Below are 144,179 nucleotides of genomic sequence, written 5' to 3' on the forward strand. Positions count from 1 at the left end.
AGACTGCCATCCGTGCGGTACCGGATGTAAACACTGTCTTCATTGTTGAGGTCTTTCATGGCTTGTTTCAGCATCATGCTGAAGAAGATTGAAAAGAGGGTTGGTGCGAGAACGCAGCCTTGCTTCACGCCATTGTTAATGGAGAAGGGTTCATAGAGCTCATTGCTGTATCTGACCCGACCTTGTTGGTTTTCATGCAGTTGGATAACTATGTTGAGGATTAATACATAGTGTCGCCGAAAATGTTCTCCCAGAATCACAGTGCGGCTTTCGTGCAAACTGAGGAACTACTGAAATGGTGTTTGCCCTCAGACAGTTCCAAGAAAAGGGCAGAGAAGAAAACAAAGGACTCTACATCACCTTTGTTGACCTCACCAAAGCCTTCGACAACGTGAGTAGGAAAGGGCTTTGGCAAATACTAGAGCGCCTCGGATGCCCCCCAAAGTTCCTCAACATGGTTATCCACATTAACCATATAACATATAACCATATAACAATTACAGTACGGAAACAGGCCACCGGCCCTTCTAATCCGCACCGATTTAAGTGAACTCCACTAGTCCCACCTACCTGCTCCCTGCCCATAACCCTCCCGTCATCCAATTTCCTCTTAAATTGCAGGCAAAAATCCTCCCCACCATTAAGAACATCTACAGGGAACCCTGCCATTGGAGAGCAGCAGCAATCGAGGATCCTCACCACCCAGCACATGCTCCGTTCCCCCTGCTACCATCAGGAAAGAGGTATCGGTGCACAACACTTGCACCAGGAACAGCTGCTACCCCTTCATCATCAGACTCAAGGACAAACTCATTTTAAGGTCACATATATTTTATTGATTTTGTTTACTCTCTGAATTGAAGTCTGTTTACGTGTGTACTTTGATTACCGTTTATTTTTCGCATTGCCAACAAGTGGTAATTCGAGGAAAAGGATCTCAGGGTTATATGTGATGTCAGGTAACTACTCTGACAATAAATCTGAAATCTAAGTCTTGTTTACCTTCCAAAATTAAAAGCAGTAAGGACCGCTGTCTGACAATGATCCATTGTGCACAAAGAGAGGAAGGATGCAAATAAAAAAAATTTATGGTTGCAGTGAAAATTTTGCTGATTTTGTTGGGAGAGATGAGCTGCACCAAATGTGACTTGTAGGGCACTCCCTGTCTGACGTCATTGGGAGACCAGGGAGCATCCCAACTAGTAGATCATTTCAAAACACAGCAACGGGGGGGGGGGGGGGCGGGGTTGCTGAAGTCGAACCGCCAAACCGAAGAAGCGACCAGACTAAAACTAGTTTGCATCAAGGACAACATCGTAATACGTTTTCTTTAATTATACCCAAGATTGCAACACCTGGCGCATTCTGAGACGAGTTACCACGGTTAACCATTTAAGAGACCCCTCCACGCCCCATCATGGTCGCTCCCGTCCCAGTCCCATTCATCTTTTTTCTGTGGGTGAATCCATTTCATGAGGAGGGGGGGAATGAACAAGAACTGTTGTGTTAAAATTCTCGTGAACTTTTCCCCGAGTTTTTCCTTGTTATCACTTCTATAAAATAACCCAGAATACGTCCTATGAAATAATAAACAAATGTAAAAACATGCTCAACTATTCAAACCCTCTTCCCCACCCCCCCGTTATCAATATGGATGAGTAATTGGTCGGGATGGAATAAATCGGGAAACTGGGGGGGGGGGGGGAAGCAAAGAGATGATTTATAAACAATCGCATTTTTTCCACATAAAGAGAAGAAAATCCATTACGTCCCTGTAGAAACATTAATAAAGCAAAGTGATGAGGATAAGGGCCGTTCTTGCAGACGCCGAGCGGGGTCGTGGATGGTGATTGGATCCGCACTCCCCTCCTTGCCGCTGCCGAGTTCCCGCGGCCGCGCCGCGCGCCAAACGCCCCCCTCGCCCGCGAGCTCGCGCCAAGCCGCCCGTTAGTTCCGGCGGCGTCTCTCTGTCCTCCGGACGCTCGCCTCCGGTCCCTTCCGCCCTCCTCCTCGCCAAAAACATGCCCGGCAGGACCCGCCATTCCGCTTGTCGCGCCCTGCCCGACGACGTGAAGAAGCGGTGAGTGGGGAGCCGGCGAGGCCCTGTCCTAAGGCCTCCCGCTGGCCCGGGGATTTGGGGGGGGGGGCGGGGGGAGAGTGAGGAGGAGGAGGAGGAGGGTGGATTTTAAACCGTCAGCCGGTGGGGCCGAGATGAGCGAGATTAATAGTAAACGTGTTTTACTTTGGATCCCACCAACTCTGAAGCATTTTTTGGCGCCAAATGGTTATAGGGGCAGGATGGATAGAGAAGGAGGGACCGAGTTGCATTGCCGTGGCGCCTGCCCCGCCCCGCCGCCGCACAAGTCTCTGGAAGGCGCCCAGGGTCCTTGCTCTGTGGTACAGGACGAGAGCCCAGAGAGAGGATCTCCTGCCTTAACCACCACCCCCACACCCCCCCAAACAATGATGTTGAGTTGCTCCTTATTTCCCCCCCCCATGCTGTTGTTATTCCCTATTCTACCCCCCTACCCAGTGGTTTTATTCCTTATTTTCCCCCCCCATGGTGTTGAGTTACTCCCTATTCTACCCCCTACCCAATGATGTTGAGTTACTCCTTCTCCACCCCCCCAATGTTGAGTTACTCCTTATTCCCCCCCCCATGGTGTTGAGTCACTCCCTATTTTACCCCCCTACCCAATGGTGTGGAGGTACTCCTTATTCCACCTCCCCCCACCCAATGCTGTTGAGTTATTCCTTTGTTTCGTCCAAAAGAGCTCCCATGAAGTTTTATTTTTCACCATAACCTTTATCAAATTCCTGCTAGAAGTCTTAAGAATCAGAATTTGTTGACAGGAACACATCACCAATCTGGTTGTTTTGCACCATCATCACATTTCTGTAAATCACCTTGCTAAGTAAATAAAAAGAGTGCAAGAAAAAGACAAAGTAAGGCATGAAAGGGAGAGGGGGTATGCAGGATGTCACTGGCACTAACCCAATAATTAACCACCAATCTACCGGTTAACGTGCCGGTGTGGATGCTCGCGAACTAGCATGCAGGTGTCAGACTGCCCAGGGGATGAACCGGGTGTACTGGTTTGCCCGGCGTGGAAGGGACAGGGGGTATGCAGGATGTCACCACTGGAGGATGGACGCCCCTTTGTTCTGGGGTGTCAGGTGGTGAGTGTGAAAGGGCATGGAGAACCAGTCCAATGTGAACGGCAAGAACGCTATTTTGAACTGGTTCGTTGAACCACCAATTTACTGGTTACCTGATGTGAAAAAGGGCTTATGATTCATTGTGAAAACACAATTCTGGCAAAGCTCAGCAGGTCATAAAGTGTACTTTATAGAGTAAAGGTAAAGATACATAAGCAACGTTTTGGGCTTGCCCTTCATCAAGGTATGAACCAAATTGTCCTTTCGACATCCTCAACCAGTACTCAGTTCAGTATAGTCTAAATACCTCAGTGCAGCACTGAGTGAGTGCCACATTGCTGGATGTGTCATCTCTCAGGAGTTAAACTGAGGGCAGATTTTCTACAGAACATCCAAAAACCGTCAAGGATGGACTCTCCAAAGGCCAACAGCCACACTAAGTAAAAACAATGTTGGAGAAACTGCACGCCAAGATAAAGATATATACAGTGTACCAACGTATTGGCTAGCAAGAAACTTTGGTTATGTATCTTTATCTTTGGTTTTGCTCTCGGTGAGTACAAGATTGTTGTTACACCACTCAATGAGCTGATCTCTCTTCCTCCTGTACACTTATTGCCGTCTGAGATTCTGCCAAAAACTGGTGTCCTTGGCAAATTTGCAGATAGCATTTGAATTTTGCATAGCCACACAGTCATGGGTGGAGAGTGAGGTGAGCTTTGTCTAAGCACACATCCTTGAGGTGTGCCTGTGTTAATTATCAGTGAGGATGGGATATTATTTCCAATTTGTACTGACTGATCTTCCGATGAGGAAGTCAAGGATTGAATTGCAGAGGGGGGTGCGGAGTCCCAGAGTTTGCTGCTTGTTGACCAGCACTGAGGGAATAAAGGCAGAGCTGCAGTTGATGAAGAACAACCGTATATATGAGTTGTTGTCTAGATTATCCAGGGCTGAGTGGATAGTTGTGGTTTAATGTGAAAGACTGTCCCTCTATTGAGGGCAAACTGGACTTCATGTTTTAAGTCTTTGATGTGGATACCTTTTAAATCAAAAGTGAGAGAATACAGCCACCCAGCCATGGGTGACAATTATTAATTATTGGTATTGCAGCACAGTGAATATTTAACAAAATGAGGGGTGAAACACTAAGTTCTGCAGATGCTGTGATTGTAATAAAAATGCTGGAGGAACTCAACAGGTCTTGCAGCATCCACATAAGGCAAAGATATTTAACCAACATTTCTGGCCTGAGCCCTTTGAGATAGGAGCAAAAAGCAGGCAGGTTTCTGAATGAACGTGAAAAAAAAAACACTACTGAAGCCTCGGTAGGTCTTGAAGAATCGCAGGTGATGCAAAAAAATTAGTAGGTTCAAAACCCACTACAAATACTAATCAAAAAGTCCAGGGTGTCACTCCAATGCAATATTGAGTCAATGCAGTAACAATGAGTTCTTTTAGATGTGACGTCAAGGTGATACTTCATTTGCTCTCTAAAGAGTTAGAGTCATGTCTGACGTCCATGCTAACCAAGTTGGTATTCTGGGCTACCCCGATTTGTGTGCATTTGGTCCATGGTCTTCTAATCCCTTTTTTTTAATCCATCTCTATCGGACCACCTTTTAAATGTCAGAGTTGTGCCCACTTCTGCAGTTTCCTCTGGAAACTCATTTCAGAGATAGGCCACCATCAGAGTGAAAATGTTATCCTCTGGGTCCCTCTTTAATCTCCCCCCTCCCACAGAGCTAAATCCTCATATTCCAGATTTATTTGCCCTGAGGAAGAAGATTTTATTTATGCCTCTTGTGATTTTATAAACCTCTATAAGAGCAACTTGTCCATGAACTACTCTTTGCAGATGATGCCGCTTTAGTTGCCCATTCAGAGCCAGCTCTCCAGTGCATGACGTCCTGTTTTGCGGAAACTGCCAAAATGTTTGGCCTGGAAGTCAGCCTGAAGAAAACTGAGGTCCTCCATCAGCCAGCTCCCCACCATGACCACCAGCCCCCCCAAATCTCCATCGGGCACACTGAACTCAAAATGGTCAACCAGTTTACCTACCTCGGCTGCACCATTTCATCTGATGGAAAGATCGACAAAGAAATAGGCAACAGACTCGCCAAGGCAAATAGTGCCTTTGGAAGACTACACAAAAGAGTCTGGAAAAACAACCACCTGAAGAAACACACAAAGATCAGTGTGTACAGAGCCGTTGTCATACCCACGCTCCTGTTCGGCCCCAAATCATGGGTCCTCTACCGGCATCACCTACGGCTCCTAGAACGCTTCCATCAGCGCTGTCTCCGCTCCATCCTCAACATTCATTGGAATGACTTCATCACCAACATCGAAGTACTCGAGCTGGCAGAGTCCGCAAGCATCGAATCCATGCTGCTGAAGACCCAGCTGCGCTGGGTGGGTCACATCTCCAGAATGGAGGACCATCGCCTTCCCAAGATCGTATTCTATGGCAAGCTCTCCACTGGCCACCGAGACAGAGGTGCACCAAAGAAGAGGTACAAGGACTGCCTAAAGAAATCTCTTGGTGCCTGCCACATTGACCACCGCCAGTGGGCTGATATCGCCTCCAACCGTGCATCTTAGCGCCTCACAGTTCGGCGGGCAGCAACCTCCTTTGAAGAAGACCGCAGAGCCCACCTCACTGAGAAAAGATAAAGGAGGAAAACCCAACACCCAACCCCAACCAACCAATTTTCCCTTGCAACCGTGCCTGCCTGTCCCGCTTCGGACTTGTCAGTCACCAACGAGCCTGCAGCAGACGTGGACATACCCCTCCATAAATCTTCATCCGCAAAGCCAAGCCAAAGGATAAGATCACCCCACAGCCTCCCATGCTGTAGGGAATAAAGACATTTCTCCATTTTACTCAATCCCTCTTTCTCTTGGGTATATGCAAAATATGCCATTGTTTTATGGTGAAGTAAAGTGAGGTTCTGGAGTCCTAGGCCAATAGTTGAAGTTCGTAGTTCAAACTTATTGTCCGAGTATATACATCACATACAACTCTAGGATTCTTTTTCTGCAAGCCAGGCAGAATTTCTACTAATCGATAGTGTAAACTGTACAAGAAAAAGATGCATATACAAAAAGGAGAAATGTAAACACTGCAAATACAGAAACAATAAACGTTCAATAATAAATAATGTGCAAAGTTAAGAGTCCTTGAATGAGTCTGATTGAGTTTGTGGTTGCGGAGTTTGATGGTGGAGGGGGAGCAGCTGTTCCTGAACCTGATGGTGCGAGGCTTGTGGCACCTAGACCTCTTTCCTGATGGCAGCAGGGAGAACAGAGTGTGTCCTGGGTGGTGTGGATCCTTGATGATCGCAGCTGCTCTCCGACAGCAGCGTTCCACATAGATTATAATATTCCATGCTCTGTGCCGAATAGTTACATCTCAATTACGTTGGATGGAAATAAATAGATTATCATCAGTTTGGTGTTGACTCCTTTTGATTGTCTTTACCTCCAAGACTGCATGACCATACTTTAAAAGTAAACTTACCAGATGTGAAGAATTTTTGGGATGAAAGGCACAGTTAGAAGTGTGGTGTACAAATGCTTTTCTTGCATAGAAAAGCTAGAGACAGGTAAATGGGATTATTGTAGATGGAATCCAAATAAATCTGCCTTTCAACCTCTTGTAAAACAACTTTTTTGTGGATAAAAAAAAAAGTTACCTTAAATTTTCTTTGAAATTTCGCACTACAATTTCTTCTTTGATTTTATGCTTTGGTGCAGTATGTTTATACTGTTTGCATTTTTAATGACGGTTCACTAGAAAGCTCTTGCACAGTTCCATGCAATAAGGGATTGCAATTTAACCTTGCCTTTGTACCTTAAGTTGTGCTAAACATTGCATACGCAATAGGCCTTGATGCCAATTAGTGCTAATCCCATTTTCCTGCATTTGGCCCATATCTCATTAAACCTTTCCTAAACATGTTCTTAACTAAATGTTTTTTTTTACAAAAGCTTTAGTTGTGTTTTCCTTACTACCTCCTGGCAGCTTATTCCATATACCCACTACCCTCAATGTATATCAACAAAAGCCCCTCTGATCCCTTTTCACTCTTACTCATCTCACCTTGAACTTATTCTCTCTAGTTTTAGACTCACCTATCCTGGGAATAACCATGTGACCATTCACCTTGTTCATGCCCTTCGTGGTTTTATAAACCTGCATAGTACCCTTCAGTTTTATTTACTCCAGAGAAAACAGTCCCAGCATTTCTAATCTCTCCTTATAATTCAAGACCTCCAGTCCATGTAATATTTCTGAATCTTTTCTGTACTCCATTTTATGTATATTTATCATTTGTACAGAACTGGATGTAAGCTTCTGTGCACCAGTGTTTGTAAATGTCAACATCAGGCAATGTTACTGACAATTGAAAAATGGCCTCTAATTTTAAATAAAATATTTAAAAAAAAAAGAAAAATGGCCTCTGAGCAAGTTGAGTTCAGTATACAGTAAAAGTCCAAAAATCTGGATGCCAGAAACCTGGACCACCCAAGAATCCAGACATTTTGGAAATTTTCAAACTTTTAAAATTTAGCCGGCTTTTGTGTGCATGTAAATGCCATAGATGCACAGTGGACAGTTTTCTTTAAAACTGTTTGTTTTGATAAATGAAGCATGCTATATTTGCTAATGAATAAACTATCAAAATTTACCTGTTCATCTCTTCTTTATTCATCCTTTAATTTGAATTTTAAAAGTACTGCCTGAGAAACTAAAATCCAAAAATCTGGATTGTCCCAATCCCCGAGCAGTCCAGATTTTAGGTCTTTTACAGTAACCCAATCACACCACAGAACCTGATAAGGAAGTTGAGCCTGCTGGGTCTAAACTCCTCCTCTGTAACTGGATTCTTGACTTCCTGTTGGGGAGGCCCCAGGCAGTCTGGATCGGTAACAGCATCTCCAAGACCATCACACTGATCACAGGGGCCTCCCAGGGCTGTGGGCTGAATCCACTGCTGTTCACTCTGCTGACCCATGACTGTGCAGCTCAACACAGCTCGAACCACATCATCAAGTTGGCTGATGACACGACCGTGGTAGTCTTGATCGGTAAGAATGACGGGTCAATGTACAGAGATGAGGTGCAGTAGCTAACAGATTGGTGTGCAGCCAGCAACTTTTATCTGAACGTGAAAAAAAACAAAAGACTTCAATAGGGCCCAGGGGGACCACGCTCCATTGATGGCTCTACCATTGAGGTTGTCAAGAGTATCAAGTTCCTTGGAGAGTGCTTGGCAGAGAACCTCACATGGTCTCATAACATAAGCTCCATAGCCAAGAAAGTCCACCAGCGCCTCTACTTCCTGTGAAAGCTGAGGAAGTTCATGTCCCACCCTCCATCCTCACTACATTCTAAAGAGGATATATTGAGAGCATCACCGCCTGCTTTGGAAGCTGTACCTCCTCAGGCCGCAAGACCCAGCAGAGGATAGCAAAATCACCGGAAAATATCATAGGGACTCTCTTCCTACCATGAAGGACATCTACAATACTCAATGCAGGCGGAAGGCGATAAACATTGTGAAGGAATCTACACATCCCTCAACTAAACTGTTCTCCCTTTTGCCATCTGATAGGAGGTATGCAGCACTCAGGCCCTTATGTCCAGATTGGGCAAGAGCTTTTTCCCCAAGCCATCAGACTCCTGAACTCCCAAAGCATTTGGGGATAGGGTACTGTAGTCTGTTACAGTATTAATATGGTAATACATTAATATTTTGATGTGTTTAACTTATATTTATGTAAATATACTCCGTGGTCCTGGAGAAATGCTATCTCGTCTTTACCGTGTGAGCATGGTATGAATGATAAATAAAAGTGACTTGACTTGTTTTTATGTTACCACTTATTCTGTGCACCTGATATGTCATTCCAAACAAAATGAAAATGCATGACATAAACAACTTGCATTTGGATGTTCTTGATGTACTGACTCATGAGGTTATCAGACCAAAATTGAACCAGGAAAGATCTTGAGCAGGCGAACCAATTGCATAGTAAAAAAGGTAGGTGTTAAGGTGCAACTTCAATGGTGAAGAAGGTTAGGCGGGGAGTTTGAAAGGTTAGGTCCTTGGTACAGAATATAACCAAAGCCAGTGTAAAAAATGCACCAAAGGAGGTAAACAAGAAAATCTGCTGATGCTTTGGTCTAGTGCAGGGGTGTCAAACTCAAATTCACCGAGGGCCAAAATTAAAAACTTGGACTAAGTCGTGGGCCAAACTAAATATTTATTGAAAATTTTCAACAACATCTGCATGTTTTCTCTTCTTTCAACATATGTAATGTTAAACTTTTTCTTATTAAAATAAATGTTTAATAATAGTTTTGGTTAAACTTTCTAGAAGAAGCATTAACAAATGAGAAATAAAATATTCAATAAATAATATTTCTCTCTAGCCTTTAAGCTCCTTTTAAATGTATTTTTTTTTCACAAGCCAACAAGTCAAAAAAATAACAACTTGCTTCAATGAAAATCCAATCTTTCAACTATGAACAGTCCAAAGTTAACCAAAGAAAATATGAATCCAAGGTTAGCTTGCTACACTGTGATTTACTCTGATGCACCTGGGTCTAAACCAGATACTTGGCATCTCTTCTTAGATGCAAGTTCATCAAACTCTGGGGTCAGAGTTTGCCTCCCACCTGTCTTGAGAAGTCCTGTTTTCTGTCTTTCGTTTGGCCGTTTTTCGTAAGGGGTTTATTACATGTGAGTTAGGCGACAGGTCGCAGATGGTAATGAAAGTAAAGAGAGGAGGTGGGGGCGATTAGCGGGATGACGGGCCGGCGCCAATGCATTCTGGGATTTGTAATATTAGCTGTGCATGCGCTATACTGGCATGGCGGTCAGCGGGCCAGCTCTAATACATATTTGATATGATCTTGTGGCCCAAATGTAATTATATCATGGGTCAAATTTGGCCCGCGGGCCTGAGTTTGACATGTGTGGTCTAGTGCAATACACGAAAGTACAGGAGAAACTCCGCACCTATAGGAAGCAAAAGGCGGTCAATGTACCAGAACTGGCCAGCTGTGATTAAAAAGTTTTCCACATCTAATATCAATATCTCCTTTTTCTCTGCTACCTGACATACTGAGAATTTTCAGCACTTTTTTTCATATTTCCTGCAAGTGTATTTTGGGTACCGATATTTGTCTTGTTTCTTTTTTCTATTTGGATCTCCAGGCCATCTGTGAGTAACAAATTGTTACTGCTCTCTCGCAGCCAAGCCACCAACCACTTGTGTCTGCCTTTTCACAGACATTCCCATTATTCTATCTGCCTGTTCAACTTGAAGCAAGTTAGACTTCCTATTTTTGGAAGTTCATTGTCAGCTTTTACTCAGTTACTTCCTGCAGAGTGCTGCTTCAACTGGGTATTCTCAGCATTTCTATTTTTGTTTCATGCTGCTGAATATTGACACAGAAATACTGAATTTCTCTTTAGAATAAGATTGTGTGATATAGCAAATACTTGCTAGCTCATGGTAGATCAGGCTGTTCAGTCCCATCTCTCATTTGTCTTGGTAATCTGATGATTGAGTTATTTAAAATAAATAGTTCAATATAAGAAATAAATAGTTCTGTATCTTCTTGTTAGATAACTTGGGATAAGAAACATACGCTAAAAGTTGGAACCTTGCTCATCATTTGTGGTCAGGAGGCATTTCTTCAAAGGGAGGATAAATCTGAAATTATCTACCTTGGTCAGTTACAACATTGCAAGGCTCTACCGGTTTTATTTATCTTATAAGACATCCAAGGGATAAGCAGCCATGGTAAGTTTGAAGAAGCCATAAAATGAATGGTGAAAGACTTGCTGTTGAATGGCTAATTTTTGTTCCAATTCTTAACAATTATTTCTACTGTAAACTCTTATGCCCAAATGTTTTTCAAAAATGAACCACTCCAATAGTCTTCCACTTAGAAAATGCTGCCATTTGTTAGAATCTAATTCCATTGATAAATTTCCAAAGGCAGTTTGAAAATTATGCAGATTATGTCAAATTTCTAAATAAATTGTCTCAAAAAAGGAGGGGTTTGTTGAATGGGTTGTGCCATTTTTAACACCAACTTCTTGCTTCCTGTGAAATGGCATGAGATCCTGATGGTTTAAACGTGAGATTGTTTTTTCTTGGTTTTCTTGTCTATCTGATGCTCTTGGTCTTGAGTTTAACCGTTAACTTGTTTTTTCAGGCTTCAAGCACTTGAGGATAAAGTTGGACTCTCAGAAAAGGTGTGTTGAAATATTAAATATTGTATTCTAATCTGTATTTTCAGAAGAGTCCTGCCAGATGTAGTGTCAGTCCACCAAACAAAAAATTGAGTATCTTTAATATATTGTACAAGTATTCCTGACTTAAAACCTATGCGACTTTCAGCCATCCATACATATGACCAAAAAAAATATATAAAAATCATGCTTTTATGGTGAAAGTAGGGGTCTGTCTCTGGAAAATAACGCCTATGACAGGGATGAACAACCTCTCATGAGAGCTGGCCTTGGTGGCTGCCATGTTATATGTGACAAACAATTACATGGATACAGTGCATTTCCAACATATGTCCATTTCGAGATACGGCCTGTCAGTCAGAACGGAACACTGATTTTAGTTGAAGAGTACCTGTACAGTAAAACCCCGGTATCTGGCACCTATCTGGATTGGTAGATGCCAGATAAGCTAGTTTTCAGATTGCTTGAGAGCCCTCTCCCCCCTTCTTTACAATGCCTACCTAATACACCTGCATTCAGAATAAACAGTTTAAAAGACAAAAATACTGTACTGTACTTACACTGAACAAACTTCACTTGCATGAACTTTATTTTCAGTCACATTATTTGAAAACATTTAATCACCGCTGCATCTGAGCCACAGAACTGCCTGAAAGACAAATAATAACAAAATAATTAATTCCCCCTTCCCACGTTTACAGATAAAGCTTAACTGATATACTTAATATGATACTAATAAAGACTTACTAAGCAGGGATAAGGAGACACTTTAAGAGAATCAGCCCAACAGTGAGTGGCATCTCAAGCTCTTCATCCTAGGCAACACCATTTTATTCAAAGCATGACCAGGGTATTCCGCTGGCTGAATATATGCTCCCATCTTCACCAAAGGTTTGTGTTACTTCAGAGAACATTTATTTTTACAATTTAAAATTTTTATTCTTATTTATTTTAATTTTATTTACCCAATATTTATTTTCCTCTTTTTTACTGATTACTTGAGGTTTTTACTGTATAAACTTTGAATATTAGTAGCCTAAGTGGAAGGAGATCAATCAACTCTTCTTGAAAGTATTTCAATGACACTCAAAGCAGTTGTGATCTTTCATTATCTCAGAATTTTTAGTATGATGCTTTACGTAATGCTGTTTCCCACTTCAATATCAACTCGCCATCATCCTGTTTTGCTTTTGGAACTTTTAGTCCTCGCGTAATGCTTGGAATATGTTGCTTAGCTTTGATTAAGTCGTTAAAATCCTGAAATTAAAATCTCTTTCAGGAATGTGTGAAAGAAAAGTTGAGTTTAGTGCATGGCTTCTTACAAGCGGACGCACAGAATAACCTCAGCGAACTGGAAACAAAATTTCAAAAACAAGAGCTCTCAGAGGTAAATTGGTCAAGAAGTCTGATTAAATTAGTGTTGATTGTCTTTTTAGAATACAGTGCCAAGGGTATAGAGAAATATTTTCCTCCTTGTTCCACAATTTGATACCAGAAGCATAGTTGTACAACGTTAAAGTTTAAATAACTAAGAATTGTTAGAATTGGCAGATAGCAGACAGTGGAACCTGTTAACCAGTCCTACAGTCAGATTATTACCTAGATCAGTGGTTCTCAGCCTTTTTTTCCTACTTGCATAGGATGCCAGAGGTGCTCTATGTTTAGTAAGGGATTACTTAAGGTGGTATTTGAGTGAGGGTGGGGGGGGGAAGGTTGAGCACCGCTGGCCTAGATGAAGCCCTTCACTTGCTGTTTATCTTGCAAAAAGTGGTGCCTATTCTCATTTATGGGAAAGGTAATAGTGCATGACTGCAGTTTATAAAATCACCTCGTTAGAACGCGATTCATTAATCCGCGGAATAGCTTATAGTACGGGTGTCTGTGGACCCCAAACATTGATTTTAGGAGCCAGGCTAACAGCCAAAAACTCAAAAATGGACTCTCATGACTCATTTACAAGATGTGTATGTTAATATGTGGAGTTTAAAGGTCTTATTACAGGGTTTGAGTCACAGTGTTCTGTTTTCCTGCTTCCTGAATCATGACCTGTATTCATCTGTTCCGCGACTCGACTGTAACACGGTATGAAATCTTGGACCCCAACTCATGCGCTCTAACGAGGTTTTACTGTATTACCATTTTGCAAATCATATTGTTGCAGGTTAATTTTGATTTCCCAACCCTGAGTTGCTCATAGAGAAGAGCCCATTTGTTAACTGTCACCTGGATCTTGATCGTTAGACTCTGGTTCTAAAAAGCAATGAATAGCTTTTCTTAAAATTAGGTCTAAGTGCATTGTTTGCAAGAACCTTGTTATTTATTCTTAACTATATTTGAGAAGGTGGTAGTGAGGCATCACCTCGAATCACTAATCCACGTACTGAAGATATTTCCATAGTCCTGTGGCCAGGGAGAATTTAGAAACTGAGATGAATAAAGAATGGTGATATTTCCTAGTCAGTATGTGGTGTGACAGAAGGGAATCTGCAGGTGGTGTTCCTGTGTGCTTATGGTCCTTTCTCTGAGAACAGTTACAAGTGTGCGATATAGGGTCAAAATTACTGAGAAAGTAATTGCAGTGTATTTACTCACCAAGCCTTTCTGACCATGAGTGATAAAAGCACTCTGGCCATCATGAAATCCAACCTCTCCTCTATTAACACGGTCCATACTCTTGCTGTCTCAGGAGAGCTGCTGAAATATTAAAGAACTCATCTCAACTCGATCCTTCCCTCATCTCCCCTTTTCCGTCAGGCAGAAGATGCATGTGCTTGAGACCATTAACCTCCAAGTTCAAGGACAGTTTCTTTCCTACTGTCATCAAGTTTTAACAATGGCAGAAGAAGATGCCCTGCATCTATTTCCTGCACCAATACTCTACTCTTGCTGACTACTGTTACACTACAGTCTACACTTTTGTTTGTTATTATTGCAGATGATCGATGTAACCACTTGACAACAAGGGTTAGTTCGGAGGGTCTTTTTAAACTGAGTTATTGACATCTGGATTTCATTCTGCAAATAATCTGTCATTGCTTACTGCCTAGAAAGTGTTCCCTGATGCAACTATTTTTCTTCCCAGGAGGGTTATCTAGCCAAAGTAAAAGTGTTGCTTAGCCAAGAGCTTTCCATGGGGAATGGAGATTCTGAAATTGGTGTCAATTCAAATGGTTGCACAGAAAATGGAGCCAAGGATAGTGATAAAAGTGACACCAATGGAGTAATTGATGAGCCAAACGGCCAAGAGGAGAGCAGTATGGAAACAGAAACAGTGGTTTTCCCAACAGCAAAGGGGCGTGGAAAGCGACTGAGTAAATCCAATGGAGACAACAAAAGTATGTTTGAGTTCTTTAACCTGTACTATTTGTCTTATCTTCCCTTTCCACTGGATGATATTGCAGTTTCTGTAGTTGTGGGTGCAGAATCCTTCGTTAATCTTCCATTCATTATAATTGCAAAATGCTGGTTCCTAATTAAAGTACTCTTTATGGGACCTCGTTGTTTGCAAACTAGCTGCTGGATATCCCACATCACAATAATTACAATTCAGATATCCTTCAGTTTCTCTAAAGTACTTTAGAGCCTTCTCTGGCTATGGGAGGTGTTCTATAATTGCAAGGTTTTTTTTAAGGCAAGGATTTAATGATCTTTTTCAAATTCTTCATATCTGTGATTTTGAAGTTCTGCTAACAGTTTCTGTATTATCTATTGTAGGACTATCAGGAAGTCCAAGGATCACCAGGAACTCTGTAAAGCAGCAAGCTACAATCGTATCCATGTTTGCTAAAGTGTGAGTGTTTTGATTGTTCTTGGTTGACCGATCGCAGGGCAGTAGCAGTGGATTATGGTGATGCTAAGAACAGGAAAACTCCAGTGAATTGGTAACTGGATTTTTACTTGCTGCCATTATCTGATCAGTTTATTATTTTGTATTATTGATTTCCAGCTTTTGCTGTGAATTGCAAGTTTGACCAGTTTGCTGAATGATCTGAACCCTTATTTTCAATTAAGGTAAAACAAAATAACTGCTCCATTGAACAGAAGGAAAACGGGTTTGAATTCAGTGTTTGAATTTTTTTTTAAGGTAGTGTTTTCTTTACTTATAAAACTAGCTGATCATTTGGAAAACAAGGTTGTATAAAAACTAATTTTATGAAAGAGAAACTTTGCCAATGTGTATACTAGTTTGGTGGAGTTCAGTAATTTCCATTTTTTTTATGTGACTTGAATTTTTTTTTAAACACTATATCCGAAGTCTTCGGTGACCCAAATGATGTTTTGCACCTGGGAGTGTCGTCTGTTCAGCTCTGAATTTTTTTTTGAGTATTTCAGAAAAATCAAAAATCTTCATTTATCTGAAAAATTTTGAAGCTGAAATTGTATCATTTCGCCTCCAAAAAATTCAGATAAATGAGGAGATCAGAAATCCTCAGTTATCCGAATTTTTTTCCAGAGCCGAACTGACGTCACATTTTGTAAAATCCTCTGAGTAGAATTTCTAGTTTTTGGTTTGGATTTATTTTGTTCAGGTTGTATTTGGTGAGAATTAAACATTATTTCATGCTTAAAAAGCCTTCCCTTGTTGTTTAAACACTGTTACAAGTGATCTGCTGTTGCTACCGGGCTGTTATCCAAAAATATCATTTATCTGAAATAGGCCTGGTCCCAACCATTTTGGATAATCGGAGTTGCACTGTATAACAAATTTCTTGTATTTTTTCTGACTTTAAAATTTCTGGCAATATTTTGTAATGTCATTTGTTCATTTTGCTTGAAGGTTTCAACTTTTACAATGATATAGTTTTCTGACTAATTTCCTTTGAACACACAGTAGTTTATCAGATTACTTGATTTTAGGGGGTGGGGAGAACAAATTCATAAAAATATAAGTGACACTGGATGAATTTGAATGTACAGGAATTATATAATTATTAACCTAGCTGCAATTTATGATAGGGTACAAATATTGATGCATCTTTTAAAATGTTTCTTTCGTGGAAAATACGCAGTTTTGCTAGTTATCACCTCTGAAATGTATGAAATGAAAACAGAAATTCAGTCCCTATGGATATTGTTCACCACTGTAATTATATTTTGAAGACCATGTGCCTTTGAAGGTGCATCCAAGATTAGTAAATGCCAGTCTGTTGTTCATCGACGTTTAGAAATGAGTCAGTTACTGTGAGAATACTGTAATGGAAAACTTCAGGAATACCGTTCCAGGCTGGAAAGGGTTGATGTTAGAAGGTGATAACATTTAGTTCCAGTTGATCTTGGTGAAGAAAATCTGATTTTTAACGTATTTAAGCTTAAATGCTCAGAGACAATTTAGTTAATTATTTGTCATGACATGATGGTAACTGTTCTTGTTACTGGGCTAATAATAATGTAGACTTCAATGCTGAAACGATAAGCATGAATCTAACACGATAGCTGGAAACAATAAAAATCTGTTTCAGAAAATAATCTCAAATTTTAAAAAAGATAGCAATTATACTTCTGTCCGTGACGCTACTTCATTGATAAAATCCATGTGGTTACCATAGGTCCTTCAGGGAAAGAAAACTGCTTTGCTTGCCCAATCTGGTAAATGCGACTCGCATCCTACTGAACTATCTTTGACGGCCATTCAGTTCAGCACCAAGCTGATCCAATAAGTGCTCTCCCAGTGGTTTCCGATTATGTCAATCAATAAGAAATGCGCAGAATGAAGCGCATAAATTAAAGGTGTAAATATGGGTTTTCAATAATGTTTCATTATAGAGCAAACAAACGCAAGTCAGAGGACCTAAGTGAACAAGAATCCAAGAATGTTGAGGCAGAAGATTATGACGATGAACAGGTAATGGTATTAAATTTGCACAGGCACCCCATCTAGAATTTTAATTTTGTTTTTGATCTATCCTTCATTCCTTGCCTGCAGACTTCCTGGAAAGCCATGATGCAGAGATAGACTGAAGAGGGTTGGATGTTGGCCGTGTTTCTGAGTAAAATCATACCCGCATCTTCTCCTGATTTTTCCCCTTTGCTCTTCCACAGAAACCTTAGTTAACGCTGAGAATCCTTTAAGATCATTGGTAATTGTGCTCTCGGCAACTCAGATCAGTTACTGAGCACAATTAACAATTTAATCTCAGCAAATTGGCCTGTAAGGTTTAGTATTTTGCCACTCATTGCTTTTAGATGTGAATAGTAATTCATTAGCTCTGGTTTCGAAGGCCTTCCCAATGTTAAACCAACTTTGTGAAAGTTGATACTATTCCTTTGCTATTGGTGAATATTTGGTGTACACAAGAATGCCCATTATTTTGGAAAGCAGTATATTTTTGTTACTAAAAAATGTTCATTTAAATCTTAAGTGCAGCATTACCGCACAAAGTATATTTCTCCCTTTTTCTTTGGTGCTCATTTAGAAAATTCTCTATAACTACTAGATTCAGCTAGAAGTAAGCTGGGTAGAATTATTTTAAATGAAATGAAAACTGAGAGTGGAGTGCAAACAAATTTGATAGAGGGTTTGCAGCACATTGTTAAACATTTAATTAAATCTCATCTTCCAAGACCAACTTGCCTTCAGTGTTCAACAAGTTAGCTATGTGTTTAAGGAGTTGCTGTTAAAATGTCCTATTTGGCATGTAACATAAATGAGATCTCTTTTTCTGTGATCAAAATTGCCTGCTTTTATACCATATAATGCTGTTGTATGGGGGTGACTCGTGTATAAGACAACCCGGAATTTCCACCTACATTGCTGATTTTGAGCGATACCCTCTCCATAAGACAACTCCAAACCTGGCACTTACTGCTGAGCAATGGTTGCTTTTGAAAACAAATCAATATTTTAATAGCAAATGACCACGTCGAGATTTCAATTTTACTGAATATTTTAAAATAAACCTCTGTCGGCTCCTGTAACACGCCGTTAAAAAGCTGTACAGGCTGACAGCAATCGGACAGGGCGGATGGACCCCGCAGAGGACTTCACAAATAACTAATGGGGCGTGCACGATATTGTGTCGGAGCCAGCAGAAAGATGGCGGCAGTGTTGAGACCTCACTGTCGCTATACTCAGCGTATAGAACGACCCAGATTCTAAGATGAAATTTGAAAGTTTCGCCTCGTCCTTTATTAATCAAATATAAATGTAAAAATTTATTGCAATTTGTAATATTTTGGGGTGTTTTCTGTTTTTAGGTGCAGGATGAAAAGAAAATTAAAGTTGAATCCGAAGAAAAGTGAGTTTTTATTGTTTTGTCAGTTTATAATGCATTAAGAATTAAAATTTGTACATTGTCTTTGAGTTTATTGTAGTCACATGTTCTGAAATAAAACAAAATAATTAGTCAGCGTTTACAGAAAGAAACAGAATTGATGTATTGGGTTGATTGCCCATATATCAGAATGTGGACAAGTTGGGGACAGAACTGTTGAAGTTTTGAGAATGAGCTTGAAGAAAATATGGAGTGTCCTGGGATAGTGTCCAGTTGCAGAGACAAATGAAAACGGAGATGAACTAACCAATTTGTTGCATGGGGAAGACTAGCACAAACTGTTTCTGGAGGGGCACAAGCAGGGGTGACTATAATTTAAATATTAGGAGGAACAATAACACTGAACAGCAATCTTTTTTAAAAATTGGTTATTATCGATAACTCCAAGCTGAACACAAAGCTAATTTCAGATTTGCTGTATCACGTAGGAAGTTAGAGAAACATTACATGAACTTTGATTGAATTTAGCAGGTTTGGTCACATCATGACGCTGACACATTGCGTTAGTTCAACTTGACCTATGAATGTTTTGCCGTTGATTTTCATTTATACTCAGTATCGGATATCTTTCGTGTCAGTGTCCAGTTGCTCTGATACTGCTTTTCCATGGCCCCAATGTCCTGGTGAAACCTTTCACCATGTCTGTCACTGGTGGCACCGAGATCAGAAGAGAAGACCAAGTGCAAATGCAGAAAATGAATTTTTAGTGACATTTTGCACTTCATGGTTTTGTAGTAGACTTAAAATATGACAGGAAATTACAAAAGTAGGTTGTATCTTTATAAAAAAGGTACATGATAGGAAATTTTTAAGGAGATTTCTGTGATCAGTCAAAATTCATAAAATACATAGAAAAGTGTTCAGGAAGCAAAATTTTCATTGTCCAATGTAATTGGTAATTGCTGGAAATGTAATCGAAGTCTGGAACTGCTGATAATCTGAAATTATTCAAATGGGAGCTGTAAAGTGTCAGGTCAGAAGATCTTGATGGGAAGGGATCAGCTGGAGAAGTGACAAGGTAACAGGGAGATGAGGAATTGTCAATGAGGTACAGTATTATAAAAAGAGGATCTAAAACAGGGTTATTGGGAATTTGTAAGCAATATTTTTCTCCAGTGGTAAATGGAAGAGATGGGGGTAGAGTGTTTTAGGTGAGAATAGGGTGGTGAAAAGTAGAGATGGATTTGACAGCAGCTGACATGGTATCCCGGAGAGAGACTGGAGGCTGCAGATGCTGGAGTTTGTAGCTAAACACAAACTGCTGGAGGCACTCTTGAGTTGAGCATCATCTGTGGGAGGAATAGTCGATGTTTTAAGCCAAAGTTCTGGCCTTAATTAAAGTTGATCCTTAAATATTAGTCATTTTGCTCTGCAGTAAAAGGGATAACACTTGTATTAATGGTAGAATGATCATTGTGGGGAATTTTACATCATTTATAGAAAGATTTGTTTTGCAGGTTGTTCAGTGGGACCGAGGACTCTGTTTGCAAGCTTAAAAGTGAACAAACTCCTAAGGTGAGTAGATCAGAGATGGGTTGAGAACACAAGAAAACCATTGAGCTTTTGGGATAAGGTGAAGCTCAATTTAATAATTTTAAAAAGATAGTGCCTTGTTAAAAATTGGTGCAATGTCGGAAGATGTGCTTTGCTTCTGATATTCTTTTGGAACAGGAGGCGCAAGTTCAGCTCATTTAGCCTATTTCTCTAATCACTTAGATTGCCCTTATTCTTCTCAGCGCTAGGCTCAATGTGCTTGTTTTCTCCCTTTACATAAAGCCTACCATTCCAATTGTTGGTGCAGTAAATCTTTGCTGCGCTACATCAATTGGAGATGCATCCTTTCATTGGGTGCAATCTAGATGGGTGTTACCGAGGTCCTTTATATTGAGGCAGGAAAGTAAATCCCCTGCAGTAAAGACCAGCATACTGTTTTCTTCCTAACTGCCTTTATACCATCTATTGAGGTGAAATTTGTACAGAAATACAATAAAACACTAAATCTGGTGCGGTAGACTAATACTTCAACGTGGTTTTGACTTTTTTTGGAAGGATAGTGCACAGTAATATTTCAGTGAACTCAATAAGTTTCAAAGGAGTGAGGGAAACAATCAGAAAAGGTTCTAGGGAGCATGGCCATCACACTACATAAGTGAATTGGCAAGGCAGAAACTGGAAATTTCAAAGGTCACCTGGTGAGCTGAATTGTCAGGATTCCTGAATGGGTCATATAGCAGTGTCATGTTTTTCTAGACCTAGGTTTCATTATCTCGCTGAATATGTACAAGATGTGAATTGATAGATTTTTGCATTAAGTACTTCATCTCAGTTTTTCACTCATGCCATCAATTCATTGGGTCTCCCTTTCATTAACAAAGCCTTTCCTTAAAACAAAGAATAAGCTGATAGCTGTGCACCGGAAAGAATTGAACTGAAATAACCATAATGGTTTTCTCCTAGCCTTTTCAATTAATAACATTTTGCATCTTCCAGGAGTGCACTTTTGTTTCTATCATAAAATGAGGAATTACTGTGTCAGTGGTATTGAGTGATTTGAAATCAGTTCTGAAGTAAGAAGTCAGCCATGAACTTACTGAATGACAGGGAAGACATGAGGTCTACTTCTATTTCTTATCTTCACATTGTTGATTTTTGCAGACACCACCTCCCAAGTGCACAGATTGCAAGCAGTTCTTGGACGACCAAGATCTCAAATACTTCCAAGGAGATCCTGATGATGCAGTGAGTAGTTTTTAACTTGACGCTTCTCACCTGGTTGCCTAAAACGATCCGGACTGTTCTACTGCATTCTTGTTTGACTCCCAAATAGCAAGAAAATGTTCTTCTTTGGAAAGCTGCAGTTTACCATTGTCTGATGTCCACATGCAGACATTTTCTATCAAGAATCACCAGGAAGTAATCTGCAATAGATCTTTGAGCCGCTTTAAGGCAAGTTATAGATCCTGGTGACGGAGAAAATTTTTTTCGAATTGACTGGTTAAAATTGGATTCAACTGTTTGAGATGTAAATACTATACAGTAAAACCTTTGTTTTCTGGAATTCAAGAAACTGGCAGCCTCAAGCAATTGGGATAAAAAGTTGCAGAAAATAAATGGTCAAAAATACAGAAGTTTAAAATAATTTACCAATCCTGCACCATGCAATCTCAGGCAACCAGAAATTCACTTATCTAGCATTTACCAATCCCTATAGGTGCTGGATACCAGAAGAATAGAGGAATAGTTGAACATCTTCGAATTAGCTATCATTAGCTCTAACACCTTGCTGATAGAACACAGTGGGGGGAAAAACAGGAGCAAGTACTTTGAGTTTGTTTAGCCATTCACTTATATCAGAACTGATCTATACCTTAATAGACTAAAAATGGGGTGGTTAGTAGGACATATGGTTGAGGCATCCCAATTTATATTTTGTTGTCTGCTCTCTAGCATCTGTTGAAAACCTTCCCATTTGTTTGGGCTTGAAAAATTTGAGGTCATGCTCAGCTGTTGACCATGTCCTATTTGCACTCTGTCCCATAGATCTGTGTGCTCAATGACCTATATTGGTTTCTGCTTGGGCGCAGACAATTCTAATCCCTGCATTTCAATGTTCCCATAACCTTCCTGTCCCTCTTAATTATGCCTTCTTAATTATCAGTCAATTTAATTTGGCTGCAGACTCTAAGCTCTGGAATTCTGTCTCTAAACTTCTTCATTTCTACCTCTCCCCCACTCCCCTCACAACTCTCTTGTATAACACCTCTGTGTTAAAAGTATTATATAAATGCATAATTATGCTTCTGGAGAGAAACATGCAGCAGGCTTTTAGTATTGAGAAGGACAGTTGCTTACATGATCTATGTTTGTGGCTATGAGTGATTTTTTTTAAAAGACATACAGTATGGTAACGGGCCATTTCAGCTCATGACCGTGTCACCCAGTTTACACCCCATTAAACTATGTCCCTGGTATGTTTTTGAATGGTGGGGTGAAACCGGAGGTCTCAGAAAAACCCACACAGAGACGGGGAGAACATATAAACCCCTTACAGACAGAGCAGGACTTGAACACTGGTCTGGTCCCAATCGCTGGCGCTGTAAAGCTGTTGTGCTAACCGCTAGTCTGGATGATGGTGTGTGTCCACTGAATTGATGGAAAAGAATTTAATGCCTTGGAAAATCTGTGTTTCAACAGTTAGAAGAGCCTGAGATGTTGACTGATGAGCGTCTTTCACTGTTTGAAGGAACAAATGATGAAGGGTTTGAAAGTTATGATGACTTGCCTCAACATAAAGTCACCTTCTTCAGGTCAGTCGGGGTGGTCGCTGTGGGATAACACTCAAAATTCACCCAGTAGGATAATCTCACACCACCTTGAAATTAAATTTTACTGAATGAGTGAGGTGGATTTTTTAAATAATAAAACTGCATTATTCAATGTACTGTGAGTAATGTTTCCTTGTGCACCAGTTAATGGCTCAGTAACCCAAGGAATATCAGTGAATTATATTCATTTAAAATAAAATGTAGCTTTATTATCTTTTTAATAAACTGGCTAATAAAAAATGATCACTATTGTCATTTCAGTATTTATGATCGGAAAGGCCACTTGTGTCCTTTTGATACTGGCCTGATTGAAAAGAACGTGGAGCTCTACTTCAGTGGTGTGGTGAAGCCAATCTATGATGATAGCCCGAGCCTGGACGGTGAGCAAGTTTTCTTTCAGATACCTGACCCTATGATGCTGTCCCTAAATCAGAATTATAAGGTAAAGACGCCCTTGGTACTTTAGTGCAAATACGTCTTTTTTTTAATGGTGAATTCATATTCTTCCAAAATAGTCCTACTTAGTTAGCTGCTGTAGATGATCATGAGTTTGTGGTCATACGATGTACGTGCTCCAAAATTCTTACTTGCCGCAGCCAAACAGGTACCTATGGGGAGAGAAAAACAACTGCAGCAGTCTACATTAAACCATTATATGAACCCAATGCAGAATGAGATAATAAATATAAATGGTAGATAAAGATTCACAGTAGCAATTAGTGTAAGGAAAAGAGGTAGTTGGATAATGCAGATAGGTCTTTTTGTGGTCCTGGAATATTTTATGGTGAGGGAAGGAGGGGGAAATGTTTACATTAATTCTTCTTTGCAATGTTTGCTCTGAAACCTGTTTCCTTGTCTCTGGAAGACTTTTACCTGGTCTTTATTGTGTTCTCACAGTGGGTATCTTGATGTAACTGCTAAGATGAGTTGTTCCATGCGTGATTCTATTTGCCCTTAATGTAATGAGCTGTTTGCTTCGTGAATCTGTGCTGTGCAGGGTCTTCCACAGTCCTGGTAGCTTGCTATAGCATTATCTTGTTCAATCATTTCTGAGGACAATTAATAGTCAACCACATAGCTATGGTCTGGAATCAAATTTAGGGCAGGCTTCAGTAGAGATATTAGATTTCCTTCCCCAAGGGGATAGTGGTGAACCAGATAGTTTTTAATACAATCCAGTTCTTTTTTAATTCTGGGAGTCTAAGTGGGATTTGAGTGTGTCTGAACCTCTGGATTAATCGTCCAATAGTTTAGTCACATTTTGGTGGGCATGGTGCAAATGAAAACTAGGTCCACAAAGCAATGTTGTGCATTATACACTGAACTTTCTAATAAGAGTTGTTTCAATGTCAAATTGCCCTCTAAATGCAAGCAAATTTTGGGAACAACCATCCTGTTCTTGAATAATGGCTTTTTTCACAAAGTAACTGATGTGTGGGAAGCAAAATGTTCAAAGAATAGCGTGTCTGGACATAGACTGGATGCAGAAATAACTTTTATTGAAATACATGTAAGGGGATTGCAACAGGGATAGCACACAAGTATTCTCAATCACACAACACAATACAACCCTATCCTACCGGACTTAACACTACCGATACCAGCAATTGCTTACAAGCACAGTACAATCCAGTCACATTGGACTTCATACTACTGAGACTAGCAACTGTTTATACAGGCTTATCACAACCAAGGCTTACAATACGCTACCTGCCATTCCTTGTCTTAACGTGCGCACGGCTCAGATGCTCGAGCAACTACAACTGGAATAGACTTTATAGAACAGTAAGCTGGAGGGTCCAGGCCAGGTAATCACGAGGTGATTAAAGAGGCCATTGGTCAAGTGTGCATTAATAGGTGGGCAGGGTGCAGCCTTGACTGGCAACAGATGCAATTTCCGACGAGGTTCTAGGCGAAGAAGTCACGTGTCCCTCCACATTCCCAGAGTTTCCAGATGGAGAGGCCACATGACCCTCCACAATCTGCAATACAGTAACCTTGTTCAATAGTAAAATTGCCCTTGTATCTGACTGAGATGTTGACAGTAACCCCAGTAAATGTTGTCTTTTAGTGCTGGTGAAATTTGGTGATTCGTTCAGTATAACTATTTTCATGTGCTGCTCTCCATCGGTACATTTTATTAGCTGTTTCTGGATTGTATTCAGTCTTGGCTTTAGTAGAGTGTTTGCTTTTTGTGGAGACTTTGTGGGTTGTAGTGAGGACTTGATGTTTTTTTGTTTTCTTTTAAACAGGTGGGGTCAGAGCTAAAAAACTAGGACCTATAAATGCCTGGTGGATAACTGGTTTTGATGGTGGAGAAAAGGCTTTGATCGGGTTTACAACAGGTAAGAAAACATTTTGTAGAACTATTAAAGCATTGGTTTTGTTTCTGATCTAACGTGTGTGTTTTTGAGTTGTGTGGTGTTGATATTGGGTGACCGATTCTAAAAATAAGACATTTCTAGCACAGTAGTTTGGCTTCGCAAGATTCAGCTGCAAATTGCGAGATGGGGCTCTGCAGATCTAGCACTAATGGATGTTGAGAGCCAAGCATCTGCTCTCTTTTAGTAATGGCGCTGGTGATGTAGAAATGTTTTTTTTCAATCCTAGCATTTGCTGATTATATATTGATGGATCCTAGTGATGAATATGCCACCATCTTTGCTGTAATGCAAGAGAAAATCCACATAAGTAAAATTGTCATTGAGTTTCTGCAGAATAATCCTGATTCTACTTATGAAGACTTGCTAAACAAGATAGAGGTAAGTACTAATTTAATTTCTACAACACCTGCAGCTCAAAAGTATGCTTCTGGACCTTTTGTAAACATCTCCTTCGTGAACTGTCATCCATCAAGAACTGATGCTGCTCAGTTCTTTACTCCTGTGTTTTAGCTCATGAAGGGCTTATCCAAATAGGTGAGGAATTTTGCTTCCTATAGCCATTTTAGATGCTGATTTGAAGACTCCTGATTTTTTTTTTGTTTAAATATGTTTTCTTACTCTCCTTCAGTTCCATTATCATTAGTCCATGTCCTCAAGCTATTGATCTCTTCTCCTAAAATGGTCTTTCCTTGTGCACTGTACCTAGATTTCTGTAGTTAATTTTTTTTTAAATTTAGACATACAGCACGGTAACAGGCCATTTCAGCCCTACGAGTCTTTGCTGCCCAATTTACATCCCATTAACCTACACCCTGGTATATTTTTGAAGGGTGGCAGGAAACCGGAGCCCCCTGAGAAACCCCACGCAGACCAGATCCAGTTCTGATTGCTGGCGCTCTAAAGGCATTGCACTAACTGCTACGCCAACTCCCCCCCTCCGTCTGCATTAAATATACCTTCCATTCCAAACAAGCAAACCCATCTGAGCCAACCCTTCAGTTTTAAACATTGAAGTTTCAAAACCACTTTTTTTGCTCTGGATAATCAGCCAGTAATATAACCAGGGATCTTCGTGTTCAGCATTCTGCAAAATCTTTAGTCGAGGCTTTAAAATGGTGCCGACTTGGACAGTTTTAGCTTTAACTACAATCTGTTTTTGTGACAGACAACAGTACCTCCTGCCGGGCTGAGTTTCACTCGCTTCACTGAGGATTCGCTGCTGAGACACGCTCAGTTTGTTGTAGAGCAAGTGGAGAGTTATGATGAGGCTGGTGATGTTGACGAACAGCCAATCATTATAACTCCCTGTATGAGAGATCTGATCAAACTGGCAGGTGTCACCCTTGGGAAAAGGTAAGTACTTTGAATTTAAATTTACACTTTAAAGTTAATTTTAAATTAAGACATACAACACAGTAACAGGTCTTCCGGCCCACAAACCCGTGCCGCCTTACAAAACACATATGTTTAAAGGATGGGGGGTGGGGGAAACAGAGTGCCCGGAGAAAACCCATGCAGAATCAGAAAGAACATACAAACTCCTTACAGACAGCACTGGATTCGAAACCAAGTCACTGGCACTGTAACCGCTACGCTAACTGCCATCGTTTTGGATAGAAGTGTGAGAGAGAAGTTTTAGAGATTTTTTTGGATGCATTTTAAGACCTAAAATAGTTGATATTTTGGGCTACTCAAACCTGGCCAAAACAGTCACTGGCTGTAGAGAAATAAGATGATCCATACAAAATTCAGGACTCCACCCTTCCTATCTTTCTTCCATCTCCTAATGATTGAGTGTGAATAAAGGGTGTGTTCTGATGAGCTGGCTGACCTCATTGGGTCTACATTGATAGAATCATTTTGAAATTGCTATCCTTAATTTTTTTTTGTCATTGGCACAGCTGATGTAATATATGACATAAGAACATGTTCTTCCCATTATGCTCTTCAAAAGAGCATCACTTCATCGTCTATTTGTGTATAATAGCTTTATCTGTCACCCCATGAGTATTTTAGATTAAAGAGAGCTCTCGGATGCATGAGCCTTTAAAGTTTACCTTCAATTTGGCTGTTTTTTTTTAAGACGGGCAGCAAGACGACAAGCTATACGTCACCCTACCAAGATTGATAAAGATAAGGGGCCTACTAAAGCCACTACCACCAAATTGGTTTATCAGATTTTTGATACTTTCTTCTCTGAGGAAATTGATCAGAATGACAAAGAGAATGGTTCAAAACGGCAACGCTGTGGAGTGTGTGAGGTATGTGTTACGTAAATCAATGGCGTGACTGGGGGCGCTCTTTCCATTAGCCGCTTTCAGGTGCTCGGACGCAGAGATAATGCGCCAGCAGACGCAGCTGCAGGAGTGCAGCTGGGACGTTCAGGTGGCCACGGAGAAGACGCCTTTCTGTCACCTGAACATGCCGAACGAACGCCAGCTCCTGTGGCCGTAGTCCCACTGCTACTTTCAGTTGCAACGGGGGATTCTCTGAGCCGGAGATTGTACCTAGAGGAGGAGGGTTCTGGCCGGGTTCTCCACTTTCAGGTGGCCACCTGACAGCCACATTGGAGTACAATAAGCGGCTTTACAGTCGGGTATTCTGGCCACCTGAAAGTGCCTATTGGTGTAATATATGATGCTGACCTATGAGGCTGTTTCTCTCCTGAAGGATTAAGGGGAGTGGACCCTTTTTATTCTTTGCTCCACCATCAAGCATTTTCTTTTTAATTGTGTGATATAGGTTTGTCAACAGCCTGACTGTGGGAAGTGCAAAGCTTGTAAAGACATGGTGAAGTTTGGGGGTGTGGGTCGTAGCAAACAAGCCTGCTTACAAAGAAGGTAAAATTAATCCTGTTTCATTATAGAATATTATAATTTTGTAGCATGAATACAGGAAAAAAATTTCTGCCTAAAATTTTATTGTTACTTTGACATTAGTTAATGGTGATTAATAAAAACTATTAATGATTTGCTCAACATAACGAAACAAGAACCAGCACTGATGAAGTTGCTTCTGCCTGTCAAGTATACTTTGTTGTTTGAATGTACCAAAAGTCGGAAGAAATTGGCAGTCTGCGAACTGAATCCACTGGCAAGGATTCTATTCTTGCACTTCACTGATTTGTTGATGGAGGAAAAAAATAAGAGTTAGGGCTATGAGAGGAGGGGTGGGCGTAGGTGTACCAGAGGTGAACCTGTCCACTGAACAAGTGGACGGGACACCTGGTGAATGGTAAATCCTTCATTTAAAGATCATTGCTCCGCTTCAAGTACATGTTGTACATTTCACACAAGGTGTCCAAATCTGGCTGTGAAGGAGGCTGACGATGATGAGAATGACGAGGATGATTCCGAGATTATTGATAAAGCTTCTCCCAAGAGAATGTTGCAGGGCAGGAAAAAGAAGCAGTCAAAGAGCCGCATTTCTTGGATTGGAGAGGCCATCAAGGTAAACAACATTCAGATCTCAATAGTAGTCTAATATCTGACAGCTGCTCTTTGAAGTCCTCAATTCTGAACCCTTTCCTGTTTCAGTGCACGATGTTGGTTTTAAATCTTTTGAGTGCAAGTAGACCGAATCATCGCAATAAAGTTCATTGTCTGATACTTATTTTCAGTCTGATGGAAGGAAAGCCTATTACCAGAAAGTGTCTGTGGACGATGAAACTCTGGCAATCAATGACTGTGTGGCAGTCAGCCCAGATGACCCCACCAAGCCCCTTTACTTAGCAAGGTTGGCATCTTTTAAAATTTTTGGTTTTCCTAACAAACCCAGAAAGAACACTAAAGTTGTTGGGTTTCTGCAAATCTTTGTGGATTCTTGTCGTATGTATTTATTATACTAACATTTTTGTGTCTGTGCTCGGAAATTATATTTGGAATTATACTAGTACTGACTAGTTGAAAGTCAACAGGGCCGTTAATAATTCGAATGTGATAGGTAGATGGGGTGGTTTACAATTTTGTGTGCAAAGCTTGAGTCCTCTGGGAACTTCATTGTAGTGCCACATTACTGCTTTTAAACTATCCTCCTATGGGTTAAGTTTCAAAATTTGTTTCAGCTACATTCTGTCCAAGGATCTGACAAAGCCACTTTGTTCAGGCTTCCTTTGTCCTCTGATGGTACAACCTGTGATTAGATGACGGGTGAGCTCCAGGGTGTCTGGATATTCCAAAAAGCCACAATTGAGTATTTTTGCATTGAAATTGGTTTGGTTACGTTTTTGTGGACCCTCTGTACATTTTTACTACAGAATCACATCCATGTGGGAAGACGTCAATGGGAAGATGTTCCATGCAAATTGGTTTTGTCGCGGCACGGATACGGTACTGGGTGAGACCTCCGATCCACTTGAGCTCTTTCTGGTGGATGAGTGTGAAGATATGCAGTTATCCTATGTTGACAGCAAAGTCAAGGTGATCCACAAGGCTGCCTTGGAGAACTGGGCACTAGAGGTGAGGAAGCTTTCTAATTGTTTTCATGCACCTAAATTAGGTTCACAGGTTCTCCTATAATTCACAAATTGTTTTGATGTGTAAAGGATTATAGGGTAGGGAGGATTTAGCACCTTTATATGGTTCGGCACAACATGGAGGGCTGGAGGGCCTGAACAGTGCTGTAATGTTTTAATGGTTAATGATAAAATATAGTTCTGCAATGTTTATCATTATACAATGACCGGATTTTCAAACCTTGCTGATACTATTTCCAATTACTATGTATTTTATATAGCAAACTTCACCAAGACCACCCGTAAATTAGAGGATCAACAGCTAATTTTCCATCTGGCTGATCTCTAAACGGATGCATTAACATTGACTTCTCTGGTTTCTGCTAGCCTACTCTCTTTCCCATCCTTCTGTCTTTCCTCCAGCTCTCCACCTCCTCCCTTCTCCATTCACAGAGCCATTCCCCCCCCCCCCCTTGCTTGCTGGTGTGCTCTCCCTCCTTTATCCACCTATTACCTCCTGCCAGTGGGACTGTGCTCCTCTCTCTGCCCCTGGCTACATTTTGTTCATACTTTGATGAATAGCTCATGGTCAAAAAGTCAATTATGTACCTTTGCTACATAAAGTACAATGACCTGCTGAGTTTCTCCAGCATCGTGTCTTTACTCAATCATGGTGGCTGGAGACTTTTGTGTTTTACACCTATGTATTTTGTTGCTCAAGTTTCAAGCTCTGTTGGACTATTTCAGGCCCTCCTTTGGGTATGTTTTCCTAGTTTATATATTTTGTAATCTTTGACTCTTAACGTCTTAAATTCATGCTTATGTAGTTGGCTGCCTGAGGTAGGGTCAGAGCCATCTTATTTATGACTCAACTGCTACTTAGAAGTGACACAACCTCAGTTTAACACATCCTCACTGCAATAATTATACAGTGGAAACAAAGGCTCAATACATAATGGCTTTCTCCTTTACTTGGCCTTCAAGTGCCAGCAAGGCAACTTGTTCAATCATGAGCTGCCAAACGAGTAATGAAGAAATTATTCTCCTTAACTTCCATTTACTGGAATTGTACTGGTGATGAGCAGACACAATTATTGTGCTTTCATCTTCCTTTTTGAGATGTCTTTAGTGCTTGGTAGTGCAATCAGTATTATAATACAGCAAAAGTTGAAAATAATTTCATAGATTGAACTCACCAAAGTAGCGATGTGATAATGTACAAAACTGGATTTGTTTTAAATTAAAAGTTATGGTTCTGCTACTGATCTTCAAAATAGTGCTGTTGAATCTTTTCGCTATCCATGAGAGACGAAGCCACACCCACTCAAAACAACAAAGCTCGCAGGGGAGGTCAGGTGCCAGCCTGTATTTTTGTGTTTCAAGTTCAGAGACAAATGGTTAACCTCATACCCTTTTTAATTGGGGGCAAGAGTATGATATTACAGTTAATGATGAGGAATGGATATCTGCCTTGCTTACTCGTTTACTGGAGAAACAATTTACTCTTAATGCAAGTTGTGTAATTTAAATCAATTATTGATCCAAAAGAAAATGGTGCAATAAATAAGTTTCTGCTTTAAAATAAATTTTGCTTGTATGTTAGCAAGAAACAACTTGATTTGACAGACTATCATTAAATGGCTTGGAGCACTAAATATAAACATTGAGCATTTCCTCCATCAATGTTTGTCTTTTGTAGATACATGTGCAGTCAGTGAAGTGAGAAATGTCTTCTTGTGCATCCTAGGGTGGAATGGATGATGACTTTGAGCTAAAAATGGTTGAAGACGATGGAAAAACCTACTTCTACCAAATGTGGTATGATCCAGAGTATTCACGGTTCCAGATCCCTCCCAAATCTGAATCAACAGAGGAGAATAAGTACAAGTGAGTAAAGGGAGAAGAGCAGTTCTGTGTCTGTTAGATGCCATAAAACTGAAAAGTCCTTGAAAATGCCCACTTCTTTAACTAAGTTTCATCTTCTTGATTTGCTTAGTGATTGGGTAAAATTTAGCATAATGGCTCAGTAGTTTTGAATTCCCAGTGCTGACATTATTGAGCCCTTCAACAGTCTGTATTCCAATCTTGATCAGTATCTCATTTGTCTCGGGGTTTCTTTCCTCAATTAAATCAACAGGTGAACAGTGTTCAGAAACTTTTCAAAAGTCAACTTGAAAGTGAAAAGAACAAGATTAATTTATCCAGTAACTGGAACAATACAGCTTTTAATTTTGTTTAATTTTTAAAAATATTTTATTTTTGATTTTCAAGACTCGTGCAAATCCAAAACAATAGTTATGAGCCCAGAGGACCTCAAAATGCAGCAGCAATAGATATTCACCAAGACAAATGGTTACTTAAACAAAAGTTGCTTTTAATTATTTTTACACATGAAAATAGAATCAAACTTTAACTAATCACTATTAACAACAACCTAACTTAACCCCCCCCCACCTTCTAATTCTAAGCGCATGTGTATTAAATGTGTGTTTAAGTTTGGAAAGGTTCCTTGGTTCACAGTCCAATCTCACTTCTCATTACTCCAAGTTCACTGGTTGCAGGCAATTCTTATACTGTGCACAGAATTTAACATGTATAAAGTTCACCAGGCTTTGGTGCTTGAGAGGTAAATGGTTACCACTCAGAAAGGTTCTTGTCAGTTTTCAGAGAGAGATGTGTTGTTCCAGGACATCCAAACTGATGCACTTCCATTAGTCACCTCAGTGTCTTGTTGATGAAACTTGCCCATTTCACGGTTCTCCAGATGATAACTTCTTTCTTTCAGGTCACCACCGAGTTCCAGTCCTCTCCTCTTGCATGAACCACAAGGGGTTTGTCCAGGCCATCTTCCAAACTTGGGGTTCTTGCCAGCTTGCCCTGTTCCAGTCCCAGCTACTTGGGCTGGCTGCAACTCTCTCTCTCTCTCTCTCTCTCTCTCTCTCTCTCTCTCTCTCTCTCTCAGAGAGATATTTGACTCTCTCTGCTTGCAAAACCACATGACCATCTTACAACAGCAAGCTCTTCTCCAGACAGCAGAGGCACTGACATTCTCTTTCATCTGTTGCCTTTGGTAAATAACAATCCATTAGTGAAGTCTCTTGAGAACTCCTCAAAGCTCTTGCAAAAGGTGTGAGAAGCCGATATGTCTAGCATTAGCAGAACTCCAGTAGGCGAGAAATCAGACTGCTCAAACTACAGGGGAATCACGTTGCTCTCCATTGCAGGCAAAATCTTCGCTAGGATTCTACTAAATAGAATAATACCTAGTGTCGCCGAGAATATTCTCCCAGAATCACAGTGCGGCTTTCGCGCAAACAGAGGAACTACTGACATGGTCTTTGCCCTCAGACAGCTCCAAGAAAAATGCAGAGAACAAAACAAAGGACTCTACATCACCTTTGTTGACCTCACCAAAGCCTTCGACACCGTGAGCAGGAAAGGGCTTTGGCAAATACTAGAGCGCATCGGATGTCCCCCAAAGTTCCTCAACATGATCATCCAACTGCACGAAAACCAACAAGGTCGGGTCAGATACAGCAATGAGCTCTCTGAACCCTTCTCCATTAACAATGGCGTGAAGCAAGGCTGTGTTCTGGCACCAACCCTCTTTTCAATCTTCTTCAGCATGATGCTGAACCAAGCCATGAAAGACCCCAACAATGAAGACGCTGTTTACATCCGGTACCGCACGGATGGCAGTCTCTTCAATCTGAGGCGCCTGCAAGCTCGCACCAAGACACAAGAGAAACTTGTCCGTGAACTACTCTTTGCAGACGATGCCGCTTTAGTTGCCCATTCAGAGCCAGCTCTTCAGCGCTTGACGTCCTGCTTTGCGGAAACTGCCAAAATGTTTGGCCTGGAAGTCAGCCTGAAGAAAACTGAGGTCCTCCATCAGCCAGCTCCCCACCATGATTACCAGCCCCCCCACATCTCCATCGGGCACACAAAACTCAAAACGGTCAACCAGTTTACCTATCTCGGCTGCACCATTTCATCAGATGCAAGGATCGACAATGAGATAGACAACAGACTCGCCAAGGCAAATAGCGCCTTTGGAAGACTACACAAAAGAGTCTGGAAAAACAACCAACTGAAAAACCTCACAAAGATAAGCGTATACAGAGCCGTTGTCATACCCACACTCCTGTTCGGCTCCGAATCATGGGTCCTCTACCGGCACCACCTACGGCTCCTAGAACGCTTCCACCAGCGTTGTCTCCGCTCCATCCTCAACATCCATTGGAGCGCTTACATCCCTAACGTCGAAGTACTCGAGATGGCAGAGGTCGACAGCATCGAGTCCACGCTGCTGAAGATCCAGCTGCGCTGGATGGGTCACGTCTCCAGAATGGAGGACCATCGCCTTCCCAAGATAGTGTTATATGGCGAGCTCTCCACTGGCCACCGTGACAGAGGTGCACCAAAGAAAAGGTACAAGGACTGCCTAAAGAAATCTCTTGGTGCCTGCCACATTGACCACCGCCAGTGGGCTGATATCGCCTCAAACCGTGCATCTTGGCGCTTCACAGTTTGGCGGGCAGCAACCTCCTTTGAAGAAGACCGCAGAGCCTACCTCACTGACAAAAGGCAAAGGAGGAAAAAACCCAACACCCATCCCCAACCAACCAATTTTCCCCTGCAACCGCTGCAATCGTGTCTGCCTGTCCCGCATCGGACTTGTCAGCCACAAACGAGTCTGCAGCTGACGTGGACTTTTTACCCCCTCCATAAATCTTCGTCCGCGAAGCCAAGCCAAAGAAGAGCAGAACTCCAGTATTTCAAATAAGATCTGTTTTAAAGTGTTTGTATGTGACATACTCAAACAAACCTTTCCCAATTTATCTCCCAAAAGCATATCTATATGCTCTGTCACACTTCTCAACAATGATATATTACATTCAGTCCAGTTTTCCCCTTCCCTCCCATACCCCAATAGCACAAGGAAAATATTATGTAAATTAAACAAACATAAAGAACCAAAAATCTATAGAGCTACAGACCAAATATAAACCCAAAGTAACATAAAGTAAAATGAAAAAGATACGAAACAAGAGCTCGTCATGTGCGCCACGACCCACTTCATTTATCTCAATTGTTTCACTATTAGTACAGATTTTTACCTTCTATTTAGAAGGGGTGTAACTATATCTGCGTAAGTTGCAGATAAGGCTGCCATATCCTAACAAATGTGTTATATTTTCTTAAATTGTATGTGGTTTTTTTCCAGGGGAATACAACTATGCATCTCCGTATTCCATTGTGTAATGTTTAGTTGCGAGTCGGACAACTTTGTTTAATTGTTGTATGAATGATTTGCATTTCCTGAATTAAGGAACTTGCCTTTGTATAATTAGCAATCTTTCCAATTCTAATTCACTTTTGAGTTAGACAGACCCATCTGCATTAATATCATGCTTTAGTACTATGTTTCAATGCTATGCCTATTTGCCTATCATAGTACCTCTTGCATGTTGTAATTGTACAGTACAAGTCCAAAAATCCAGATGCCAGAAATTGGGACCATCTGAAAAACCAGACTTTTTGAAAATTTTCAAACTTTTTAAATTTAGAGACTTTTGTGTGTGCATGCATAAATATCACAGATGCACAGCGGCAACAAGTGGCCACTTTATTTTTCTTTAAAACTGCTCTTTTTGATAAATGAAGCGTGCTGTATTTGCTCAGGAATAAACTATTAAAATTGACTGTTCTTTAAATTTGGATTTTAAAAGTACTGCACAGAAATCCCAATAAATCTGGAGCGACCCAATCCCTGAACAGTCCAGATCTTTGAACTTTTGCAACCACTTTCACTTGTTCCCCTGTACCAGAAAAATCAACCATTTTGAATGTCAAAAAAAAAACTTCAGCTCCCCTTTAAAACTCTTTCCTTCCACCTTAAATGTATGCCCACTTGTTAATGAGGTGGGGAATCAAGCACTTCAACCTTAAGTATTATACATCAGATTGTTAAACTTGGATGATGAGTTCATTTGTGCCTTGATTTCAAATATTTTGCAATGAAAAGTTTTCTTTTAATCTCAATGGTCTTTACTCGCTTTAAAAGATACAATGTTAACTGGCATTCTTTGGGCCCCTAATTTCTAGATTCTGCGACAGCTGTACTCGGTTGGCTGAAATCAGGCAGCGAGAGATGCCACGGGTGCTGGAATCAGTGGATGCGAAGGACGATTCAAAGGTCTTCTACTCATTGGCTTCCAAGAATGGAACGCAATATAAAGTTGGGGATGGTGTTTACCTCCTACAAGATGCATTCACATTCAGGTAATGCTTATCCAGTTCCATTTAGCATTTTTGATCCTCTTTCTGAACAATTTTGAAAGCCTGAGTACAAAAGGCAGATATTAGTGATTCTAGTCAATGTATTGAATTGTATATTTTTGAAGAAATTCGTATAATTTATTGGAATGACCAGGTAGTATGGATTTGTTAATTCTACTATTGTGTGATTTTATTTTTTTTTAGGGTTGGATTATTCAGATTTTTTTTGTTTTTTGATTTGGGCATTTTTTTTAAAGTATATTATTGTTTGGCCCAAGCAGGTATTTCTTATGGTTTTTGGTGAAAGCTTTAAATTAGTGTTTTTCAAACTCCCCCCCACCACCCTCTAAACACATCCCACCTTAAGCAATCCCTTACTAATCACAGAGTACTGACGGCATAGGGATTACTTAAGGTGGAATGTGATTTTAGGGGTCAGTTTGAAAACCACTGCTTTAAATAGATATTAAAAATCCCCAAATTAGAACACAAATAAAACTGCAGTTTAAATGTCAATAACACCCTGCATTTTTTCTGTGTTAAACCTTTTAGAATGTAGGTCATATTTATGTATTTATTAAATGCAATGTATTGGATAGTTTTTTTAGATTTAGTTGTACATCACGGTAACAGGCCTTTCAGGCCCACAAGTCCATGCCACACAAATATACCAATTGACCTATAAACCCCATGCATACTTGGAGGGTGGGAGTAAACTGGAGCAGGGGGAAGAAACTCATACAGACATGGGGAAAGTGTTCAAACACCTTACAGACGTCACTGGATTCAAACTCTGGTCGCTGGCATGTAAGAGCATTGCACTAAGGGCTACGCTCTCCGTGCCGTTTTGCTACCCATGATAAGCCCATACCCCCAAATCACAGATAATGAGTCTAAAGTGGATGAGCAAGCAGGACTGAAAGAATTACTCAAAAAAAAAACAGTTTGTCTTCCTTCGGTTCTTCGCTAATGACTTTCTACCATGGGTGTCTTGTCTTCAGTGTTAAACCGTCCAGTCCTGGCAAGCGACCAATAAAAAAAGATGACGTGGATGAGGAGCTTTACCCTGAATACTATCGCAAGTCATCTGATTACATCAAGGGCAGTAATCTTGATATTCCTGAACCATTCCGAATTGGCCGCATTTGTGAAATCTTCTGTCATAAACGTAGCAATGGCAAACCCAATGAAGCAGATATTAAGCTTCGTATCAATAAATTCTACAGGTGAGCAGAGTTCCTTGATAGCAGCCTACACAAAGTGTTCCTTTCTCCATTCTGTTTTTGGTTGCTAAATCGATGAGAGTTCAACATGGAATTCGTTTATAGCCACTCACTCCACTTTATCTGAACTTCTGGAGTTTAAAAGGTTTAGACAGACTATTTGTCTTGCAGCGTATGAGGAATTCCGTATAGGTTAATACAACAACTTGTTTGTAAGTTGGTTAGAAATTTACATTAGCCTGGCCACTGGCTTTTTGCATGTATCTCAGCTGAGGAAGGCAAGAATGCAGAACTTGTTTAAAAATAAAGAATAAGGCCTAAATCAGAGGAGTTGTTAATTCGCATTAAGCCTGCTTCAGCTTTTTGTCCATCCACTCTTTTATTTTTCTATCCATCCCTGCCAGCAACTCAGAACTCCCCAGTAACTTAAATGGTTTTGATTATACTCGATAGCTGAATATATCTATGCCCTTCACTAGACTACCTTTGGGGTTTACAACCAAGTGGTTAAAAAATCATCCGCCAGATGTGAACCCAGCATGTAAGCAGACTCTAAACAAGAAATCCAAGAAGATAGGAAAAAGGCCACTTGTCTCCTCTCTCTGTTGTTCTCAAGATGATTTGATATTGGGCTGAATGTTTTGCTCTTTAACTCCCATTGCCCTTCATTCCAAAAATCCATCTAACTCATCCTTCAATATGGTGGTGCATCCATGCCCCTCTGGGATAGAGAATTCCAAAGAAGAAATTCCACACGTTGGTCATGTGTGGGTTGTCTGAGGAAGACTATGCAGTTTGATTCTAGACTGCCTCCTCTTTCTCTTCCCGTCCTTCTTAAAATTAGAGGGAACATCTCTGCTACACCTGTCTTGTCATTAACACTCTGATGTTTGATTTAATGAAGTCACTTCATTCTTCCTAACACCAGAGTGTAAATCTTACCTTGTTTAAAAGAAAATTCATTCCACCCTTGGAATTAATCTTGTGAACAACAGGCTTATTAGTATCTTGGGGTTAATATCTCAAAGATCCTTTGACAGAACTGGCATGTTCTAATAAAGGATCTCTGACCTGAAACATGAACTTGTTCTCTCTCCGCAGATTCTGTCTGATCTGTTGAGTGTTTATAGCATTTTCTGCTTTTATTTTAGATTTCCAGCATCTGTACTTATTTGATTTTCATTAATCTAAGTGAACCTTTCTGCACTGCCTCCAAGACAAGAATATCCCTTGTTAAGAAGGAAACCAAAGGTGTAAGCTCTAATGGCATTAAAACTTCCTTCATTACCCCAATGCATTAAAGGCTAATGTGTTATGTTCTTGTATGGGATCTCAGTGCCTCTGAATGCAGTATTTAATAGTTTTGCACTACAAAATAGTTTGCTTTTCTAATAGATGGGATAACTTGCATTTTCCCATTGGCCAGCTACCTTGGTACAGCCTTGAAGTAATAGTCTATGCTACCAGGCTGATGGTTTGTCTTTGATGAATGCCAGGCATGTTTTCTCTCAAATTATTGATTTTGGTAGTTTGGCCAGTCATTTCATTGCTTGGGGTTTTGAGGTGTGTTCCTGTAAATGCCACTGATTGCAAGTTCTCCTTTCAGAGCTGAGAATACACACAAGGGCCTTAAAGCCACTTACCACACTGACATCAACTTGTTATATTGGAGTGATGAAGAAGTGATTGTGGACTTCAAAGACATCCAAGGGTGCTGTACTGTGGAATACGGTGAAGATCTCTCTGTATCCATTCAGGAATACTGTGCTGGAGGCCCAGACAGATTCTATTTCTTAGAGGTAAGATCTTTTAGAAAACATTTGTAATCAATTTTGAAATGTTTATTGATAGCAAGTGGTAAGGAAAGAGACACCTTGAATAAAAGTATCCTCACACTACCTTGGTCACTAACTGACTTTTGCACAGTGAGACAAACTAAAGTCTGGTCTGCCTTCAAAGTTGTTGTAGAATAAAAATGCACAACTGCTATTCCAGCAACTTGTAAAGATGGGTTGGTTAAAGAATAAAATATCCCTTTTGTTTTTATTTAATTATTGCTAGGAACGTGCTGTAAATACATTTCAGAAGTGCTTGAGGGATACTAGATGCTAATCAGACACAAGTTTCTCACCAAGAATGTTTTGACAGTGAAAGATGCTGACAAGGTGCAGGAAGTTCTTGAAAAATTGTTGCACTTCTCCTTCCCTGTTCCTAAATTCAACACAGATTGTGAATCCACCCTCAAAACATCCTAGTTCCTTGTCATACGGTGTATTTCAGCAGAAAATGTTTTGTTCAACATCATTTTCCCTAAATAGGAGGCTGAGGGGTCACCTTCTAGAGGGAGATTCAGATTTATTGTCAGAGTACATCCCTGAGATTCCTTTTTCCTGCGGGCGAGGTGGAATTTCTACTTAGCGGTAGTGCAAAAAAAAACTGACACAACATACAAACTGCAATACAGAGAGAGAGAGAGAGAAAGTATGAGTCCGTAAGTTAGTCCCTGGTTGAGTTTGTTGTTGAGGAGTCTGATGGTGGTGGGGGGTGGGGGGGGGGGGGGGTAGGGGGGTGGAGAGCAGCTGTTCTTAAATCAGGGACTGGTATAAAATCATGGGAGGCGTGGAAACAGTGAATAAATGGTCACTGTCTTTTTACCAGCTAGGGGGTCTGAAAGAGCAGGTCATAGGTTTAAAGAGAGAACAAAAAGGACCAGAGGGGCAACTTTTCCACAGAGAGAGAATGAGTATGGATCGAGCTGACGTGGGAAGTGGGTACAATTGTGACGTTTAAAATACATTTAGACAGATAATGGGTAGGAAAGATTTGGAGAGATGTGATCCAAACCCAGCAAATAGAACTCGTTTGGATGGACAAATAGGGACGGATGAATGTGGCCAAATAGCCCATTTCTCTGTTGTATTTGCTCTGATTCTGCCTGTAAATATCTTGTTATCAATGTTGGAGACACTGTCCATTTTGCGAACGCAATGGATGCCATAAGAATACAAAAATAAAAATAGTTTTGAACTTGTATAAACTGCCAGTATGCAAATTGTATGGATCCTTATACTGTGCCTTGACTAATCCACAGGCCTACAATGCAAAGACGAAATCCTTTGAAGACCCTCCAAACCGTGCCCGCAGTTCAGCTAACAAAGGCAAGGGTAAAGGGAAAGGCAAAGGTACGGTGTTGAGAGGCCTGCTGGTCAGTGTAGTGCCATTAAGCTGTGGTTGATGTGACTTTATAAACTTAATGTTTCAAGTTAGTGAACTTTATCAAAACTGGGAAAAGTTAGAAATGAAGCTAGTTTCTCATTGAACCCAGGAGAGATTAAATGAGATGAATGGTGGTGAGAATTTGGGGCATGTATGTTTGTAGGAAATGTAAATTTCAAGTCCCAGAATAGAATTGAAGGGGGGAAAATAATGCTAGAAATTGTATGTGATATTGATGATTGATGGATACACAAATGGTATAAACGCTTACAATTCAACAGAAGTATTCTGCAAAAATGCTTGCCTTATCTACATTGTCTCTCGCTCTTGCATTGTTAAGAATTGACTGCAATGTCCCAAATTGGTGTTTTGGTCACAGTGGTGGGAAGGGACAAAGTTTAAGGACCTCAGTTACTCTTTTTGATGGTAAGATGCCACAGGAGGAGAGTGAGAAAACTGGAGATGGTAGAGTGGACCAGAGTACATTCCCTGTGGAAAGATAGGTGGAGAGAGGATGATGAGTCAGAGACATACTTCAGTATTTCTCACAGTTTATCTTTATACAGTAAAACCCACTGTTTCTGTCATCTTTGGGGTTTAGTAGATGCTGGATAAGTGTATTTGCTGGTTGCTTGAGCTTGTGCACTGTGTGGATTGGTGAAGTGACCACTGGGGGCATAAATTTTAAACATTTTTTTTAACCTACAGTATGTACTCACACAATAGTCAAGTTTTTTTGGACCTTTTTTTTGGATCACATTTGGGGGGGGTGGGGGGTTGACTTTTACACAGATATTACTTTGGACCCCGGTGAGTACCCATGTAAGTACCCACCTGGACCGGGAGTTAAGTCCTCGTTTGGGGTGTCAAGAGCTCCGGACGGGCGCCCAAGGTGAGGATCCGCATTGGGGCTTCGGTAGCTCTGGAGGGTTAGCATTCAGGCGTTGGGGGGTCAGATGGAGGGCTGACAGGGTGTCAAGGGCTAAGATGGGCAGGTGATTGGTGCCAAAAATAGGGGGGTAGACTTTTACAAGGGATTGACTATTACACGAGTATACATGGTATTTATTTTTTGTGTTTTCTTTTGCCGGTTGCTTGAATTCTGGTTAACCTGGATTCCTGAATCTGCAATTTTGCTTTTGAGTTATCAGATTTCTAGTTTTCTCACAGCTGCCTTTTGAGAAAGGCAACGTGGAACTGAATTTCAAATGTCAAGATTTGTTTCTGTCTGTTCTGCATGATCTTTTTTTAATGCGCTGATCAGCTTTTGTTTCTGTGGAATAGTGAGGAGAGATCAATTGCTGCTTTTGACTGCATACATTGAAGATATAATTGTTGAGGTATCTCTGTCCAGTTCCTCTAAATAATCCAAGAGCATTTGCAGCATAGGCTTGCATTCTGGGAATTGTAATTTGGTTGAGCAGCAAAGGAGAAATGAATCCAAATGAATGGTGATGGATTGAAGAGGGATGGGAAAGCACAGCTCCTACAGAGTGGGGCTCAGAAATCAGGGTTGGCTGAGATCCTATCTAGGTTTTATCAAGGGAAGCAGCTCCAATTACTTTTGTTTATCTGCAGGCAAAGGAAAGGGGAGGTCTACAGCTGAACCTGAACAAACTGAAACAGAAGTTACGGACAGCAAATTCGAGAAACTTCGCAGTCTTGATGTTTTCTCAGGCTGTGGGGGACTGTCTGAAGGATTCCATCAGGCAGGTTCGTTTAGCATGGAGGAACAGTTCTCTGCACCAATTGTTTCTGATTCCTTCAGTATCTAAATATCTTTCCAGTGAATGTGGTGTTTGATCCATCACAGTTCTCTTTAAGTAATGAATTCAAAAGCTTCCCTGCCTTCTCACCTCAGTCCTAAATGGCCTAAGCCTTGTTTTGAGATTTGGACCCCTTGTTCTGCATGTTGTTAGGTCTGCTTTGTTCATGAATGAGTGAGACAAACACCAGGCTGAGTCGAAATCAGGGTTCTTTGTTCTTTATTACCGGATTGTAACACTTGCGACTAACAAGTTAGTCGGAGAATGCATTCTGCCGTTATCAGCAAAATGGTGATTTTTTATACCCTTGGATACATGCTTAGAACATCATCATATCATTACTTGTCCAATGACTAAAACTGTTGCTATCCTTTCCCTGCTAGCTTCCTGCCTCTCAATCCATCAATGTCTCTCTTATCTTGTAAGTACAAGGATGCATTCTGTTACTCCTTAGTACTGGGTGACTCCTTCTCCGGTCCCATCTCATGATGTTTTACCTAACAGGAGTACAAGGACACCTCCCCTTCTTGTTACTGCCCTGTACAGGGTAACTCCCTACACATTCCCATCTCATGATGTTTTACCTTACAATGTCCCAGTTAAGGGAAAGGCCAACCACCAATCTAACCTGAAAAGTTCCACAAGAACCTTGTGCTTCATTGAAATCGCGTCTCATTAAGAGTACAGGGCCAGTCAGCTTCTTCTGTCCTTGTATGACAAATCCACCATCTAAGAATCAATCAGGTCATCCCTAGCCCCATTTGATTTCTTCCAAGTTTTCCCTCCCTGACTAGTAGGGAGACCACACCAGTCATATTTTCAGATCGTTTGCAGACTCACCAAGGCTTTTTATAATTTAAACAAGATGTCACTGCCCTTGTCATCAAATTCTCTATCAATAAAGGCTGGGTGGGTCACGTCTCCAGAATGGAGGACCATCGCCTTCCCAAGATCGTGTTATATGGCGAGCTCTCCACTGGCCACCGTGACAGAGGTGCACCAAAGAAAAGGTACAAGGACTGCCTAAAGAAATCTCTTGGTGCCTGCCACATTGACCACCGCCAGTGGGCTGATATCGCCTCAAACCGTGCATCTTGGCGCCTCACAATTTGGCGGGCAGCAACCTCCTTTGAAGAAGACCGCAGAGCCCACCTCACTGACAAAAGGCAAAGGAGGAAAAACCCAACACCCAACCCCAACCAACCAATTTTCCCCTGCAGCCGCTGCAACCGTGTCTGCCTGTCCCGCATCGGACTGGTCAGCCACAAACGAGCCTGCAGCTGACGTGGACTTTTACCCCCTCCATAAATCTTCGTCCGCGAAGCCAAGCCAAAGAAGAGAAAGGCCAACATACCTCTTCTGTTCCTAATTGCTTGCTGTACCTGGGATTTGTGTACAAGGACACCAGGTTCCTCTGAACATCATTCAAGTTTATTCCCATTGAAACAACATTCTCTCCTCAGTGCAAAATATGCAGGCATACATCCAAACATAACACATACAGACAAACTATACATATGCGGGACAAATATACATATATAAAATAAATAATATCATTTGTCCTACTTGTTACTTCAAAATAGAGACATTTTTTTAAAAATTAGACTTTCTTTGTTTCGATTGGGATTGAGAAGCTCCCATTTTACCGTGTTATACTCCATTCTCCACATTCTTTCCCATTCACCATCTCTGCATCTGCCTCTCTGCTCACTTCCTAGTTTTAAGATGTATGTCTTGGCAGACCTGGTCATTTGGAAAACATGAACTGAAACCCCCTTGGATGGAGGGTTTAGGATTCATCCAGTGCATTGGAAAACCTTCAACGTAAAGATTGTTGAACCCAATGGAACTTTAAAAATTTTGAATGGACGTGCGTAAAGTAAATTTGTCCTATTTGTAACTTCAAAATGATCTCAAGTACATTAGGCGCTTCCTGTGCACTGAATTGTAAAGCAAAACATAAAATTAACTGTCCTCTTGCACAGGTCTTTCTGAAACCCTTTGGGCTATTGAGATGTGGGATCCAGCAGCCCAAGCCTTCCGCTTGAACAATCCTGGTGCAACTGTGTTCACCGAGGACTGCAACGTTCTCTTGAAGCTTGTCATGGCTGGGGAGAAGACCAATTCACTCGGACAAAAACTGCCCCAAAAGGGTGACGTGGAATTACTCTGTGGTGGCCCTCCGTGCCAGGGCTTCAGCGGCATGAATCGCTTCAATTCCCGCACGTACTCCAAATTCAAGAACTCGCTTGTAGTCTCTTATCTCAGGTCAGTGTATTTGTTGCTGGATTCTCTCACTCTTCTTGGATGTTGATTTGTTGACTCATTAAGCAGCGTAATTCAAAATTCATTAGATTTCTTCAAATGGCCTCTCAAAAATTCTCCTTTTGACAAAGCATTCTCGTTTTGTCTTGTTTTTATTTAATGTTGAAGTCTTAGATTAGCGATTAACATATATTTTAGGCGTATAGGTTGAGTTGTGAAACGCTAAAAAAATTCTCAAGGGGGGGTCGACTTAGATAGCGGATATACTTTTGAGACCTTAAATTCACTGAAAATAGCCAAATTGACGTCAATACAGCGTACAAGTCGATGCTAGAAGCACCTCCCCACCGCAGGCACCGCCGCTCCACGACACCTTACCACCACTGGGCACCGCCATAACCGTTCCTACCTGGGACCCTGAGGTTGCTGTCACTGCTCCTCCCTGGTAGGCCAAGGTTCCTGCTCCCTCCAGGAGCACGATGTGGGCGCTCCAGTTCCGTGGGCCGGCGCTGTTGCTGCCTGGTATGCCGAAGTTTCGGCTCTCACCTGGGGCAGGATGTTGCCGTTCCGGCTCCATGAGCCATTGCTGCTCCTGCCCAGTGGGCCAAAGTTTTTTTTATTTACTTACTTAATTTACATCTTTGTTACTTGCAATTGAAGTGTTTTAAAAAATTTTAGGAGGCCTGGACAGCTCGAAAAATGTGGGTGGATTTATACGCTGGATATACCATAAAACCCTTAAAATTAGGATGAAAAATGGGTGTCAACTTATTCTTGGTTGACTTATACACTGAAATATATGGCAGTTATTTAAGAGATGGGTTGGTTAAACATTTATCAGAAACTGACAACCTTTCAGCTGTTTTTTTAGCGACACTACTCAAATGATCTGTACTCTTGAAAGTTACAAAGACATGCACTATTAAGATGTGATCTTGTACAAAGACTTGGATTACTAACCATATGCTTGTTGCTTCGCAAAACCCATTGTTGAATTTTGCTAATTTTCAGAATTAGAAACTCACAATGCTTACACCTTCTTTGCGTGACTTACAGAGGTTTCTCACAGGCTTGTTTCTTGTGCACATGATTCAAATTGCCTGCATTCTTGCACCTTGCAGCTACTGTGACTATTACCGGCCCAGGTTCTTCCTCCTGGAAAACGTGAGGAACTTTGTATCATTCAAGCGCTCCATGGTTTTGAAGTTGACCCTTCGGTGCCTTGTGAGAATGGGCTACCAGTGCACGTTTGGAGTGTTACAGGTAAGCTTGTGCTGGTTTTCATGTAGCTGGTGTCAACTGTGACACTACTTCTTATTGCAATCCTTAATTAGTCAGTTAATTCCCATAATTTACAAAATGTAAATTCGAGCCCCGGTCACTGGCGCTGTAACAACGTTGTGCTTGCCGCTACACTGACCGTGCCGCCGTCATAATTAACCCCTCCCCCAAGTAGACAGATTAAAGCCTTGCTTAATACAAGATAAAGACTTTTACTAGGCAGGGAAAGGGAGACACTTTGGGAGAGTTGCCCCAACGATGAGCATCATCAGCCAGCTCTTCATCCTGGGCACTGCGATTTTGTTCAAACACCGGCTGCGGGCGGGCACGACCGGGGCGCTCCACTGGCTGAATGTTGTGTGTTGCTTTGGAGAACATTTACTTCATTTAAACTTTCATTTTTCTTCTTAGTTTACATTTTTAAAATTTATTTATTCATCTTTTTTTTGCAGGTTGCTTGAAATCCAAATACTAGGATTTAACTATTATATTTCTGAATTGTCTTGCTTGATTAGACTATATAACCCAATCATTTAAATCATGAGTTGTTGAATTATTCAGATAATATCACTGAATAAGATAGTTTAATTGATCTGGTGTACAGAGAAAGATTACTCTCTAACTGTGAAATGGGTCATTGGACTTTTTCTGTACGCTGGCTCACATTTTGTCAATTAGTAACAAGAAACCATTGGTGACTAGAAAATAGGAAGAGGCTTTTCACTTGGCAATGACAACGAGAGCAGGAGCAAGAATTCTCAAGAGTTCACACTTGCCCCGCACTGAGATTCTGAGGTCCATTGCTGGTCAGATAATGGGCATGTAATCCTCGAGTCGTGTTCAAACCCCATCATAACTGCTCAGAATTTAATTTTTGAAACATTAAAAATTTTACAAAATGCCACTGTGTCCCCTAGGTATATAGCCAATTAGATGCATGGCATCCATGAAATATGAATCAACTAAATGTTCACTCGTACCTTTTTAAGAGCATGAGATGTAGGGACTGAAGTAGGCCATTTGGCCCATTGAGTCTGCTCATCTTCCCATCGTGAGCTGATCCATTCTCCCACCCAGCCCCACTCACCTGCTTTCTCCCCAAAGTAAGAAAATCTGCCACTGGTCTGACCCGGTATTTGTTTCAAGGTCTGCAGCAATGTGATTGTTTCTTAACTGCAGTCTGAAATCAGCCAACAAGCCAATTAGCTTCATGGTAATTAGGGACAGGCAATCAATTCTGCAGATTTCTTCAAGATCCTCAAGATCCAGGGGAGTAGATTTAGGACAGATTTGAGGAGGAACTGCTTTTCCCCAAGGATGGTGAATCTATGGAATTCTCTGCCCATGGAAACAGTGGAGGAGACCTCAGTAAAAACATATATTTAAGACAAGTTTGGATAGAATTTTGCATTGCAGGAGAATTGAGGGATATGGGAAAAGGCAAGTCGCTGGAGATCAGCCATGATTTCACTGAATGGCAGAGCAGGCTCGAATGGTTGAATGGCCTACTTCTGCTCCTTTTGCTTGTGTTCAGTACATGTGTCACATGAATGAACTCACAGATTAAACCTGGTCTGACTTGTGGAAATTCCAACATGACACAACTTCTCCATACACTTTTATAGTATTTTTCAAACTAGAATTCATAAAATGTTTCATGCAAAATGTATTCCACTAGTTTAATTATGGCTAGCTTTGGGGTGAATATTCAATGAAATGAGAGGATTGTGTACAGTGATGCAACATGAGTTACTGTGGAGAAACTGGCGTTCAGGAACAGAATCCTTGTGTAACCCAGGTACTGCCTTTAAATTGAAACACACAAAAGTGGGGATCAAGTGAATTATGAGGCAAGGAGAACAGGGCTATGGCTTTTCTCTGTGGAGGCGTGACTTAATAGAGCTTTACAAGATTATGAGAGACATAGATTGGGTGGACAGCCAGCTCCTTTTTCCTGTGGCCACAGTAGCAAATGCCAGAGGACGTCTATATACGTTGAGGAAAGGAAAGTTCAGGGAGATATCAGGGGTAAGTTTTTTTGTGAGTGCTTGAATGCATTGCCAGGAGTGATGGTGGACATTGAAACTAAAGGGACATTTTAAGAAAACTCTTAGGCAGGCACATAGATGCAAGAAAATAGAGGGTTATAGGTGTGAGGTAGGGAAGATTTAGCTTATTGAGTAGGTTTACTGTATATGCAGTTGTGTAGGATGATCCAAAATTTTAAATTGTCACCTTAAAATCGGGGTCATCCTCTACAAAGGGTTTAAAATTCTTACCTTGACAATGAAGTTGCAACTCTGCTACTATCTTCCTGCCAGCTCTGATGCCCCGTTAGTTATTTGCTAAGTCTCAGCACTCCTCTGCGATGACCAACCACCTAGTCCCACTGTTGTCAGCTCTGTACAAGCTTTAAACAGCCTGTTATAGGAGCCGACAATGGCTTATTTTAAAATATCCAATTAAAATTTAAACTGTAAAGTGATAATTTGTTAATAAAATATTGTGATTTGCTTTTAACAGTATCTACTGGGCAGTGGTAAGTGCCAGATTTGGAGGGGGAAGGGGGAGTTATCTTATTCAAAGAGTATCACTCAAAACCAACATTTTAGGTGGAAATTCTGGGGTTCATCCTATACAGTGTATAGGTCGGCATAACATCTGGGTCGAAGGGCTTGTAATGTTCTATGTTCCAATCCGAAACTATTTGTGTACAAACCCTGCCTGTCCTTTGCATTCTGAGCAGTTTAAATGTTACAATTTTGTTGCTTTTACCTGCTTGATTTTTCTATGGATTCGGTGGATGTGGGTTAACTATCTGGTGAAAGGCAATAGTGCTGAGTGTTTTCAAAATTTGAATGATTAATGCTTCACTTTAACCTTGAGTTCACAAGTGGATTTAACATTTTGTTTTTTGTGGGTCAGGCTGGTCAGTATGGTGTTGCCCAGACCCGCCGGAGAGCAATCGTTCTGGCAGCTGCCCCTGGAGAGAAGCTGCCACTCTTCCCAGAGCCTTTGCATGTCTTCGCACCAAGAGCCTGCCAGCTCAGTGTGGCTGTGGATGATAAGAAGTTTGTCAGTAACATAACTAGGTAAGTTCATGCTTCACATGCTTTCAGTTCATCACACACTCCGCGGGATTCTTACGTTGAAATAACCTTGGTCAGTGTAAGAAATTGAAAGCAGAGGAAGACTATCGGTACAGACTAGAAGGGCCAAGATGGCCTGATTCTGTGCTGTAATTGTTATATGGTTATATACTGGTGTAATAGTCATTGTCCCCTTTGGTTGGCCCAAAAATGGCATGCTTTTTGTATGAACCGTGTAAAAGTAGAACCCCCCCCCCCCCACACAATTTTTGGCGGCAATCGGCCACCAATTCAGCGCCCCGTCCACAGAATCTTTCCTCGACCCCGGACGCCCGCCCATTGGAGCTCTTGACATCCCGAACGCGGACTTGCCACTCAGTCCTAGCCATTCATGATCCCAACGCCTTGAACAATGTAAGTACTTACAAGTCAAAAGTATGACCCCCTGTACAAGTTGACTCCAAAAGTTGGTCCAAAAGACTTGCATGGTATATACCATCTCAAACATGTTCTGCTTTTCAGTACGATGGTTCTGACTTGGCATCAGCTCCACTTTTTTCAGTCTCTACGACCCTTGATTTTCCCGTAATCCAATAATCTCAGCCACATATATATTTGACATCAGTTTTAGATTCCTTCTCTCTTCCCCACACGCAGAGAAGAGGAAACTTTGCTCACAACAACTATGTATTTACCCATCTCAAATTTATGAAGTAACCTCCCATTCTTCTAAACTGCAGAGTTGAAAGTTCCATTTTTGCTCTCCTGTCTCCCTGCAGGAAGAGCTAGCAAATAGGACCTTGACATTCTCATCTCTCTGTTCCACTGAAGAGAGTGCTCTGAACTATTCCCATTTAAAACACAACTAATCTTGCATGACTCCCACTCCGAGATGTGCAACATAATAGAGTTTTTATTTTCCTTTACCAGAATGAATTTTTATTTTGCTTTGACATTTTCTGTCTCCAAAATGTAGTGAACTTTTATTTTTTTCTATCCTGCAACTATGCATCAGTAACAGATTATTTCCTCCTGAGCCTGTTCACCATTTGAATCGGTCTCTTGATTGAAGATAACTAACATAACACTGGGCATCAGTGGCCCCTGGGATCTCACGGTCCCAAGGTTCACTATCATGGAGTGCGATGCAAGTATAAAATAAACTGTTCAGAGGTCTTTGTAACGTGGATGATGTGACGTGACATGAAGGATTTGAAAACTCTCCAATCTTTCACAGGACAAAGTCTGCTCCATACAGAACCATCACTGTAAGAGATACCATGTCTGATCTTCCTGAAATTCGGAATGGAGCATCAGCTCTGGAAATCTCCTACAATGGAGAACCCCAGTCCTGGTTCCAGCGGCAGATTCGGGGCACACAGTACCAGCCCATTCTGCGGGATCACATCTGTAAGGTAGGAGGACTTTATACGAGCTCTATGCAAATTTTAACCCTACTTGTAGAATCTGTCAATAGAGGCCTTCTGGCTTACAGTATTGTGATGACCTAATAACATACCCTGTCAACTGCCTAGAATTTCCCCACTGCACAACCCTCCCATTTTCCTCAGTTCCATGTACCTATCAATAGTCTCTTAAAAATCCTATTGTCCCTGCCTCCACCTTGCTAGCAGCTATTCCATGCGTCCACCGCTCTCTGTGTGAAGAACTTACCTGTTGAATCCTTATAGGTCAAACACAAAATCAATTCGGCTTTTAAATTAATTCGTCCCGAGGATTTCTTGGTCAGTCTTGTTTTACCTGGCTGACTAACCAGAGATTTACCATTTGTTGTGTAGTTACTGCTCAGTGAGTCTGAAGGTTGTGATTTCAACTTTTGCTTCAGAGTTCTGACCACAAAAATCCACTGTTCAATGTTGACGAACTTCTCCTGAGATGACATTTTGTGAATGAAACATTGGGCAGATCCCTCAGCCATAAAACGTGTTTATTAAATTGTCTTTTAGGGAACTAGCTGCTGAATTTCTGTTATTACAACAGTGATGAATTTTCAAATGCATTTAATTGACTGTAAAGTGCTTTGAGGGTTTTCTGAAAGGTGCTACAGAAATGCTAAACTGTCATTGAGACATAGAGAAATTTACAGTGCAGGCCATTCAGCCCACAGTGTTGTTATTAGGTCAGAACCTACTCTAACAACTTCCTAGAATTTCCCTACTGCAAAGCCCTCATTTCTATCAGTTCCATGTACCCATCTAAAAGATTCAATTATACCTCTCTCCACCACCAATGCAGCAGAGCATTCCATGCATCCACCACTTTGTGTGGAAAAACTTGCTTCTTGCATCCCCCTGCACCTTAAAACCATGCCCCCTCATGTTAGCCCTGGAGAAAAGCCTCTGGCCATCCACACAACCAATGCATCTCATCATCTCGTACACCTCTATCAGGTTGCCTCTTCATCCTCCGTTGCTCCAAGGAGAAATAGTTCACAGCCTATCCTCCCCAAACCAGGCAGCATCCTTATAAATCTCCTCTGCACCCTCTCAGTTCCAACCACATTCTTCCTGAAGTGAGGTGACCAGAACCAAACATAATATTTCCAGGGGTGGGGTGGTCTTAACTAAGGTCTAGTCTAGCTGTTACATTGTGGTCTTGAGCTCAATACCATGATGAATGAAGGCCAACGCACGATACGACTTCTTAACAGCACTACCAACCTGTACAGCAGCTTTGAGTGTACTGTGGACACAGACCTCAAGATCTCTGTCCGAATGCTCTGGGTCTTCCCATTAACAATGTATTCTGCCTTCAAATAGGACCTACCAAAATGATCCACCACACCTTTCTGGGTTAAACCATAACTGCCACTTCTCAGCCCAGCTCTGCTGACTCTCCAGACTATCCACAACTCCACCAACCTTCATGTTATCTGCAAACCTACTGACCCACCCTTCCTCTTCCTCATCCAGGTTATTTATAGATCTCACAAAGAGGAGGGCTTCCAGAACAGATCCCTGCAGAACACCACTGGTCACCAACTCCATGGCAGAATATGAATCATCTACAAAACCACCCTCTGCCTTCTCTGGGCAAGCCAGTTCTGTCTTTCCATGAAGCAAGGCCTCGATGGATTCATGCCTCCTTTCTGATTGTTCCTATCCTCACACGACTTATCCTCTTGTTCTTCACTTACTTTAGAATGCCTTGAGGTTTTCCTTAAGCCAACTTCCCCAAGGTCTTCACATGGCCCCTTCCAGCTCTCCTAAATCTTTTCATAAACTTTTACCCTAGCAAGCCTGTAATTCTCTAGACCTCTCGTCAGTTCCAATCTTAAACCAGTCATGAAATTTTCTTTTCTTCGTAACTAGATTTTCTACATCCCTTTTACAAATAAATGGTTATTTCACCTTGCTATCCTTTCCCCACCTCAAAGAAAATTTGCCACATTTCTGCCATGCATTTCCTGAGTACATCTCCTCCCAAGCTCTTGCCTAATTTAGACATGCAGCATGGTAACAGGTCCTTTCAGCCCACAGACCAGTGCTACCCAATTGACCTACAACCCCCTGTGCCACCATACCATCATATTTTCCCCTCTCCCAATTAAATATTTTCCCAAATTGTCTATTCCCATCCTTCAGTGTGATGGTAAAAGGATGGAGTCTAGATCACTTTCTCCAAAAGTTTGCCCACTGGGTGATCTGATCCACCTGACTTGGTTCGTTTCCCAATACCATGTCACGTATAGCGTCTCCTCTAGTTGGCCTATCTACATACTGGGTCAGGAAGCCTTCCTGAACACACAAACAAATTTCACTCCTTCCAAATCCTCATTTTGAGATGGTGCTAATCAATATTAGGAAAGTTAAAATCACCCATCAATACAACATATCTGAAATCTGCCTCCCTATCTGCTCCTCAATGTCTTGGTTAGTATTGTGGGGGGTCTATAATGTAAACTCAGTCAGCTTATTGTTATCCTGTTCCTGACTTCCACCCACACTGACTCAGTAGACAGTCCCTGTACTGCTTCCCCCTTTCCTGAATAATATCCCTGATCAGCAAAGCTACTCCCCCACCTCTTTTACCTCCTTCCCTGTCGTTTTTAGAACATCTAAAGCTTGCCACATTTAGTAGCCATTCCTGCCCTTGAAACACCCAAGTCTCTGTCATGGCCACGGCATTCTTTAAAGCATTAATTTGAATTTATATATTCAAGTCAGCACCAATCTCCTAGTTTCAATGACCTCTGTCATTTCTACCATCAGTGGAATTCTTGTCTCCTTCCTCTAAAGGTCTCCTCTGATCGTACTGCTTCCTTTTATCTTCCCAAATCTCATCCCCGTTTTTGCCCAATTTTTACAGGATATGAGTGCCTTGGTTGCAGGCAGAATGCGCCACATTCCCCTCGCCCCAGGATCTGACTGGCGTGATCTTCCAAATATCGAGGTGCGCCTCTCTGATGGCACCATGACTAAAAAACTGAGGTACACCCACCATGACAAAAAGAACGGGCATAACAGCACTGGTGCTGTACGTGGAGTGTGCTCGTGTGCAGAAGGTACTTTGTGGAGATCAATGTTTCTATAGACACTTGTGTATCTCTGTGCACGTGTCCCATAATGGATGTGGGCAGGATATGAGGGGGGGGGGGGTAATGTAAATCAGCAAATTCTAATTTTATATCCATCAAAGCCACTGAAGGTACCAGGAAAAATCAACCAATGTGAAGAAGGGACCTGTTACGTGCGTTTTCAAGTCATTATGCCTCATCTGGACTATTAAAATCCAAACTCCCTTGAATGCTTAGAACTTGGACCCTGTGCAGAGACTTTGTAGAACAGCACCAGTTCAACAGAGAAGTAGAGATCATTCTATACCATAGGTGCTCTGTGGTTAGTAAGGGATTACTTAAAGTGGGATGTGAGTTGGGAAAATAAAGGGGAGAGAAGCACTGGTCTGAAGCTTTGGGATCATGTAATTAGGAGAAATTTGTTTAGAGGGTATACAATTTTTAATTCAGCCATTGACTATGTACATACTAGGCTGAAGTAGATACTTCTTGGAACATTTCGGGAATTGGAAAGAATTGAGATGTTATAATTGAATGAAGCCCCAGTCAGCAAGATTGCAGCATTCCTGTATCAAGAAGGGTTACCTCATGGTTGGGCTTTATACCTGTGGCCTTCTCAACAGCCTGGTCCAAAAAGCAAAAATGTGTTAAATTTGACGTTAAGTTCTCCCATTTTTTGACCATCGCATTGCTACGTTAATACAAATCTCAATTCTGCAATGTTTCTAAGTGGAAGAGGAATTCTGAGAGCAGAATGATTTCTAACTCCTGTTTTGGCTTCCAGGTAAGCAGTGTGAGTCAGCTGACAGGCAGTTCAACACGCTCATTCCATGGTGTCTCCCCCACACTGGAAACCGACATAATCACTGGGCTGGACTCTATGGGAGGCTGGAATGGGATGGATTTTTCAGCACGACGGTCACCAATCCCGAGCCGATGGGTAAACAGGTAAGAGGATGGTGCGTCAAAGGTGAAATTTAATTGACAGAAGGAGAAGACGACGAAATGAACTGACCCAGTGGGTAAAAGTAGATGACACAAATTTCCTGTTGATTTTGATTGTGTGAGATGACATTGTTGAATGGGTTTATTGTATCATATAAGTTGAACGTTGAGTGGGTGGGGGGGGGGGTGAAGGAGGGAGGGAAGGGAGGGGGAAAATGACTCTGTGTATATTCAAGAGGGAAATGTTTGTGTGTATTTTGGTCAGTATGGTTCGTAGCGCGAAAAATTTAAAAAGTGAAATTTAATAATCACAGTGAAGTATTGACACCTTGAGATGGGTGCAACATCTTGAGCTGAGCTGGTTTGAACATAGCCTGAATCCAGTGTCAATCAGATTGTTGGTTTGAAAACCCCAATTTGGAAATAAATAATATTATGGGTTATTTACACCATACTCATAATTTGCTAAGTTCCAACTCACAATGGCATCAGCCTACGTGAAGACTTTGAAATCTCTTTTTTGCCATTTGGCAGCCTGACCATTTCAAGTTAATGTATCGAGCTGGTTTACTTGGTAAAAAGCAGAAAGCTCTTTAATTTGGTGTCTGACCTTGACCAGTGGCAATGAAGTGCTGTAGTTAGAGTGCAACTTCAGGGGAGGGGGTGTACTTATTTTTCATGTGTCACCTACCTCCTGCTACGTGTTGGTGGGACTGTAAAAGGGGAAGGAACTCAGCTGCTGTTTTTAACTAACACGGAAGGCAGCCAATAAGCCTAGCTTTTACCCAAATCCATTAATATCTTTCAATACCAAAAATTCTTCAGTTGATGGGATATCACTTTCATTTGGTGGAAAGAGGCCCTGGTGACTGAGCTGCTGAGAGATTTACTATGCGGGCATGATGGGCACTCAACAGCAGCAAGAGCTAAAGAGCATTTATGAAGAAATCTAACACTGTATCTTTCAGGGTCGTGTTCTACATCCTGAGCAGCATCGTGTGGTGAGTGTGCGAGAGTGTGCGCGCTCCCAGGGTTTCCCAGATACATACAGGCTGTTCGGGAATGTTTTAGACAAGCACAGACAGGTGGGTGTTACTTGTTCTTTTATTTAAACTCTGATTGTAAATTGGGTATATGTAATTAAACATGGCAACCTTCACCCAGCAGAATTGCTGAGTGACCATACATGAAAGGAGTCATGCCTTACTGACATACTGCTCATTTTGGACAAGAGCAGGCCATTTGACCCTTGCGCCTGCTCTTCAAGTCTGGAAGATTACAACTGATCATCTGCCTTGCTACACTAACCTCGTATTAACATCAAAAATCCATCAATCTCTACAGAACTTCTATTTTTTTTCCAGTGAGGATGAACTTGGATGTTACTCCACGGTCCACATCCTCAACCTGGTCTTGATTCCCTGAAGCCCTTCTCTTCCTTGCAATTGTCACATTTACGTCTGTACTTGGTCTCTGCCACAAAATCATTGATGGATTGTGAACAGCACTGCTCAAGCAGGCTGGCTACCAAGACTGAGGAGCAGAAATAGGCTCTGCCCTGCCATTCCATCATGAGATGATCTATTTTCTCACCCAGCCCTTCTCCCCATAACCTTTGATAAGATTGTCAGGCTCAAGAGGAATTGTGTGATGGTATTGGTAGTCGTTTAAGGGCGAGGCCCTTGGCTGGGATGCGTTTGAAAGTGCCTGGCTTCTGCCAATACTGGTACAACAGGCTGATCAGATGGCCTGTACATCCAGCGTAATGGGAACACAGCAATGCTTTCCACTAACTACAGTACTGCCTTTAAAATTCTCAGGTTGGCAATGCAGTCCCACCTCCCCTGGCTAAAGCTATTGGCGTGGAAATTAAACTTTGCGCACTTGAGAGGAAGAAAGGGAACACGGGTAAGTGGGATGAAACATGCAAGGGTACAACTATTTCCTCTTCATGACTAATGTATCCCTCACCCTAATCAACATTGAGGATGTGAACCAGGCCCTTCTGTGAATATCACTGTTGAATAGGGCATTCCAGGACATGGCTTGAGAAAGTGGTGAGTGCTGGTGTTCCTGTTGCAATGAAGTTGTGAGGAGTCATTGCACTGTTGTGTGTGTGTGTGGTGGGTGGGATGCCAATGGGCAGCTTGTCAGAATTTGCGCGCCGATACTGATGTGGGAGGGGAAGTGTCTCTAAATAAAATAGTTTCATTTTAGTCATGAAGGTCACCAGCCAGGTCTTCAGAGTTGATTTTTAAACCTGTGGTAGGAGGATGTCAGGTTCAGTTTCCTATAGATTTACTGGAGAAATCCTCTCATCTGGTCTGGGGGTGAATTAATTTGTAATCTTGTGCAATAGATGCCAGCTCGTCAACCCATTTAAATCAATTTGCTGTGGTGAGGTGCATCACTGTATATGAGACTTGTAACTTCAGCGTGACCAACTGCAAAGGTTTGAAGGTGTGACCTTTATCTCTTTTAAGTTAGGTTGTGAGTTCCTGCAGTACCCCCCCCCCCCCCCGCCCGCCGCCAGCCAGTGCAGAGTGTAAGAGTACCATCCTCACCCTCCAGCAACACTATCTGTAAGCTGCTGTGTCATCCAGAGAATAGGCTGAAGGTGATTATGAAGACCAACAACAACTCCTTATTTGGCAAAGCTGTTATCTATTAACCCCTGGGTACACGACCTGATATAATGAAACCTATTCAGTCATGCATCCCTTAATGTCCACGATACATTCTGTGAAATAGGACGTTTGTGTGAATACTATGTTTTCTACTTGGCAAAGCGATAGAATACTGTAGTGTACCTATATTGATTAAATAGCTAAGATACTGTACACATACAGTACTGTATTTCAGCTAATGTATCTGGCAATGAGTTAAGTAGGTTAATACTGTACAATATTGTAAACTTTTTATTTATAAGTAGGAAAACTTCACATTAAAATAACGATGGAAAGTACAGAACACCCACAGATTTCCTCCCTTACCATGGTCCGGGGCTCCAAGCATGCCTTTCAAGTGAAGCAACATTTCACTTGTATATCCACATGTACTGCATCTGGTGCTCCTTTTGTGGCCTTCTCTACATCGCTCAGCACCTCTACATCGCTCAGCACCTCTACTCCATCTGTCATAACAGAGACCTCCCATTAACTAACCAATCACACTCGCGTCTGTCCATGGCCTTGTGTACTACCCCACCCTGACCACCCACAGATTGGAGGAACACCATCTTATTTTCCATCTGGACACTGACTTCTCTGTTTTCTGCAAAACTTGCTTGCCTTTTCTTTCCCCTCCCCCTTTTCAATCTTTCCAGTTTTCCCCTTCATCCCTTTTCCACACCCCTTCCCCTCTTGTTCCATCATCTCCCAACATTCCCTCATACCTTGAAGGGCTCAAGCCCGAAATGTTGATGTGTTTTTATCTTTGCTCCATAAAGGACACTTTGACCTGCTGAGTTTCTCCAGCTTTTTGTGCTTTTACTAGGACTTTTTTTACTATCAAGACAGGTATTAAAGGTTATGTATGTATTGTACCATTTTACACACCTAACAGCGTAATTGTTTTGCTTACGTGTTGCATTCGCGACATCCCGTTCTCCAATCGGGATTTCTGAACCATTATAACCCTACGGGACAATGGATGTCGTGCATGACTGTACTTGTATGGAAAAGTGGAAGTTTGTGTAAATATCCAACTTGTGAGCCAGGTGGGAGATTCCCTTGTGGCAGTGCTTCCTACTGTCATGGAGTTGTCCTGCTTTGCAAAGCAACAAAGTGTGGTGAAATTTGTAATCATATTTGCGTTTGTCAAGTCACCTCAGGTCCACTTTGACAATTGTTGTTGCTGAACTTGAAATTCAGTCCAACATTGATCAGGCATGTTGGATAAGAACACAAGGCAAAGTTACAAAATTCAGTACTCTATACTCTTTCCAGCAGAGCCCATCAAACTAGAGACCATGGACACCGATTCATCTCTGTGAGCTCGATGTGCCCACCAAATCTTCGTGCACTACATTCAAGGCAGAAATAAGATGGGATTCCTGTGACTGTGTGAAGCGATGTCCTTTTTTTAAACTGGCTGATGTGAAGCAGTCACTGAAGATGTAACATTGTTTTTAGTTAATGAACAATTTCCTCTGGATTGTGCAGTGCTGTCATGCATTGTGGATTTTAATGTGGTTTTTAAAATGCACAATATTTGAATAATTGCCCACTCCTGCAGTGGTAATTCATGTTTCATAAACTTGTAGTTTTTATATGTTGTAATATTTCAATAAATATTGTAAGTGGAATGCTTTGTTTATATTTGGCAAGTTCTCTTGTATCCTGTTTTAGTTGACAGAGTTCCACAGCTCTCGATGACTTTTTTTTATTCATGTTGGAGGTTTTTTAAACCTCCCTACTTGCCCCTTAAATGACGTGAGGAATAGCACAGTGGGCCAGGGCACCAGTGGCAGAGTTCCTGACAGACAGAACTAGGTTATTTTCTAATAGTTAATTCATGGTTGGCATTTTCATTTCTGTTTAAATTTCCAAACTGCAATTTAACTAACTCCTGCTCAATATTATTTCTATACACAAATGGCAGGGAGAAGGACCTTGATGTGGAGAGGAACTTGCATGGGAGGCTCGACAAAAATATGATCCAAACATTTTATTTGAGATTAATGACCCTGGCTTTAGTTTGAAGTTGGTTTGCTCAGTTGACACGATCTTTCAGTTGTTTGATGGCCTAAAAAAGAAAGTTTGCATTATAAGACAAAATTAATTAAACACCTATGTGTCAGAATTACCCCTTATCCTAAAGGAAGAGACAAACAGGTAAAGATTTTCATCTTGGTTGTTACTTGACAAGTATTCCCAGAAAGATTTCGACATGGTAATCAAAGGATTGATGTACAATCCTGCCACAGTACACAAGGGTTCCCCTCTACATACCTCCAGCAGTCTGACAGCAGCTGGAAAAGCTTTGGAACAAAGCAAGTAATTTAAAAAACTTACTTGGCCCATTCGACGTTCAGGATTAAATGATCGTAACCAAAACCAGAAACACCAGCAATGGCTCTGGCTGCATCCTCGCGACGATGGAAGCTGATGAAGGCAAAACCCTAAAAATGAAAACACAACCAGATTGCTCTGAGTACCGACATCCAGCAGGAACAAGCTGCCAGCCCAAATCAAGGGATCAACAGCATTACCTTGGATTGGCCAGTGTTCTTGTCCTTAGCCAGGTAGATCCGAGAAATAGAACCAAAAGGTCGGAAGAGCTCCTGCAGGTCAGTCTCCCGAGTGTCCTCTGAGAGGTTGGTGACACGGATTGTGGCATTGTCATCCGCTAGGGAAAGAAGATGTAAAACGTGTCAGAACTATATACAATGTCTGGGAATGCCTTGCTTTTACGCCAAGACGTGGTTACTGGACAAGCTCACTGGGGAGGCAATATTTTCAGTGGAAGGAGCAGTGTTTCTGCCATATTTAAAATACAGTGCGTGGTATTTAACCCTGTCCATCAATCAGGGCCCTCTCACCTCTGCGGTTTGTCTGCATCGACTCTCCCCGACGATTGGCCCCATCTCGCAGGCTTGGTGGAACGTATTTCCCAGTCTTGCTCTGAGCTGGTTGGACTGGTTCAGGATCTGGGGACAAGACATGAAGCAATGTTCTATAAAAATTCACACAGAAACCACCCTCAACTTTAAAGTGGGGCGCTCACATATTTTTTTTAAACTGGCTGAACGTGAAAACAGAACCTGACAGTTTTGTGGAGTGCTGTGGGGCTGCTACTTGGTGAGAGTGTACCTTTCACGCAAGTCATTGAGACACATCAGTAGCTAAGTACAGGCCACTCTACTGCCTCACCATTCTGCACAATCATGGTTGAATTGCCCTGGCCCCTAATTTCCTAAACTTTATCCATTTCCTCTTTAAATACACCAGTGATTAACTCTGGAGTACAGAATTTCGCCATCCTCTGGTTACCTTTCATTCTCACTGGAGATCAGTCAGTGTCCACCCTGTTGAGTCCTCAGGATGTGATATTTTAATAGCTCCTGGCTCTTTCTAAACGGCAAAGAATTTACATCTAAATTTTTTAGCACTGTGACAGCTTTTGTCTCGGGCGGCGCGATGGTGGCCGGGGTTTTAAAAAGTGCGCAGGTCCATCAGTGAACTTGTTTTCAATTTGAACACTACAACTCTTCATTTCGCACCGCAATACAGCGACCACATTGGTGACCCCAACGGGCCCAAAAGGCTTTTGGACCCCAAACTACCTGAATTCTGGACAAGTTGAGTCATAATTACACATTTGTCAAATAGTGGCAGATGTCACTAAATAGTACTATGTGGTAAACACCCTCAAACAAGAAACAGCAGGTCGAGTAGTTGACTTCCTCAGTGATCCACCAGATCACGGCAGGTATCTCCACACACACTGTCTCTCCCGACATGAGCGAGCTCCTGCACATGGACAGCTTGGGTGACCGGCCCTGTCAGAGCTAATGACCAACATGGTGGCGCTGGCAGATGGTCTTAAACCTTGCTTGCTCTTTGAGCTAACGTTCTTACAACAGCTGCCAGAGGATATCCGCCTCATGTTGGTCGCTGAAAACTTTGCAGACCCCCCCCCCCCCCCACCCTGCAGATGTTCTGTGGCGCACGAAGCAGCGAGTGCTGTGTCACACCCAAAGGCCCAGGCCTCACATGAATTAGTGATGAGGAAACTACCCCAAATAAAGTCAGAGTTTAGGCCAATGGTGGGGCATTGAAGAGTGCAGGAGAAAAGGGGGATACGGAAATAATGATACATAGTTCCCTGAAGGTGAAGTCACGGGTGGATAGGATGGCGAAGAAAGCTTATGGTATGCTGGCCTTTATAAATCAGAACTGAGATGTTATGTTAAAATTGTACAAGGTATTGGTGAGGCCAAATTTGGAATATTGTGTAGTTTTGGTCGCCAGAGTATAAGAAAGATATCAAGAATTTGGAGAGAGTGCAGAGAAGGTTGACTAAATGTTGCCAGTGTTACAGGGTCTAAGTTATAGGGAAAGGTTAAATAAGTGAGGTCTTTATTCTTTGGAATATAAAAGGTTGAGAGGGGATTTGATTGAGATATTTAAAATTATTTGGGGTATAAAGTGGATGTGGAGAGGCTTTTTTCCTTGAAGAAAGGGGGAGATACAAACAAGAGGACATGAGCTGAGAGTTAGGGGGCAAAAGTTTAGAGGGAACATGAGGGGGGAACTTCTTTACTCAGTGGCGGGTGTGTGGAATGAGCTTCCAGACGATGTGGCGGAGGCAGGCTCGATATTAGCATTTAAGGAGAAATTGGATATGTTTATGGACGATAAAGGAATGAAGGGTTATGGGTTGAGTGTAGGTCAGTGGGAGAAAGTGTTCGGCATGGATCAGGAAGGGCCAAGTTGCCCTATTTCTGTACTGTAATTGTTATACAATTATATATAGTCGTGTTGTTGTCCCACAGTGCCAGAGACCCAGGTTCAATCCTGAACTCTGCCTGTGTGGAGTTTGCACACACGCCCTGAAACCATGAGGATTAAGCCCCCCCCCCCCTGTGAACGATCCAGTTTCCTGCCCTATCCCAAAGATGACCAGCCTGGTCGGTGAAATTTGGGGGAGGTGCTGAGGATATGAGGCGAATGACTTTGATGTAGGGTTTATGCAGAATGGTCAGTACTAAGTCAGTGCCTGGAGGCTCTGTCCTTGTGTAGTATCCATGCCGACAGGCTAGAGGAAATGGTCATAAATAGGTCACACCAGGTTAAAACAGCTGATGTCCTTCCATTCAGTGAACTGGGTCAATTTTTACTTAGTCCAGTAATTTGCCAATTCCTTCCTTAATAAATGTTCGATCAAGTCTGATCCACCATTCAAATCACAAGCATCTACCCACTTGCCGGCTTTCTCCCTGTAACCTTGATGCCCCAACTAAGCAAATAACTGCCAATCTCTGCCTTAAATACACCCAACAACCTCACTTCCACAACCACAAATTCCACAGACTCAAGACCTCCACCACTGTTTTATTTTATCCTGAAGCTTTGCCCTCTTGCCTGAGAATCCCCCACCATGGGAAACATCCTTGCCACATCTACTCTGCCCAGGGCTTTCAACATTCGAAATGCCTCTACGATGTTCCTTCCACCCCCCCCCCCCGCCAGCCCCATCCTTCTGTACTCCGAGTACAGTCCAAAAACCCACAATTGCACCCCTTTCAATTCCAGTAAATCTTCTCATAACTCTCCAATGGCTCTTCCATGTAGCTCCTTGCATTGGATTACATTCCATGAAGTAGACTGGAGAGTAGAAGGTTGAGGGGGGGGATTTGATAGAGGTTTATAAAATTATGAGGGGGATAGACAGAGAAGATGTGAATAGGTTCTTCCCCTTGAGGGTAGGGGAGATTGAAATGAGGGGTCATAAGTTAAGGGTTAGGGGACAGAACTTTAGCAGTAACATAAGAGGAAACTTCTTCACTCAGAGAGTGGTGGCTGAGTGGAATGACCTCCCAGAAAAGGTGGTTGCAGCAGGGTCAATTCTGTCATTTAAGAGAGGGTTGGATGAGTGCATGGAGGGGACGGGTGGGTTATGGAGAGGGAGCAGGTAGGTGGGACTAGAGGTAAATTGGTGCGGACTAGAGGGGCTGAGATGGCCTGTTTCCGTACTCTAATTGTTATAAGTGTACAGACAATTCTTAGGTACCTGATCCTTTCTCCTTCTCAGCAGTGGAAAGCCCCAGCTGCTCGGCTAATTCCTTCTGCATGGGGCCCAGTGTGTCTTTGTACGGGCACCGTGTGGTCCAGTGGTCGCCTTTACAGATTCGGCAAGACACAATCTTCTGGCCTTTCAGTTTGGCCATCGGGTCGTCCTCTTCTGTGTTATTTAGATCCTGTGAAAAACATAAAAACGTCAATTTATTGGAGGCACCAAATAAACCAAACCCTTACAAGCAGTGAGAGGGGCTAAGAAACACTGAGCAAGGAGGCTGATTGGAGCTTCGTGTGCAGCCTCACTTTTTCTGAAGACGCCATTCAGTCATTTTACTCTGGCTTCTGTTCTATCAGCAATGTCCCCTGGTATTTTGCTGTCAGTTTGGGACATGCTTCTGGAGGCTTATTGAATCTGCAGCACAGAGAGAACGGCGCAGAGACTGTGGGTGGGTAATTTCCAGCCCAGATCCCACAGGATACGGAGCAGGTCAGGCTGACACCAGCTGTTGGGACTGTTTCCCTGCAATATCCACTCTCAGCTTGAGAACTGAATCCACTGTAATGTTTGGGTTCCATGCTAGAGGAAAGACATCAAGCAGATGTTCACCAGAGGAAGCTCAGCCACGATCTTCAGCGACGTGGAGATATCCTGCTTTCAAGAAAATTAGGGGCGGCAGGTTCGCGTAGCGGTTAGTGCAGCGCTGTAAAGGTTCAAGTCCAGCGCTGTCTGTAAGAAGTTCATACGTTCTCATGAGCTCTGGTTTCCTTCCACCGTTCAAAACGTAGCGGGGTTGTAGGTTAATTGGGTGCAATTGGGCGGCATGGGCCGAAAGGGCCTGTCACTATGCTGTATGTCTAAATTTAATTTTTTTTAAATTTAAAATAAAATTTAGAGGGAAATTTAACAGATAAAATATTGGGTATGAGCGGCTAAGAGGACCAGTAGCTGGATTTTAAGATTTTAGTCATAAGAATCACGAGAGGATTTGAAGAGACTGTTTGCAGGCTAACCTGATTGTGGTCTGGGACACTAAAAAAGGGCAGAAAAAACAGATCCAAAAGGAAGTCTCAAGGAAATTGTGGTGTTAAATAGAGTGGAAGATGCATTCTAGGTGCTACAAGGTTTTAAATTCAGATGGGATGGCATGGTTAGTGTAGCAGTTAGCGCAACACTGTTAGTGCCAGGGACTGGGGTTCCAATCCTGCGCTGTCTGTAAGGAGTTCTCCCAGTGTCTGTGCGAGTTTCCTCCAGGGGCTCCGGTTTCCTCCCACTGTTCAAACCGTATCAGGGGTGTAGGTTAACTGAGTGTTAATGGGCTGCGCTGGATGGGTCACGTCTCCAGAATGGAGGACCATCGCCTTCCCAAGATCGTGTTATATGGCGAGCTCTCCACTGGCCACCGTGACAGAGGTGCACCAAAGAAAAGGTACAAGGACTGCCTAAAGAAATCTCTTGGTGCCTGCCACATTGACCACCGCCAGTGGGCTGATATCGCCTCAAACCGTGCATCTTGGCGCCTCACAGTTTGGCGGGCAGCAACCTCCTTTGAAGAAGACCGCAGAGCCTACCTCACTGACAAAAGGCAAAGGAGGAAAAACCCAACACCCAACCCCAACCAACCAATTTTCCCCTGCAACCGCTGCAATCGTGTCTGCCTGTCCCGCATCGGACTTGTCAGCCACAAACGAGCCTGCAGCTGACGTGGACTTTTTACCCCCTCCATAAATCTTCGTCCGCGAAGCCAAGCCAAAGAAGAATGGGCAGTACAGGCTCATTGGCCGGAAGGGCCTGTTACCGTGCCACATGTCTAAATGAAAGTTTTATATTGAGGCAATAGCCTCAGGTACGTAGCTTCAGCCTTCAAGTGTCTGAGCACTGGTCTCTACACGCCTCACTTCTCACCTCTTTGTTGGTGATGAAGGTCATGTATACATCATCACTGACCGTCGTCGTGGCAACATTGGGACCTGGTGGGTCATATTCGGAGGTTCCAAATTTCTTCCAATTCTAGGAACAGATAAAAGTCCATCACAGTTCTGGTTGCAATTTTACACATTCTTCTCTCCCTATCCCCCCTCCCCCGAGGCTCAGTACGTCACACTCCCTCCCTGAGGCAACAGAACCACGATCCAAGTCCCTCACCTGAAGCTTCAGCACACGGATTTTGAAGCCGTGGTGCTGGGAGAAATTTGAGAAATGGTGAGCAAGACCCTGGAAAGGTTGGAAAACAAGGGTGCCCGTTTTGAAGAGAATGTTGATTAGCCAGCAAGTCAGAGTACCTCAGCTGGTGGAGGGGAGGCAGGGGAACAGATCCTAATGCTGGATAGTGCACAGCGGCAGAGCAACAGAGGACCTAGGTTAACAGTGTGAGATGTGGGAGGACAGTGGAAATAATCAGTTGAGAGGTAACCAAAGCACGTCCACATGCACACAGCCCAAGTAACTGTCCTCACACTATAATCCGAAGACAATGGATTACCAAAAACCCTCCTGTCTGGTGTGGCAGTTCCACAAAGACATTTGCTGAGGACACTCACTTTTCTCCTGGCCACCGCTTTCGAAGCTTTCCTGGTTTCAATTCGGAACGTGCGGATGATCTGCAGAAGAATAAATGTTTGCCTTTTTTTTCAAGTGACGGTGCATCTTAATTCCCCGCCAACTCCCCAGTGGTTGGAGCTGAGGATTGTCACCGTCCGTTGGGTCGGAAACACTGGCAAAGCTCACGTCAGACAATCCCTGGGGATGGTGGCGAACCTCTACTGAAACCACTGGGTGATTGAAGTCCACAAGTGTACAACGTTGGGGAGGTTTTGTTTCTCCCCGAGACAGTGGTGAGGCACTTTTAATACAAAACCCGATAGCTTCAAGGGTTGCCAACACCGGCTACTTACTATGCAGCGAGTGTTTGATCTCCAGTTGCCTGGCCGGTAACATGAACAATGGTCAACGGTACAATGGTCAAAAATGAGGGCCTGTTTTAAGGTGCAAGTGAATCTAAATATGGAAAAACTTAAATAGTCATGGTCTTTTTGGCCAGGTGAGTCTAAAACTAGAGGGCATAGGTTTAAGATGTGAGAGGGAAGATGTAAAAGGGACTCAAATGCAGATTAGCCAGCAAACCACTGGTGGGGAGCAAGGGGAGCTGCTCCACAGGCTTGTATTGCCCGGTCCTAATGCCAACAGTTCTATAAAGGCTTTGAATGGATTTAAATTTAAAGGCACCTGGTTTTTTCAAAAAATCTTGCAGAGGTAAATGACCAAGATGGCGCCTGTGCTGGGCAGCGTACCACAAGGGGTGCAGACTGCAGGGGAGCAGCACAGGGAACCAGAAAAGGGCTTAGGAGATGACCCTATGGGACAGTGAGCATGGCAGCGGACTAGCGAGGGGGTTCAGTGGCTGAAAGGCCCACTCAGGCTGCAAGCAACTTGTGGTTGACGAACCCTCAGCGGGCTGCAAGGCTCATGGGAGCCAGGTACCGGAACTGGGATTCAAAGGGCTCCCCAAGGGCCTCAGGTGATTAAGGGCTTCCTGATCGGATCAAAGGTTTGGATCTTGAGCTCGGGTTGCCAATGGATCTGACGGGAGTCTGCGCGGCCGCAGGAGTGCTGGAGGGGAATCCACAGGCACTCCGTGAAGGGAGTCTCTCCTATTAAGGGCATCTCATGGCAACAATTCGTTTGCCTTACGGCAGAGAAAATTTGAAGTATATCATGTATATAATTTTTTTTATGTATTATTACACGACAATAAAAAGCTTTGACTTGAACTGCCAAAGCAAGTTGTGGAAAGTGCAATAATGAAATTTAAAAGATAGGAAAGATTTCATGGGCTAAACCTGGGTAAATGAGAACAGCTCAGGCTTGATCAGGATGATTGAATTGGGCCAAAGGGCCTCATTTCCATGCTGTTTGGCTCTATACCGCCTGTAAAGGGTTAACGTGGATCGTGGCAGCCAAAGGCGCACACCAACAGAAGCTCGTCCTGAGAATGATCACATCAACTCATTGACTTGGAGCATGTCAAATAGCGGGTCTCAAAGCACCAAAGAAACCTCACCTTGAATTTCTTCCCATCTTCATCAATTTTATACTCAATGACAGTTTTAATATTTCCTTTGATTAATTCCTTTGGCGAAGGCAGGGGACCTGGAGATAGAGCAAATGTAAAATGAGTGAAAGCATGCTGCTGCACTGGTGAGGGGATTGTGAGGGAGAGCTCAGTGTCTGAATTCTCACTTCCCCAACTCAGCAGCAGTACACCCAACATACAGGCCTTTCAACACGTCAAATACCTGGACCCCCAATTGCACCCATCCCATGGTCCTGCACCCATGCCAAACTCAACCCTCAGCAATGCACGATCCTATTCTAACATATTCCTAACACAACTCGACCAATCCCATTGCTCCACCCTCTCCAAAGATTTGCAGCAATATCCAATTAACCAACCCAGAGTCTTGGAGGAGTCCCATTTCCTCATACAACTCCTCCCCTCACCATGGTCCGGGGCCCCAAACAAGCCTTTCAAGTGAAGCAACACCTGTACATCCACAGGATTGATTTACTGCATCCGGTGCCTTCTCTACATAAATAAGTCATAGATCGGGAGATCGCTTCGCTCAGCAACTCCGCAAAATCAGCGACCTCCCAGTAGCCAACCATTTCAATTCTGAGTCACACTCCCATGCTCACGTATGTCCATGCCCACCCTGACCTCCTGCAGATTGAAGGAACACCACCTTATTTTCCATCTGGGCACTCTCCTGCCAGATGGCCTTAACATTGACTTCTCTGCTTTCTGCTAAATTTATTCACCTTTCTTTCCCCTGCCCCTATCCAGTCTTCCCTTTCCCCTTACCCACCCAGCTATCCCTCCTCCCCCGATCACTGCTGTCCCCTCCCTCCTCTCTTCACCTATCATCTTCCCCCAACTTTCTTTAGACACCTGCCGGCAACCTCTCATATTTTGAAGGGCTCAAGCCCGAAACGTCGGTCATGATTTTTACCTTTGCTACCCAAAGGTCACTGTTTGACCAACTGAGCTTCTCCAGCATTGCATTTTTACTTCAAATACATAACTTACTTTTGTTTTAAATCTCACAGCCCTGCATGTCAAACTAATCTCAATGCCCCGTTCTCTCCTACAGACCTGTTTCAATCGATTACCTTGCCCTATAGCCCAGTTGTTTTTCCCCGTTCTTCAGTATAAACCCAACATTATCCCACTCTCCCCACCACTGCCTTGCATTCATTTCGAACTGAGACTATCCTCTTCTCAACGCTTTATCCCTGTATTTTCATGTATTTCCTCTCTGAAAGTGGAAGGGCTTTGATTTTTCAACATCGGGGGGGGGGGGGGGGGGTCTGTTCTTTAAGCAAAGTTTCTTTCAGCAAAATAAATCCAACATTGTCAAACAGCCAGTAGCTCCTTTTAAACTGCAGTACCTGGGTGGCCCTCCTGGGACCCGGGTGTGATTACTGGGGCAAAGGTGCTGGAAGCACCATTAAATTGTCAACCTGGTGATTTAAAGGGATCCTGCCCACCCCCCCAATGATGCGTCACGCATTCAAAAGAAATACTGCCGGATGTTCAGATGTCAGCTGCCCTGTGGCGCCCGCATGCAAATGCTGACATCACCGGAATAAGTGGGTCGGCCATTTTCCTTTTCAAAGCACCCGTGGATGCGACCGAGGTAAGTTTAACTGGGTTCCTCTGAGGTAGGTCACGGCCCCAGTTGGGTTCCGACAGAGTTGATCGGGTTGGACCCTTTCTAACTGCCATGTAACTGGGGCGCTAACTGGGCAAACTGCCCTGTTAACTCTATTCTACACAGCAGTTTGAAAGGGCTTAGTGAACCAGAAGATTGGACTGACAATCGAGAAACCAAAGTGGAATTGGAATTTTGAAAAACTCTTCCACGATGAGGACCAGATAAACCACTGGTCTGGAGTAAACACACACCAGGATCACTCACGTCATTCAGGGAAGGAAATCCCAAGTCTGAACCTAGATAACACCATACCATCTCACGTGGGTAATTCAAATATCCCTCACACAGCCCTGTAGGCCACTCAGCAAGTAATCTGATAGCCAGACAATATCTGAAGGTGCAAGAGGAATTCAGTGAACCCAAGTAGCAAGTATCATACCTCTCAAAGGAAGATTGTGGCAGCTGTTGAAGGTGAATGACCTGAACCCCAAGATTTCAGTTCTGGGGTTTGTCAGGGCAATGTCTAAGCCCAACCTCCGTCAGCTGCGTCCCTTCTCCACAGGGGCAGCAGGAGGGGGCATTTGTTAATGATCAATTCCATTCACAGCCCCTCAGCTCATAGTGAGACCCCAATGACAAGGCCGACAACTGCAATCAGCAACTATAGTCAAAATTCATCTGCAGGAGTGAGAGGTGCCCATTAACATTCACACCACAGAAGAGCCAGGCTCTGAGGATGGCTTCAGTCAACCTACAAGGGCTCAGTTCAACCCCTCATGTGAGAGCAAGTGATGTACTCCCTTGTTACCGCACTGGAGCACCAACTTGGGTGACATGCTCCAACCCACAGCCTTTTGAATTACTGTACATCAGTGTACGAGATGATATTTGAATGTTAAAAATGTCACCCCAAAACCAGGGGCCGTCTGATACGCCAAGTATCAAATCCCACCTTAATAAAAATACATTATAAAACCTTAAATAATGGCACAGCACATGAAGCTAACAGCATGCGCCCAGTCCTTCAACCACGGCCTCTGCAGATCTTCGTGTCTTACCTCACCATTTGCAACAGCGGATGAACAGCAAACAATCAGCCAGGGTCCCAGCCTCGTCGGGCCCATCACAATGAATTTTCCAGTCACCTCATACCCGGGACTACATGTGCAATGAGCGGAGGCACTGATTCTAGAGAAGCATGCAGCAGACGTGGACAGTAAGCTCACAATGCTAAGTGTGAGACTTGGGAGTTGTCCAAGTAGAGTCAAGGGTCCAAGTAGAGTCCAAGTAGAGTCAAGGGTCCAAGTAGAGTCCAAGTAGAGTCAAGGGTCCAAGTAGAGTCCAAGTAGAGTCAAGGGTCCAAGTAGAGTCCAAGTAGAGTCAAGGGTCCAAGTAGAGTCCAAGTAGAGTCAAGGGTCCAAGTAGAGTCCAAGTAGAGTCAAGGGTCCAAGTAGAGTCCAAGTAGAGTCAAGGGTCCAAGTAGAGTCCAAGTAGAGTCAAGGGTCCAAGTAGAGTCCAAGTAGAGTCAAGGGTCCAAGTAGAGTCCAAGTAGAGTCAAGGGTCCAAGTAGAGTCCAAGTAGAGTCAAGGGTCCAAGTAGAGTCCAAGTAGAGTCAAGGGTCCAAGTAGAGTCCAAGTAGAGTCAAGGGTCCAAGTAGAGTCCAAGTAGAGTCAAGGGTCCAAGTAGAGTCCAAGTAGAGTCAAGGGTCCAAGTAGAGTCCAAGTAGAGTCAAGGGTCCAAGTAGAGTCCAAGTAGAGTCAAGGGTCCAAGTAGAGTCCAAGTAGAGTCAAGGGTCCAAGTAGAGTCCAAGTAGAGTCAAGGGTCCAAGTAGAGTCCAAGTAGAGTCAAGGGTCCAAGTAGAGTCCAAGTAGAGTCAAGGGTCCAAGTAGAGTCCAAGTAGAGTCAAGGGTCCAAGTAGAGTCAAGGGTCCAAGTAGAGTCCAAGTAGAGTCAAGGGTCCAAGTAGAGTCCTAGTAGAGTCAAGGGTCCAAGTAGAGTCCAAGTAGAATCAAGGGTCCAAGTAGAGTCAAGGGTCCAAGTAGAGTCCAAGTAGAGTCAAGGGTCCAAGTAGAGTCAAGGGTCCAAGTAGAGTCCAAGTAGAGTCAAGGGTCCAAGTAGAGTCCAAGTAGAGTCAAGGGTCCAAGTAGAGTCCAAGTAGAGTCAAGGGTCCAAGTAGAGTCCAAGTAGAGTCAAGGGTCCAAGTAGAGTCCAAGTAGAGTCAAGGGTCCAAGTAGAGTCAAGGGTCCAAGTAGAGTCAAGGGTCCAAGTAGAGTCAAGGGTCCAAGTAGAGTCAAGGGTCCAAGTAGAGTCAAGGGTCCAAGTAGAGTCAAGGGTCCAAGTAGAGTCAAGGGTCCAAGTAGAGTCAAGGGTCCAAGTAGAGTCAAGGGTCCAAGTAGAGTCAAGGGTCCAAGTAGAGTCAAGGGTCCAAGTAGAGTCCAAGTAGAGTCAAGGGTCCAAGTAGAGTCCAAGTAGAGTCAAGGGTCCAAGTAGAGTCCAAGTAGAGTCAAGGGTCCAAGTAGAGTCCAAGTAGAGTCAAGGGTCCAAGTAGAGTCCAAGTAGAGTCAAGGGTCCAAGTAGAGTCCAAGTAGAGTCAAGGGTCCAAGTAGAGTCCAAGTAGAGTCAAGGGTCCAAGTAGAGTCCAAGTAGAGTCAAGGGTCCAAGTAGAGTCCAAGTAGAGTCAAGGGTCCAAGTAGAGTCCAAGTAGAGTCAAGGGTCCAAGTAGAGTCCAAGTAGAGTCAAGGGTCCAAGTAGAGTCCAAGTAGAGTCAAGGGTCCAAGTAGAGTCAAGGGTCCAAGTAGAGTCAAGGGTCCAAGTAGAGTCAAGGGTCCAAGTAGAGTCAAGGGTCCAAGTAGAGTCAAGGGTCCAAGTAGAGTCAAGGGTCCAAGTAGAGTCAAGGGTCCAAGTAGAGTCAAGGGTCCAAGTAGAGTCAAGGGTCCAAGTAGAGTCAAGGGTCCAAGTAGAGTCAAGGGTCCAAGTAGAGTCCAAGTAGAGTCAAGGGTCCAAGTAGAGTCAAGGGTCCAAGTAGAGTCAAGGGTCCAAGTAGAGTCAAGGGTCCAAGTAGAGTTAAGGGTCCAAGTAGAGTCCAAGTAGAGTTAAGGGTCCAAGTAGAGTTAAGGGTCCAAGTAGAGTCCAAGAACAGGAAGTAGAGCTCAAAACCTACATTTGAAGTGGAAAATCTGGGGTCGTCTTGTATGCCAGTCATCTTGTGTGTCGCCATATACAAGTAATAGGAAAGAGTGCAAACCATCTGCCCCTCCCAGGTGAATGAAGAGAGTTTGGGGCAGATTTTGAGCTACACCTGTTTCCCCAGTCAACCTCCTCAGCTTAGCTCAGCCTGCAAGGTGAACACAAACTGAGTTCTACAATCGCACACAGGGTCGCACAGTCAGGGAAACACTGTTACACCCCCAGAATTCAAGAGCGGGGAAAACCGAACCCCGCACTGTCTGTCAGCAGTTTGTGTCTACGTGGGTTCCCTCCGGGTACTCCGCTTTCCTCCCACCTTTCCAAAAACGTATGGGGGTTGTCAGTAATTGGGCGGCCCAGGCTCATAGGCTGAAGGGGCCTGTTACTGTGCTGCACGTCCAAATTTAAATATAACTTTAAATTTTTTTTAAACTTAAATGTACCTCCAGTCAATCCAAGGTAGAATCTCTCCAAGTGTGTGTCATTGTGTGATACGGAATTAAGCAAACCATTAATACTAAAGTCTTAACTAACTATTGTGTGCTACTCTGCCTACCTTTCTGAGTCGATCCATTCTCATCTCCTTCAAATGTACTCTCAGTATTTTTATCTGGAATGGCAAAGTGATTAAACATTCCACTGAACAAGCACAGGATGATAAAAGGGAAGGGACACAGCATCACACTGTGCAGGGCAGGTTTGAGAGCAGCCATAATTCGGAAGGGAAAGTATTCTACCCACCGCAACCAAACCACGTGCAGGTAAAATCCTGCAACTGCAGGATCTGTGCCCAAGTTGGTGGCACCTGTGCTTGGCAGCAGCCTTGAGGGGTTACAGACTCCAGGGAGGAGCAGACCAGTGCAGGGCACCAGAAACGGAAAGACTAACCCCCCTCCTCCCCCCCGTTGAGAAGGAAAGGCAGGGAGACAACCCTACAGGACATAGTCCACAGCAGCAAACCAGCGATGGGCTCGGCGTTGAGGAACCAACACAGGCTGCGGGCGTCTTGCGGTCGGGGGTCCTGTACGGGCTGCTGGAGACTGGCTTATGGGAACCAGGTATCGGAACCAGGGTTCAATAGGGTGCTGAGCAGGAAGGGCTCCCGAAGGACGCTGAAGGCTTCATCACGTCAGAGGCTTGGATCTGGACCACAGGTTGCCGATTGTTTGAACTGAACCAGTGCGGTTGCAGAAGTGCTGGAGGCAAATTCACGGACACTTAGTGACTCCCTTTTGCTCCTCTTATTGTAAGGGATGCCGATCGACACCAACGGCAACTCTTTTCTGGCTTTCAACACAGCAGGTGATTTCACGGAATATTACATATTGTGTATTATTGCAAAACAATAAAGAAATCTTGAAATCAATCAATCCACTTTCCATCAGTCTTCTCACCAATAGGAGACTTTAAGACATGGGAACTTTTACCTTCTGCTAAATTTTAAATATCCCTCACAAAAGGGACTGGAATGATCAAAATCACTGCCATTTCACAGCCACCTGCAAACGAAACTGAACCAGCCCCTTCTCATACTCAGTGTCTCGCCTTCTCTACCAGCCCCAGACAAGGTTCTCATAGCATCATCGACACCACGGCTTCTACTTTATCAGCCGACACCACCTCAGCCTCAGACCGGCTTGTACCAAGTCACAGCCATGCCTGCTGCAGCAGGTCCTCACCATCCCAACGCACTCTGAGCCCCTCAATCGCCGGCCCAAAACAGTCAGCAGTGGAGAAGGTCAAGAACTTCCAATTCCTGGATGTCAACATCTATCCTGGGCCTCCAGGTCAATGCAATCATGAAGAAAGCTCACCAGCGACTATACTTCGTGAGGAATTTGGAAAGTATTCTGTCTGATTACATCACTGTCTAAAACGGAGGTGCCAATGCACAAGACAGGAACTTAGCCAGTGATCACAGGCATCGGTGAAGACTCCAAGCACAGATACAAAAGGTGTTGTCTTAGGAAGACAGCATCTATCCTCAAGGACCACCACCACCCAGGTGATGCCCTCTTCACTCTGCTACCATCGGGAACTCCCAGCAACACAAGGACAGCTTCCTCCCCTCTGCCATTAGATTTCTGAATGTAAACTGAACCACAGACACTACCTTTCTCCTCTTTTGTACCAATTTTTTTTAAATGTAATTTTTGGCATCTGTAATTCTGCCAAAAAAACAAATTTCATGACATTCATGACAATAAATTCTGATTCTGAGTTGAACATAATCCATATTACTGTTTAGGGGGCAAGAACTCCCAGTGCACATTTGCCCCACCACTGTTACTTAGATCGAGGATTGTAGACTGGGTTGCTGTTGGCCATTTTGGATCTGATCTCATTGGTGGAGTCTTGACACTTGTTCAGAATTTCCTTTTAGTGGCTGCCAGAATGGCTCGATCGAGGCGGCACTGTCTGGTGGAAAACTGTCTCATCCTACAGCCTTTTGTCGTGCGTGGGGTTCGATTTTTCTAACGTTAGCAGCCTGTGATGAATCAAACTCTTGGCATCCCAGTTGCCGTTGCTGCGTTGAGCTCTGACATCATCAATAATAGTGATTATTTTAGGGTCGTCTCCCCTGTGTGGTCCCGGTTGTGATTCCTCAGGATTGCCACTACTTGTAGGTCAGGGGTGGCCAAATCTTTTTTTTGGTTGTGGGTTACATAACGAAAAATATAAGGAGTCACGGCCCAAACGATATTCAGCCCCTGCAGTTTTCAACCACTGTCGGCTCCTTTAATAGGCCTTTTAAAGCCTGTTCAGTGATGACAGCAGGCAGACTGGGTGGTTGGATTCCACGGGGGAGCACTGAGACTTCGCTCCCCGCTGGTCCACACCAGTGCTTTTTTTTTCCTAATGGACCACTTAAAAACAGGCAGTTGGCCAGGGGGCCCTAGTTTGGCCACCCCTGCTAAAGGTGCACTGGGTGTTGGTTCGGGGGTTGTTCTTCCACACTCCCCATTGTTGCCATTCAGTTCGACGTGGGCCATGTGGTCACAATCTGGTCCTACTGGAGGTGCACCCTGCTGGAACTTGTGGCGTCTGACCCGAAGCTCTGGATAGCTCCAGTTTATCAGAATATACTGTCATGAACACGCATCACAAAATTTGTTGTTTTGCAGCAGCTCTAAATTAAAAAATAAAAGTGCAAATTAAGAGAAAAAGTGAGGTACTCTGTGGTTCCAGAGAAATAGCATACAAGAGCAGGGATGCAACGTTGAGACTCTATAAAGCCCTGGTGAAAGCTCACTTGGAGCTTTGAGAAAAGATGTGCTGGCATTGGAGAAGGGTTCAGAGAAGACTTACTGGAATGGTACCAGGAATTAAAGGGTTATCATATGAGGAAAAATTGTCAGCTCCTGGACTGTACTCGTTGGACAGACTTGAGAGGCATTTCAAATGCTGAAAAGCCCAGATAGAGTAGGTGCGGCAAGGATGTTTCCCATGGTGGGGGAGTCTAGGACAAGAGGGCACAACTTCAGGATAGAAGGAGCCAATTTAAAATAGAGATGCAGAAAAAATTCTTTAGTCAGAGGGTTGAGAGTCTGTGGAACTTATTGCCACAGGCAGCTGTGGAAGCGAGGTCATTGGGTATATTTAAGGCAGAGATTGACAGGTATTTGATTAGTCAGGGCTTCAAGGGTTACAGGGAGAAAGCCGGGAAGTGGGGCTGTGTGGGGGATGGATCAGTTCATGATAGAATGGCAAAGCAGACTTGATGGGCCCACTGGCCTACCTTTTCTCCTCAATCTTGTGAACTTCTTCATTGTCCATTCAGAAATCTGATGGCGGAGGGAAATAAGCTGGTTTTGCACAGTTAGGTGTTTGTCTTCAGGCTCCTGTACCTCCTTCCAGATTTAGATGGGAGCAAAGGGGGGACTTTTTTTAACCCAGAGTGACAAATACATGGAGAACACTGCTGTAAAAAGTGGCAGAAGCAGAGTTTCTGAAAGCACAAGTGTCTAGATGAGGACTTGAATCACCAATGGCAGAGAAGGGTGTGACCCAAATATTGGTATATGGGATTAATACAGAAGGGCGCCCATTGGTCATTATAGATATGATGGGCCAAATGGCCTGTTTCCATTCTGTATGACCATCTCAGAGGGAGACACAAGGAATGAAAAAGCAGGAACAAACTTTCAAGAAGAGCATGGCTGATCTTCTACTTCATTAACCAGTTTCCTGCCCTTTTATCAGATTCCTTCAACATCCAGACTGGCCTCCGTGTTGAATAGGATTTCATAACAGTCCAGAGTGTAGAGTTCCACCATCCTCTCCATGGTTCTGAAATGGCTTGCTCCTTATTTTGAAACCACAGTGCCCAGCTCGAGACTCCATGAGAGGAAATATCCTTCCTGCATATATCTGTCAAGCCTGCTCTGGATGCTTCACTGCGGTCATCTCTCATTCTTCCAAACTCCAGAGAACATAGGCTTACCCTACTCAATCTGTCCCATGGTGAGAGTATCCACTCAGCAGTGTGTTCCGAATTTCAACCATCCTCTCAGGCAGCCATTCTGAACCCTTTTTTTGCTATGGCCCCCTTACAATTCTGCTCAAAGTTGATGGGCCACCTTCTCCGCGATGAGGTCACATTTAATTGCTTTTTTTTTCTGTTCTTCTCCCCTACCGACTACATAATAAAGATAAAAGATATTTTATAATTTCAGTTCATTTCCCCCCACCCCACCATGAGAAAAATCTGGTATGTATTTTAAAGACCTTATGTACACATCTAAAATGGGGAAAGGTTTCTCACTATTTATGTCACTACCCACTTATTAGTGACAAAATACCTAGTTTACATAAAGGCTCTTCTGCGAGCAAATTAACAGGTTATCTCTAATATTCATACAGTCTTGTAAACTTAATTTGTTTATATCTCGAACCCTCTTTGCGTCCTCAGAGCAAAGCTTTTCCTATTATTGCATCTCAGCTGCAAATTTGGAAGTATTTTATTTGGCCTCTCAGACAAATCAATACATAGCAAAACTTTGATATTTTTATATCTGTGGTGGCCCGCCACCGCAGCGATCAAACTGGTACTCCAGGTGACAAGCGCATCTGAACGCAGCAGATCGCGCAGTGGCACTAGCCCTAGCAAGGCAAACAGACAGACAAGCAGCAAGGGCAGCTTAAGAAGGGCCAGCGACCCCAAAATGGCGCTGGCCCCCGCTGCACAGCCAGCAGAGCGCGCGGGGAAGAAGGGATTATCGTGCAAGAAAGTTTCTGCACACAGGAAACCTGCTTTTGTTATGCAGGCCATTCCGTCAGCAACTGGGGCAAACAGCAGGAACATGAGAGGTGTACAAGTCGGCTTGAGCCCCAATAAATCACAGAGCTTGACCTGACTGCACTCGTGAGTGTTCCTTCCAGTCGAGTAGCGCGCGGCTAAATATCCATTTATTTGAGTTTTTTTTGAGGCTGCTTGAATTCCAAATTTTACTGTAGATTGGGAATAAATGGTGCCAAAGCCCCACCCCCCTCAACCAAATCAGTCAAAAGTATGTACCACTTAATCCCAGGGGTTTCTATCCATTAGCCAATTCTCTCAATGATATTTCACCACTCCCAATTCGTATCTTGTCAAACATTTGCACAAAAAACATTACAGGTGTAAGGCTAGAGGCCAATACACAGAGAGGAAAGGAATAGCTTTCAAGATTTAAAAACTTTCCAAACGAACTGGGTCACTATCTTCCATAGGCCAGGCTAGTCCCTCCCAGACCAAGCCAGGCCAGGGCCAGGCAGCCCCCTCCCAGGCCAAGTCAGGCCAGGGCCAGCCAGCCAGCCCCCTCCCAGGCCAAGCCAGGCCACGGCCAGCCAGCCAGCCTCCTCCCAGGCCAGGCCAGTCCCTACCAAGCCAGGCCAGGGCCAGCCAGCCCCCTCCCAGGCCAAGCCAGGCCAGACCCTCCCCAGCCCCACGTGTCAGCTCCTTACCCTCGTCTCCCTCCTCCTCCACCTGATCGGCCCAGCTTGGCTTCGAGCTGCGAGAGAGAGAGAAAGAGAGAGAGAGAGAGAAATATGCAGCAATTATCAGCGGCAAATCCCCCCGCGGTCCCCCCCGGGCAGCAGCACTCACTCAAAATCCATCAGCGGCGTCCACTCAGGGCGGCGGACCGGCGCCACAACTCCCAAGAAAGGCGGAATCTACGCACAGCGCCACCGCCGACTGGGAGGAGCAAACATCGCAGCGCTCACAGCGGGAGGACCGAGGAAGAAGAGTCTCACAACGTCATCGCAAACTGGGAGGACCAAGCAGAGCAGCGTTCACAGCATCACCGCAGGCCTGGAGGACCGAGTGCCAGAGAGTGACCACAGCGCCACCCGCAGGCTGGGAGAGACAATGGCAACTCAGTTCCTTCCAATAATCAGGGATTCAGAAAGATTCTCAATTGCCTCTCATAAACCGTAAAAACACCCAATAATGGAAATATAATCTCTCTCAAAATGAGTGGAGAGAGAGCAACAGTTAATGTTTCACATTCATGAAAGTTTGCTGAATATTTCCAGAATTTTGCATTGCAATTTCTGATTTCCATTTTAATAAGAGTTTTTCTTTCATTTATTCCCTTTCATCTTGGCTTTTGCGCAACCCCAGTCTAATCGTTCAACCCAGTCTGCAAAGCAGCATGCCTTCTTCACATCTTCCCTGAATCTTTTACCCCTCATAGTGGTGGTGAGTGTGATGTGTCCAGCATTGCATGTGTGAGGTGTCCAGGGCAAGTGTCTGAGCTTGAGTTGTAAGTGCGTGAAGGAGTGGGCACGAAAATGTGTTTAAACATAGCCATGTGTGTAGATGTGAGTATGAATGTAGGTCGGAGTGTTAAGTGAGCACAGGAGTGTGTTAGAGCGAATGTTGTCTGAAGGTGTGGAAGTGTGAGTATAACTTTCAGAGTGAGTCTATGTGAGTTTGAATCTACAAATAGAAACATGGAAACATAGAAGATAGGAGCAGGAGAAGGTCATTCGACCCTTCGAGCCTGCTCCGCCATTCAACGAGATCATGGCTGACCTTAAAGTTCAGTACCCCATCCCCGCCTTCTCTCCGTAACCTTTAATACCCTTATACTGAAGAAATATATCTAATTCCCTCTTAAATATATTTAATGAACCTGCCTCTACTGCCCACTGTGGCAATGAATTCCACAGATTCACCACCCTCTGGGTAAAGAAATTCCTCCTCATCTCGGTCCTAAATGGTTTGCCTATTATCCTCAAACCATGGCCCCAGGTTCTGGATTTTCCCATCATTGGAAACATCCCATCTGCATCCATTCTGTCCAGTCCTGCCAGAATTTTATATGTCTCTATGAGATCCCCTCTCAATCTTCTAAACTCCAGCGAGTACAATCTCAATTTGCGCAATCTTTCCTCATAAGTCATTCCTGCCATTCCAGGTATCAGCCTGGTGAATCGCCTCTGCACTCCCTCCATTGCAAGAACATCCTTTCTTAGATAAGGTGACCAAAACTGGTCACTGGTCTCACCAAGGCCCTGTACAGCTGCAGTAAGGTATCCTTGTTCCTATACTCAAACCCTCTTGATATGAAGGCCAACATACAATTTGCCTTTTTAACCACCTGCTTTATGATCAAGCATTTATGTCGAGGAGTGTGTGTGTGAATGTATACAGGACTGAGAGTGCATGTGTACAAGTAGGAGTTTATTCAATGCAGAGAACTGTGTGGACATTCTCTTTAGTGCCCCCTGGGTAGAACTCACATTAAGGGTCTGCTCAGTCCCGAATCAAGCACAAACGTTACTCCAATACTGAAGAAGCATCACACAATAGAGGGGTAATACAGAGTAATGCAGTTATCTGTATTACAGGTAATACAGGAAGTGTAGCACACCATCAGAGGGGCAGTACTGAGGGGGTATTGAGGGGGTACTACACTGTCAGAGGGGCAGTACTGAGGGACTGTTGCACTGTCAGAGAGGCCACCTTTTAGATGATATTTTAAACTAATGGCTCTTCTGTCAGGTGGACCTGCCACCATTTCAGAGTCATGGCTTCATGGAGAGATACAGCATGGCTGACAAAGGAGATTAAGAGCAGTATCAGGTCTCAAAGAAACAAGTATAAGATGGCAAAGCAGAGTGGGAGGTTAGAGGATTGGGAGGCCTTTAAAAACTAACAGAGAGAAACTAAAAAAGTCATTCAGGAGGGGAAAATGAAGTATGAGGGCAAATTAGCAATTAATATAAATTGGGATAGCAAAAGCTTCTTCAGATATGTTAAAAGGAAGAAATTGGTTAGGGCCAAAATTGGGCCCTTGAAAACAGAGAAAGGTGAAATTATCAATGGGGACATTGTCACATTTGTGGCCCGAAATGTGAAGTTAATAACACTACTACCATAGATTTTACCAGTTAAATATCTCCGTGTCTTTATTCTCCAGTTTTCATTGTTCCTCCATTTCGCGCTCTTCTCTCTCCCTCATACCATCTGACTTCCAGTCAGGTGAATACATCTCATGCATATTCATTATCATGATATCCCTCCTTTTACCAGAAATAAACTTTACACCTTAATGTTGAAATGTAAACACCGTCACCTTATCAATATCCCTCGGAACCAACAAACAATTTCAAACAAACAAACAAACAAGTTCAAACTCCTTCTACACACAATGTAACATAAACATGTCATAACCAACGACAAATACAATAACTCAACTAAACAAAAATGTACTTCATACAGCACTCATACACACACTTTATGATATATGATCAAATCACTGTCCCAATGTTCTATTATCATTCCAACTGTCACAAACTTTCCCTTTCGTGATAATGCGGGCACAATTAGAAATACGGCACAAAGTCTTCGTATCGTTTAAGTGGTTTCCTGTCTCGTTTCAGCCTTCCTGCGATGCTATCGTCGCCACTCGGTTGTTCACTCTCAGCGTCGGAAACACTGCTCGGTACGGCCTCGGGTGTTTCTGGCACTCTGGTCACTTCATCAGGAATGCTGGTAACTGCCTCAGGAACATCATCTGGTCCCTCAGGTTGAGCATCTCGTATTGGACTTTCAACCACCTTGCTCGATATCGCTCTGGACTGGTACCTTTTTACACCAGACACATTTCTTTTGTACAGGACTCCAGCTGGAGACTTGACTGTTACCATACTGCCACTTCTGGATACAACAGTGTAGGGTTGATGGTAATAAGGTGTGTCTAGCTTACCACCACTCTCTTGCCGCACCAGAACATTATCTCCAGGCATGATGTCTGAGTACCTGGCTCCACGTCTCGAATCTGTGTACAGCTTTGCTGCTCCTTTCTTTTCAGCATCATGGTCCCTCATCTCCTGGTCGTCTCTGATTTCCTTTATTTCGGGCATTTTTGTGCGGATTTTCCTCCCGAAAAGTACTTCTGCAGGACTTTTTCCTGTGGTTGCATGAGGCTTTGCCCGATAGACAGCTACATAAGATAGCAATGCTTGTCGCCAATTTTGTCCTTCTGCGTGAGCAATCCGTAATCGTTTTTCAATGGACTGATTTTGTCTCTCTACTTCCCCGTTGGCTTGCGGCCATTTCGGAGTTACTTTATGATGGTGGATACTTTATGATGGTGGTCCTCATGTATTCAGCAAATGTCTCTGAAATGAACTGTGGACCATTGTCAGAGTATAGCGTAACAGGCAATCCATATCTTGCGAAGATCTCTGCTAATGCTTGTATTGTTTTTTCAGTGGTCGTTGACCTCATCACAGTGTACTCATAGTATCTGCTGTAGTAATCTATCACTACCATGATTGATTCACCAGTCGGTAAAGGTCCAAGAAAATCAACGGCTACGTCGATCCGCGGTCCTGTCAGGAGTTGCGTACTCCGGATCGGCTCTGGAGGATTACTCCTACTTGTGATTTGACATCCATGGCAGGTTTTGACGAATTTCTCTGCGTCTTTATCACAACCTGGCCACCATACTTTACTCCTGAGGTTTTGCTCGGTACCAACAATACCTAGATGACCTTCATGAGCTAAGGATACGATCTTCGGTCTCAACCTCTGCGGTATCACCAATCTACAACCTCTCAATACACACTGTCCGATGCAACAAAGTTCGTCTCTAATGGGAATGTAAGCCTTGTGAGTACACTTGTCCCATTGTCCACTCTGGATACATTCTCTCACTTCCATGAGTTCTGGGTCATGTTCGGACTCTCTCTCGACTTCCTTCGTGGTCACAGCTTTCGGTGTCGACTGAATAGCTACGAAGCATACAAAGCTCTCTGCTTCTGTCCCCAATTCTGACTTGGATTGTGGGCATCCATCCTTCACCAATCTGGACAGCGGATCAGCAATGTTTGCTTTCCCGGCAATGTGAACTACTTTATACTTGTAGTTGTCCCCATTGATAATGGGATTCGAACCCACGCATGCACAGCACAATGGATTAGCATTCTCAGACAGAGAAAGAAGCACTCGGACTTGTATGGGGCTGTGAGAGGTTCCATGCATATTTGTATGGCATTGAATTTGAACTCATCACAGATCATAAGCCATTAGAGGTGAACTATGCCGCTAGATCCAAACCGTGTGCCAGAATAGAGCAATGTTTGCTTTCCCGGCAATGTGAACTACTTTATACTTGTAGGGTTGGAGTCGGAGCACCCATCACTCCTCACCTCCGTTGCGTTCTGGGGTGCACGTGCAATAGCCTTCACCTTGGCCTCTGCTGGGTTTAGTCCTTCCCGTGTAAGTCTGTGTCCCATGAAGTCCATTTCTGACACACCGAACTGGCACTTGTTTCCATTCACGGTAAGGCCTTCCCCCTGTAGTCTAGATAGTACACGCCTCAACCCTCTGTTATGCTCTTCCTTTGTAGGCGCATAGACTATGATGTCGTCAGAAATGTTGGCAACTTCAGGAACGCCTTGAATCACTCGATGGATTTCATACTGGTAGATCTCAGAAGCTGCATTAATGCCGAACGATAGTCTCTTGTATTGGTACAATCCACAGTGAGTCACAAATGTTGTTACATCTCTGGATTCTGGGTCCAGCTCTAATTGATGATAGCCCCATTTTAAATCAATTTTTGAGAATATCTTACTGGTAGTTAACTCCTGATGTATCTCCTCCATTGTTGGTATAGGGTGTCGTTCTCGAATTATAGCTTAATTGGCCATCCTCATATCAACACATAGTCTTATGTCGCCATTTGGTTTGGGCACAATCACTACTGGGCTGACCCAATGTGTCGAATTTTCCACAGGTTCAATAATGTCTTGCGCGATCAACTCTTTAATTTTGGCTTCGACTCTCCCACGAAGTCCAAACGGAGTTCTGCACACCGGTTGCGCCTTGGGTTTGACCGTTTTGTCCACCCCTAGCTTTAGTTGTCGACCTTTCAGCTTTCCTACTCCCTGGAAAACTGCGGGGAATTCTTGCTTCATATCCTCGTATGACTGAACTGAATTGACACGAGCTCCAATGTGAAGTATTGCCAGGTCTTGCGCTGTGCGTCTACTCAGCAATGGTTCTCCCCTCTCGTCTATGACAACAAATTCTGCTTCGGTGTACTTATCACCAGCTTCAACAGTTGCAGTAAAACATCCAATGGTCTGCAATGGCTTGGTTGCTGTGTATGGATACAGTTTCTTGGAGCACTTCTTTGATGTACAGACGATCTTTTTCCTTTTCAATTTCTCCCATAAATGTCGGTCAATTACATTACTGTCATGCCTGAGTCTACAATGACCTGAACTGTCACGCCACCAATTATCACTGGGACCTTCTCATGATGTACATCATTCAATGTAAACTGATAGTATTTCTGCCCATCCTGGTTGTCATCATCATCGTCACTTTCTGGGTCACCTTCTATATGGCGAATAGTGTCTTTCTTTCCAGGATACTTTCCTTTCCCTCAAGCTTTGCCTTTGGAAGCTGTGCTCTTCCCCTTCTGGTCTGCATTGAACTTGCTTTTGCACTTCTTTGCAAAGTGGTCCTTACCTCTGCACTTTCTGCAAACTTTGCCTTTTGCTGGGGAGCATGGGTCTTTTCCAAAATGACCTCTGTTTCCACATCGTTAACACTCCACGTCATGTGTCGATGTATATCTTGGCTGGTTATGGTGATGTGAGAGCCTCTTAACTTGCTGGCTTGAGTTGTCCTTCAGGGTCATGGTATGAAATTGCCCCTCAACAGCCTCTAATGCAGCAGCAATGGCTAAAGCATCGGTGAGCTTCAACTCACTCCCTTTTTCCAGCAGACATCTCCTGAGCTTGTCTGATCTGCAGTGCTGCACGACTTGATCCAATAATAGGTTGTCCAAATCAGCTGCCATGTAATTGCATCGAACAGCCAGCTGTCGCAATCTCATCACGTATTGAGCAATCGTTTCTCCATTTTCTTGTTTCGTTCTCCGAAACAAATGGCGTTGAAATGTACCATTCGGTGTGACTACATAGTGTGCATTCAATGCATCGACTGCTTTCTGGTATTCATCCTTCCTTCCTGTATTTAAAAGTGTTTTAAAAGTTTCCCAAACTGCGGGTCCTGCGGTGAAAAGAAGTAACGCCCTCCTCTGCGCTTTTTGTTCCACCGTACCGCTATCGAGAAATAGGCCACGACTGTCGGCGTAGGCTTCAAATTCTTCCAGCCATGCCTTCCACTTCACACTCACAGTGCTTGCATCATCCATCGGGTCAAAATGAGGAACACCTCGAAGTGTTAGAAAGTCAGCTTCTGCGCCTGCCATGAGGAAACTTTTTCACCAATTCAAAAATCAAAATTCTTATCACATTGAAGTTCCAAAATGTTGTCGTTTTAATCCTCGTCGCCAATGTCACATTTGTGGCCCAAAATGTGAAGTTAATAACACTACAGGTTTTACCAGTTAAATATCTCCGTGTCTTTATTCTCCAGTTTTCATTGTTTCTCCATTTCGCACTCTTCTCTCTCCCTCATACCATCTGACTTCCGGTCAGGTGAATATATCTCATGCATATTCATTATCATGACAAACATGGAGATGGCTGAGAAATTTAACAATTACTTTGCATCTGTTTTCACCAAGGAGGATATAGGTTATGATCAGAATAGGGGTCGGAGTCAAGCAGTATCTTGGGACTTGGTGAAATTACCAAAGGAAACAGAGAATTCAGATCCAGAAGCAGGTGGCTGTGGGTAAATTGCTAGAGCTGAGGCCTGATAAGTCCCCTGGGCCTGATGGGCTGCATCCCAGAGAGAGGTTGGTCTGGAAATTGTGGAAGCACTGGTCGACATTTTCCAAAGTTCTTTAGATTCCGGGGAAGTGTCTGCAGACTGGAGTGGTTGATGTTGTACCCCTTTTTAAGAAGGGAAGGAGAGAGAAAATGGGAAATTATAGACCGGTCAGCCTGACGTCGGTGGTGGAGAAGATATTGGAATCTATCATAAAAGGAGTAATAGCAGAACACTTAGGCAGGAATAATAGTATCGGTGCTGGTCAGCATGGGTTCCTTAAAGGAAAATCTTGCTTGACTAATCTCCTGGAATTTTTCGAGGACGTAACAAGGAGGGTGGACTCGAGAGAGCCAGTGGATGTGATGTACTTGGACTTTCAGAAAGCCTTCGATAAAGTCCCACACAGGAGGCTAGTTTCCAAAATCAAGGAGCATGGTATCGGGGGTTGGGTGCTGTCATGGATAGATAAGTGGTTGAAAAATAGGGAACAAAGGATTGGGATAAATGGGTCATTTTCTGGATGGCAGGATGTGACAAGTGGGGTCCAGCAGGGGTCGGTGTTGGGTCCTCAGTTGTTTATCATTTATGTAAATGATTTGGATGAGGGGATTAATAACTACATATGCAAATTCGCAGATGACACTAAACTGGGTGATAGTGTGAAGTGCGAGGAGGATGTCAGGAAATTGCAAGGGGACTTGGACAGTTTAGAGGAGTGGGTGGAAAGATAGCAGATGAAGTTTAATTTGAGTGTGGTGCGCTGTTAGACAGAATCAGACACACACAAGGTAAAGACTGTACAACAGGCTTTAATCCACAAAGACTTCCACAGAGCCAGGCTGGCTGTGGCTGCAGCAACTCTGTGTGAAGCCTTGGGAGGCCGGAGCAGGCTTATATCCCGGAGGGTGATTGACACCCGACCGGGTGGAACTTGATCCATTCAGGCCGACTGATTGGCAGGGAAGGCCATTTAAGAGTGTCCCCTTACACTCCTTCAGGTACAGAGGTTTCCCCCTGCAGTAGGCCGGTGGTGTACCACCACAGTGAGTAAATGCGAGGTTGTTCATTTTGGAGGCAGAAACAAGAGAGCCGAATATTATTTAAATGGAGTTAAGTTTGTGAGTGGGGTAATGAAAGGGATCTGGGTGTACTTGTTCATCAGTCACTGCAAACTAGCATGCAGGTTGAGCTTGCGGTGAAGAAGGCGAAGGGTATGTTGGCTTTCATAAAGAAGGGATTGGAGTATAAGAGTAGAGAAGCCCTCCTGCAGTTGTACAGGGCCCTGGTGAGACCTCACCTGGAGTATTGTATTCAGTTCTGGTCCCCATATTTAAGAAAGGACATACTTGCTATAGAGGGAGTGCAGCGCAGTCTTACAAGGTTAGTTCCCAGGATGGCAGGATTGTCATATGCGGATAGGTTAGAAAGACTGGGCTTATATGCGATGGATTTTAGAAGGATGAGGGGAGATAAGATTGAGGTATTTAGGATTATCAAAGGGCTTGACAGGTGAAATCAGAGCACATGTTCTCAATGATGGGTGAGACTAGGACTAGAGGGCATAGGTGAGCCCACCTCACTGACAAAAGGCAAAGGAGGAAAAACCGAACACCCAACCCCAACCAACCAATTTTCCCCTGCAACCGCTGCAACCGTGTCTGCCTGTCCCGCATCGGACTTGTCAGCCACAAACGAGCCTGGAGCTGACGTGGACTTTTTACCCCCTCCATAAATCTTCGTCCGCGAAGCCAAGCCAAAGACAGGGAAGGCCATTTAAGACAGATATGAGGAGAATTTTTTTTACCCAGAGAGTTGTGGGTCTGTGAAATACATTGCCACAGACGGTGGTGGGGGTGGATTCATTGGATAGATTTAAGAGAGAGTTGGATAAGGCTCTTGTGGGCAGGGGAGTTAAGGGTTATGGGGATAAGGCTGGGATTGGTTATTGAAAGGGAAAGATCAGCCATGATCTGATAAATGGCGGTGCTGGCTCAACAGGCCAATTGGCCTACTCCAGCACCTAATGTCTATTGTCTAACAGGCCCTTCAGCCCATCAAATCCATGCCATCTATCAACAGTCATTCTGTGAATCAGAAGCATTCTCCCTGGTCTTCTGAGCAATGTTAATCTCTCAAACATCTCTAAGTGATGTGTGTGTATGTTCAGCAAAGTTCTTTGGTTCACAGTCCAATCTCACTGGTTGCACAGAAGTTAACATTCATAAAGTTCACTGGGCTTTGGTGGTTAACCGGTAAATGATTATTACTCAGGAAGGTTCTTGTTGGTTTTCAGAGAGAGAGTTTTCCGTGTTCCAGGACATCCATAACTTATTCCTTTTTAATCAGCCACTCCAGTATCTTGCTGTCGAAAATTGCCCCCTTCAGGGTTCTCCAGATGATAACCTCTTTCTTTCAGGTCAGCACAGAGTTTGTTTCTGCTTCTCCTATTCCAAGGGAAACACCAGACAGCCAGTCCTCTCCTTTGATCAGGCTGTCTTCCAAAGCTTGCCAGTTTGTCCTTCTGGAACCGATGTCTGTGTTTCTCTCTCTCTCTCTCTCTCTCACTCTCTGTCTCTGAGAGCAAAGCCTCTTTCTTTTCTGCTCTCTGCCTGCAAAGATCACATGACCTTCCAGACATTAAGTTCTGTTTTCCAGACAAAGCTGCTACTGTCTATTGTTACATTTGTTGCCTTTTGCAAATAACAGCCCATCATGAGTCTCTTGCAAAAGCTCCTGCAAATATTTTGGGCTTTAAGTGTTTATGTGTGACCTGCTCTAACAAATCTTTCCCAATTTATCTTCCAAACATCTCTATATACTTTGTCACACTGTTCATAACCTGCACTAATCTCCTTTTCCTGAAATTAGAACCAGATCCTTTGTTTTTTCCTACCAGTATTTGTGTCAGTCTAAATGATTGTACCTGATTCCACCATGTTCTCTGACAGTAAATTCCTGATATTAGCCCTCAAATCCCTTTCAAAACTCCTTCCTCCCACCTTAAAGCACTGCATTCTTTAAATTTATAATTTTAAATGCAACATTCCGCCCATGAGCCCCTGCCCCCCAAATACACCAAATTAACCTTCAATCTTCTGTACATTTTTGAGGGTGGGTGGAAATTGGAGCACCCAACATAGGTCAGGGGGAGAACATACAAACTCCTTTAGCCCACACAGATATTGCCCTGCTGAGGTGATCCACAAAGTATTCGGCTGTCGAAGGGTAACTAGGAGCAGGAAGGCTGTTCATCACGGAGTTCAGAGTTCAGCCCCTTGCAAGCGAAGCATTCAGACCAACACGATTAAAGGAGTCTGCGGACAATTCAGAGATTGGTTGAACGAAAAATGCAGTTAAATAGAAGATTGTGAGAAACAGAAGGACCTTCACAGAAATTGCTCGAGACAAAAATTGAGAACAAAGAACATTTATTATACAACAATGCAAAGTTGGGTGCTTCCCCTTACCCTGGGAATACACACAGATACTGGGGCTGACCCAACTTTTATACATTTCATTTCAGCACAGAGATACCTTCCCCCCAACATTCTTCTGCCTCCTGGATTGGTTTAGCATTAGGTAATTCTGCCCACGTGGATTCTAACTTCTTATCAGTTTATGTGTCTTCCTGCAAACTTGTTAGCCAGAGAAGTATCATGTCTTTGTTCTTCACTCATTAATCAATCCCTAAGACTTGCTAAAGCTATCTACTTGTTATCCTGTTTTGAAGACCCTTAGTTTATTACACTTTTACAACCCTTCCTCTCATTCCAGCATCCTGATTTAACCCATAATACTTCATCTCTAATGAGCATTTGCTTGACTCCTCACATTCCAGTATCCCTTCACCTTAAGATAACCCATAATACTTTATTCTTAATTGGCACTTGCTTCCAGTATCTCTGGACTCCTAACATTCCAGTATCCCTCACAAGATGAAATAGAATTTAACCAATACAAGTGCAAGGTGGTCATCAGGGCAAGTGAGAGATTTTCCTTTATTTAGGTAAGCAGAGAAATTTAAGAGCTGGAAGGTTAGACAGGAACTGAGAACATCACGAGTAAGGCCATGCCCTGAGTTCTACACACCCCAATTCTATGGTTGGCTCTGGGGAGATTCACCGCATGTACTCATGTAAAAGTCGATCTCATGTGAAAGTTGACCTCCTATTTTTGCCAGCCCAAAATTCAATTTTTCATATATCTCATGTGAAAGTTGACCCTAGTGTCCGACCGGCCACACATCAGAGCACCTGACACCTCCAAAGTGGACTCTCACCTCAGCCCCTGCTGCCCACCAATTCAAGCTCCCGATGCCTCCAATGTTGACTCCTGCCTTGGCCCCGGCCTCTCGCCCCATCGGAGCTCCTGACCAGTGGCGGATTAACCATTAGGCTTAAGCCCAGGGGCCCGGAAGGGAGGAGGGGGAGTCCCGGCAGGAGCGGGGACGTCGGGCTCCCAGCATAATAACTAATACAAGTTATTTAACGTAACTTAACATTATTCTATTCAACGAAGGGTGGGGCAGGGGGGGGAAGGTCAGGGGCGGTGCTTTAGTAAAGCTCAGCCTAGGGGCCCAGGTGGTAGTTAATCCACCATTACTCCCGACGCCTCCAACATGGACTCGTAGCCGTTCGCCCATTAGAGCTCCCAATGCCTCTGACAAATGCAGATACTTACTGCAGTCCTGACCCCCTGTAGTAGGACATGTGTTTTGAATCAGACTCTATTATTACTTTAATTCATGGTGTTAATTGTTTAGAGATTATTATTCAAGGATACAGTATTTTGGACTCTCGTGTGAATTTCAGCCCTTCAAAAGTAGTGTCCATGTCATAGTCAACCGCATAAATGATACCAAAAATTCAACTTTTACCCGAGTATGTACAGTTCCTGGATGTCTCCAGGATCGGGAAATTGGTGCAATGAGGAAAGGTCAGACAGTCCCTTTGGAACTATGGGGGCTGAAGTGAGTCTTTGACAGTTCACAGGAAAAGAGAGCATCGCGTTTCTGAGAGGTGGAGGAGTAAGGAGAGAAAGAGATTTCAGCAGAGGGGAGGGATAAAGTACATCCCCCCCCACCCTGCTGTTGACTGTGGGGATCTGGATTTCAATGCCCGAGAGGGACAGAGACCCCCTGCCACGTTTAGATTGTGTTTGCAGGAGCGAGGGGTCAAGCTGAGAACATGGGAACCTGCATAACCTGGAGCAAAAAAAAACAAACTGCAGGTCGAGAAGCGACAGAGGATTAGTCGATGGTTTGGGCTCAGATCCGTGCATCAGGACTGGAGGGGCCAAGGAATCAGCCATGATCGTATTGAATGGCAGAGCAGGCTCGATGGGCCATTTTTGGCCTACTCCTGTTCCTACTTCCTATGTTCCTACGTTCCTATGAATTAGGCTGGCATGAATCCTTATAGTCATTGAAAAGTCAGATCCTTAAAAAAATGTTTACATTTTGCTTACAACGTGGTAGAAGCCAATTCTGGCCATTTAATCCCGTGTCGCCCAGTTCAGAATCAGAATCAGATTTTATTGTTATGAACAAGTCATGAAATTCGGGGTTTTGTGGCAACATCACAGTTCATACGTTCATATTATAACCATCTTATGACATTACTATAAATAATTTTAAAAAAATACTGCATAAAAAGTCATCGATCATTCAGGAATCTGATGGCGGAGGGGAAGAAGCTGTCCTTGTGGCATTGAGTGCCCTGTACCTTTTCGCCCAATGGTAGCAGTGTGAAGAGGGCGTGGGGCCTGGGTGGTGGGGGATTTTTGAGGATAGAGGCAGCTTTTTTAAGACACCGCCTCAAGTCGATGTCCTCAATGGAATGAAGTCTGTGATGTCACAGGCTGAGTTAACAAACCTCTGAAGTTTATTCTTGTCCTGAGTTGGTGCCTCCGTAGCAGGCAGTGATGCAATCAGCCAGGATGCTCTCCTGTAGAGGTTTACGAGAGTTTTCGGTGATGTACCGATTCTCCTCAAACACGACACAAAGTATAGCCGCTGGCGCGCCTTCTTCGTGGTTGCATCCACATGGAGGCTCCAGGACAAATTGTCGGAGATGTTGGCACCCAAGAATTTGAAGTTCTTGACCCTCTCCACTACAGAGCCCTCAATGAGGACTGGGTCACATTCCCCTGATTACCCAACTACACCCAATTGACCTACAACCCCAGTACATTTTTGGAATGATGGGAGGAGCACGCAGAGGAAACCCATGCAGACAAACTCCTTACAGAGAGTACCGGATTTGAGCACCTTAACAGCACCGTGCTATCTGCGCTGCTCAAGTAGCGGTAGATGATTCTGGCAATTGGTCATTGTCACCTCATCCCCCTTGGTGCTGACCCTCTCCCTTCTGCAGGGCCCACACAGCGCCTTCAAGTTGTCCAGCTGGCTGGCGTACAGCACTGGGTGGATGCACATGTTGAGGGAGACCAAGCCCTTGCTCAGCTGGTAGGCTGCGTATACATGTCTGACTCTCTTGTCCAGGCGGTGCAGCCGGCGGTAGAGGTTGACATTCCGCAGGACCACGTAGGGGAAGAAGGACACGGCGTACAGCGTGATGACGGTGCAGACCAGCAGGCCCACCCTCCTGCGCTCAGCCATGTCCACACTCTGACTACGCAGAACCACCTTGAGAATGGAGATGTAGGACAGGAAGGACAGCAGGAAGGGCACGGCACAGCCAACCACTGCCATGAAGAGGGAGTACTTTAAGTAATGGGGCAAAGCCTCGTTGCTGGCAGAACCCAGGCACTCAGATCGGTTCGCCTTCACCTTGATCTCGGAGAAGACAAAGACAGGCGAGGTCAAAATGCCGGCGAGGGCCCACACCATGAGGCTCACGATCTTGGTGCGCTTTAGCGTCAGGTGTTTCCGGGTGAACATGGGGTGCACGATGCCCAGGTAGCGATTCAGGCTGATGCAGGTGATGAAGAAGGCGCTCCCGTACAAGTTCCAGGTGAAGAGGAAGCGCTCGATCTTGCAGAGAGCTGGCCCGAACACCCAGTGCTTGTTGTTGGAGTAGTAGATGATCAGCAGGGGCAGGGTGATTACGTAAAGCAGGTCGTTCACCGCCAGGCTGAAGGCGTAGATGATGCCTGAATGCCAGCTCTTCCTTTGTTTCAGGAATAGACCGATTGCCAAGGTGTTGCCAACAAAGGCCACAACAAACTCCAGGCTAAACATCGGCGGCAGCAATGTTTTCTGTATGTCAGCAAATGATGAATTGAACATGCTGCTTCCTCCCATCATGAGCTAACTGGTTTCCTCACCTTCTCAATCTCTCCTTTAAATGTTTCAATGTCAATCTTTCTCTCTCTCTCTCTCTCTCTCTCCCTCTCAGTCTCTCTCCCTTTCTCAGTCTCTCTCTCTCTCTCTTTCCTTCTCTCCGTCTCTCGCTCCCTCTCTCTGTCTCTCTCCCTCTCTCAGTCTCTCTCCCTCTCCCATGCTCCCTCTGTGTAGCCTGACTGAGAGTACTCAAGACCAGAGAGAGTACAACATGCTTTTATTGTAAGAATAACACACAATAGTCTTTGGACTTTACTGGGGTTTAGGCGGGGATCCAGGGTTTATTTCGAGATATGTGGGGGTGGAGTCGGGGGAGGAGCCAGTCCTTAAGACATCACACCAATAGTGAATTCCCACAATCTCCCTCACAATCTCTCTCCTGGTCTCTCCCCACTCTCTCTCTCTCTCCTCCTGTCTCTCCCTCACTTTCTACCTCTCCTTGTCTCTCGCTCACTCTCTGTCTCTCTCTCTGCCTTTCCCTCACTCTTCCTTTCTCTCCCTCCCTCTCTCCAGCTCTCCTGCTCCCTCCCTCATTCTCCCTTTCTCCTATATGTATATATGTGTGGTATGTACTAGGTGCCTCTCCCTTTCACTCTTGATTTTTCAGTCTCTCCATGCAAGTCCCCCTTTTATTTGCGATGATTTCACCTCCTCGTGACGCTACATGAAGTTTCCAAGAGATCCTGGAAGATAAAGTGAAAATGAAACTGTATGACAGGTATCGACACTTCATCTCCATCTCCAGACTTACTTCCACCCCCCACCCAAGACCCTGTCTCCTGCTTCAAGCCTTCTTCCTCATCCTGGACCCCCGGCCAGCTGCCCGCTCTGGACCTTTTTATTTACAACAGCTGCTGAGACATCAACTGGCTCAATGTGACCGCCCAACACCCCTCCCACCGTATTCGAATTTCACTGCCTCCGAATGCTCTGCCCTCTCTCTCCGCAGCAACCCTCAACCTCGCTGTCAAACCCGTCAATAAGGGCGGTGCTGTCGTGGTCTGGCACACTGACCTCTACCTTGCTGAGGCCAGTCGATAGCTCTCAGATGCCTCCATCTCATACCTACCCTTCCCACTGGACCTCGCAACTGCACATTAAAGCCACTGCTTCCAACACCATCTCTAACCTCTTCACCTCTGGTCACCTCCCTCCCACAGCCGCCCACCTCATTGTCTCCCGCCCCTTGCGCTCCCTGTTTCTACCTTCTACCCAAGATACACAAACCCAACCATTCAGGTTGACCCATTGTTTCTGCCAAACTAGTTTAATCTTATCTTGATTCTCTCTTTTCTCCCCAGGTCCAATCCCTCCCCACCTACATTCGCAACACTTCACATGCTCTCCATCTCTTCAATGACTTCATCTTCTCTGAACTGGACCACCTCATCTTCACTATGGATGTTCAACCCTATATCTCTATCCCCCCACACAGAAGGTCTGAAAGCACTTTACTTGTTCTTGGACCAAAGACATGACCAGTCACCCTCTACCACCACCCTCCTCAGAGAAGACGCCTCTCTGTCACCTGAACGTGCCAGCTGAAGGAGAGTTGCATCCAAGCAAATGCTGGGCTCCTCCGGACTGTGGTCGTAGTCACTGTTGCATTCCCTTCCCCTCTCCAAGCCCTGTATCTCTTTTGAGATATCTTCAGACATTTAATGTTGACCTCTTATTTATGTCAGCATTTAATTGTGCCAACTTTGGCAGCCCTGCCTTCAGCTGTCAAGGATCTGAGTTTTGAAAGCAATGTACTATTTTTTACCGAGTTTTTGGTTATGTAATCTAATGCCCCAAAGTATTTTTTTAAAACCGAATAAATGCTTTGCAACATTAAAGTCACCAACTAAACGTAAGGCACTGTTGTTAAATTTTTACCTACCTGATGGCGAGAGAAACAATATTTAATAGGATATTAAATCTTATGTTAAATAACTTAGGATTGTGTCATGAGCTGAATTCACGATGCTGTGTTCAGGTGCAACGGGGGATGCTCCGAGCCGGAGAATATACCTACCTGAGGAGGATTAGGTTAGTGCTCCTCGGGGCTGGGTTCTCCACTGCCACCCAACAGCCGCATTGGGGTAGAATAGGCTGCTTTACAGTCGGGTATTCTGGCCACCTGAAAGAGGCTTATGTGAGTGGGAAACAAAGGTTGAGAATCGCTGGTATTTGACCCCAGCATCTGCAGACGTGTTTGTTTTAATTAAAAGAAACAGATTAAGTGACTGATTTCCAAAGGACTGGTGACTCAGACATTTAAATTCGCCCCACTCCCATTCTTACCTCTTACTCTGCTCTGAGTTCGAGGAACAGCATCTGAACTTTGTCTTGGCATGTTACAACCCTCAGAAATGTGCACTGAATTCTACCATTTCTGATAATCAGATACCACATCCACTGTTACAAAACTCCACCTTGCATTTTCTACACGTTTGGTATTGCTCACTCCTCCAAGTTACACCCCTGCCCCCCCCCCCCCCCCGCCCACCCTACACCCTCTCTCCTCATCATCTTTCCTGGAACCCACCCTCCCTCTACAAGAAAGTAAAACTCGGAACCCTGCAGATGCTGTGAGGAGCTCAGCCGGTCTTGCAGTGTCCGTGGGAGGTAAAGATATAGGTGATGATATGTATTTGCAGTTGTTGCTCTATGTATAAGTGGCTGGCCCGCCCACTGATGACTCAACCCTATGTAACTCCTCTCCGTGTGACCTGGCCATAAAGGTCGACCTCCCTGCCCCCTTCCAATCATTCAAGCACATGGAGTTGGGCCATCTGAAATCTAGTGTATTAAAGCCTATCATTCCTCACTCAGTCATTGATAGAGTGCATCAATATACAGTAAAACCTCATTAGAATGCGGTAGATGGGGTCCAAGATTTCATACCACATTACAGCTGAGTCGCGGAACAGATGCATATATGTCAGAGTGCCCATGGATAATCAACCCTAAATATTACCAGTTTTCGAAGGATCCACGATCTATAACTAACAATTTCAATGAAAGAAAGCAAGCACATTCTTTTAATATTGGGGTTATGAATTTTAATCAACTTATTTAACAGAAAAATGGAGTTTTTCCCAATATTTTCCCTCAAAATGACCACTTAAAAGGAGCTGCCATTACAGATCAAAGTGATATATAATTTCAATTGGTTCCCTTTGTCATCTTGATCAAAGAAACAGATTTTAAGGGCAAAATAATCTGTCAACCCCATCCTTTTTTCCATCCATCTATCTTTCAAAATTTGCAAAGTTCAGGGCCCACAGACACCCGCTCTGTAAGCGATTCCACGGATTAACAAATCGTGTTCTAACGAGGTTTCAGTGTATTACCAACAGACCAGGCCTGAGCCCTTGTTCAAGGTATAAGCGGGCAGGCATCTGAATAAAGATTGGGAAGAGGAAGAGAGGAAGGGGGAAGAATGGGGGGGGGGGAGTGCAGACCAAAAGGTGTTAATAAGATATGATAAGAGGAAAGAAAGAATTGAGGATTGGAGATGGTGGTGGGGGGGGAGAGATGGGGATGGTTTTAACAGAAACCAGAGAAATCGACGTAAATGCCATCCGCTTGGAGGGCACCCAGATGGAAGATGAGGTGTTGTTCCTCCAATTTGTGGGATGGTTTCAGTCTGGCAGCACATGCTCTGCACTACAACCCTGCTCTGCCAATGCCCTCCTTCCTCTGCAACGTAACCCCACCTGCATTTTCAACTCTCCCGACTTCAGGTGGGAGATCACTGACCTGATCTTCAGTGGCACTTTCACAAGATCACCAGACAAAGGAACAGAAGGAGGCCACTAGGCCCATCAAGTCTGTTCTATAAATCTACACTAAGCTACTCTACACTAGTTCCAATTTCCGGCCTTTTCCCCTCACTAATGAGATACTTGTCTATTTCTTGTTTAAATACTCCAGAAGACTGAAAGCACTCAGTCATGTGGCAAACTAATACAGAGTGATGCTGACCCACGCTGACTGAAGATAGACTCCTAGTTAGGCAAATTATTGGAAGGTGTTCTAAGAGATCGGATATACAATTATTTGGATAGCTAGAAACTGATTAGAGATAGTTAACAGAGCTTTGTGTGTGGTAGGTCATGTTTAATCTCTTCTCAAGAAAGTTACCAGGAAAGTTGATGAAGGATGTGTCTACATGGACTTTAGTAAGACCTTTGACAAGGTCCCACAAGGGAGGTTAATCAGTTATGTTCAGGTGCTCGATATTCGACGGGCGAAGCCAGAGAGTAGTGGTGGATGACTGCTTCTTAGACTGGAGCCCTGTGACCAGTGGTGTGCCTCAGGGATCAGTGCTGGGACCATTGTTGTTTGTCATCTATAATCGATGATCCAGATGATAATGTGGTGAATTGGATCAGCAAGTTTGCAGATGACACTGAGATCGGAGGTATTGTTGACTGTAAAGAAGGTTTTCAAAGCTTGCAGAAGGATCTGGACCAGCTGAAAAAATGGGCTGAAAAATGACAGATGAAATTTAATGCGGATAAGTGTGAGGTGTTGCATTTTGGAAGGAGAAATCAAGAAAGGTTGAACATAGTGAATGGAAGGGCACTGAGGAGTGCGGTAGAACAGAGGGGTCTGGGAATACAGATACATCATTCCGTGACAGTGGCATCACAGGTGGATGGGGTTGTAAAGAGAGCTTTTGACATATTGGCCTTCATTAAATCAAAGAGCACAGGAATTGGGATGTAATGGCAAAGTTGTACAAGACATTGATGAGGCCAAATTTGGAGTGTTGTGTGCAGTTTTGGTCACCAAACAACAGGAAAGATATTGATAAGATAGAAAGGTTTCAGAGAAGATTTACTAGGATGTTGCCCAGACTTTAGGAACTGAGTTACAGGGAAGGGTTAAACAGGTCAGGACTTTATTCCCTGGAGCACAGAAGGATGAGGGAAAATTTGATAGAGGTATTTAAAATAGACAGAGTAAATGTAGGTTGGCCTTTTCCACTGAGCGTCAGTGAGATACAAACCAGAGTGAAAGGGAAAAAGTTTAGGGAGAACTTCTTCACAGAGAGAGTGGTGGGGGTGTGGAATGTGCAGCCGGATGAAATGGTGAATTCAGGATCAACGTCAACATTTAAGAAGATTTTCAAAGTATTGCAAAAATTCAGTTTACCGGAGAAGTATGTTAATTGGATTAAAGCATTATATAAGGGACCGTTAGCGAAAGTAACAGTAAATGGACATGTATCAAAGCAATTTAACTTAAGCAGGTCAACGCGGCAGGGATGCCCACTATCACCGTTATTGTTTGCGCTAGCTATAGAACCACTAGCAGAATTGATAAGAATAGATAATAATATAAAAGTAATAAAAATAAAAGACAGGGAATATAAATCAGTCTATTTGCGGATGATGTGATAGTATACTTAACAGAACCAGAACTATCAATAAAAGAATTATATAAGAAATTGAAGGAATATGGAGAAGTGTCGGGATACAAGATAAACGTAAATAAAAGTGAAGCAATGCCTATGAATAATGCGGATTTCTCAAAATTTAAGAAGGAATCCCCATTCAGATGGCAAATGCAGGCAATAAGATACCTAGGTGTACAAATAAACAAAAGTCTAGCCCAATTATATAAACTCAATTACAATCCACTAATGAAAAAATTACAGGACGATTTAGAGCATTGGAAAGAGCTGCCACTAACACTGATAGGAAGGATAAACTGTATTAAAATGAACATTTTTCCAAGGATACTATACTTATTTCAGGCATTGCCAATACAACTGACAGAAAAATTCTTCAAAGAGTTAAAGAAAATAATAAGGAAATTTTTATGGAGAGGGGGGAAACCGAGGATAGCACTAGATAAATTAACAGAATGGTATAAACAAGGAGGCTTACAATTGCCAAACTTCAAAAATTATTATAGAGCCGCACAATTAAGATACCTATCAGATTTTTATCAAACAAGGGAAAAACCAGACTGGACGAGATTAGAATTAGATAAAATAGGGGAAAAGATACCTGAACACATATTATATAAATGGGACGAAAAATTGGTACAACATAGAACTTCTCCAGTATTACATCATCTCCTCAATATTTGGAAGAAGATTCATGTAGAAAGAAATAAAACAAATTATCAATTACCAAAACTAATATTGACGCAAAATAAGCTACTCCCTTTTACAATAGACAACCTTTCCTTTAGAAAATGGGGAAAAAAAGGGATTAAAAGAATAGAAAATTGTTTTTCAGGAAGTAGATTCTTATCCTTTGAACAAATGAGAGATAAGTACAATATAACTGGAGATACAGCGCTGGCATATTACCAACTGAGATCCTACTTTAAAGATAAATTAGGAAGCAATTTGAGTTTACCAGAGGGAAGTAACCTTGAATATGTGATTACAGATACAATGTTAATCAAAAGATTTATAACAAATATGTATATTAAACTGCAAGAAAAGGAGAATGAGGAAACAAATGGTAAAACTAAACAAAAATGGGAACAAGATTTAAATATAAAGATAAAAAAGGAAACATGGGAGAAATTATGTTCTGGAACGATGAGAAATACAATAAATACGAGGCTACGTATGACACAATATAATTGGTTACACAGACTATACATTACACCGCAAAAGTTAAATAAATGGGACCCAACAGTATCTGATAGATGTTTTCGATGTAAAAAAGAAATGGGAACAATTCATGCAATCTGGACATGTGAGAGAGTAGAAAAATTTTGGGATGATCTCAATCAGATATTAAATAAAATAACAGAAAACAATATACCAAAGAATCCAGAGATCTTTCTCCTAAGTAACATAAAAAATAAAGAATTTGGAATTGACTTGGAGTATGCACAAAAAAGATTTGTTAAGATAGCCCTAGCCGTAGCAAAAAGTATTTTCAGTTTACCTTCCCTCATCGTGCTTGCAGGTACCCTAATGAGTGTTTTATTTGGGCGCCTGCCTACATTTTACTCATACCTTGATGAAGGTCTTCAAATCTGAAACATTGGTGATGCATCTTTATCTTTGCTGTATAAAGTTCACTGTTTGACCTGCTGAGTTTCTCCAGCATTTTGTGTTTTAACTTCAGTCATGGTGCCTGAAGACTTCATGTTTTACCCCAATGGGTGTGGGCAATGGTTAAATTCCCCAATGACCTATCCAGAAGTTTGATGGAATGCAAATTCAGTTTAGGATGTGAAATTCAAATTATTTATTACTAACAATGCTGTATCTCTGTAAAAGCAAAATGTTTTACTCACACCCTTACGAGCGTTCCCCAATCTGCTTTACATGTGGTTTCAAACTTACAACTCAATCAAGGATGAACAATAAATGCTGACAGATTAGAAACCTGAAGCAAAAACAGGAAATTCTGTAAATGATCTCTTCTGTGGAGATAGAAGAAATTAACAGGAAACTTTTATTTTTGCTATTTTTGCCTGACAGTACCAGCCTTTTCTTCCCCCTGCCGAATTTAACAGAGAACCCACAGTGCTTGCCTCTCCTCCTTGGGATTCAGTGAAGATTCAGTGATACCCACTCTGGCCATGCACACCAGGGCGAACAGAAACATGGGACCGTGATTTGGTTATAAAATACAAAAGACTGCAGGCACTGCAGCATTGAAGTAAAAACACAACACTGGAGAAACTCAGCCAGTCAAAGATAAAGAAACGTAGCCATCATTTTGGGCTTGAGCCCCTCATCAAGGTACTTTGGACTATGATTCTTGACTGTCTTTTGGGAAAGATTTGCAGTTCCATAGCAATACGCATTGGCAGCACATGGAGAAACTCAACGCGTCACATAGCATCCACAGGCTACCCTTTAAGCGCTTCGTACCCAGGCCCTTTGCTTCCGCATGGACGTTGCGTGGCCTGCCGGGTTTCTCCAGCATGTGTGTGCATTGAACTCAACCCCAGCGTCTGCAGACTTCCCTGATTAACTCCGTTCAGCTGCCACGTCCCTGGGAGGGATGCCTGCCCTCGCTTCCAAAGGGAATTCGGTGGGAGCCTCGCCCATCGCTCCCCTGCTGCCTGATGAAGGGCTCAGACCCCAAAACGTCGGTTACCCTTTACTCCCTCTGGATGGTCCATGACCTACTAAGTTCCTCCAGCACGTTTGTTTATTGCACATGGCCCAAACATCAGCAGAACTTTCCTGCTTAACTATAGTATTTTTTAAAACATTCTTTTCAGGACATCCCTAAACTTGCCATCATTTCAGTAATCCTTAAACTTTACAAAAGATATAACTGCAACCAGCAAGGTCCCAAGAAACAGCGTAGATATAAAGTCCAGATAACCTGTCTAATAACTGTGGTGATACACCACCAGCCTACTGCAGGGGGCAACCTCTGTACCTGCAGGAGTGTAAGGGGACAGGACAACACCTGGCTGGCTGCCAATCAGTCGGCATAAATGGATCAAGCCCCACCTGGTCGGGTGTCAATCACCCTCCGGGATATAAGTCTGCGCCGGCCTCCCGAGGCCTCACACTCAGCCACAGCCACAGCCAGGCTGGCTCTTTGGAGGTTTTTGTGGATTAAAGCCTGTTGTACAGTCTTTACCCTGTGTGTGTCTGATTCTGTCTAACAGTGCCCCACAATAACACTAGACAACAAAGTTTTTTCAAAAGGGTTTCCTTCTGAGAAAAAACAACAGGGGATTGTGGCAGCCAACATCAAGATGAACACAATTCCAGATTTGTACCACATAGGGAAGTGGGAGAAACGTTAACTTTGATTGAAATTAGCAGATTTAATATCATAATGAGCTCTCAGGTTGGCTGCACTTGCTGTGCAATAAATACGAGGAGCCCAGGGTTAGTCTGGGTCACCAATTTTACAACCGAAGTAGAGCTCATGGGCTTTCTTAATAGGTTCAGATGTTCTGCATCTTTGAGCATTTTCACCACAAATTTACCAGAATGTATTGTCACTGACGAGACATTTCTGCTGTACTGAAGCTTCCTAAAGAAAATAAATGCTATTACCTGAAGAGCATCTGCATCAACATGCGATCAGTCGACATCAATGTAATGCACAACATCTGTGTCGTAGCCTGTCCACATCTATCCTGACTTAGCTGACAACATTTGCAAGGCACCTGCACTGAGGCTGGACTGACTAATCGAGCTTCCTTTGCAGGCTGATAGACTTATGACAGGAAATCACTGAAATAGATTATACCTTAGAAATTGTATGTGTTAGGAAAATGTTAAGGCAATTTTCGTGATCAGCAGCCCAAAATCCATAAAACACACCCAAAAGCATTCAGGAAGCACTTGTCGGCTTGGCTGAGAAGCAAAAATAATTCTCCTGGCCCTTGTTCAAAGTGTCTGCATTCAGCACGAGGTGCAGACTTGGTTAAACATGTCACCAGGATGGTGGCATTCAGACTGCAGCTATACAGAATAGAGAAATCCAGTCCAGACAAATCACAGCTTCATTTGTTGGACAGAAGGGGAAGTGAGTTACTTTTCTCTTAGAGAGAGAGAAAGAATCGTCTGGATTTTCATCCAACACTGCAGAACCAACAACAGAAATCTTAAATTCAAGTTGAAGGGAGAACACTCGTCACTGTTCCACAGTTCCACGATTACCACAGGGAACTCGATGCGCAGTCACTGTTGAATGAAATGCAAGCATGAGAAGAGGGCCTTTGCGTAATCTCAATCACACTCACCTGCCTCCTTGCCGAGAACTCCCAGGGCCAGCCAGCTCTCCTCTTCTGGTCGCTCCTGCCAAGTGAGCTTGCAGGCGCTTTATTTCCTGCAAAAATGCAGTCAAGTTGATACAGGCGTGGATCACAGAACAAGGGGTGGAGCTAGTTGGGAGATGACAAGCTCTGAGAATGAAGTGAAAAGTGTTTGCTGTGTCAGCGTTCAGAGCAGGAAACTAAACAATTATTTAAATTTAAAATCTGTATTTATAAGAAAGGAAATAGGGCAGAAGGAGACCAGACTCCATTGCTTAATCCTCCTCCAAGCTACAACTCCCCAGCCCCACTCCCATCCCCTCACTGAGTGGCCAACCATTCGCCCCAATTCAGGAAAAAAAACACAATTTTGGAGAAACTCAACAGGTCAAACTGTTCACTTTATACAGCAAAAATAAAGATGCATCACCGACGTTTCGGGCCTGAGCCCCTCATTAAGGTGCAACCATAACGTCCGATGGTTCAACCCCTTAGTTCCTGGAGAGACAGTTATGTAAATAAACTCAATGCCGGAGAAACTCAGTGGGTCAAACTGTGTATTTTATAGCGTAAAGATAAAGATACATCCCCAAAGTTTCAGTCTTGAGCCCATCAATGTAGGCAGGTGCCTGAATTAAATGATGCGGGGGGAGGGGAGGGGAGCACAGGCAGGAAGATAATTGGTAGATAAGGGAGGAATAAGCCTCCCTTCAACTTGATGAAGGACTCAAGCATGAAACGCTGGTGATGTAATTTTATCTTTGTTGTATAAAATGCACGGTTTAACCCACTGAGTTTCTCCAGCGCTGTGTTTTTACCTCATCCATGGCATCTGCAGCCACAAAAGTGCTTTACCCCATTCCATTTCAAACCAATTTATAATCAACAACGGTATAGACAAATGTTCCCTCCAGCATCGCTTGAAACCCACGTGGTGACAGAAGAACATGCAAACTCCACACAGTCAGCACTAGAGGCCATTATTGAGCCCAGGTCACTGGAGATGTGAGGCAGTGACTCCACCAGCGTGAAGTTTCATTGCTTGAGTGTTGTATCAACATTGCAAAAACAAAAGACTTACGTTTACTTTCTGCCTTTCGTGCCCCTTTAAGGACAGTCGGTGTTCACATTCCCCTGTGAGGACTTGACAGCAATGATGTTGATGAGAGTAACTGATCTCTGTCACTCTGCACTTCTGCTGTGACAGATTATGTTGTGTTTTATATTGTATATAGATATGTTTTCAAAAGATAAAGGAGGGAAAAACCCAACACCCAACAGCCAACCCCAACCCACCAATTTTCCCCTGCAACCGCTGCAACCGTGTCTGTCTGTCCCGCATCGGACTTGTCAGCCACAAACGAACCTGCAGCTGACATGGACATTACCCCTCCATAAATCTTCGTCCACGAAGCCAAGCCAAAGAAGAAGATATGTTTTAAAGGAGATAAACTGTGGCAGGTTTTAGGGTAGGTCACATACAAACACTTCAAAACAGATCTCATTTAGAATACTGGAGCTTTGCTCAAGCCAGACAGTTCGAGTCCGAGTGCCTTTTCAAAAGCTTTGTGGAATGCCTATAGAAACTTCACTAATGGATTGTTGTTTGGAAAAGCAACAGATGTAAGAACCTTCCTGAGTGGTAACCATTTACCTTTCAAGCACCAAAGCCTGGTGAACTTTATAAATGTTAAATTTTGTTCACAGTATAAGAATTGCCTGCAACCAGTGAATGTGGAGGAATGAGAAGTGAGATTGGACCAAAGAACTTTTTTGAACATACACACACATTACACACATGTGTGCTTAGAATTAGAAGGGGGTTAAGTTAGGTTAGTTAAGTTAATAGTGATAAGTTAGAGTTTGATCCTGTTTTCATGTTTCAAGATAATTAAAAGCAACTTTTGTTTAAGTAACCATTTGTCTTCTTGAATATCTACTGCTGCTGGGTTTTGAGGTCCTCTTGGCCCGTAACACTGTGGACTACTTGGCTGCTTGCTAAACAAACTTTCTCTTAATACCGTGGCATTTTATTGATTTTTTAAAAATTCTCTCTGTGTTGCACAGTTTGTTTACATTTCTTTATTTGTTTACTTGCCCTAGAGTGTGGTAACAGGCCCTGTTGGCCCATGAGCCTGTCCTGCCCAATTGACCTACAACCCCTGGTACGTTTTCAAGCAGTGGGAGGAAATCGGAATGTTGAAGTCAGCCCATGATGTAATAATCCACCTGCATTGAATTCGCCCATCGTTATTGAATGAAGATCTACCAGGCCCAATGCCTGAAGAGGGCGCACAAAATCAGTGAACCGGTGCGGACTCGAAAGGCCAACATGGCCTGTTTCCGCTCTGTAAATGGTTATATGGTTATGGTTAAAACAAACGGCAAAGAAAATCAGCAGAACCAATGAAGCGTACAGCAGTTTCTTCATTTCACCTTGGTAACGCATGCGGGAGTAAGGAATGAAAGAGTTTAGTAACTTGTCTCTACACTGAACCCCAACTCAAAGCAGTGGAGTGTTCACCATAATTTATATACCTTTTGGGCAGGGCTCTGCATGAAACCCTTACAAGCTTCACATGAGTTTCACACACCTGGCAAATTGTGTTTGCAATAATAGCTGTCTTGTGATGTCTAGAAATTGTCTGGGAAGATCAGAGTGCCCCTATCCCAAGGCATATTGATAAACTACTATCTTACAAACAGAAGGAGGTCATGTTAAAAGAGAAACTGCATTCCCACCAACACATAAACAGCTGCGATTAGGGTTTTATCTCATCTTATCCATTTACCCTTCGTTAAAGGGGTCCAGTACGGTCACCTTCCACGTTACAAGGTCAGGTTGTTACTACATGGTTATTCACAGGAGCTGACTGTGTGCGTGTGTGTGTGTGTCTGGAGTCCAGATGGAGTGTCTGAACGGAGCATAGAGTTCATCTACCACACTTCCTTTATAACATCATACCAACACTTAAAAGTATTTAATTTGTTGTTAAGCAGTGTCCTGAGAGCAAAGTGAAAAGAACGATAAAAATTGAAATCTAATTTTCAGAACTGAAGTCAAAGAGAACTGCAAATGTTGTTAGATTTTTAGAATTTAGAGCAGTAGTTTTCAAACTTTTTCTTTCCACTTTAAGTGATCCCTAAAACATAGCTTCTCTGTGATTAGTAAGGGACTACTTAAGGTGGCATCTGAATGGGGTAAAAAGGTTGAGAATCACTGCTCTGGACCCAATTGGAATTGAAATATTTTGCTTGAGAAAAATTGTCATTGGCCCATTTCCTTTGAAGTTCTGAAACCGTGCACATAACGAGACCATGAGGTACAATTAAAACAGTTTCCTTTCCACCCACATCCCCCTTACTAATCATAGAGCACCTATGGCATCAGGATTAGTGAACGGAAAGAAAAGGTTTTAGGGGAACCAATGATCCGATTACAGGCACACAATCCTTTATCCGGTCATCTAAAATTCCAAAATCTAGCAAGTGGGGAGAGAGACGGCAGCGCGAGTCGGGTGGGCGAGAGACCGGCACCACGAGTCGGGCAGGCGAGAGACTGGCAGCATGAGTCGGGCAGGTGAGGTGAGGGGGGGATGGCAACGCAACTGGAAGGGGGTGAGGTTGGATACGGCAGCACAATTCAGGTGGGTTTAAATCTGGCTTTCCGAAATCCAGAAAAATCCGAAATTCGGAACACTCTGTCCCCCAAGGGTTCCAGATAGTGTACCTGTATAAGGATACAGGTATTAGCTCATAACTAAGGGTAGGGCCTCACAGTGGTTTTCAAAATGGTTCTAGGTTTAGGCAGGAAACCAGGGTTATAAGTGAGCAGATGGGGCAGGGCCAGCCATCAGCACAACACCCTACCAATTCACTGCACCCGCAGCGGTCTTAGAAAGTAAAGGACAGCGACCGTTTCAGGCTTGAGCCCTTCGCCAAGGTACGAGCAAAGAAAACGGGCAGGAGAGGGTGAGGAGAGGAGGGCGGAAGGGACAGGGGGAGGAACACAGCCCACAGGCAAGAGGTGGATGCGGGTGGGAGGGTAAACGAGGCAAAAAGCTGCTAGGGTGAGCTCTCTGAAAGGAGAGGGAAGGGATGGGTGGCTGGGAGAAAGGAGTCAGAGGGAGAGATATCAGGGAGGAGGGGTTTAATGGAACATGATATAGAAGTGCAGAGTTATAATCAGTTGACACAGAGCAAGGTCAACATAATTCTCCCCTCATCCATATTATTATCAAGTTCGCACAGTGGAATGTGAACACAGAAATGTCCAAAAAGGCAGTGAATAAATGTAAATCTTTGAGGTTTTATTTGTAATGTTGATACACCACCCAAGCACGAAGCCTAATCTCCACTGCCTCATGTTAATGTCATCCAATTCACGAGGGCCCGGACGAAATATTAGGGCACTTTTCCTTCAAATTAGCAGGTAGCTTCGGTTTGGCAGCGTGCACTTACCTTCTCCGGGAGGAGAACAGGGAGAGCGGTCAGGATCGCCCGCGTGGCAGTGAGTCAATGAGAGGGGTTTAGCTGGGTGGTGTTTGGGGAACTGAAGAATGCGATGTTGGGTCTAGCGATAGTAAAAGAAAGTCGGCTTCACGATGCGCTGAAAGAAACGAGTGAGTGCACTCTTTGTTTGTAAGCTGTTCCATTTCAGGTCTGTAGACAAATATGTTGGAGTGGGAATGTGAATTAAAATGGTGGCTGAGTCCTGGTTATTGTAGTGGACAGAGCAAAGATCCACACAAAATGATAACCCAACCTGCATCCAGACTAAAAACATGCCAAAGTTGCCCAATTTCGCTTCAATTAAGAAACAGACTGTTTTTCAATTTAATGTGTGTGGTGCTCTCACTTTTGTGTAGATGTGCTGCATGGGCTGGCCCAACCCCTGAACCTCCCTCCCAGATATCACCATAAAGGCTATTATGCCCAACCCCCTCCCTCAGTACCTGCCTTGGAATCGGGCCAGCAACATATAAGCCATGCTGACACTTTAAGGCACACATGTCAAACTCAGGCCTGTGGGCCAAATTTGGCCCGTGATATAATTATATTTGGCCCGCAAGATCATATCAAATATGTATTAGAGCTGGCCCGCTGGACCTTTCTGAATGAGAAGCAAAAGCTCCAGAAGGTGGAGGAGATGAAAAGAAGTCTGGTTTTACAGCAAACTATGTTCACCAAAGCAGAATCCCAAAGTGAGCCTGCTGTAAAAGTTAGTTTTATTGTGGCCGCAGAGATCGCCAAATCAGCCAGGCCCTTTACGGAGGGAGAGTTTGTTAAAAAGTGCCTGCTCAAAGTTTGTGATGTCATTTGCCCAGATAAAAAGCAAGCGTTTTTAAATGTGAACCTGAGCAGAAACACCGTGGCTGCGCATGCTTGTGAGCTTGCTACTAATCTAGAAGAACAACTGAAGGAGAAGGGGAAAGATTTTATGGCATACTCACTTGCTGTAGACGAGAGCAGCGACACATCAGATACTGCCCAGCTGTCAATATTCATCCGTGGAGTGGACACGAAACTTTCCGTTACAGAGGAACTTTTAGGATTAAAATCCATGCATGGCACAACCACAGGAAAAGAAATCTTCGAGGAGGTGTTCAAATGTCTCAATGAAATGATGCTGCCTTGGGATAAACTTGTGGGACTAACGACAGATGGTGCGCCCGCAATGTGCAGTCAGATTCGGGAGAAGATGCGGGAGAATCATGCAGGTGAGCTTACAGTTTACCACTGCATAATCCACGAGGAAGCCTTGTGTGGCAAAGCCTTGAAAATGGAGCATATTATGAACATTGTAACTCGAGTAGTTAACTTCATAAGAGCCAAAGGTTTAAATCACAGCCAGTTCAAGTCCTTTCTGGAGGAGTTAGGGTCAGAATACGGAGACGTGCCCTATCACACAGAGGTGCAATGGCTTAGCCGAGGAAAAGTACTGAAGAGATGCTTTGAGCTGCGTGAAGAAATATGTCTGTTTATGGAGAGCAAAAGCAAAGACACAACAGAGCTCATGGATAAAAAGTTTCAATGTGAGCTGGCATTCCTGTGTGACATCGTGAGCCATCTCGATGCTCTAAACCTGCAGCTGCAGGGACGAGGGCACGTCATTACAGACATGTACAGTGCAGTGAGGGCTTTTAGAACCAAGTTGTGCTTGTGGGAGTCTCAGATGCTGCAGGGAAACATGGCTCATTTTCTGTGCTGCCAAATTATGAAAGAACAGATCTCACCTGCCGTGTTGCCCAGTGCAGAGTTTGCTGAAAAACTAAGCGTACTTCGTGCGGAGTTTTCCCGATGATTTGCTAACTTTGAAGCCCAGAAATACAGATTTGAACTACTCAGCAATCCGTTTGTAGTTGACATGACAAATGCTCCAACCAACCTCCAAATGGAGCTGATTGAGCTCCAGTGTAATGACACACTCGAGTCAAAGTATGAGTCTGTCGGTGCTGCGCAGTTCCCACAGTTCCTTCCCGACACACTGCCCCAACTCCGTGCACAAGCTGCTCAAATGCTGTCAATGTTCGGCAGCACGTATCTCTGCGAACAACTCTTCTCTTTGATGAAGATAAACAAAACACCACACAGGAGTCTGACCCCAGAGTTTGATGAACTTGCATCTAAGAAGAGGTGCCAAGTATCTGGTTTAGACCCAGATGCATCAGAGTGTAAGCTTGGATTAATATTTTCTTTGGTTAACTTTGGACTGTTCATAGTTGAAAGATTGGATTTTCATTGAAGCAAGTTGTTATTTTTTTGACTTGTTGGCTTGTGAAAAAAAACATTTAAAAGGAGCTTAAAGGCTATAAAGAAATATTATTTATTGAATATTTTATTTCTCATTTGTTAATGCTTCTTCTGGAAAGAGTTTAACCAAAACTATTGTTAAACATTTATTTTAATAAGAAAAAGTTTAACATTACATATGTTGAAAGAAGAGAAAACATGCAGATGTGGTTGAAAATTTTCAATAAATATTTAGTTTGGCCCACGACTTAGTCCAAGTTTTTAATTTTGGCCCTCGGTGAATTTGTGTTTGACACCCCTGCTTTAAGGTGATTAAAGCCTTATTACTCATGACTCTCTGCCTGATTGCGGTTAATTGAATGATTTCATTTGTACAGCACCCAAGGAGGACATTTGGCCTTTCCGCTCATTAAGAGTATTCCCTGTGGTTCATCCATGGTTACCCTAAGAATGAGAACATAAGAAATGGGAGGAGGAGTCAGCCATTCAACCCGTCGAACCTACTCTGCCATGGCTGATCTGATGATGGGCTCATTTCCACCTACCTGTCTTTTCCCCCATTCCCCTGACTATGTAAATATCTATCCAACTTGTCTTAAATATATTTACAGAGGTTGCCTCCACTGCTTCAATGGGCAGTGAATTCCATTGATTCACCCCCCTCTGGGAAAAGCAGTTCCTCTTCATCTCCGTCCCTGAATCTACTCCCCTGGATCTTGAGTCTATGTCCCCTAGATCTGGTCTCCCCCATCAATGGAAACAATGTACCTGCCTCAATCTTATCTTTGTATTTCATAATTCCACATGTTTCTATAAGATCCCCTCTCATTAAATTCCAGTGAGTCCAGATGATCCAATCACTCTTCCTGGGAGAGTGAGGATTTGAATGGGCAAGGGCTTCAGATTCACGTCTTTGAAGGAGTCAGATTCCTCCGGCAACCCTCATGAACTCATTGAAAGTGTGGTGCACTCCTGACAAGCCATCAGAAATATCACGGGATAGACAAATCAACTAATGTCACAAACCATCAAACCCCCTGAAGTCCTGTTATGTCTGGTTGTTAGGGCAGCGGACAATTAGGCAGCCAATGGAAACAGAAGCAGAATTTATTGTCATGAACGTGTCACAAAATTCTTTTTTTTATGCAGCAAGTTCACAGTGCAAAGATTTATGCAAACCACCTTACAAAATAATTGTGCTAGAAAAAGACAAAGTTTGGCGACGACTGTGGTTCGAGGGAAACACGATAGGCTGCAGTCGCTGTGATTGTAGTAAACACATCAAAAAGCTGAAGGAATGCAGCTGGACTTTTAGATATATTGCCTTCTTCAGAAAAGGATATATCAGAAAGTCTCAGAATTCAAACAACAGGGGGAGGAATTCCAGACCAACAAAAGGTGATGGTTGGATAAGGGACCAGGTAGAACTGATCACATCTGTGCAAAAGGAGAGACAACGGTGGGGAAGAAATGGAGGGGTGGGAGGGTTAAACAAAAGCCAGAGAAGGTTGGAGGGTGTCCAGTCAGAAGATAAGGTGTTGTTCCTCCAACTTACTAGTGGTCTCAGTCTGGCCGTGCACGAGACCATGGACAAACATGTCGGCAAGGGAATATTGTTCATTCGGGACTCTGGGGGAAAAGCTCTTGCCCAATCTGGATGTAAGGGGCCCAAGGGCTGCGCTATCTCTAACTCAGTGGTTCTCAATCTTTTTCTTTCCACTCACCTACCACTTTAAGTAATCCCTACTCCATCGGTGCTCTGTGAATACTTAAAGTGGTGTGTGAGTGAGAAGCGATGGTTGAAAATCACTGCTCTAGACTCAATTGTTACTGAAATATTTTGCTTGAGAAACATTGTCATTGGCCTATTTCGTTTGGAGACCTGAAACCATGCACATAACGAGTCAATTAGGGACGATTAAAACAATGGTTTTCAAACTTTTTCTTTCCGTCCACATCCCTTACTAATCACAGAGCACCGATGGCACCGATGGAAGAGGGAATACTTAAAGTGGGATGTGAGGGGAAAGAAAAAGGTTGAGAACCACTGCTCTACCAGATGGCAGAAGGGAGAACAGTTTACATGAGGGATGTGTGGAATCCTTCACAATGTTTATCGCCTTTTGTCTGCATGAAGTGTTGTAGATTTCCTTTATGGTAGGAATAGAGCCCCCAATGATCTTTTCCACTGATTTCACTGTCCTCTGCAGGGTCTTGTGGTCCGAGGAGGTACAGCTTCCAAACCAGGCGGAGATGCAGTTGCACAGGATGCTCTCAATACATCCTCTGTAGAATGTAGAGACGGACTTTCCTCAACCTTCGCAGGAGATAGAGGAGCTACTGGGCTTTCTTGGCTATGGAGCTGGCATTAAGGGACCAGGTGAGATTCTCCACCAAGTGCTCTCCAAGTAATATGATACTCAACGACTCAATGGTGGAGCCTGCACTCCAAATATTTAGATAAATGTTTGCACAGCCTTCTTTTGAACAGATTGATGGCACAGTGAATGAAGCTGTTGTAAACAGGGCGCCGTGTTTCTCGGGTAAGCATCAGGACATTTGAGGTGTGGAGCACATCTTGGGCAACAGTCAGGAGGTTTGCAGGCTCCCCTTCCTTGCTGAAGCCAGCTCTGCCAAATGCTGGGGTGAAACATAAAAGTCTGCAGCCGCCATGACTGCAGTGAGAAGCTCAATAAGGTCACGTAGCGTCCAGAGGAGGTAAAGATGCCCCTTCCATGGATGGTGAGAGATATTCTGTATTTATAGATTTTCTCTATGACCTGCCGGGCGACAACATTGGTTATTTCCAGCTCAGATATCAGACTTTAACCAAATTAGTTTGCTCACTCAGCACATCCGGTTAAAAATATCGTTCAACATTTTAGTCTTGGCTAGCAATCTGCTGCTAAAGAGGCTGGCAGCTAAATGAGGAATGTACTTTGAGCCTTGTGGTTCTGAAGTTCCTACATGCAGTGAGAATGCTAAACAATGAGAGAAACTGTTCACACGAACCTTCTGAGACTCTCGTGTTTTTTTGTATCTATATAATATTATATCTGGTTATGCATCTGTGTATTTTACACCAAGAGACTGGAGAATGCTGGTTCGTCGGGTTGTACATGTACAATCAGATGAGAAACTTACACTCACTCATTGAAAATTGCCTCCATGATATTTTGTGCAGTTTCAGTCCCCTAGCTGCAGGAGAGATAGTAATGAAATTGAAAGGAGATGTTGCCAGGAACAGAGTTATGGGAAGGGTTTTTTTAAAATAATGTTTTATTTTTCACACTGTGAACCATATCAACCAAAATATATACAAACATTTCTCATTAAATATACACAGTGGCATTTTCTCCCTTTTTTCCCCCCTACCCTCCCTCCCCCCCTTCCCACCCCCCCTCCAAAACCAATAAATATTCAACATATACAATACAATAAAACAATGTCTTCACACAATGAAAAATAAACAAGAAAAACATGTCATCTACTTTTACACACTGGATCAAGTCGTTTTGTCTTCTTATCATTTTAGGGGGTGGAGGTCCAAGGCAAGCCTTCTCTGTTATGTTCCATTTATGGTTCCCAAATTTATTCAAACAATGTGACTTTATTTTTTAAATTATTTGTTATTTTTTCCAATGGAATACATTTATTCATTTCCATGTACCATTGCTGTATTCTCAGGCTCTCTTCTGATTTCCAAATTGACATTATATATTTTTTTGCTACTGCTAAGGCTAACAAAATAAATATTTTTGTGCTTTATCCAGTTTGAGACCTAATTTCTTACTTATATTACTTAGAATAAAGATCTCTGGATTTTTAGGTATGTTATTTTTTGTGATTTTATTTAATATCTGATTTAGTTCTTTCCAAAACGTATTCACTTTCTCACATGCCCAAATTGCATGTATTGTTCCCATTTCCTTCTTACAGCGAAAACATCTATCTGATAATGTTGCATCCCATTTTTTTTTATTTTTGAGGGGTGATTTATAACCTGCGTAACCAATTATACTGTAACATGTGTAATCTTGTGTTTATTGTATTCTTCATAGTTCCAGAACATAACTTTTCCCATGTTTCATTTTTTATCTTTGTTTAAATCCTTCTCCCATTTTTGTTTAGGTTTATAGCTTATTTCATAATTTTCCTTCTCTTTAATGTACATGTTTGTTATAAATCTTTTAATTATCATTGTGTCTTTAATCACATATTCAAAGCTGCTTCCTTCTGGTAATCTCAGTCTGTTTCCCAATTTATCCTTTAAATAAGCTTTCAGTTGATGATATGCAAATATTGTACCATGAGTTATTCCATATTTGTACTTCAACTGTTCAAATGTTAATAAATTATTTCCCAAAGATCAATTTTCTATTCTTTTGATTCCTTTTCTCTCCCATTCTCTAAAGGAAAGGTTATCTATTGTAAAAGAGATTAGTGAGTTTTGTATCAATAACAATTTTGGTAGTTGGTAATTTGTTTTTTTTTCCTTTCTAAGTGGATCTTCTTCCATATATTAAGTAAATGATGCAATATTGGTGAGTTTTTATATCGCACCAGGTTTTCATCCCACTTATAAAGTATATGTTCGGGTACCTTCTCCCCTATTTTATCTAGTTCTATCTTAGTCCAGTCTGTTTTTTCCCTTGTCTGGTAAAAATCTGATAAATACCTTAATTGTGCAGCTCAATGATAATTTTTAAAGTTTGGTAACTGCAAACCACCTTGGTTATACCTCTCTGTTAATTTATCTAACACTACCCTCGGTTTCCCCCTTTCCACAATAATTTCTTTATTATTCTCTTTAGTTCATTAAAGAATTTCTCTGTTAAGGGAATTGGTAATGATTGAAATAAGTATTGTATCCTTGGGAAAACATTCATTTTAATGCAATTTACCCTCCCTATCAATGTTAGTGGTAATTCTTTCCAATGTCCTAAGTCTTCCTGCAATTTCTTTATTAGTGGCTGATAATTTAGTTTGTACAAGTGGCTTAAATTATTATCTAACCTAATACCTAGGTATCGGATTTCTTATGTTTGCCATTTAAAAAGTGATTCTTTTTTAAATTCTGTATAATCCGCGTTACTCATTGGCATCGCTTCACTTTTATTTGCATTGATCTTGTACCCCGATATTTCTCCATACTCCTTCAATTTCTTATGTAATTCTTTTATTGATATTTCTGGTTCTGTTAGGTATACTATGATGTCATCTGCAAATAAGCTGATTTCATACCCCTTCTCCTTTATTTTTATCTCTTTTATTTTATTTTCTGTTCTTATCAGTTCTGTCAATGGTTCTATTGCTAAGGTGAACAATGAGGGGGGATAATGGACATCCCTGTCTCGTTGACCTACTTAATTTAAATTGGTTTGATACATATCCTTTTACTCTTAGATTCACCAACAGTCCATGATACAAGGCTTTAATCCAATTTATATATTTTTCTGGTAGATTGGACCTCTGTAATACTTTAAATAAATAGTTGCACTCTACTCTGTCAAAAGCTTTTACTGTGTCTAAAGCAACAGCCACTGTTGGCTTCTTATTTCCTTGAACTGCATGAATTAGATTAATAAGCTTACGGACATTATCCGCTGTTCGTCTTTTCTTAATAAATCCAGTTTGATCTTGTTTTACTATTTTTGGTTCACAATCGGCCAATCAGTTTGCTAATAATTTCGCTATTATCTTATAATCTGAGTTAAGTAGAGATATTGGTCTATATGATGCTGGTGTTAATGGATCCTTCCCCATTTTTGTATTACTGTAATTACTGCTGTCTTACACGAGCCTGGTAAATTTTGTATTTTTTCTACCTGGTTCATTACTTCCAGGAGAGGAGGAATTAATAACTCTTTAAATGTTTTATAAAATTCTATTGGAAATCCATTCTCTCCTGGTGTTTTATTGATCGGCAGCTTTTTTCATATATCCTGTACTTCCTGTATTTCAAATGGTTTTATTAGTTTGTTTTGTTCCTCTTGCAATTTCTGCAGTTCATTTTATCATCTTTCCCCTCGTTCTCAGTTTGGTTTAATTGTTCATAAAATTCCTTAAAGTTTTCATTAATTTCTGTTGGGTTATATGTAATTTGTTTGTCCTTTTTCCTTGATGCCAAAACAGTTTTTTTTTTAGCTTGTTCTGTTTTAAGTTGCCAGGCTAATATTTTGTGTTCTTTCTCCCAGTTTGTAATACTTTTGCTTTATTTTCATTATATTCTTCTCCACTTTGTACATTTGTAATGTTTCGTATTTTATTTTTTTATCCACCAATTCTCTCTTTTTCATTATATCATCCCTTTTTACTAGTTCCTTTTCTGTACAATTTCCCGATTGTAGTCCTTTTTCATCTTGGTTACATAACTTATTATCTGCCCTCTAATGAAGGCTTTCATTGTGTCCCATAATATAAATTTGTATTTCACTGATTCAGTGTTTATTTCAAAATATGTTTTTATTTGGTGTTCAATAAACTCCCTAAATTCCTTCCTTCTAAGTAGCATGGAGTTTAACCTCCATTTATATGTTCTTGGTGGGATGTCCTCCAGTTCTATTGCTAATAACAGGAGTGAATGATCAGATAGCAATCCAGCTTTATACTAATTTTTCCTAACTCTCCCTTGAATATGGGCTGATAACAAAAACATATCAATCCTTGAGTATGTTTTATGACTACTTGAATAATATGAGTATTCCTTCTCTCATGTGTGCTGCCTCCTCCATATATCCATAAGTTTCATTTCCTGCATTGATTTAACCATATATTCGGCTACTTTATTCTTTTTGCTCATCTTTTGTCCAGTTTTATCCAACATTGGTTCCAAATTAAGGTTAAAATCCCCTCCTATCAATATATTTCCTTGTGTATCTACAATCTTCAATAAAATATCCTGAATAAACTTTTGATCCTCCTGACTAGGTGCATATATATTGACAAATTCCAAAATTCTGAGTATATCTGACACTTTATCATTACATATCTCCCTGTTGGATCTATTATTTCCTTCTCTATTTTGATTGGTAAATTTTAATTAATTAATTAATATTTCTACACCTCTAGCTTTTGCTGTTATGTGTCCTACCCAGTCTCTCTTTCTTTAAACTTTATTTATTCATTCAAAAAACAAATAATATATGACATATACAGCAATGAAACATGAACATTTTTTTATATAAAAATAAGAAAAAAGGAAGAAAGAGAAAAAAAAGAAATCCCCCCTTCAGCCAACTCTCCTAAGGAGAGCCATAGAAAAAGAAAAAAAAAAGGATATTAAAAAAGTGAAATATACATATTAAAATCTAATCAGTGTAAATTGAAATGTAAATATTCTGAATATAACAGCCACTTATTAATAAAAACATCATAATTATCATGCAAAACATATGTAATTTTTCCCATTATTAAACAATATTTGATCTAATTATGCCATCTATTAATATCAATCATATTTGTATCTTTCCACATACTAGCAATACATTTTTTCGCTATTCCAATCCTTTTTATCCATACCATCCTGTAATATTTGATACATAGATGAAGTATAACCCTTCTCAGGTACCTTCATAAGAAAAGTCTCAAATTTAGTCATTTTAGGTAAATTCATATCTCTACCAAACATACATTTTACCAAAGATCGAATTTCATAATAAAGAAATAAAGAGTTCTTATCAATACCAAAATCTTCCCTCATCTGATTAAAAGATAAAAACTTACCCTCTTTAAAACAATCTCCCAAATTTTTCACACCTTTAAATCTCCAATGCAATAAACTTTGATTATGTATTGAAAAAGAAATAAGTAGATTATTATACAATGGAGTCAAAGCCAATAATTTACCCCTAGAAACTATCATTTTATTTTTCTTTATCCATAACTTCATTAAATGTTTTAGTATAGGCACATTATATTGTTGTAACAAATTCATATTCCATCTAAAAAATTGATGTGTTTCAAATTTAGAAATACTTGCCATCTCAATTTTAGACCAAATAGGAGGCCATACCAAATCCATCAATGAACTAATACATTTAAGTTGGGCTGCTTCATAATAATTTTGAAAATGTGGTAAACGTAATCCCCCTAACTCATATTTCCAAGTTAATTTATTCAAAGCTACTCTCGAAAATTTACCCCTCCATAAAACTCCCCAACCATTCTATTTAAATCTCGAAAAAAAATTTTATCAAGTAAATACGGAATAGATTGAAACAAATATTGTATATGTGGAAAGATATTCATCTTAATTTTATTTATCCTTTCCATTAAATTAATAGGTAAATCTTTCCATTTAATCAAATCAGTTTTATTTTTTTTATTAATGGAGCATAATTTAATTTATATAAAGATTAATAATTAACATTCAAAATTATACCCAGATATTTAATTCGATCAGTACACTTCAAATTAATAATATTCTTATGAACTGAATAATCTCCTTCACTTACTGGTAATATTTCACTTTTTTCCCCAATTAACTTTATATCCAGAAAGACATCCATATTGTATTAAACATTCCTTCAAATGCAAAAGTGACTGAGCTGGGTTTGTTAAATACACAAATACATCATCAGCAAATAAATTAATTTTATACTCCTCGTCTAAAACTTTCATACCTTGTATCTGTGTATTTTGTCTTATCAACTGTGCCAAAGGTTCGATCACTAATGCAAACAAAGCTGGTGATAAAGGACAACCTTGATGAGTTGATCGAGTTAACTTAAAAGATTCCGAAATCAAACCATTTGTCAATACTCTAGCTTCCAGTTTACAATATAGAGCCCTAATGCAACCAATAAAAGAAGGACCAAACTTAAATTTCTCCAAAAATTTAAACAAAAAATTCCATTTCACTCTATCAAATGCTTTTTCTGCATCTAAGGATATCACCATCGGATGATCTAAAGATTGTCGAAATCTATTAATCAAACTAATCACTTGCAAAATGTTATCTGAAGCATATCTATTCTTTATAAAACCTGTTTTATCAATATGAATCAACTTTGGTAAAAATTTAGCCAGTCTATTCACTAATATTTTAGCTATTATTTTATAATCCACATTTAACAACGAAATTGGTCTATATGAAGATACTTTCAAAGGATCTCTATCTTTTTTAGGAATTACTGTAATTAAAGCATTAGAACAAGACTCAGGTAATTCATAATGTTCTCCAACTTGACGTAATACATCCCCAAACACTGTAGATAAATCATCATAAAAATTTTATAAAATTCAACCGAAAATCCATCATCACCAGGCGATTTACCGTTCGGCATTTCCATCATAGCCATTTTAATTTCTGAATCAGTAAATGGTTCTTCTAACTCCTGTATATCTCCATCCTCTAATATCGGTAAATTCAACTGTGATAAAAAAGATCAATCGATCCATTTTCCTGTTTTCCTTCAGATGTATATACCTTTTTATAAAATTCATCATTAATCTCACAGGGTTTATAAGTAATAAGAGAATTCCATCTAACAGCATTATTAGTCCTCGATATCTGTTCTTTCTTTAATTGCCACGCCAATACCTTATGTGCTGTCTCTCCCCATTCGTAATACCGTTGTTTAGTCCTATTAATCACACATTCAAATTGATAAGATTGCAAAGTATTATATTTCAATTTCAGCCTAGATATTCTATTTTTTGATCTTCTGTATTATATTTCTGAAATTCCTTTTCTCTCATTGATCTGTTTCTCTAATTCAAGACTCTGATTTAATCGATTCTTTTTTATTTTAGAAGTATAACTAATTATTTGTCCTCTCAAATAGGCTTTCATAGCATCCCATAATACAAATTTACTTTGAACAGAATTAGAATTTTCTTTCAAAAAAATTAATTTGTTTTTTCAAAAAAATTAATAAATTCTGTATTTTTTAACAACATTGTATTAAATCTCCAACGATAAGCTATTTGAATTTCCTCAGATATGTAAAATATAACAGAGAATGATCTGAAATCACCCTACTTGAATATTCCGCTTGTTGTATTTTCCCTTGTAAATGTGCCGATACTAAAAAGAAGTCAATCCTTGAAAACGATTCATGTCTAAATGAATAAAAGGAAAAATCTTTCTCTGTTGGATTAAGGCATCTCCAAATATCTACTAAATTAAGATCTTTCATCAACGCTTGGACCTGGATTGCCATCTTGGATTTTTAAACTTTCTTCGGAGATTTATCTAATAAAGGTTCCAAAACACAATTAAAATCATCACCAACTAAAATATTATCATTAGCTTGACCCAAACATAAAAATGCATCCAAAATAAACACTTCATCATCTGCATTTGGGGCATAAATATTAAGTAAAGTCCAAAATTCACTAAAAATCTTACAATTCAATTTAAGAATACATCCTGCCTTTTCCTCCATTGATTGTAATTCAAAAGATAAATTTTTATGTATCAAAATTGCTACACCTTTAGCTCTAAAATTAAATGAAGAAGAATATACATGCCCAACCAAGTCCCTCTTTAATTTCATGCTTTCCTTCACATTCAAATGTGTTTCTTGTAAAAAGGCAATATCAAATTTCATTTTCTTAATATACGCCAAGACTCGCTTACGTTTAATCGTACTATTTAATCCTCGAACATTAAAAGTAGCAAACCTCAACTTTGACATATCTACTATTATTACTAAATACCAATAATATTTTTATATAAAAACTCAAATCAACATATATAGGCCCTCCAATTAAAAAAAATCACAAATTAAAAACTAAAAAAGTTAAAAATATAAAAAAATAATTAAATAAAGGGGGAAAAAATTCCCCCCCCCAAAAAAAACTACCAAAAGGTAGTAGTCCACTAAACAAAAATTGGGTGTGGGTCACCCACCAGTGGCTGATGTCTAGTAAAGAACTTAGTGCAAATCTCCCCCTCCCCAGGCAAACAGTCAGTAACATCAAAATATCATAATTACAAAAGAAAAAATAGAGTAAGAAAATTCTTCTTTTCATCCAAAAGACTCCAATTTCGAAGATCCCATTTCAGAAGGAGGTAGATCCTTTCCATTCCCGTTTTTCCCATTTCTTCCATTTCCAGAGCTACCAAATTTTTATTTAGGAGATAATGGTTGTCCTCTTATATCTGGCAACGAGTCAGCAAAAATCATTGCTTTACAATCAGTTTTAAAAAACTGAAATTCATAGTCTCCGTAAAACACCTTCAACACTGCAGGGTAATGAAAAGTAGACTTATAACCTTTACGCCACAAAACTTCTTTAACTGGATTGAATCGACGTCGACATTAAATGACATCTTGACTCAGATCAGGATAAAAAAAGACTCTACTATTCTGAATCAATAATGGGGTTTGTCATCGTCTCGCATTTTGTACTGCAAGTTGAAGTATTGCTTCTCTATCCAAATAACTTAAACATCGAATTATTACCAGTCTCGGTGGTTGACCAGCTGAAGGTAGTCTTCTTAAAGCTCTATGTGCTCTTTCCAGTGCCAATCCCCCAGATAAAAATTCTTGCCCTAATATTTGCGGAATCCAGTCTTTAAAAAAAATGAAGAGTATCTTCTCCTTCTATACCATCTGGCAAACCAATAATTTTCACATTCTTTGATTCTCCAAATAATCTATTTTTCTTTCTAGCTCCTTCTCACGATCGCCTAATTCTATGAATGATTTTTCCACCTTCAACACTTTTTTTGTGTTAGAAGTCACTTGTTGTTAACAGTCCAAAAAAGCAGTCTGAAATTTTAAAAAATTCTTCATAAGATGCATCCGCACGTGTCTTAACCATATTTAATTGTGAACTCATACCAGCATTCATTTGAACCATTTCATTCATTTGAGATGTCAACAAATCCATTCCAGGTTTTATAACAGCTTGAATAACTGCATTCAATTGCATACAATTGCAGCTATGCTCTCTCTGACATAGTGGCAGAACAAGGTAACTGCAGCTCCTGCTGCCACTCAACAGAAGGCATTTTAAAAGTTTTACTGCGGGTCTGGACTCCCAGTGACGGCACCTCAACTTATTCAGGGAGACGCCGCTGGTCTTCCCCCGTATCTTGTTGTTTTCTCATCAATTCACAAAGAAAAACGATTTCTTCAGATTGTAATGCTACCTGATGCATTTCCAACAATGGAGTTGTCTTCCTGTGTGCTCCCCCCATTGAAATCGAAAGGCTTTCCAAATCGGGGTCCATTTCTTGGGAACACGCACCTTCTTCCGGAGAACAGGTAATTCCAATTATATTTGTCCTTCATTTGTTCAAAAGATAATAATTAATTTCCCGAAAAACAATTTTTTATTCTTTTGATCCCTTTTCTCTCCCATTCTCTGAAGGAAAAGTTATTTATTGTGAAAGGGATTAGTTGATTTTGTGTCAATATTAATTTTGGTAGTTGATAATTTATTTTATTCCTTTCTACGTGAATCTTCTTCCAAATGTTCAGCAGATGGTGTAATACTGGTGAATTCCTACGTGGCACCAATTTTTCATCCCACTTATAGAGTATATGCTCAGGTATCTTCTCCCCTATTTTATCCAGCTCTAATCTGGTCCAATCTGGTTTTTCCCTTGTTTGATAAAAATCTGCTAAGTATCTTAATTGTGCTGCTCTATAATAATTCTTAAAGTTTGGTAGTTGTAAGCCTCCTTGTTTGTACCATTCTGGTAATTTATCTAGTGCTATCCTTGATTTCCCACGATCTTTGGGATTTGGGCAATGAAGAAACTGAGCCTGGGGCCGTTTCAAGTCATCTAGGCCCCAAATCTTCAACACTTCAAAAATGTAACTTCTTTTGAACTTGAGGTTTAGTCTTTTTACCATTAGTGGCCATAATGATTCCTTAATGCTTTAAACTAAAATTTTAAAAGTTTAAACTTGAAAACAAAGGGTTAAAAAATGGGTATTTAAAAGTCTGGCCAGAGAGGTCGAGATTGCACATCCAGATTCTATGCCATCTTGCCACGCCCCCCCCAGTCTCTCTTTAATATGTTATGTTCCACTTCAGTCAGATGCGTTTCCTGCATAAATGCTATATCTATTTTTTTCTTTTTTCAGTAAATTTAATAGACTCTTCCTTTTAATTTGGTTATGTATTCCATTAATGTTTATAGTCATATAGTTCAACTTGGCCATCTCATATCTTGTTTACACCTCATTTCCGCTTCCTCACCACCACCATCCCCCTTTTCCCAATTTTCATCTCTCAGTTTTCCCTTTTTAAACTCAATGTATGACAACACATTTAAAACATAAAATACTCCAACAATTCCCACATCCAATATTACCTTAATCCTAAATGCCCCCCCCCCCGCCCCCATCTCTGAGTTGCCCCTTATCCGTTGCTGGGCAAGCACAACTCCCCTTTCCATTTGGATTGCGATTGTGTTCGCAAGCATCAACTGATTTTGCAGTGACGGTTATTCTCTCCCCCCCATCAGAAAACTTTTATATAATAAACACATATAACAAAGTTCTCCCATTTTTTCCCCTTACCTCCTTCCTTCCCTTCTTTAGTTCTTTACATATACATTGTTTTTACATCTTTATACATACTTTATCGCCATTCTTCATTCTTATTATATCTCTTCATCTCTCCTTCTGTCCTGCAAACACTCTGCGAACTCTTGTGTTTCCTCCGGATACGAGAACAGTCTGTTTTGCTGCCCAGGTATAAATATTTTAAGCACAGCTTAATTCATGTTTTAACATGAATTTATAACCTTTTTTCCATAGGATAGAGGGAGAAAACTGAGGGGAGGCTAACAGAAACGAGAGGAATTGACATTAATGCCATCCGGGACGGAAATTTAGCTGCTGCTCCTCCAATTTGCGGGTGGTCTTGGTTCGCACAGGTGCTGGGTGTAAGCATTGATCTGCCAGAAAATAAATTACACGTAAAATATATTTCATCCAAGGTTCTCCAGATTTTAATCAGATTCTATTATAATGATATTTTAATTTTTTAAAAAAAAGGAAAATCTAAACCCACTACCAAGAAAGCAGCTGTTTGGCCAAAAAAAGACAGGATTCTTATCAGAGAGATAAATTACCTCGTTAGTCGACAGTTCCACCTTCATAAAAAATCAAAGATTATAAAAGTAATTAAAAAGGGGTCCCCACAGTGTTTGAAAACTTGCATTCAAATCGGAAATCGAGCATCTAATCTTCTCCAAATTTAAACGTGACGTTAGGTAGCCATTGAGCTTGATGAGGCGGGGCAACGTCCCTCCATCTGAGCCGCACCTCCCGCCTCACCATAAGAGAAATAAAAGCTAATACATGCAGCTCAGCTGCCGTTAACGTCATGTCACTCTCTCCAACAATACCAGATAAAGCAGTTAAGGGATTTGGTTTAAAAAATGCAGAGAAAGCTTGACATACTTTGAATAGAAATGTTTGAGACATTTGGACAGGTTCATGGGTGGATAGGCCCAGATCAGATGGGCAATATGGTCAGCCAAAGGACCTGTTTCCATGCTGTAAAACTCGGACTCTGAGGAGAGATTTCATCATTCAGGATTGTGGAAGGTGGGAACTCTGAACCACTGAGAGATGGGAGCACCCAGCTTTTAACTGACGGAGATAGCAAGGAGAATAAATGAGGCAAAGGATTAGCCATGATCTCTCGAAATGGAAGGGAAAACAGGAAGGGGTCATTGGAGTACCTCTGTTCCTTGCTTGTTTTTAAGATTACCCTGAGGACGTCATCTAGCAGATACCTGCCCTCGCCCACACACTGCTGCTTTAAAGATGGGTCATGATTTGATGGTTATCTACTAATCTTCAACTGCAATGAACCTGAATGAATTCCGTAGAATTAGTCAGAATGACTGTGAATAGATCATGCAAGTTGTGATATGTCCGGATAATCATCTGATAGTTTGGCAGGGGAATGGGAACCAGAATGTGCTTGTAGAGAACCAGGGCAGAAGGTGGAAAGGATGATGTAATGTGCTGTGTGTTTGTGAAGAAGGTCAGGCAGGGAAGAAGCAAAAATATAGTATGTTGGAGCCTATTTCAATGCAAGGGTTATTAGGAATAAGGAGATGAACCTTGAGCGTGGATCAATGTTGTGGCCATTACAGGGACTTGACTGATGGAGGTAGCAGGATTTAGGTGTTTCAAAAGGCTTAGGGTGGGGGTGGTGGTAGTAGCATCACTGATCATGGATAAAAGGGGAGGAGGTTGTAGAGGGACTGTCTACTGAGTCATTGTGGGTAGGTCCAAAATGAGGGCAATGCAGTAGATATGGTCTACATGGATTTTAGAAAGGCATTTGACGAGATCCCTCATGAGAGCCTGGTTCAGAAAGTCCTGAGGCATGGGATCCATGAAGCCTTGGCTGTGTGCATAGAGTTGGCTTGCCTGTATAAAGCCAAGTAATAGTAGCAGTATTGGATGGAAAGTATTCTGCCTGACTAGTGAGACATGGATCTATCTGAGACATGGATCTATCTGGGATCTATCTATCGAGAAGAAGTAGGCATACGTCAGTAAGTTTGCAGGTGATTGTAATGGAGGATTAAAACCATGTACCCAGATGCTTTTTGCTTATGTGGAACTGACGACACTGGGTCCACACGCAGGTCACCTTACTTTCAGAACTAGCAGATGTAATTAAACTCAGCCATGGGGACTTATCTGAAGATACACTTTGAAATGGAATTCCACTGTGAGGCCCAGGGAAAGCAGTTGTCAAATGCAACACTCTGAAATTGACGAATTGGTCACTACCTGTCTTGCTCGAGAAGTTTTAATAACTCTTTGTATCTACGAGATAAACCAGGAAATTATAACATCCTGGTTCCATAATAATTAAACTTCTAAATTGTAGAATGTAATGTTCAGTTTTGATTTTGACTGACAAATATTCGAAGGAGTAGGCGCATGATTAATTGTTTTTGGGGTATATAAGCCTGTGGTCCTGCTGCTGAAGTTTAGATTCTCCGAGGGGTGGGAACACCCCTTGTCGAGAAGGAAGAACAGCCAGAGTCCAAGCAACGTCCCGGTCGGGGGAGGTGGAGAAGCTGCTACCAGCGCCCTGACAACCTACTACAAGTGTGCAGTCGTTGCCTCGCTTCGGCAGTTGGGACCAGTCCAAGCGTTGATAAGTATAGTTGGGAAGGGCTTGCATATTGTAGTGTGAAATCAGCTTTTGAATTAGTAATAAACATTTGTATAAACTGAACTGCTCTCAGTGTGTGTGTCTATTTTCTTTCGGTAGCTCAAACACTGTGACCAATCTAAAATGAACAAAATGAGAGGTATAAGTTTACCCAAGACAATTGGCGCTGCGAGCAGGGTTGGTCTCAAGATGTTTCGCCGAAAGAAAGAGGTGAGCCCTGAGCAGTTCTTGATTCCTGGATGGACTTCCAAAGTCAATGGGTTTGGCATGTTGGCCAATACCCTGTCTTTGTTGGGACCACCCATTAGTTGGGATGAGAAGTTAGACTCATCAAGTGCACCTCTGGGAGAGCGGGTTGCCACTCTCCTTCGAGAAAGTAAATTTCCTGATAAAAAGGGAACGCTGACGAATGGTTTTTGGTTGCTGGCCACAGCATTACGCCACTCCGTTCAGCGTGAAGCAGAATTAATTCAAAGAGAAGTAGAATCTCAGTGCAAAAGAAAGCAATTAGAGGAGGAGCTAGAAGTCCTGCGACAATGCTGTTCCATGATGAGCGAGATTGTTTGCACCAGTCAGGACAGAGCCAAAGAATGGGAAGATAAGCATGTCCAAATGATTTGCCGTAATATTAAACTCCGGCAGCAGCTCTGTGCAGATAAGGAAAGGCATGGAGTAGAACCCGATCCATATCGTATTCATGCCATGATAAGGAATGGTGACGATCCTGATGTAATTGAGGATTGGGATGGGAATATCTGGAATGACAATGGTAATAATGCAGATACTCCTCAGCATGTGTCTAACATACTACCCTCTCCATCTGCTGTTCACACCCGCCCTATAAGGCAGCAGATTTCCCAAACAGACAGAAGGGGGGATGATGTAAGGGTAGAGATGGAAGGGATAGATACCCCGGTTTTCCATGTGGACCCAGGGGAAAATACCCAAACCCCTGCTTATGCTCTATGGCCTACTCCCTCTGTTGGATGGCCTCCACCTCCTCCCCTAGACTGGGTGGAGGACCCTGTGAGCCAAAGTGGGAACAGGGGTCGGAAGGAGTCAATGATCCGTGATTTCTCTGTAAAAGAGCTGGCTGCCATTGGAGATCGATTTAGGCAAAAAGCAGGGGAACATCATCCCCAGCTGCTGAGTCCTCCTGGCCCAGCTGTGCTTTCTGCTCCCACTGCTGCTTCTATCGAGCTGGCTTCTCCTGCTCCAGTTACTCATGATGAGGTAAAACAATGGGTTAAACAGTCTCTTAAAGATAACAATAGCATGTGGTCCTGGAAGCCCCCGAACCCTTCTGAAGCCTGAAGGTGTGGGCAGGATTCCCGTGTCTACTCCATCGAGACACGGCGCACACACGGGGATCCGCGGCCCTACATACCGTTAACAATCCACTGGGGTGGGGGTAATACTTGGCTTTGGTCGACACCGGTGCAGAGCACTCGGTGATTCCTGGTAATCCCGACCTCTGGACTGGACCGGCCTTTCGAATAGAGGGGTTGGGAGGAGCGGTCACCCTGGCAAAGGAAATAAAAGTCTGTGCCATGGTGGGTGATAGCCCTTCCCCTGTCTGGTTACATGCCCTGGTGGCTGCTACTGACGAGTGTATCCTGGGTATTAATATGTTGGCCGGTATGGCCCTTAATACTAGCCAAGGGGGATTTGAATTTGGAATTCGAACTATTACAAAAAAACTAGTAGTGGGTCAGGTTAAGTGGGATCCTGTGATGGTGCCAGCCCCCATGAAACCAGTGTGCATTCCACAATATCGTCTCCCTGGGGGGCAGGAAGAGATTACTGCCACCATCAATGCTCTGCAAGAAGAAGGGGTAGTGAGGCCCGCAACGTCGCCCTTTAATAGCCCTGTTTGGCCGGTCCAGAAGCCGGACGGCTCCTGGAGAATGACAGATGATTATCATTTTTTGAACAAACATGCCCCACCACTTGCTTCAGCAGTTCCGGACATTGTCACCCTTATTAAAAACATTGCTACTGGGAACTCAGGAACATGGTATGCTGTCATTATTCTTGCTAACGCCTTCTTCAGTATTCTTATAGCTGAGGACTCACAGGATCAGTTCGCCTTTACCTGGAAGGGGCACCAGTATACCTTCACCCACCTTCCAGTATCGCCTTCCCTCTCAATTCACCATTATATTGATGATGTGGCCTCCTGGAGCCTCTGGCAGAAACAAGAGGGTCGCCGAGTCCCACTGGGATTCTGGTCACGTACCATGCCTGAAGCTGCCACTCGTTATTCTGTTTTTGAACAACAGTTACTAGCCTGTTACTGGGCCCTGCTAGAGACTGAAAGAATGACAGGTGATGCAGATGTTCAATTGCGACCTGCACTTCCTATCATGAATTGGGTCCTGGCTAATGATGCTAATCTAAAGATCGGGCGGGCTCAGCAGTCTTCTATTGTTAAATGGAAGTGGTATATTCAGAGTCGTGCGACCAGAGGCCCTGAAGGGGTGGGCCGCGTACACGAACAGGTGGCTTACCATCCCAGGTCAGGAACTCACTTATCGGAGGAGGGGGATGGTGGCTCCAGTCAGTATGCTGAGTTGAAGGCAGTCACTTTACCACTAGATCCCCATGATCACCCTCTTCGCCTGTTTACTGATTCCTGGGCTTTGGCTAATGGACTTGTGGTATGGATGCCTGATTTGCAAAAGAACAACTGGATGATACATGACCACCCAGTATGGGGCAAAGAGTTGTGGCAGCTGTTGTGGGATGCTTCCCACCATCGTGAGATAACCGTTTATCACGTTGATGCCCATACCAATATGGCGACTAACATGGCTCAACATAATGCAGTAGCAGATCAGCTTGCCACTATCAGCTGTGCTGATACCGTCCCCCTGGCTCGATGGGCACATGAACAGAGTGGTCATTTGGGGGAGAAGGGATCAGCTATGTGGTCCCGTACACATGCTTTATCCGTCCATCAGGATGATGTCCGCCTGGTCGTACGTACATGCCCAGAATGTCAGCTTGTGAAGTTCCATACCATTCCACCTGGTCCACATGGCCGAATAAAACGGGGTGCTCACTCAGCTGCAGTCTGGCAAATTGATTACATAGGCCCCATGCTAGACTGTATGGGTAAATATTACATCCTAGTAATGGTTGACACCTTTTCGGGCCTGGTTTTTACTTTTCCCACCAAGACGGCTGACCAAGCTCGCACTATCCAAGGACTAAACCATTTGATTTATCGTTATGATGTTCCAGAGGAGATTCACTCTGATAATGGCTCGCACTTCCCCGGGAAAGCAATCTGTGATTGGGCAAATGACAACGGTATTTTATGGGTCCACCATATTCCTTATTACCCGCAGGCTGCCGGGTTAGTTGAACAAATGAACGGCTTACTGAAAGAACAAATTCGTTTGGAAACATCACTGGGGACCCAGAAGGGATGGTGCCATGTGCTGCAGCAGGCAGTCGACAATTTGAATCATCGCCCTTTAAAAGGAGGTACACCTTTCCACCGACTTCTTCACGCTCCTGAATTACAGCCTATTCCAGAGGAAAAACAGTCATTGCCCCCCATCCCCGAACTAGAGAATGTTGGACAAAAGGTATGGGTGGCACCACCAGGTAGTGGCCCTCCTGTAAAAGGGGAAATAGTGACACCTGCCCAGGGTAACACTCAGTGGGTAGCTATTGAGGGACAGGATGATTTAGTCTGTTTAAACACTGAACGCTTATGGTATTGTGAGTGACATGTGTCAGGCTTCTTTGTTCCAGGTTCTCCATTTTACACTCCTGGTGATCTGGCTTAACAGCTGCTTTGATGCCAGCAATTGGATTTGTAATGTCGAGGACGTTCCAAGGGAGTTCCCCGTGGGAAACACGGTCCGATGCATTACACCAAGGAAGTCCTCGGTCACCAGCCTCAAGTGCAGCTTATATAAATATGTTATTGTTCAGCATGTTTCAAAATCTGTTCGTGAGCTCCAGTACCTGGGTATTGTGGCCAACAAGGATAATTTGAGCCTTGGTTGGAATCCTTTCTCATGGCTAACTGCTACATTTGGGGGGGTGGGCCACACTATCCTCCGTTGGTTGCTCGCGTCATTGCTTATCTTTGTAATTGTTGTTTTGATTTCTCTTTTTTCGCTCCCTCTGTACTCAAATACTGGTTAGGCCTCGCAAATGACAGATTGTGACCAAGGGGTGGGATGTAATGGAGGATTAAAACCATGTACCCAGATGCTTTTTGCTTATGTGGAACTGACGACACTGGGTCCACACGCAGGTCACCTTACTTTCAGAACTAGCAGATGTAATTAAACTCAGCCATGGGGACTTATCTGAAGATACACTTTGAAATGGAATTCCACCGTGAGGCCCAGGGAAAGCAGTTGTCAAATACGACACTCTGAAATTGACGAATTGGTCACAACCTGTCTTGCTCGAGAAGTTTTAATAAGTATTTGTATCTACGAGATAAACCAGGAAATTATAACATCCTGGTTCCATAATAATTAATCTTCTAAATTGTAGAATGTAATGTTCAGTTTTGATTTTGACTGACAAATATTCGAAGGAGTAGGCGCATGATTAATTGTTTTTGGGGTATATAAGCCTGTGGTCCTGCTGCTGAAGTTTAGATTCTCCGAGGGGTGGGAACACCCCTTGTCGAGAAGGAAGAACAGCCAGAGTCCAAGCAACGTCCCGGTCGGGGGAGGTGGAGAAGCTGCTACCAGCGCCCTGACAACCTACTACAAGTGTGCAGTCGTTGCCTCGCTTCGGCAGTTGGGACCAGTCCAAGCGTTGATAAGTATAGTTGGGAAGGGCTTGCATATTGTAGCGTGAAATCAGCTTTTGAATTAGTAATAAACATTTGTATAAACTGAACTGCTCTCGGTGTGTGTGTCTATTTTCTTTCGGTAGCTCAAACACTGTGACCAATCTAAAATGAACAAAATGAGAGGTATAAGTTTACCCAAGACAGTGATGCGAAGGTTGGAGGTGTCGTGGGTAGTGATGAAGGTTGTCTTAGGTTAGAACAGGATGTAGACACGATGTTGAATTGGGTGGAAAAGTGGCAGATGGAGTTCAATCTGGATAAGTGGGAGGTGATACATTTTAAAGACAGAGTACACTTAATAGTGTGGAAGAACAAAGGGGCCTTGGGGTCCAAATCCATACATCTGTTAAGGTCGCTGCGCAGGTTGATAGGATAGTTAAGAAAGCCTAAGGAATGCTGGGCTTCATTAATTGGGATTGAGTTCAAGAATTGAGAGATCATGTTGCAAATCTACAAACCTCTGGTGAGACCACAGAGAATTGTGTTTAGTCTGGGCACCTCATTGCAGGAAGGATGTGGAAACTATGAAGAGGGTGCAGAGGAGAAACTGTTTTGGCATGGTCTAGAGGTGCTAAGTTGGCCTGTTTCTGTGCTGTAATTGTTATTTACAAGGATGTTGCCTGAATTGACAAGGTTATGAGGCAAGATTAGCAGAGCTGGTACTTTTCTCTTCGGAGCGAAGATGAGAGATGACTTAATTAGAGGCCTACAAGATTCTACGAGACATAAATAAAGTGGACTACCGGTGCCCTTTTTTTCCAGGGCGGGAGTAGCAAATGCGAGAGGACATCTGTACAAAGTGAAGGGGGGGTAGATTAGGGGAGACATCAGGGGTAAGTCCCCCCTCTCCCTGCCCCACACACAGAGTTGTGGGTGCCTGGAATGCCTTGCCAGGGATGATGAGGGAGGCTGAAACATTAGGGGCATTTAAGCAACTCTTAGACAGGCCCATGGATGAAAGAAAAATGGAGGGTTATGAGGTAGGGAGGGTTTAGTTTTTTAAATTTGGTAGGTAAATATGTAGGACCTGTGCTGTACTGTCTATACCAATTATTAAGATGAGATTCTTCTGTAGTTTTGCTGTAATTTGTCTTATTTGATTTAATTAAGCCCCAATTTTTAAAAAAAACTTGCATCCATTGTAGTTGCTTGTATGTCGAATCGATTATGGGTGCAAGTGTGATGCTTGAAATATGCAACCAGCTGGATGTGCCCAAATTTGGAAAGGAATGTTATAGAATAACAGTTTGCAAGTCATTTGGTAAACACTCTGGAAATGCACGATAACAGAGCCGAAATCCTCCAGACTGTTTAGAAGTTTGCTCCTGAATAAGCTTCCTGCTGAATAGCGATTAATTTAAGCTGAATCTACTGTTCTAATACTAATAACGATAAAAATAGCTTTAAATGTGAGCTGATTTTCCTGACGAGAGAGTTCTCAACAATATCTTTCATCTACCTTTAATATAACATAATCGGGCAGCACGGTCAGATCTGTTTCAGCGCCAGCACTCAGGACTTGAGTTTGAATCATCCTCATGGCCCATCCCTTTACAAGCAAAGATGAACACGGTGCCTTGTAGCTCTTCTGCCCTCACAGAGCTTCTTGTAGTTGCTGGCACATTGTGATGTGCCGTTGCGAATCGCGGAATGCCATGCGGTGCGACTTTTTGCGAGGCCCTCCCAGTCAGTATGATGGAATGAGTGGAGATCGCGCTTGATTACGTCTTTGTAGCAAAGACATGGGCAGCCAACAGAGCGGGGAGCATCTGGTATTCCACCGTAGAGGACAACTTTGGGCAGTCGCTGTCTGTAAGGAATCCCACGCTGTTCTCCCTGTGTCTACATGGATTTTCCCCTTTTGCTCCCACCGTTCAAAACGTACCAGAGGTGTAGGTTAATTGAATGTAAATTGGGCGGCACGGACTTGTGGGCCGAAAGGGCCCGTTACTGTGCTGTATGTCTAAATTTAATTTAAATTTAAAATATCCCAAAGTGTTTCAAAGAAAGCTTCTCAAACATAAACTGGCCCTTGCCATGTGGGCAGAAATTCTAACTAAAGGCTTGGTCAAAGGCACATGTGGAGAGGCAGATGGGGTTGGGAAGGGATTCCAGAAATTCAGGGCTTGGATGGAGGAGCAAGAGGCCAGAATTTGAGGTTTCCAAGAGCTGGGGTGTTGAAGGAAATCGGGAGGGTGGCAGAATGTGGACGAGAATTTCAAAATCAAGATGCTGCTAAGTCAGAAACCGTTGTAGTGCATGAGGTATTCGCTCAGTGGGTTGGTGTGGCTCTCAACACAGCCGCTGGCAGAGTTTTAGATGTAGAATGACGGGGGCTGGCCAAGAGTGATTTGGTTTAGCCAAGTCTACAGGTGTCAAAGTTGTGGATGAAGATTGGATGCAGCGACTCATGTAAGGGATTGAAGATAACTGTCCTGTCCTTCCCATAGTCAGCTCAGACGCACCTATTCATTATTGTGCTGCTTATGGATTGGGAGTAAGGATTGAACAACCGGTCCTGTCCTGCATGGTTGCCTGATGACTTGTCCTGATTGCTGGCTGCTTGTGTCATTTCAGTAAGTTTTTGCTGTATTTCTTGTTTCTCTCAACAGATCAGTTCCCAGGAGCTTCAAACCGGAAAAGGAAGAGAGGCACATTGTCCCAGTCATCTGGGAAAGCCAAGAGATCTAAGGGTGTGGAGGAAGTTACCAGAAAGCTAGAACCTGAAAGGAACAACAGAAGGAAGAATCTGAAAGGGAGGAAATCTCGGCTTCTTGGCGCTTCCCTGCCTAATTCCAGATTCAAGAGATTGGTGCTACGGAGTAGCTTTCCACTCAAGGGCAAAGGTCGCCAATGGATGGCCTCCAAGGCCAAAGGCCCGCGTCCACCCTCAGCAATGAAGGGCCCTCGTCCAGGCTCCAAGGCCAAGGGCCCGCATCCAGCAAAGGGTATAGGTCTGGGCTCCAGGACCAAGGGCCCTCGTCCGGGCTCCAAATAAAATGTTCATGAACAGTCCTGAAGAATCCCCATCTGTAAAAATGACAGGTAACATGTTGCATTTAGCTCTCTCCACATTGAAGTCAAAGTGCTCATTTATAAATGAAGAGTAAATCTGTCAGTAAATTTTCAGTCATGATGCCTTTACATTGAGTCTTAAACTTTATTCAAAGCAGCTCACGGACATTGTGAGCTGTTGAGTCAAAGGAGTTGTTGTCAAAGGTCACAGCAGTAGCCAGTACCACTTGTAAAATGGTTTTGGGGACTGTTGAATTGAGATGAAGGTAGAGATCTGATGCCTGCTTTGCCATCATGTAAAATGGGTGAGTTCTCCCTTCACCCATTGCCTAGTGGGGCAGAGTCCGGAATCTCGGGACTGGTCCGGAATCTCGGGACTGATCCGGAATCTCGGGACTGGTCCGGAATCTCGGGACTGGTCCGGAATCTCGGGACTGGTCTGGAATCTCGGGACTGGTCCGGAATTTCGGGACATTGTTTCTCCTGGCAGTGTGCTGTGCACAACCTGGTTGCTTGCACTTCCCATTTTACTACCCGAAAAGTGTTGTGGCAGTAAAGCACTTTTGGATATGAGAGGTACTATCGAAATGTAAGAGTGTCTTTTGTCCCGAGGCGCTTTCCTGGAACCTTGCATCCTTATTTTACTCCTTCTCCAAGAATGGGGCCTCGGTGGATGTCAGCGGTGGTGGGAGAGGAGTCCTGTCTGCAGGTTTCCTCGAGTCTATAAATCCTGATGGGATTTGGTTTCCACCCAGAGTCGGCATGGAATCAGGTGCATCACTCTCACCCAGTGGTTCTCAACTCTTTTTTTACACTTGTTTACCACTTTAAGTAATCCCTTAGTAATGTGGGGTGGGGGGGGGGGGCGGGGGAGAGAAAGGTTGAGAACGGCACACTTAGCGCAATGCTGTTGCAGTGGCATCAACTGGGGTTCGAATCCGATGCTGTCTGTAAGGAGTTTGTATGGTCTCTCCATGTCTCTGGGCACTCACTGAATAAAAAAGTACAGGGTTTTTAGGCTATCTGGGAGTAAATGGGCGACACGGGCTCTTGGGTCGAAAGTGCCTGTTACTGTTCCTTATGTCTAAATTTAAAGATCGAGGGGGTCTTTGTAGAGGGGACCTGCTGGAAATACCTCTGTGATCACCTGAGAAAGTCACCGGTGTCCGTGTAGACTCTGCTCAGATAGCCTCGGCGTGAGTGTTGAACTGTTTCCGCACAATAGGCTGTATGCCTTGCAAATGGTGGAAGTGAATCAGCAAGGGGTACCTGTTTGGGAAGAGATTGTGACTGCTCCTTGTGTAGGGGTGGTGTGGGTGGGCAGGTCAGACACTAGACCGGGGTAGCCAAACATCTTAACATGAGTGGCCACATAGAATAAACGTCAGGTGTTTGAGAGCCGCAAGGCATGAAAAAATATTACATACACGTTTTTACTCACAAGCATATTTTGTAACAAAAATGTTGTATAAATATTAAGAAATACATATATGCAATAATATGTATGTAATTTTAAAACTGCTCATTTGTATTTCAATAACAAAAAGTATCTATACCGTCCATTCGCGTGTAATTGTCAAATTTTGTGGATCAATTTTAGGGTAAAATGTAGGGGGACGACTATCTCACACATGCTACTTTTGACAGTGGTAAGCACCTGCATCATTTGGGGCAACGGTAGCTCAGATGGGCAGCAGGGGCCCAGGTGAGAGACAGCAGTCAGGGTGTCAGGAGCTCAGATGGATTGGATGCCGGGGTTTAAAAAAAAGCAGGAGGGGTTGACTTTAATATAGTCTCAACAGTTACGTACCTATATACCCATATATTTTCCATCACGAGCCACGCCAGCTAACATCTCCACGGTGCACTGTCTCACACGATTCTTGTCTCTGCCAACGCATTTCCTCAAGTTACACCTTGCATGTCAGAGAGCTGCAGGCGGCTCACAAGCTATGGTTTGCCACCCTTGCACAAGACCAACCTCGCTGCACTAGCTGTTACTCTAGCCTGTGTCGCAGTAATGAGTCCCATTTTTATAGACGTTCGGGCAGCGCATCTGCATGAACAAGTTTCGCACAGTTGGCGATTCTGGTTTTCAACAACAATGCATTCCATTGTATAAAGGACAACTCAGGACGGGAAGGGGAGATTGGGGATAAAGAAGATATAAATAGGAGAATAAGGAAAATGTTGGATGTTGTAGGAATGTTGTCTTATAAAGAGTTGAAAATAAGAAAACAGAAATGGAAAAGGAGGAAAGGTAATGATGGAAAAACGGAAAGAGAAGATAAACAAAATATAAAATGGCTACGCTGAACTATATGACTTTAAATATTAATGGAATACATAACCAAATTAAAAGGAAGAAACTACTAAATTTACTGAAAAAGGAAAAAATTGATATAGCATTTGTCCAAGAAACACACTTAACTGAATTGGAGCACAAGAAATTAAAGAGAGATTGGGTAGGACATGTAACAGCAGCATCGTATAATTCAAAAGCAAGAGGAGTGGCTATATTAATTAGTAAAAATGTGCCATTTAAAATAGAAGAGGAAATAATAGATCCAGCAGGGAGATATGTTATGATAAAATGTCAGATATATTCGGAGTTTTGGAATCTACTTAATGTATATTCACCTAACGAAGAAGATCAAAAGTTTATGCAAGATATCTTTTTGAAGGTAGCAGATACGCAAGGGAACATACTAATAGGAGGGGATTTCAACCTGAATTTGGATCCAAATATGGATAAAACGGGGAAAAAAATTAACAGGAAGAACAAAGTAACCAAATTTATAATTAAATCAATGCAAGAAATGAAACTTTTGGATATATGGAGGAAACAAAACCCAAAAGTAAAGGAATACTCATACTACTCGGCTAGACATAAAACATATTCAAGTATAGACCTATTTTTGTTATCAGCTAGTATGCAGGATAGAGTAAGAAAAACAGAATATAAAGCGAGAATGCTATCGGACCATTCACTTTACTGACCATTGACAGTAAAGCTAGAGGACATCCCTCCAAGAATGTATAGATGGAGATTAAACCCCATGCTACTTAAAAGACAGGATTTTAGAGAATTTATTGAAAAACAATTAAAAATGTATTTTGAAGTAAATACGGAATCAGTGGAAGATAAGTTTATACTATGGGACGCAATGAAAGCATTCATTAGAGGGCAAATAATAAGTTATGTAACCAAGATGAAGAAGGACTATAATCAGGAAGCAGAGCAGTTGGAAAGGGAAATAGTAAACATAGAAAAAAAATTAGCAATGAAGGAAGATACAACTAAAAGAAGAGAATTGGCGGATAAAAAAATAAAATATGAAACATTACAAACATATAAGGTAGAGAAGAATATAATGAAGACAAAACAGAAATATTATGAACTAGGTGAAAAAACGCACAAAATCCTAGCATGGCAGCTTAAAACAGAGCAAGCTAAGAAAATGGTATTGGCATCAAGGAAAAAAGACAAACAAATTACATATAATCCAAAAGAAATTAAAGAAAACTTTAGAAAATTCTATGAACAATTATACCGAACTGAAAACAAAGGGAAAGAAGGGAAAATAGATGAATTTTTGACTAAAATTGAACTACCAAAACTACAAATAGAGGAACAAAATAAATTAACAGAACCATTTGGAACAGTAGAAATACAAGAGATAATTAAAAAATTACCAAATAGTAAGACACCAGGAGAGGATGGATTTCCAATAGAATTCTACAAAACATTTAAAGACTTATTAATACTGCCCCTCCTGGATGTAATCAACCAGATTGATGAGACACAAAACTTACCAGATTCATGTAAAACAGCAATAATTACAGTAATACTAAAACAAGGGAAAGATCCACTCTCACCAGCGTCATATAGACCAATATCTTTGCTAAACACAGATTATAAGATAATAGCTAAACTATTAGCAAACAGATTAGCAGAACAGGTACCGAAAATGGTAAATTTAGACCAAACTGGATTTATCAAAAAAAGATGCACAACAGACAATATTTGTAAATTTATTAACTTAATTCATGCAGTAGAAGGAAATAAAGCACCTACAGTAGCAGTTGCTATAGACGCAGAGAAGGCCTTCGACAGAGTAGAATGGAATTATTTGTTCAAAGTATTGCAAAAATTCAGTTTACCGGAGATGTATATTAATTGGATTAAAGCATTATATAAGGGACCGTTAGCGAAAGTAACAGTAAATGGACATGTATCAAAGCAATTTAACTTAAGCAGGTCAACGCGGCAGGGATGCCCACTATCACTTTTATTGTTTGTGCTAGCTATAGAACCACTAGCAGAATTGATAAGAATAGATAATAATATAAAAGGAATAAAAATTAAAGACAGGGAATATAAAATCAGTTTATTTGCGGATGATGTTATAGTGTACTTAACAGAACCAGAACTATCAATAAAAGAATTATATAAGAAATTGAAGGAATATGGAGAAGTGTCGGGTTACAAGATAAACGTAAATAAAAGTGAAGCAATGCCTATGAATAATGCAGATTTCTCAAAATTTAAGAAGGAATCTCCATTCAGATGGCAAATGCAGGCAATAAGATACCTAGGTGTACAAATAAACAAAAATCTAGGCCAATTATATAAACTCAATTACAATCCACTAATGAAAAAATTACAGGACGATTTAGAGCATTGGAAAGATCTACCACTAACACTGATAGGAAGGATAAACTGTATTAAAATGAACATTTTTCCAAGGATATTATACTTATTTCAGGCATTGCCAATACACCTGACAGAAAAATTCTTCAAAGAGTTAAAGAAAATAATAAGGAAATTTTTATGGAGAGGGGGGAAACCGAGGATAGCACTAGATAAATTAACAGAATGGTATAAACAAGGAGGCTTACAATTTGCCAAACCTCAAAAATTATTATAGAGCCGCACAATTAAGATACCTATCAGATTTTTATCAAACAAGGGAAAAACCAGACTGGACGAGATTAGAATTAGATAAAATAGGGGAAAAGATACCTGAACACATATTATATAAATGGGACGAAAAATTGGTACAACATAGAACTTCTCCAGTATTACATCATCTCCTCAATATTTGGAAGAAGATTCATGTAGAAAGAAATAAAACAAATTATCAATTACCAAAACTAATATTGATGCAAAATAAGCTACTCGCTTTTACAATAGATAACCTTTCCTTTAGAGAATGGGAGAAAAAAGGGATTAAAAGAATAGAAAATTGTTTTTCAGGAAGTAGATTCTTATCCTTTGAACAAAAGAGAGATAAGTACAATATAACTGGAGATACAGCGCTGGCATATTACCAACTGAGATCCTACTTTAAAGATAAATTAGGAAGCAATTTGAGTTTACCAGAGGGAAGTAACCTTGAATATGTGATTACAGATACAATGTTAATCAAAAGATTTATAACAAATATGTATATTAAACTGCAAGAAAAGGAGAATGAGGAAACAAATGGTAAAACTAAACAAAAATGGGAACAAGATTTAAATATAAAGATAAAAAAGGAAACATGGGAGAAATTATGTTCTGGAATGATGAGAAATACAATAAATACGAGGCTACGTATGATACAATATAATTGGTTACACAGACTATACATTACACCGCAAAAGTTAAATAAATGGGACCCAACAGTATCTGATAGATGTTTTCGATGTAAAAAAGAAATGGGAACAACAATTCATGCAATCTGGACATGTGAGAGAGTAGAAAAATTTTGGGATGATCTCAATCAGATATTAAATAAAATAACAGAAAACAATATACCAAAGAATCCAGAGATCTTTCTCCTAAGTAACATAAAAAACAAAGAATTTGGAATTGATTTGGAGGATGCTCAAAAAAGATTTGTTAAGATAGCCCTAGCCGTAGCAAAAAAATGTATTATGTCAACCTGGAAATTGGAAGATAATTTGAAAATACAACAATGGTATATAGAAATGAATAAATGTATTCCATTAGAAAAAATAACATATAGTTTAAGAAATAATATTGAAATATTCGAACAAGTATGGGAGCCTTACATTAAATGCAATAGCGAAAACCTACCGGGGACAAACATTACCTAAGTTGATGGAAGGAGAAGAAGGGAAAAGAATGGACTCAGTAGAATTTCTGGTGCATTTTTGTTGAATGACAACATTGTCTGACGGGTTTAATGCAACCTAGATTGTATACCTAAAATGGATGAGAGGGGGGGTGGGGGGGTGGGGGGGTGGCTTGGGAGGAGGGGGGGGGAAGAAAAAGTCACTGTATATGTGTGAAAAAGAAAATGTGTACATCATGGCTAATGTGATTTATGGTGTGAAAAATAAAAAATTTAAAAAAAAACAATGCATTCCATTGTGATGTCTGCAGACAAGTGGGCAAAAACAGGATGTATCTCACTACAACGAAGGAAAGGTCATGTGAGAAGGCAGTCACATTCGCACTTTCCTTACAAGGCAACTTTTCTCACCCAATTCATTAACCCTTTGAAGCATTTTTATTGAATGTATTCTTTCACAATATCCTTTGTTTTTAAACTGTGCCGTGGGAAATTTTTTTGTCATCCCTCATCCTTGTTCCTCTTTTTTTTACACTGTGAACCATATCAACCAAAATACATACAAACATTTCCCTCTTGAATATACACAGTGGCATTTTCTCCCCTTTTTCTCCCCTACCTTCCCTCCCCCCTTCCCACCCTCCTCCAAACCCATTAACCATTCAACATATACAATACAATAAATCCATAAAACAATCATCACACAATGAAAATAAACAAAATAAATTGTGTCCTCTACTTTCACACACTGGATCAAGTCATTTTGTCTTATCATTTTAGGGGGTGAGGTCCGCGGTAGGCCCTCTCTGTTATGTTCCATGTACAGCTCCCAAATTTGTTCAAATAATGTGACTTTATTTTTTAAATTATATGTTATTTTTTTCCAATGGAATACATTTATTCATTTCCATGTACCATTGCTGTATTCTCAGGCTCTCTTCTGATTTCCAAGTTGACATTATACATTTTTTTTGCTACAGCTAAGCCTATCAAAATAAATCTTTTTTTGAGCTTTATCCAGTTTGAGGCCTATTTCTTTACTTCTTATATTACTTAGAAGAAAGATCTCTGGATTTTTTTTGTATGTTATTTTTTGTGATTTTATTTAATATCTGATTTAGATCTTCCCAAAACATTTTCACTTTCTTACATGCCCAAATTGCATGTGCTGTTGTTCCTATTTCCTTCTTACAGCAAAAACATCTATTTGATAATGTTGAATCCCATTCTTTTAATTTTTGAGGAGTGATTATATACCCTGTGTAACCAATTATGCTGTATCATGTGTAACCTTGAGTTTATTGTACTCTTCATAGTTCCAGAACATAACTTTTCTCATGCTTCATTTTTTATCTTTATGTTTAAATCCTTTAAACACTTTTGTTTAGGTTTAGATTATTTCATCATTTTCCTTCTCTTGCATCTTAATCTACATGTTCATTATAAATCTTTTAATTATCATTGTGTCTGTAATCACATATTCAAAGCTGCTTCCTTCAGGTAATCTCAGCCTGTTTCCCAATTTATCCTTTAAATAAGCTTTCAGTTGATGATATGCAAACATTGTACCATGAGTTATTCCATATTTGTACTTCAACTGTTCAAATGTTAATAAATTATTTCCCAAAGATTAATTTTCTATTCTTTTGATTCCTTTTCTCTCACATTCTCTAAAAGAAAGGCTATCTATTGTAAAAGGGATTAGTGAGTTTTGTGTCAATAACAATTTTGGTAGCTTGTAATTTGTTTTCTTTTCCTTTCTAAGTGGATCTTCTTCCATATATTAAGTAAATGATGCAATATTGGTGAGTTTTTATATTGCACCAGCTTTTCATCCCACTTATAAAGTATATGTTCTGATACCTTCTCCCCTATTTTATCTAGTTCTATCTTAGTCCAGTCTGTTTTTTCCCTTGTCTGGTAAAAATCTGATAAATACCTTAATTGTGCAGCTCAATGATAATTTTTAAAGTTTGGTAACTGCAAACCACCTTGGTTATACCTCTCTGTTAATTTATCTAACACTACCCTCGGTTTCCCCCTTTCCACAATAATTTCTTTATTATTCTCTTTAGTTCATTAAAGAATTTCTCTGTTAAGGGAATTGGTAATGATTGAAATAAGTATTGTATCCTTGGGAAAACATTCATTTTAATGCAATTTACCCTCCCTATCAACGTTAGTGGTAATTCTTTCCAATGTCCTAAGTTTTCCTTCAATTTCTTTATTAGTGGCTGATAATTTAGTTTGTACAAGTGGCTTAAATTATTACCTAACCTAATACCTAGGTATCAGATTTCTTGTGTTCGCCATTTAAATTGTGATTCGTTTTTAAATTCTGTATAATCCGCGTTACTCATTGGCATCGCTTCACTTTTATTTGCATTGATCTTGTACCCCGATATTTCTCCATACTCCTTCAATTTCTTATGTAATTCTTTTATTGATATTTCTGGTTCTGTAAGTATACTATGATGTCATCTGCAAATAAGCTGATTTTATATTCCTTTTCCTTTATTTTTATCTCTTTTATTTTATTTTCTGTTCTTATCAGTTCTGCCAATGGTCCTTATTGCTAAGCGAACAATGCGGGGGAATAATGGACATCCCTGTCTCATTAATCTACTTAATTTAAATTGTCTCGATACATATCCATTTACTCTTACATTCGCCAACAGTCCATGATACAAGGCTTTAATCCAATTTATATATTTTTCTGGTTGATTGAACCTCTGTAATACTTTAAATAAATAGTTCCACTCTACTCTGTCAAAAGCTTTTTCTGTGTCTAAAGCAACAGCCACTATTGGCTTCTTATTTCCTTGAACTGCATGAATTAGATTAATAAGTTTACAGACATTATCCGCTGTTCATCTTTTCTTAATAAATCCAGTTTGATCTTGTTTTACTACTTTTGGTACACAGTCGGCCAATCTGTTTGCTAATAATTTTGCTATTATCTTATAATCTGAGTTAAGTAGAGATATTGGTCTATATGATGCTGGTGTTAATGGATCCTTCTCTGTTTTTGGAATTACTGTAATCTTACACGAGCCTGGTAAGTTTTGTGTTTTTTCTACCTGGTTAATTACTTCGAAGTACTTGAGCTGGCAGAGTCTGCAAGCATTGAATCCATGCTGCTGAAGACCCAACTGCGCTGGGTGGGTCACATCTCCACTGGCCACTGTGACAGAGGTGCACCAAAGAAGAGGTACAAGGACTGCCTAAAGAAATCTCTTGGTGCCTGCCAGATTGACCACCGGCAGTGGGCTGATATCGTCTCCAACCGTGCATCTTGGCACCTCACAGTTCGGCGGGCAGCAACCTCCTTTGAAGAAGACCGCAGAGCCCACCTCACTGACAAAAGACAAAGGAGGAAAAACCCAACACCCAACCCCAACCAACCAATTTTCCCTTCCAACTGCTGCAACCGTGCCTGCCTGTCCCGCATCGGACTTGTCAGTCATCAATGAGCCTGCAGCAGACGTGGACATACCCCTCCATAAATCTTCGTCCGTGAAGCCAAGCCAAAAAAAGAAGAATTACTTCCAGGAGGGGTGGAATTTATAACTCTTTAAATGTTTTATAAAATTCTATTGGAAATCCATTCTCTCCTGGTGTTTTATTGATCAGCAGCTTTTTTAATATATCCTGTACTTCCTGTATTTCAAATGGTTTTGTTCCTCTTCTTGCAATTTCTGCAGTTCAATTTTAGCTAAAAATTCTTCTATTTTATCATCTTTTCCCTCATTCTCAGTTTGGTTTAATTGTTCATAAAATTCCTTAAAGTTTTCATTAATCTCTGTTGGGTTATATGTAATTTGTTTGTCCTTTTTCCTTGATGCCAATACAGTTTTTTTTAACCTTGTTCTGTTTTAAGTTGCCAGGCTAATATTTTGTGTTTTTTCTCCCAATTCATAATACTTTTGCTTTATTTTCATTATGTTCTTCTCCATCTTGTATGTTTGCAATGTCTCGTATTTTATTTTGTCCGCCAACTCCTTTTCATTATATCATCCTTTTTACTTGTTCCTTTTCTGTACTTACTATCTCCCTTTCCAACTGCTCTACTTCCTAATTGTAATCCTTTTTCATCTTAGTTACATAGCCTATTATCTGCCCTCTAATGAAGGCTTTCATTGTGTCCCATAATATAAATTTGTCTTTCACTGATTCAATGTTTATTTCAAAATATGTTTTTATTTGGTGTTCAATAAACTCCCTAAATTCCTTCCTTCTAAGTAGCATGGAGTTTAATCTCCATCTATATGTTCTTGGTGGGATGTTCTCCAGTTCTATTGCTAATAACAGGAGTTATTAGATAGCAATCCAGCTTTATACTAATTTTTCCTACTCTCCCTTGAATATGGGCCGATAACAAAGACATATCAATCCTTGAGTATGTTTTATGCCTACTTGAATAATATGAATATTCCTTCTCTTTTGGGCGCTGCCTCCTCCATATATCCATAAGTTTCATTTCCTGCATTGATTTAACCATAAATTTGGCTACTTTATTCTTTATGCTCATCTTTTGCCCAGTTTTATCCAAAATTGGATCCAAATTAAGGTTAAAATCCCCTCCTATCAATATATTCCCCTGCATATCCACAATCTTCAAAAAAAATATCCCGCATAAACTTTTCATCCTCTTCATTAGGTGCATATATATTGAGCAAATTCCAAAATTCTGAGTATATCTGACACTTTATCATTACATACCTCCCTGCTGGATCTATTATTTCCTTCTCTATTTTGATTGGTACATTTTAATTAATTAATATATCTACACCTCTTGCTTTTGAATTACATGATGCTGCCGCTACGTGTCCTACCCAGTCTCTCCTTAATTTGTTATGTTCCACTTCAGTTAGATGTGTTTCTTGCACAAATGCTATATTTATTTTTTTATTTTTTCAGTAAATTTAATAGACTCTTCCTTTTAATTTTGTTATGTATTCCATTAATGTTTTTAGTCATATAGTTCAACGTGGCCATCTCATATCTTGTTTACACTTCTTTTCCGCTTCCTCACCACCACCATCCTCATTTTCCCAATTTTTATCTC

The 144,179-nt window shown here is 42.1% G+C and overlaps 4 protein-coding genes and 2 long non-coding RNA genes across 14 annotated transcripts; 3 read left to right on the forward strand and 3 right to left on the reverse strand.

The window, feature by feature from the left end:
* Positions 1-1,883: 1,883 nt before the first annotated feature.
* dnmt1 (DNA (cytosine-5-)-methyltransferase 1) lies at positions 1,884-104,699 on the forward strand. Of its 3 annotated transcripts, none has more exons than XM_069927424.1 (34): positions 1,884-2,080; positions 11,399-11,438; positions 12,715-12,822; positions 14,518-14,770; positions 15,150-15,225; positions 17,199-17,277; positions 18,630-18,670; positions 20,164-20,221; positions 21,362-21,445; positions 22,901-23,013; positions 23,293-23,411; positions 25,284-25,376; positions 25,642-25,793; positions 26,581-26,768; positions 27,499-27,676; positions 28,158-28,255; positions 28,712-28,865; positions 29,035-29,150; positions 29,671-29,872; positions 31,616-31,755; positions 35,977-36,153; positions 37,152-37,376; positions 38,980-39,172; positions 40,465-40,555; positions 42,168-42,302; positions 44,341-44,623; positions 45,742-45,883; positions 48,827-48,993; positions 50,228-50,405; positions 53,320-53,515; positions 54,312-54,475; positions 55,441-55,557; positions 56,293-56,380; positions 104,414-104,699. In XM_069927424.1, exons 1-34 carry the CDS (start codon positions 2,022-2,024, stop codon positions 104,524-104,526), a joined length of 4,620 nt encoding a protein of 1,539 aa, XP_069783525.1. In that variant the 5' UTR covers positions 1,884-2,021; the 3' UTR covers positions 104,527-104,699. The 3 variants fall into 3 exon arrangements, with proteins under 3 accessions (XP_069783525.1, XP_069783523.1, XP_069783524.1); XM_069927422.1 differs by lacking the exon at positions 104,414-104,699 and adding an exon at positions 58,420-58,778 and having other exon boundaries at positions 1,897-2,080; XM_069927423.1 differs by lacking the exon at positions 104,414-104,699 and adding an exon at positions 58,423-58,778 and having other exon boundaries at positions 1,897-2,080.
* On the reverse strand, positions 59,126-78,306 carry eif3g (eukaryotic translation initiation factor 3, subunit G). Of its 2 annotated transcripts, XM_069927434.1 has the most exons (11): positions 78,202-78,306; positions 78,060-78,106; positions 72,670-72,723; positions 67,275-67,363; positions 65,755-65,814; positions 65,120-65,224; positions 63,209-63,395; positions 60,015-60,122; positions 59,685-59,821; positions 59,488-59,594; positions 59,126-59,218 (listed from the first exon to the last, which is right to left on the reverse strand). In XM_069927434.1, exons 1-11 carry the CDS (start codon positions 78,210-78,212, stop codon positions 59,203-59,205), a joined length of 921 nt encoding a protein of 306 aa, XP_069783535.1. In that variant the 5' UTR covers positions 78,213-78,306; the 3' UTR covers positions 59,126-59,202. The 2 variants fall into 2 exon arrangements, with proteins under 2 accessions (XP_069783535.1, XP_069783536.1); XM_069927435.1 differs by lacking the exon at positions 72,670-72,723 and having other exon boundaries at positions 78,202-78,305.
* Positions 88,717-103,453, reverse strand: p2ry11 (purinergic receptor P2Y11). 5 transcript variants are annotated; one of them, XM_069927431.1, is made up of 5 exons: positions 103,392-103,453; positions 102,299-102,384; positions 99,872-99,963; positions 94,626-94,730; positions 88,717-93,291 (listed from the first exon to the last, which is right to left on the reverse strand). In XM_069927431.1, exon 5 carries the CDS (start codon positions 92,570-92,572, stop codon positions 91,589-91,591), a length of 984 nt encoding a protein of 327 aa, XP_069783532.1. In that variant the 5' UTR covers positions 92,573-93,291; positions 94,626-94,730; positions 99,872-99,963; positions 102,299-102,384; positions 103,392-103,453; the 3' UTR covers positions 88,717-91,588. The 5 variants fall into 5 exon arrangements, with proteins under 5 accessions (XP_069783532.1, XP_069783531.1, XP_069783533.1 ...); XM_069927430.1 differs by lacking the exon at positions 99,872-99,963; XM_069927432.1 differs by lacking the exon at positions 99,872-99,963 and having other exon boundaries at positions 94,626-94,740.
* Positions 104,700-106,874: 2,175 nt separating the features above from the next.
* On the forward strand, positions 106,875-109,105 carry LOC138756810 (general transcription factor II-I repeat domain-containing protein 2A-like). Its single transcript, XM_069923200.1, is given in 2 exon segments — positions 106,875-106,932; positions 107,179-109,105. Coding segments are annotated over 2 exon segments (1,935 nt in total). The 3' UTR covers positions 109,056-109,105.
* A 9,876-nt stretch (positions 109,106-118,981) lies between these two features.
* LOC138758475 (uncharacterized) lies at positions 118,982-123,341 on the reverse strand. Its single transcript, XR_011354292.1, has 3 exons — positions 123,108-123,341; positions 122,611-122,930; positions 118,982-121,305 (listed from the first exon to the last, which is right to left on the reverse strand). It is a non-coding gene; the product is annotated as an uncharacterized lncRNA (long non-coding RNA).
* Positions 120,986-130,060, forward strand: LOC138758474 (uncharacterized). 2 transcript variants are annotated; one of them, XR_011354291.1, is made up of 3 exons: positions 120,986-121,284; positions 125,282-125,392; positions 128,948-130,060. It is a non-coding gene; the product is annotated as an uncharacterized lncRNA (long non-coding RNA). The 2 variants fall into 2 exon arrangements; XR_011354290.1 differs by lacking the exon at positions 125,282-125,392.
* Positions 130,061-144,179: the final 14,119 nt, after the last annotated feature.

The sequence above is a fragment of the Narcine bancroftii genome, chromosome 3 (genome assembly GCF_036971445.1).
Source record: "Narcine bancroftii isolate sNarBan1 chromosome 3, sNarBan1.hap1, whole genome shotgun sequence".
NCBI lineage: Eukaryota > Metazoa > Chordata > Chondrichthyes > Torpediniformes > Narcinidae > Narcine > Narcine bancroftii.

Coding starts and splice junctions, on each gene's coding strand:
- p2ry11 (XM_069927433.1), bottom strand. CDS start 92,572: ATGATGGGAGGAAGCAGCATGTTCAATTCATCATTTGCTGACATACAG.
- eif3g (XM_069927434.1), bottom strand. Junction 60,123..63,208: donor TGAGAAGGAGAAAGGATCAG/GTACCTAAGAAT, acceptor TCTTGTCCCCAG/ATCCTGAACCAGTCCAACCA. Junction 59,822..60,014: donor GATGCAGACAAACCGCAGAG/GTGAGAGGGCCC, acceptor TTCTTTCCCTAG/CGGATGACAATGCCACAATC.
- dnmt1 (XM_069927424.1), top strand. CDS start 2,022: ATGCCCGGCAGGACCCGCCATTCCGCTTGTCGCGCCCTGCCCGACGAC. Junction 20,222..21,361: donor AAAGTGAACAAACTCCTAAG/GTGAGTAGATCA, acceptor TGATTTTTGCAG/ACACCACCTCCCAAGTGCAC. Junction 42,303..44,340: donor TGAAGGATTCCATCAGGCAG/GTTCGTTTAGCA, acceptor CCTCTTGCACAG/GTCTTTCTGAAACCCTTTGG.